Source organism: Denticeps clupeoides, chromosome 3, assembly GCF_900700375.1.
Source record: "Denticeps clupeoides chromosome 3, fDenClu1.1, whole genome shotgun sequence".
Classification (NCBI taxonomy): domain Eukaryota; kingdom Metazoa; phylum Chordata; class Actinopteri; order Clupeiformes; family Denticipitidae; genus Denticeps; species Denticeps clupeoides.
The window spans coordinates 836,748-973,544 of record NC_041709.1 but is presented as its reverse complement, the minus strand read 5'-3'; the positions used below and the strand labels follow the sequence as shown (position 1 = coordinate 973,544).

The following is a 136,797-nucleotide window of genomic DNA, read 5'->3' as shown; positions in this document are numbered from 1 at the left end:
GGCCTTCCCAGTCTTGGTCTGACAGGATGAGACATCTTGGCTCACTATGAAGAAAAACAGGACATTAACGTCGAAGTAGACAAAAAGCAGAAAGAGAGGTATGGTTTGAGAATCTACATTTTTTCATGTATTAAACAATACACTACCAGTCAACACACCTACTCTGTGGTGGTTATGGAGATGGAGCCAATGCTAGAAACATCGTACATCCATAAAACTGTACTATGTTTATCCGACCTGCATTGCAGATGTGTTCTTGTGGATTTATTAAAAGATGCGCATGTCCGCCTGCCTTCCACACCCATTTTTCTGACCGATTTTTTCCCATTGACTTAAAATGGGACCACTTCTCAACAAGCTCTCATGATTTTCTATCGTAGACACCTATAACTCAACACACTGGGTGTCCATGACCCCCTCTTAATGTCCATTTTTTCATCCCTCCATCCTCCATTTGAAGTCCATTAATTTTAACCAGCAACAGCGGACTTACCTTCCAACAAAGACAAATGCTTGTCACATGATGTCTAATCACATTAAGGTCATGCTATTAGCATTCTAACAGTACCATGGCGGTATTAAAATGCCAAACTAAAATCACCAAATTTGACATGACTCAATGAGGACACGCCCAGTTAGCATTGTTGACTGACATGCTAACATAAACACACTAATTATTCAATATGTTCCAAATGTCACCAAATTTTACATGACGCATTAGGGACACGCCTTCTTAGCATTGTTGACATTAACATTAGTCCCAAATGTTACCAAATTTGAAATGATTTATTGGGGCCCAGCCTGTTAGCATTGTTGGTGATAACGTTAACATGCTAACATGCAAATTTTTTCACAATTTTTTCACAACACCAAATCGGACGTGACTCATTGGAGCCCCGCTCTGTTAGCATTAAAATGCTAACATGCAAATGTCCCAAGGGTCATCAAATTTGACCTGAAGCATTTGGTACCCCACCCCATTAGCATTGTTGACGTTAAGTGTTCGTGTGCTAACATGCTACTTTTTTCCCATATGTCCCAAATGTCACCAAATTTCCTGAGACACATTGTGCCCTTGTCCTGTTAGCATGATTGAAGTTAGCATTTGCATTTAACTTTTCTCTGCTTTTCAAGTCAAATGTAGTTTGTTCACAAACTACCCTTTCTGGTTCTTATTTATTGTAGCAAGAGAAAGTAAAGTGGTTGGCAAGTGGAAAGGGCAGCGGTTGGCCAAGTGATTAGGGAAACAGACCCCTAATCGGAAGGTTGTCGGTTCGAATTCCGAACCGGCAAGGTAACAATGAGCAAGGCACTGTCCCCACACAATACGCTCCCCGGGCACCTGTCATGGCTGCCCCCTGGCTCCATCAGGGTGATGGGTTAAATGCAGAGACCACATTTCATGTGTGCACTGGGTGCTGTGCTGTGGTGTCACATGTGAATCTCATGGGTAAATCAGCTCTCTGTTATGGAGAGACTCAAATGTTCAACTTTTTGCCTTCTTTAGTATTTGTTTTTGTTCATTCCAAACCTCACATGTCATTTCATAGTTCTGTGTCTTCTGTTTTGTTCTATTATGTAAAGAAAAATCAAGACCCATGAATAGTAGGTGTGTCCAAACTGGTAATGTATGTCTGCATTAACCTTGGATATTTAAGAAATATTATTTAAATTCAATTAATTACATTCATTTCAACTTCAGTTCTCGACAATGCTCTAAAAGCAATGTTCAAACATTCCATATCTGAGGACAGAAATAGGTATCTGATACAGAATTAATAATTTGTTAGTTTACTGTGTGTAGATGTGCAGAGCTGAATACCAGATATGAACTTGGTTTATCCCGTACTCACATTCACTGCCAGAGCTGCAGCAGCTGCCCTCCTGTGCATGGCTCCAGCTCCTACAGAGATCAACACGTTAACATCATGCATCAGGCTAAACAAGCAGTTCTCAGCTCAAGGCATGAAGATGCACAACATCTTCAGGTTTTCACTGCTCCAAAACACCTAAAACTGTGCAGGTAGGGCGGCACGATAAGTCTAATAGCAATTGTGAGGGAATTGCTATTAGACTTAAATGCAGAGGACAAATTTCACTGTGTGCACCGTGTGCTGTGCTGCTGTGTATCACATGTGACAGTCACTTCACTTTTTTACTTTATTATGAGTACATGGACCGTAGTAACAATATATTATTGGTCATTCTCTCAAAGTTTACAGCTGCTCAGTCTCATTTCAATCTGTTAAGCGTTCTGGACGGGGAACGCAGGGGAGACTTGCCACCCTGTAGTAGAGTGTGGTGATCTTTGCAGCCGCTTTCTGTGTTTAAATGTCTAATTTCACTGCAGTGACCGAAGGTAAAGAACTGAACTGACATTAATGTTCTACTGTAATACAAATCAGCAGTGGACTGAACACAGCGTTTTTTTTTGCTCGTTGGAGAAAATCTAAATCGGTTTTCAGACCGAACGTCCTGCGCTCGCTGCGGGACTCAGCACAAAAGAAGTACACATGTTTTTCTTAACTCCCAGTAAGATGATAATGTCGCATTGTAGATCTCTGGACAATCAGATAAAGATCAGGCTGCCGGAGGTCGCGCCGCACAAAACTCTGTAGATCAGGCAGCCACATTCACTACCGGTACAACACTGTCAATGTTTCAAATAACCTGATCTATATTCACTTTACTATACTAGTCATAGCAATTTATTATTTATTACATTGAGATTAAATTTTTTTGCACAATTACTACTGTTCTGTTGTTATTTTCTCTTGTTGCTTTAAGCATGCTTTTAGAAGAAAGAAGAACTTCCCTCAGGATAAATAAAGTTCTTTCTTATCTTATTTTAAAAGCACTGGGAATTTCAAGTTGTTATAAGAAGTTAGTAGGTTTCACTTTGAAATTAAAGATTTTGTTATTTGTAATTTTATGTGAGTTTTTATTGATATGCAAGCCAGTGCCATCTATCACATTGCAATCGCTTATCCGTGTAGCCCTTGTACAACCCCAAAGAAAGACAAAAGCCTTGTTGTACCCATATCTGGTGCATTTGTTGCCTATACATTTTCTAGTCTATAGTGAGCGTCGCACCCACCTGTCCATCTCTGCTAATCTGCACCTTTTTGTTGTCGTTCCAGGCGTTGCACAGCTGGTGAGTGCACTGGAAGGGCAGGCTCTCCTTATGCATCCACTCCACAGTGAAAACACCCCCAAGCCCAGCAGAGCCCCACTCCTGGCACCTCTCTGGACCAATTTCAGATGTCATTCTAGCATAGCCCTGTAGTGAGAGAATAAAAATATATAAAATAACATATATGTTACAGAGCTCCCATGCTTTGGAACAGCCTTCCTAAAACCTACTCTGCTCTGTCCAGTGCCTTCAAATGTGGACAGATCCTTTTTACTGCACAGCGTTTTTCCCTTTAGCAATCCAACAATTCTTGGACAAATCATTACCAACCCTGCTCCAATTAGTTTCTTGTGTGCAGAAAGGGTCAAAGTGTCAGGGGTGTCAACTTTAGAGCCTGTCAAAGCACATTGAGACATTCTGGTATTGTAGTAAAGACCCCCTAAACCGAAACAAAACATTGCAGAGACCAGAGGGTATCAAGATATTGCTGAGACTTGAGGGTACCAAGACAGAGACCGAGACCCATTAAGGAGAGACCAACACCAAGACTAAGAGTAAAAACAGACTAGGGCTAGAGTCAACATCACATTACTCAGATGGATCAACTGTAAAAGTGCTGTAATGAGTAAAGTAAAGTTACAAGGCCTGACAGAAAATAATATTCTCAGCACTCCTGGGATGTAGAGGTGGGATGTACCAGAAACATGTTCATATTATACCAGGGGCAGAGGGTAAGCTATGAATATGGCTATGTAATGATCCCTTGCTTTGAATTGAAGACAATGGCCGTTTGGCTCTCTTCTAGCGTTATAGCATTGTTAAGACAGTGATGTGGGACATACGGCGTCTTATGAATAATAATTTGTCTGAATTCCTACAAAACAAGCAGTGACCCGAGAGTTATTGGGGGTTATTTTACAGAAGCTTTAGAAATACTAAAATAACTGTCCTAGACTTGTGTGCACAGGATTTTTCTCCATTTCATTGTCCTTTAGGGGCTCCGTAGTAGCGAGCCAGTAGCTGCTTGGAAAAAACACAAATATCTCTACCTGAAAAAACGACTGGACTATGCGTGCATAAACAACATTCTTTGTCAGATTGAGGAGTTTTTCCTCATTGTTTGACGAAGAAACACAGAGCAGGATCACGCCAGATGCCTGGTGAATGCAGACGTTGCTTTTGTCATATATTTCGCTGACAAAAACAATGCCAGCAGTATGTACAATGACAAAGTTAATGACAACATAGTCTCCAATATTAGTACTAATATTAAAAGTTCTCCACAGGGATTAGACAATGTCATGTTATTACATTTCTATGGTAATATTAAAGATATATTACAGGAATATTACAAGAATGGGTGTTCCACCATCTAGTGGTGCCACGATGTGTATGTTTTTTTCAAATGAGACCCTGCAAATTTCCAACCACGACTTCATTTGTTCTCACCTGGAAGTGCCCTGAGCCCTTTACAGAGAAGATGAGGAAGACTAGGCTGCCGTCCAGGAAGGCGCGGTTGAGCTTCAGCTCGTTGATGGGCGTGGTGGACCAGATGCCCATCTGCTGGGAGAGCTCGATGTTACGCAAGTTGCTGCTCTTCATGATGAAGTAACGTACAGGGGCTTTGGACCTGAGAAAGGAGGTTTTGGAGCCCTGCAACAAAAGTGAACGGTCAGTGTACACCTCACACATGGTTAAATCAGCCGTGCCGCCCCATCACACCCACTCTAAACGTAGTGAGCTGGGAACGGAAGCTTCCATTCTGTCTGAAGAGAACAGGACTCACCATCCCGGAGGATGCAGAAGAGGGGCTGGGAGAGGACCTGTTTAAAGTGTTGCTCTCTGCTGACTTGGCTGTGTGCTTATCTGGCTGTCTGTAGTGGGTCATCCCTTTCTCCCTGTGACCTTTGGGCTGCAGGCATTCCTGCTTTGAGGCAGGGGATAACTTGGGGGGTCTTCAGATAACAAGGGGGAAAAAAAAGTTTGAGATGTTTCCATATTCAATAGCATAGAGAGCAAATGAAACAAAAAAATATTATTTAAAAAAAAAAAAAGAGGGCCCTCGATTTCACTACACAGCCCTCACAATGAGTGCATAATGGCCAACCTTTGAGTCATGTGAGGGTCATGCTCAGACTGCACTGAGTCAGTCTTATGTCCATGACTGTTCCTCCAGGAGCATGATGCTTGGGGTTCATCTGATGCCATTGGTCTGGGTCTCTGGCCGATGCCAGAAGGCTGCTGCAGGTTGACTGCCTGCTCCTCAGCTGTCAGAATGGAGACCAAGGCCTGTATAGTGGATTCATCCGCATGGGACATTGGTTTGGAGGGAGCACGTATCCTGTGCAGAAACAGGCTGTGCCACTTCTGCCTCAGCTGGAACACTAGCCTGGACATCTGAGACAAAGAAGGAGAGAAAAAAAGTCAAAAATAAAGAGGCAAGTTCACACAAGACGTTTTAAAATCATGTCGGGATAATTCCTACGCTTGTGTACCTCTTGGTCGAGCCCGAAATGCACCCAGTCATCAATCTTCATCTGGAAGAGGTGAGCTGTGGAGCGGTCCTCCTCCCCACTGTCACTGCCCCCATTCTCATCATCTGTCACAGAGGGTAGTTTAGGTTTAGCCGTTTGTACTCGAACACATGAACATGGCAGTCTCCAAACAAATCTGCTCATCTTCACAACTTCAAAAGGGTGCATGTAAATAAAAATGTATTTAGGACAATTTAACAAACAAGTAGTTATGTAAATGATGTAAATTAAGAAAGAGGACTTGCTGATACCTTTCTGAACTACAGGTTCCTGAACGGCACTGACTGGGAGTCTGGCACAGCCTCCAAAAACCCCCACAGTCAGTGGGGTGACCACAGAGCAGCAGCGAATGCTGGCGATCCTGTGAGCGCGAGTCATTTCATCATAAATCAGCCAATCAGTGGGCAAGGACTGGACAGCGGACACCTGCCCATCGGCAGGGGGAATCTGAGAATGGAGGGAAAAGAACCACATGAATCCTGTATGATAAGGCCTACTGAGCACTGAACCCCAAAATCAAAAATGCGTATTTTCACTCAGGCTTGTAGTGCTATTTGTTAATCTAGAACAGCTATAAATCAACCTCCTCATAATATATTTGGCTCACCTAGTCTACAGTAAAATATACTGTATTCAATTTATTAATATAAATAACACACAGTAGCTGAAACTAGCAGTACTACTTCTAGGATATTAAGAACAATACATACATATAATTTCAGAGAATTTTAAATTGTTTTTATAATGCATGGCTAGACTAACCTTCTTTAACTGCATCTGGCTGATGACAGAGGTGGGGTGCAAACGGACCCTCTTCTCTTTGGCACCCATGAGAGCACAGTTCTCTCGGTCAACATGGATGATGTTGGGGTACATCCCAGCCATCAGTGCAGCCTTCACCACGGCCCAGTTTTCAGAGTTCAGGTTCACATCCCTGATGTCACCACCACCACGTGCTCGGACAAAACCTTGGGGCGGGGCAGGGCAGCTTGTTTTTATTTGATAAAAAGTTCATTTGTTTAGATGTTTTCATGAGCGTGCTGGTCCTTGTACCGTCTAGAATAACGGCAATGCAGATGCTACAGTGACAAGAGTGGTGAAAAGAAGACTACCTATGGCCCTTAGCTGGCCCAGCAGCTGAGTTCTCATCCCAAGAATAATTTCCATGTTTGCTTGGGACAGGAAATTCTTCTCACAGAACGTTCGCTCCCAACCATCACTGCGAGCTTTTTGCCATGCCTAAGAAGTCACATAAAAAACCAAAACAAAAAAAATATGAGGACATGAAATGGCTGAGGGAAAAAGAATCCTGCGTTATACGAGTTCTTATACAGTTTCAAACCTCAGTTATGCTTCCCTTAATATACATGGTTTGGGTGAACCAATTTTAACCTTGAAGATTTATTCATGAGGATACAGTTGGCATCAGAATGTATGTCAGAACGATTACCAGATGCATCAAAACCACTGCATTTTGTAAATGTAAGAGCTGTAAACAACCAGACCTGGAAGGCTCGTAGGAGGGCCATGTGGTCACTGAAGGTGCCCGCAGAGAAGCGCTTCCGGCAGATCATTGCTGCTCTCTTCTGTGAAGCCTGAGCGGGCAGAACAAATGGGTCCCTTTGTGCCAGAGCACATGCAATGGTCAGGACTGGGTCCAGACACTTAAGCACCACAGCACATAGCACCATTTTGCCCAGGTGTGGCTCCACTGGCAAGTCAGTGAGGTGGTAGCCCAGTTCAGTCAGGTTTTCCCAGGGGTCCATAGCATCAATAGTCTAGGAAAGAGATAGGGAAGTGCGCACTGACAACAGTTCATTGACATTAACACAAAAGAATAAACGCCACATTCAGCCAAAAGGCAATCAATAAAATTCAATACATAATTTTTATTTCCTCACTTCCAAACACTGTTCATATTGAATGCAGTATCTTCAGTACATTTTGGAGGACATACACTCAGATATCTACACTGATGCCTTAGAACCATTCTACTGGATGAAAAATGTTGAGCCTACCTTCAGCATCTGCACTGCATTTTTGATTGAGAGCATGTGAGGAGGCTCAGGTGCTTTGGACAGGAACTCAGCAACGGTACAGGAGATGGGGGCCAGCAGCTTGGTGTGAAGACAGAGTTCCTGAAAAGAATGAGTATATGCAATGATATATATAAAATTTGCGCATGCATATGTATTTACTCCCTTTGGTTCCAGCAGGACAATGACCTGAAGCATTTGGCTAAAGAAACACTCAAGAGGTTTAAGGGGGATGTTGGAACTTTTTTTGTTGCAAAAAGTGACTGTACAAAGTGCTGACTTCAATGGGCACTTCTGTAATTTTGTCCTATCTTCTGTTGGTTCACAAAAAAAAAAAAAACATCTTCAAAGTTGTGGGCATGTTCGTGAATGTAATGGTGCAAACCTTATTTTTCGTTCCAGATTGTGGGGAAACAAAAAAATAAAGGGGGGGGGGTGAATACTTTTGCAAGGCACTGTACATGATCTATGCTTTGGACCAGGTGTGTATTGGTGAGACAGAGGTCACATATACCTGCAGAGCCATGCGCAGCAGCTGGGGCACTTGGTGCTCCAGCATGTTGTTGTATCTCAGTCGGCTGAAGAGGTGAAAGCATATCCCTGGCCTGCAGCGGCCAGCTCTATCAAAAGTTTAAAAGAAAACTGTACATTTAACTGCCAGTATCACGCAGAATTTTATATAGTCTTAACCATTACTAGCTACCTGTAATAAACAATGTCACTGCATTTACGACCCAAAAACTATTCTAATTTAGAGGCTCTTGATCTCTTGACATGCAGTGCTAACTGAAGTCTAAACTCTACTTTATGCTAAATAAAAACAGCTGTGGAATGAAAAGAGCATACCTCCCCTTCCTCTGAAGTGCACTTGCTTTTGAAATCCATACCATTTTCAGCATGGTCACATTACTCAACGAATCAAACGATTTCTGTGAATAAGAAAACATAAATGTTATATCTAGATTAAACTCAGGATGGTATGACTTTACATCCCTGTGTAGTTGTATTCAATTAGTTCTTCCATTAACTCATCAACAGCTAACACCAGCACATTGTGCTGATTCTAACTGTAAGATTTGCTGGTTGAAGTTTGTTGACGTTACATAAAATTAGAACATAAATCCTATTAAGGAATTGCCTCGTACCTCTTTCACCTTGCCAGAGTCAATGACAAACACCACATCATTCACAGTGATGCTTGTCTCAGCAATATTAGTTGAGAGAATCTGCAAAACACATTTCACAAACATAAACCAATTTTCCCTCCTGTACTCTGCATTATGACATTATTTACAATGGGGACTCACAATTTTCCGGACACCAACAGGAGGCTTTTTCAACACTTCCTTCTGGTCTGATGTCTGTATGTTGGAATGTAGTGTAAATACCAAGTACCTGAGCAGAGAAGGTTATATCTGTAAACACATCAAGATTTTCTAAATTTATTTTATTACCTTATCAAGCCAAACTGTACCTTTGAGGGTGGTCAGTAAATCTTTTATCATCATAGAGAATACGGTCCCGCAATGACACAATCTCATCATATCCGGGTAGGAATATCAAAACAGCACCTAGAATTGTGCATATTAAAGCAGGAACTTAAATATGAGTATAGGATCAGTTGAATGAGCTAAAGATTTCACTGCAGAACATAATAAATACATGATGTGGGCTATCACATGCTTAACTGTTTGACATTCTTCTACAAAAGATATTTGGTTGCATGCTTTACAAAATTTGCTCTCAGGGTAAACCAGTGGTTCTCAAACTCTTTCTATTATTCCTGTAGATGTTCCAACATCAAGATCTTCAAACTCAAGCTAAAAATCTTCCTTTTATAATTTAAGTTTAATTTATAGTTTAAAAATGGCTCTTACGTATATTTAAAAAAAAACAACTAACTGTTAGGTACTAAGTATTTAAGCTAGTGGTATTTACACATGAGGTCCCAGTGAACCGAATGAAGGATTTCAAGAATGGACATATTAAAGTAAGTCACTCTGGATAAGAGAATCTGCCAAATCTAAATTCCCTCCTCGTCAAGAAGAATATTTTCATGCCCCATTTACCATGGGTGACATCACTTTGATTTTATTTGTAGCAGTTTTTAAATATTAAACTTCTCTAGTATGAAAGTGAAGTGATTGTCACATACACAGCAGCACAGCACACAGTGAAATTTGTCCTATGCATTTAACCCATCACCCTGAGTGAGCAGTGGGCAGCCATGACAGGCGCCCGGGGAGCAGTGTGTGGGGACGGTGCTTTGCTCAGTGGCACCTCAGTGGGTCAGGATTCGAACCAGCAACCTTCTGATTACGGGGTCGCTTCCTTAACCGCTAGGCCACCACTGCCCCACAGGGTGCAATCACCATCTGCAATGTTACAAGTTGAACCAACACTTTGAGAAATCACTCAGGTAAACAGAGGACAGGGTGGTAATCCACTTACCTTCATCTGAGCTCTGGCAGATATTGAAAAGCAGGTGCATGATGAGGTCCAGGTCCACCTTCTCATCATCAAAACAGTTGTGGTATGCTTTGAGGAGCTCTTGGTCTTCAGCGCTCAGCTCTGAGCTGCCTGACTGCACCAGTGGGGACTCGTTTAGCTTCCCCATCTCCTGTGAAGAGCTTCAGGACAGAACAAAGGAATGTTAAACTCAACAACAATTTCTAATTTGCACAATCTGTCATGTTTTCCAGGAAATAAGTCCAGAGTGTCACTATCACTAGATACAGTTGTTACACTCAGATTTGATGCTTTATTTACATGAAAGCCTCCAGAAGGTCCACCATGTCAGTTTGTTTGAAGTGCTCAGCCCAGTCAAAAGCGGTCCTAAAACAAAGCAGCAAAATCTTAACATACAAATACAGCACTCACATAATACATACTGTAGACATTCGGTAATTCAAATAATGGAGGTAAAAACAAAGACAAGTTCTGACTCTGAAATGTACTCTTTTATTTTGTACAGATATGTGAAAAAGATATGCATGTTCAGATATCCTCACCAGCCATTGGAAGCCTTCAGGGTCACACTGGCACCCATGCTGAGCAGCTGCTCCACCTGACTCAGGAAGCCCCTCGCCGCGGCCACCATCAGAGGTGTGACGCTTGTCTCACTGTGCCTGTAATCCACTGCGCTCATGGTTTGGGTGGATTTCAAATCAGGAAGTAAAAGATTAAAACCATACAAAAGTGTTGTATGCGTAAGTATAACAAGGTATATTAAGTATGGTATAATAACCAAGTAATTAATTAGATTATACGCTGAAGACAAAGATGGCAAGATTTGAAATTAGTGAAGCAATGTAAAACTAGTCTTACCGCTGACATTCTCAGTCAAGATGAGGTTGAATAGCTGGACAAACGCATCTGGATCTTCATTCAGAAAAATGCCCGAAATGCAGGAGTCCATTTCCTGCACTAACCTGGGGTCCAAAGATGCCATATCTTTTTCAATCTGTTCAGCATAAAAAGGATCAATGTCAAATGTATTCAAAGTCAAAACTAAAATAATACACTAAATAATTAATACATGATCAAATCTTTAATTGCAGATCTTCAATTGCAGACACATTGCTAAAAGTACATGACATTTTAATTTAGCCTTACTTTAGTGCTATTAATACAACAACAGCAAAAAGAAAGAATATGATGCCCTACTAGTTGGTTGAACACACTGTCGCCCCAATCGTCCAGTAGATCACTCTCTTGAAGTATGCATGAAGCCATCTTGTACTTGTTGCGCTCCATCCTGGCGGCTCCCTCGCGTGCGTTGCACCATTCAGCCAAAGAGCTCTGCTGTTTCTCCACTGCCAGCGAGCACAAAATTAAAACGATGTAAATGGAAAAAAATTATTTATTATATAGTTTTGTAAGTGAATATAAGCAAACCATAAAAAGTTAGTTGCAGCTTCATTTTGTGCTTTATTCACTAATAAAAACATATTTTCCGAAAACCAGAGCAGGATGAAACGTTTAATTCCAATATCTTCATCATAGGACATCATATAAATTTTTTTTTACTCTCCTCCTCTCTCCCCATGTGATTCTTCCTGACCGGTCTACCCCTAAATGTCATGTTTGTGTATATGTAGATTTTTTCGCTGGTACTTGTGACTAGACACATTGCAACCGCAATAAACCGTTAAAGTCCAACATAATTGATTATATCATAATGATTTTGCTTGTTGACTGAGGCCTTAACTCTCATCTCACTGACGTGTTTGATAGTTTAATGTGAGTTAATGTAGAAAAATTGATGGGATGCATTGGTAATTGAGGCATTGATAATCGTAATCAAATTGAATCAGGGGCACAGTGAAGGTTTACACCTTTAGTTATGAGTAATTAGCTTACTCCAAATGCCAAAATTCGATTACTCCAAAATTCTGAGTAATGAATACATGGGACTCACCCTTTTGCATTTCCTTCGTGTACTTCAGCATGTCTTTGTTTGCATAGCCAGTAGTCCGAAGGATGTCCTCCAGAAACAGATGTTTAACTTCAAATGGCCTTCCTTTAACTTGAAAAGATTATATTTGTATATTTTAAATGTGGGATTATTAGAATTGACACAAGAGACATAAAGTGGTGTTCAAAGCAGAGCACTCACTGTGAATAACGGGACAGGATCCAAAGTATCGAACAAAAAGGTCAGTGTCCAAAGCAGCACTGGAGAGGACGAGTCTCAGAGTTGGCATCTTCTGGAGCAGATCCCTCATTTTGGTCAGTAGGAAGTCACTCAGTCCATCTCTCTCATGCACTTCATCCTGCAAGATGATTTTGCAACAAATCACAAAGGTATTGTCCTTTATAAGGGCACGTTCACACCTTCATTTAAACTCAACTTCGTTTTCCCCCTTTGGTGCGGTTCGTTTTGTCCGGTGTAAACACAGTAAATGCACTAGGGCACGCCCCAAAACAACTACACCGAGAACCATGAAAAGAGGTGGTCTCGATTCGAATCAAATCGCGAAATCTGCTGCGTTCCACCAGGTGAGAATGTGTACCGAACCAAAACAGGACCAAATGCGATCACATTATCTGAGAACTGTGAATTATGGGTAAATTTTCCACAGTTCCGTATGATTAATGCACGCCACCTCCTGTGCTGTCTTAGCGCCTCCGGTGCATCAGCATGTTGTTGTCAAGACGTAACCCAGCTACATTTTAAAAATGTACGCTTTACCTAAAACAGTAAATGCATGTAATAAAATATAAAATCAACAGCCAACCTGCATAAATTTACTTCAATTATGTCCCTCCAATTTCACGCAAATACAGTCCACATGAGCAGATCTACTTCCTGTATTGACCTGTTGTGGCGATAAATCTGACCAATCAGCAGAGAGAAAGTTCTTGCGATATATGGAGCAATGCATTTAGCACCAAAAGGGGAAATTATAGTTTTAGAGACTCGCAGACCGATATGGACCAAAGCAAACAAGAGGTGTGAATGCCCCCTAAATTAAAGGACTTTCAGTAATTTGTATCATAATTAATACTATCTGTTACCCCTGTTCACTGACTGTTACCCACATCTCCGACAAATATAGGATCAAACTAACCATAATGACATGAGTGACCGTTGATAAGGCACAATCTCCCGCCATTAGGGTGCGCAGCAGAACCCCACAAGTGCAAAAGGTAAGGAGGGTCTTGGGAGAAACTCTGAAAAGGTAGCGTGGTAAATGTTTAAATCCAACTTTAAAAGGGATTCCAGAGACCAAGGCCACTAAGGAAGTAAAAGGTCTAAATTCAGGCTGTATCACAAATTGAACAATAATACATGACTGATTTTTAAATCAGTTCTATTACAGCAGTGTAATTGTTTTCCCCCCATTTCATACCTGCTTTCCAGGCGGATCTGGTAGCCGACAGTTTGCCCGATGCTTTCCCCTCGCTCTGCTGCCACTCGTTCTGCCACTGTGATGGAAGCCAGCCGCCGGGGTTGTGTGCAAAAGATTCTACATGGGATCCCATTTCGGCTGCAGTCGTCCAGAAGGAACTGTGGAAGCTGCGGAAAAATATCATAGTCTCGAAATCAGATAAAATACCTTCAGTTAAAGTAGAAAGTTGAAAGCCAATTCTGAAGCATCGCATATCTGACCTGGGTAGTTTTGCCAGACCCCGTCTCCCCCACCAGCAAGACCACCTGATTCGCCTTAATGGTCCTGACAAGCTCCTCCTGACGCTCATAAACAGGCAGGGTACGGCGAAAGCATTCCAATTCAGATGACCTCCTCATTGGAGGTACCTGAGGAGTGCCAGTGTTTAGAAACCTACTGGTTCTGTTCTTGTCCAGGATGTTATCTGCAAAAAACATAAGAAGCTCAGTCATGATTTTTAGCGCAAAACGCTTGATCCCCAGTGTGGTGTTCATATTTCTGCAGGTCAAACGCAGAGGGAGGGTGTGTACTGTGTGAAGACAATGAAAAAATTATATCATAAGAGAAGAGAGAGAAAATAAGATAAGATGATCCTTTATTAGTCCCACAAGTGGGAAATTTATATTGTCACGGCAGAAAGTGGACAATGCAAGATAAGAGCAGCAAAAAAACAAATAGCATAAAGACTATGCCAGTATAATACAAAGTGATCTTCTGAATCTCTCCGTGCCACTGAAGGAGCTGCTCAGTGCTGTCTGGGTCTCCTGCATGGGGTGGGAGATGTTGTCCACCATTCTCCTCTCACTCACCACCTCCACTGGGTCCAGAGGGCATCCTAGAACAGAGCTGGCACCTCTGTCCCCAGCAGAGGTGCTACCACCCCAGCAGTCCACACCATAAAAAAAATATCTGAGGCCGCCAGTCATAAAAGGTATTCAAGAATGGGCCCTTCACTCCAAAAGACCAGCCGCTCCAGGGTCTTCCTCAAGTGGGATGTCAGAGTCACCAGCATGTAGCTGTTGACGTCCTTGGGTTGTGAAGTCTTTGGCACTGGTACCACACAAGATATTTTCCAGAGCTTTCCAACTCTACCTAGCTTCAGGTTCAGGTTGAAAAAGCGCTCCATCACCCCACACAGTTAATGAGTCAAGGAATATAAGGTTTAATAATTTGCATACTTTTGCTATTGGTAAATAATGAACTCAGAACCAAACCCCCCTCAAGAGTTAAGCATTTTAAATGAAGTTGTACTTTAAATTGCAAAAACCCTTGTTACAGGAGTGACACTGACTGTATCCGTGACAGACAGGGCAGTCTCTCACCGGTCTCCATGGCTACAAATACTCCTCGCTCAGAAGGTGGCAAAAGTTCTGCGACCTCTTTGCTGGTCACTGGGAATCTTTGGAGCAGGATACGCAGCACCTGCCTGGAGCTTTGGGACAGGTTTAAGATCATGGTGGACTGGGGTTTCTCAGACCCATCTTTCTTCCTTATAGTCAGGATTCGGTCAAAGCGTTTTCTGTAATGACACCACGGTTAGGGCAAATCATCCATAGCAATCCCAAAGACACATATAACGTGCAGTTATTTGGACAGCAACACTTACCCACGACTTTTAGAAATGTACCCCAGTGACTGGGCTAATCGGTGTACGAATGCCCTGTCAGTGCAAGTAAAGCAGGGCGGGAACTTCATCTCTGTATTCAACGACAACAATTTCCATAAGACGTTCTACTGGCTCTTCTCATATTCCAAAGGCTAACTTTTATTGCTACTTATAACGCTACTGTAGTATTACTGACCAGGTGGCTGCAATAAAGATTCCATGATGTGAATTATGGGAGGAGGAAATCAACAGGACGTACCTTTCTGATCGCTTAAACGAAACCTCTCCAGAGCGATGTTCACAGCAATTTTCACCTCTTCGTCGACGTGAATGTCTTGGAGTCCCCTGGCCCTGGGACCACCCTTCTGCTTATTTTTAACCGCAGCATGTTTAGAGAATGAAGCGGTCGGTTGTGACATGATCGCGCTGTCAAACACAGTAATAGGTCAACAGTCAGCGTTATGGTTTTATTTTCGTGCTCCAACAAATGTTAAAGTGGGAAAAAAAACATATTTAGGTTCATAATCATAATGCCACAAACTCACTGACTATTCAATGTTAAGAGTGAACACAAACGTTCAGGGGAAAACTACCTAGTAAATCAGCATCATAAAGCTGTGTGAGTAAAGTCAAACCTTTTCAGGACAGCGTATTTAGCTAGCAAGACACCTGGAAATTATTAAATGCCGATATTTTTTTTTACCTCAGTCACTGCTGAGATGTAAAATAAAATCTTCGTATCTTTAATGCACGCGGGTGATGCAAGGTGTTAGCCTGCTAATTTAACGTTAGCGTAGCTGCTAAGTTACTTGCCGCTAGTTTCCTTCAACATTCGACAAAATTTCCCCAGACTTTACGCCCTTCGCCCTCACCGGCAGCACTGTATTATAATTCACTCACTTGTTCACGTTCCCAAGCTGGCAGAAAGGTGCCTGGTCCGTGTACCGACCGGTGTAATCCCTACGGGCGTCACGGTGTCATTACGGTAACTCCATTCGTACAATCGAGTGGAGCGTTTACATGTAACACTACGGTAAAGAACCAGCGTATGCGACATTTTACGTCATTTTACGTCAGGTGGCTCTCATTTTACGTCAGGTGGCTATCAATAACAACCGTTTTTCTGTAGGAGAAGTCTGCGTTTCTGGAAAGGAAGGCAGAAGGCACCATTACACAACTCGAAATCAAGAAATAAAAGTACATTTTACAGCATTTCACTGTATTATCCATAACTCACCTTTTAAAGAAACGGGATGGTATTCATGTTGCACAATATTAATGCATTTTCGTTTTATGCTTAATGCCTCATTATATATGCAACATGTTTATATTAGTACACTTCAAAGCTGTCTACGAACACTTCATTTTAGACTTTAATAGTGACAAGAAACATATACCAAACAATTAAACAGCAGAACATAACAGAAAATGTATTCACATAAAGAAATAAGCTTTCAGTTTCTGAAAAAAAGAGCATCCACATATCCTGTTCAAATTCTCCATGTCCAGATACTTTATTCACTTTGGTGAACAGATTTCCAGTGTTTGGGATCTTGAAGACCAAATGTAATCCTCCTTTGCCGTCTCCATTTTGCTCTTCGGTTCTTAAACCATACCTGAATAAAGAGAAAGACAAAGCAGTTTTGTCGTATTAAGGAAAAATTATATTTTTGTGACTGTAAAAAAGGCCCATGTAAGATATATCCAGCATATTGTATAATTCAATATTTTCTTTAACATTTTCTATACTATTTCTATTTCAACTTTGTATTATAATAATAAAACCGTATTTGTGGTATAGTTTGTCATGTGAAGAATGACACGGGCAATCTGTCATTTTCTACAAAGCAAAAAAGTATCACCTCTACCCTCTCCTCTCGCAGGTGTGTACGCTGTGCCAGCTGTTCGCGTGTGTTGATGTCTGGATACTGGTTCTGCAGAAACAGCTCCTCAAGGGCATCAAGCTGCTCCTCTGTGAAAATGGTGCGGTGGCGCCGGACGCGCCTCTGAATCTGGCCGAGCTGCTCCTGCCCTGGACCTGGACCGTCACCCGTCGACTGTGCACCAGCATACAGCTGCTTGGCCCACGAAAACTGGCATGCTGCAATGGAGGCTACATAAGGTCATGCGCCATGTGATTCTATATTGCACACATTCCTTCGCATGACCATACTTTTTCAGTTACAGTGCAGGCCCAACTAAATAGAAGCTAATATAGATAAGACATTGATGAAAAAACGTAAAAAGGCTGTAAAGGAGGTTAAGGTGGTATTTGAGATATAAGTCTGTTGCTTACGTGCGGCTGGGATGTAGTCCGTGTGCAGCATCTCTCCACACTGAGAGCAGTAGCAGTAGCAGGCGCAGGTGGGCTGCAGAGACTCGGTTTTGCCGCTTGCATGGTTCGCTCCGTCTGCTTTGGATTCCTCCAGCCGTGGAGCGCTGGAGGCCCCGGTCTTGTCGCCGCTCTCAGGGCCTCGGCTCAAAATGCTCTCAATGGTAAATGTCAGCTTCCTCCTGTCTGTGTGCACAGCCTCATCCATGTTTGGTCCCGGTGTCATACAGATTTTTATGGTCCTGGTGGCTGTCAAGCTTTTAGGTTCCTTCCTTCTCCGCTTCCTGCCCGTTCTGTGTTAAACCCACTGCTTTTTCTCACTCCATTTTAAAAAGGACAAATCGTAATCCCCGTATACTTTACAACAGAGAAATATAAAGTGGTGGAAGCTAAAATCCGGGCTAATCTGGCCAGTTTGTGAAGGTGTTAGTGTGAATGAGCGATTCGACTAATCTTACCTTTCCCAAAAAAGAAATCAGATTTCACTGTATTAAATTAGGGGAATAGAGCCGCTGAAATCCTTATTGTTGTGGTTTTAGAAAAAGGGATAGATTGCCTGGTATTAGATTAGGCCTGGATTTGGAGATGGTTTTGAGGTACAGGTCCTTAGGGTTAGGATAAGGCTTTTGTATGTCTATTCGCCAGCTGTGGTATGATCATAGACTGGAACCCCCCACTCACACACACACACACACACACACACACACACACTCATACTAAACATCACAGCTGCACAGCATTGGTTTCTAGATGTGCATGTCTATATAACTCAATTTTCTCTTATTTTCTGTATTATAATACTGGGGAAATGCTTTATATATTCTAGGGCATTTCAGATCATTTTAAATATGTTTATTTGTTCTGTTACATTTTTGTTTTGTCCATACATTTATTCCATATTTATTCATCAAAGCAAATGTGTTCATGCTATATATATGACATATATTATTCATTATCCTCCAACAGTGAATTAAGAGACAGAATATCCCATTAGGCTGGGACGACCACTAAAATGCTGCGATAATGAAAACCTATAATCTGTTATTATCATAAGTTATTAAGGTATACATCACTGTGGTATAGCTGCTGTGACACAACCCTCCTGCGCAAACCATGAGCACGCCTTATCTCCAGAATGCAGTCACTCAGTGCCAGTCCTCAGACCCCTGCACACCACCCAGGCAAAGCTATTAGGTCTACGTGTTGTATATTTCCTGACAAATCCCCTGATTTCATATGAGGGATTGTGCTCGCTTCCGTCCAGGAATTAATGGATTTTCAAAATCTGTCTTAATCCTCACAGATAAGGAGTCTAAAAACAGATAACAATAAACACCACCTCATCCTTTTCACCCAGTTTAATGGCCGAAAGATTGCTGAAGCATAGTTTTAGGGCAGGTGAGATAGCTATCGCAGTTCTTTGTGATTTTTCAATGGGAATCCTTATCATGTTCACAAGGCTAGAGTGGCATTAAATTCATTACAGGGACTTAGTATTATCATCTTAGTGTATGCCTGGGTAAAGCAGGGCCATTTGAGACATAGAGTTATGTTTTTTTTCTCTCAATGCATTAATGTTCACTCAAAACTGTTAGAAAAGGTATTAACACATAATGAATATTCATTAACTGGTTCATGAATTCATGATTAAACATAAATGCTTATTAAAGAAAAGACAGCGTAAGACATAAATTAAACACTACTGTGACAGGGAAGCAATTAAGGTTAAAATGCATTATGTTTGTAGTGTCATGTCATTCTGGTTAAGAATGCTGTGAAATAGAAAAGAAATATAAAAAATAAATAAATAAGCCAACAAAAATATATAAATAAATAGGACCTTGAGCCCATGCGGGACAATATTCTCCAGTTACTGCTTACCACAGGCACTGCAGACTGAGCACAGAGGAGCGCTCTCACCATGTTACATTTCCTTTTTATAAGCGACTCATTACTGTCATGATCTTCCATGAACCCTTTTTCCTGCTTATCACATTCTTGGTCAGCTTCTGGTCTTTCTCCGGTAAGACATTTCTCACTGTAATACTTTGCTGAAGAAACATGGTATTGTCATTTATTTATTGGTAAGTTGTGATCACTTCATCTGCATGGTCTCTGGTTGATCTGCATTTACTTATTTTCATAAGAAGTCAGCCTACTTGCATGTATTTAAAAATGAAGAGCAATTTAATTAAATGCCAGAAGCAACATCACTAAAATAAATTCTTTTGGACTGGATCGGTATTTGTTTCATCTGATATCAGAATAATTTTGTTGACTTTTTTTTCCCTCACATTTTTTAAGTTGGGGAGAAATGGCAAAATTCAACCATAGCCTACAATGTGTCAGAATACCATAAAGACCCTTTGGGTACGTATGATGCATTTAGTGATTTTAGTGTTTTTTTTCTTCACTGTCTTTGCCACATCTAAGAGTGCAATTTAATGGACTCATAAATAAACATTAATTCAGCTGCTTGTCCAGGCAATGGATAATATTCATAGAATCAATACAGTAAACATTGCAGATCTGAAATTTTTTATTATTATATTTCCTCATCTTTCTGCTCCATAGTTACATAGAAACTGTCACTGAGCGTCAGGTGCACATTCTTCCCCAGTGGCAGGGACGGAGCTCTTCCCATCACTTTCTTCTGGTGATGGCCGAACAGAGCAGATGGACGCCCCTCCTGCGCAGAAAGAGAGCACTGCAGTGAAACCCGAACTAGACATCAGATGGGGAGGCGGCACAGGGCCTCGAGGGGAAAGAAACCTTGGCCTTCTGGGTAAATTTGAGAACTGGGCTGATTTTATTTTTGTTGTTTTATACTGTTTGATCCTTATTTCAATGTACATTATATTTTAGAAATATCTCATGCAACTCATATTTACTTGAAAAATAAATATTTCATGTCCAGGACATGTTCTTGGGCTTGTCTTGATGATCACCATCATTCTGCTTGGATCAGGAATATCTCTGGGCTACCTATATCACAAGTAAGTAGAATTGAAGGAAAGACTTGAGATAACACAGCCATTGTTCAGTATAATGGTTGAGTCTACATACTGCTTTTATTTCTGGTAAAAAAAGATTTTTATTCGGATGGAATGATGGTTTATTTATAGAACAACACACTGCTTTTTCTGAAATGTATTTCAAGAAACATACCTCAAACAAATGTAACTATGGTTTTCAGCATCTTATTGTCTGTAGATGCACATTATTTAGCCTTAAGAAAGATCAGGTGTGTGTTTAGCGCACTGACATATATTACCTGTTCTCACTACAAAATGGCCCTACTGGGGACAATAATGTTGAAGAAACCAGCACATTGCTTGTTTCTCTAAAAATCAGAGGGTGTGCCAAAAATGCAGCCAGTAGTTTGTTATATTTACCATTAATTTGCTGAACTCTTTCAGTTACTCAGCTACTTCACTGTTTTCCTGCAGGGGCTGCAAACTGAAGCTGCAGCGAGAACGAAGGGCATACGAGCAAGAGATGCACATCATCAACCTCCCACTCTCTGCATTCTCCAATCCGGTTTATGAGGCAGAAGACGAAAGCTGTACTGCAATCAGCATTGAGGAGACTCTCTTGGACATGAACAGAACAGACAGCGGCATGGGAGACGATGAAGAGACAATGGATAAGTAGTATTAATGCTTCTTCCCTGGGACTGGACATGGCGGCCACTTCCTCCTGGATATAAAGTGGGTTGGAGTTGACAATGGCTTTGTGAAATATGGAGTCACTGAAGCATTTCTATGTCTGTCTTCTCTTCCATAGAGGCACCAAAATGGGTGGATGACACATGAGCTGTGGAATAACAATGAATGAACAATGTTGCAAACATGTACAATTCAAAGTACAATACATGCAGGATCAGGGATGAAATGTATGTCACCATAGGTGATACATTCATTAAAAAAAATCACAAAATATATTGAAATGCTCTGGTGTTTGCTTTGTAAAACTGTATTTCAGTGGTTTGGTCTTATGTACATGTTACTTAAATATTGCACAGTAATGGTGGTCATATGTAGTGAATAGCAGATATTGGACAACGAGAATAATAATATTGCACAGTATACAGCGAATGTGCAGTGTTTTTAGAATGGAAGGAATTCATAGTGTGTTAGTCTATGAAGTCAGTTTATATGAGCGTTCAGAATGGCTTTTGGAGAACTAAAACTATACTTGATTCTGTTTGTCTTGCCCCTCATCTTACACGTTATCATGCACCTGTAGCCCAATCCTGAGGGCAACACGTCAAACAAATGGCACAGGCGAGAGCAGTTTTAGACAGATTTTACACAGAAGTGTCTAGGTTGAGGCCCAGAAGAATCTACAGCATAGTAACCCATAACCACAGAGGGAGGAACTGCCCTACCTGCCAGTGATGTAGCCGGTCAGAATGCTTTTCTGCTTTTGTAGCGGTCTGTGAGGATTTTGAGGGAAGACTGACGTTCAGTGTGAATACATATAGCAATACAAGAGAATACCAGAAAATATTATTTGGATTTAATATTGTATTTTAATACTCTAACATTCTAAATATCATTCTAAATATATTTCTACTGTAAAACTGTCGGATGAAATAAGACTGTAAACCTAACTTCGCAGCCGATGTTGTTTGTTGTTGCGTTTGCAGGACACGCAGATGACGTCGTGCGTAAAACACGTCCAGACTCGCGTCCATGTGTCGAGTTCCGCGCACTGCGCATGCGTGCACAAAGCGCCTCGTTTCTTTTAAACGCTTCCGCGACGACCACTTCAAACTGTGCGGCTGATCCAGTTCACTCCGACGTCGACGCTGCGCAACGCTGCGCCAATAAAAGTCCTCAAGAAGCGTGTTTTGGGGCGGAGTGCGGCATGTCGCGCGTCCCCGCGTCGCGTTTGGCGCTAAAACGTATCTGACGCGGCAGCACCGCAGCCGGTCGGCCGACCCGGGGCTCCCTGGAGGATGTTTAAGGCGCTGCTGGAAGGCTTGATCGGCACCGTACGCAACTACCCGGAGCTGTACGACGTGACGCTGCCGGTGTACCGCGACCGCGACAAGAGAGCGGACGCCTGGGAACGGGTCGGCGCGGAGATCGGACGCTCGGGTCAGTTTCCTGACGAGTTTTGCTGTGAACTGTCGCGTTCACTGAAACGTTGCACGAAAAACAGACAGAAGCTTATTCATTATTATAACAGATTAGACAAGAAGTCCCGGCTTGTGTAAGTAGTAAATATCATTTTAAAAAGTGGTAGATTGGGCTACTAGACCTAAGGAAAAGTATGCTCATCATGCCACCCGTTCAGGTTTAACCACACCTATGAATTTTTCATGTAGCAGATGAATGTAAAACCAAATGGAAGAGCATCAGGGACCGGTATGCACGGGACAGACGCCTGGAGAGGACTAAAAAGAAGAAGGCGGGTTTCTGGGACCTGCGGGACTCCCTGTCGTTCCTGGACCCGTACATCAAAGAAAGGCAGGGCTCGCAACTGGACGAATGGGAGACCGCAGAAGACCTGTCTAATCGGGACGACTGCGGGTCTGATGAGGGGATCAAGGAGCCCATCAACACGAACGTCAAGGCCTCTCCGTCCTCGACGGGTGCAGGCCCGCTGCTCAGCTCAGCACCTCCGCTGGCCCCAGTGCAGCAGGTGCCCCCAATGCCCCAGTTTGCCACAGAGAGAAAGATGCCCTTGGGCTTAAAGGTCATCCAGGTGTCTCCTGCACCCTCCCTGGTACAAATCCACGCAGAGCAGAGCCGCATTCCTTGCGCCACCTGTCCAGATGTCCCGCGAAAGCTGAAGCGGGAGGCCAGGGAAATGGAGCAGACAGTGGAGCAACAGGACGTCCGTGACAGGCCTCAGGATGAGGACGAGCTGTTTCTCCTCAGCTTTGTCCCCGCCCTGAAAAGACTGCCGCCTCAAAAAAGGGGCGCCACCAAAATCAAAATCCAGCAGATCCTTTATGACGCAGAATTTAGTGACTAAAAAATAAGTTCGCCTTTGTGAACGTTTTCGTTTTTGCCTTAAGCTGGCCAGGATTCATTTTTGATTTGGTCCCCTTTTCTTCTTTCTTATAACAGGAAATAAATATTTTACAGAATACATGGCTCCTTTGTAAGGGTTTTATGTTTCAGCCGGGCACTGAGAAAGTAGAAATTTATATACTTTTAAGTAATTTCTTTAAATGTTTGGACAGTTCTTGCAAGCCATGTCACATTGTGAGGCGATGTTGTCTGAGAAATGAATGTTAATGTCTTCTCGCAAACATTCTAATATACATTACCCATAATCCTTTTAAGTACAATAGAACTTACTTCTCAATAGTAACACTGTATGAAAATGTTATAGGCCAATCAGGTTCAAAACAAGAAAAAGAATCACTTCTTAACACTAAACATGAACATTGGGATTGTGATTTTAGTAATGTTTTAATGTTGCACAAGGATGAGTCAACATTACAACTCAAAGTACAGACAAAAAGAAAATCCCCCATTCGCATTTAATAACCAAATGCAAAATCAGGCAGTAAAAGGGTTGAACGAAGCAATTTAAAAACAAAGTCGCTCTCGATGTGACCATAGCTACATCACAGATAAAATTAAAATAATTACAACTGAACACAGCATCGGTACATACAATAATTACAGGCTCGTCAAACCATGGTTAATCATGGAATATATCCTGCGATAGAGAAATCAGACAAGCCAGGAAAGGTGGAAAAGTTGCCAATAAAGTGACCGGCGTTCAATAACAGGAAAGGAACGTCCACGGTGGAACTTTATCCTGACACCATGGTGCCCAGACAAGGCGGCGGCTCTGAACGCAGGGATGCGACGGTGCAGCATCTAAGCGATAAGCAGCCAAAACATGATGACCAGCGCTGCGAACAGGAAGAGGCGAGACAGGAACTGTTCATCCATGTGCTGGGGTGTTCCTGGTGGAGCTGAAAATAATTGGGAATAAAATAAAAATCTATTAATAGATTCATGTTACCTGCAGTGATAAATCTAATTTGAATTTGGAATAGTCACATACACAGTCATACACGGTATGATATGCAGTGAAATGCTTTAGCGACTGTACAGACCACACTATTGCAAATATACAATGAACCAATATGCAAATATTGCAAACATAAAGACAAAAAAAAAAAAAAAAAAAAAAAAGTGTAATATTTGGCTAACATAAAACATAAAATATGTGTAACCGGTAGGGTGAAGGTGTGCAAATCAAATAAATTTGAAAAAGTGTGCGAGGATTCTGTGATTCTATTCCACATACATTTAAATAATATATCTTAACTTTCAAAAAAATTGTACTTAAATGACCCTCAACACCGCATCCTCTAGCTCCTTACAAACATCTAAACTCCAGTAGAATTTAAATACGAAAAAGTGAAGTGATTGAATCCATGACAGGCGCCCGGGGAGCAGTGTGTCGGGACGGTGCTCAGTGGCACCTTGGCGAGATGGGATTTGAACCCGCAACTTTCTGATTATGAGTCTGTTTCCCCAATACAACGGGCTTCAGAATGAAGATGCAGCTAAATGTGCAAAATAATACCTGGAGGAGGCCGCCCATCATTTATGTTAAATGCTGTGGCAAATATTCCAAAAGGAAAGGCTCCTATTCCAAAGGACATTTGGAAGCCTCCATCACCAAACCCAAAGCCTTGAAAGCCCTGAAAAAACAAGACAACAGATCATGAAACTTGTTAAAGGTCAATGACTGCCTCATCTTAAAACAAGAAAAACTGGTTAAAGAAAAAAAAAAAAAAAAAAAACACATTTGAAATTAAATACACTTCCATATTAACATTTGAGAGTTTTAGTTGGAAACTACAGATAAAAAAATTACTTAAAAAAAGTTAAATTCAATATATTTAAGATCTAAAAAGATAACATGATGCAATTGCTAAAGCAAAGTGTAGTTATTCCCTTTGGGCCATACAGAGCCTGTTCCTGTTTGCCCTTCAGAGGGCACTTAATAAGTCTCAATGGGAGAAGTACTTTGGTTAATGGATTACGAGGTCGGTTTGCACTACAGCAACGGCGTCGAGCGGTGTAATAGTTTCATCACATAATGTAAAATTGCATGTGCCTCATGCAATATGACCGCCAGCGTTGCGCTGTCATTCGCCATTGATTGCGTGCAATTACTCCAAATTAACGGCCCTACTTACCCCCCGGTTTTCAGGTTCAGGCCGCTGTCCTTGTGGTCGGGGAGGAGTTCTTTCTCTTAATTAAATAATGGAATGACTTAATATTAGGAATGCAATGCACCAGTATAACAATGACATTTTATTGTGACACTCGAATGCTCAGGGGCATTTGATAAAAATAAAATTTATGAAATCACTGTGAGATATAGAACATATAGCAAACCTTGGGTCCTGCTGGCCTGTGCTGCCTCTTCCATATAAAGGGATGACTTTGTCTCGGCTAATTCCCGCCTTGCACACTGGACACACCTGTCTGTTTGGCCTGGTTTCCAGCCACTACAAATGCAAAACAAAAAAGATGGGTAAAGAACACAGCATAAACATAATCTGAATAAATAGCAGTAAAAAGCGGTTTTACCTGATGCAAGCACGGCCAGCTGGACCATCGAAAGTAGTCGTATTTGGTCACATAAACAGAATATAAGAATATAATAAAATCAGTAAACTTGAGGTATGCCACTAACCAAAAAGGAGAGATCTGGTGATCTTCCTACCAAAAGAGGTGGCCGCAGAGGCTGATCACGGCATCTTTTGACGTGTCCAGGCAAATGTTGCACTCGAAAGTGCTGTCTTGGCTGCTGCTTTCACCAGCTGTCTGGCTGCTGGAGGCCGAGCTGGAGTCTGAGGGAGAGGAGCCGGATGCTTGAGGAGCAGCACTGGCCATCCTTACAGGTGCGGGGCTTCGGCTTCAAGAATTGCCACAGAAAACCTAATGGGTGGAGTAAATCAAACTTTTTATCATATTTCAAACTAGCGGCCCAGCTCGTTTACACAGCACTACTCGCGGTTGAATCCGGATTAGCACGGTCCAGCACACTTTCAATACCCACAAAAAATAAAGAGCTTTTAGGTAGCAGCTGAGACTTACAACATCGCATTATATAACGACGACCAAGCTGCTGGTTTATAAGATAACATACTTGGGCCCGAAAGTAGCCTCATGTTTCAGCCGTTAACCAGTGGTCGGAGGTAGCTGCTTTTCCGAGGCTCTCGACTAGTTTGCGAGCTAGTTAGCAGACAGGCTAACTTCAGATCATGTTACAGGGGCGTGCGCTAAAATTCCGGCTGCCCGATCGATTATTAACAATTGGCCTTCGTCCAAAACCCCGGAACCGAATTGTTGACGCCAGCTGGCGCCGGGAGAAGCTCACCGTTGTCGTTTCATGGAGAAGTCGCCGTCCCCGGGACTCCAGCTCGAGTTCACGGCAGCGCGTCGTCCTTCTCCATTTCCAGCTGATGCGACAACGCGTCACAGATGACCCGGATGGCGGCGCGGTGCGGGCAGCGCTCTGATTGGCTGGTGGTGCGGGCAGCGCTCTGATTGGCTGGCCGCGCCGCCGCCCGTTCGAGACCGCTGCGCGTCCTCGGATCGAGATGACAACATGAACAAAAAGATGCAAACGCACTCGGCAAGCGAAGTCACAGGTTCGAAGCCCACTTTACCATTGTGTCCCTGAGCAAGACACCCTGAGTGTCTCCAGGGGGACTGTCCCTGTCCCTACTGATTGGATAAGGGCGTCTGAAAAAAAATGCTGTAAATGTAAATCGTGCAGAATACGATGCAGTCCAGATTCATACCGGAATTTCATTACATGGAGTCTGTAGTCTAGGCAGTGGCTTTACCGAATCCTAACTTCACGATAATATAAAGACAGCCATACTTTACTTTACTTTATTTTACTTTATTTTGCAGACGCCTTTATCCAAAGCGACTTACGAGAGGAAGACACCAGCAATGGTTTGATTTCTATAGAATTTTGAGTTTACAAAACTAAGAGCCCTGATAAGGCCTAACTTGTCAGAAAAAAGCATGCTCGGAGATTGTTAAGTGCTAGATGAAGAAAATGTTTTTATATATATATATTTTTTGTATTGTTTTGTGCAGTGTGTGTGCATGTGCGTGTGTAAGTGTTAGATTTGTCTGTAATATTTTTTGAATAAGAGGGTTTTCACCTGCTTCTTAATAGTGGTGATAGTCTCGGCTATTCGAATGGAGGAGGGCAGGTTGTTCCACCAGCCAGGGACAACAGCGGAGAACAAAGTTGATTGGAATCGGGGACCCTGTGAAGAAGGATTTTTCAGTCTCATTTCATTTGCCGATCTGAGAGAGCGTGCAGGAGTGTAGCTAGGTAGTATTGTATTGATATAGGAGGGTGCAGTTCCATTTACAGCCCTGTAAAACTGAGGAGAATGGTAATAAACTCTCTCTCTACACACAAAAGCACTGTAATCAAACCATTTCAACCTGATGTTACCTGGCAGAAAGAGGCGTGGCACAATAGAGGTTAAAAGGATGAACAGTTTCTAATTTATTAACACCAGTAGATTACTATTGCATTTACATGTAAATATTGTATGTAAGAAAGGTACCAATGTTACAGAGAAGACCAAAATGAAAGACAGGAGGAAAAGATAGAAAAAGACAGAACAGCCTGAACCAAGCTTCAGAGACATCACCTGATCCAGGAGAAAAATGGGTAGAGAGAAAAGACTTGAGAACTGGAAGGACCAGTTCCGATGGAAGAGAAGCTGAGAAAAAAGCCCCCCGCTACCACACGTGAACATCCATTATACATTTGACCCACAGGAAGTTGTCACAGACCAATCAGAATTTGTTGTTTCTGTCGTCACAGCCTCAGAGTCTCCCGTCTGGGGCAGACAAAGAGAGCAGGCGATCTAAAAAAACATGGCTGGCACTTCACACCTATTATTTACCAAATGGTCACAAGTACAAACAACAGGAGACCGACCCCCACGGACCATCACCCTCAACTTGGCCCATCTTACAAGCTCACAATTAAAAGCAGTCCTGTTCTATCCTGTTTCACTCCTATGAACAGCAGTCTTGGGCATATAGTTATAGTTTATAGTAATAGTTTAGTTATAGTCAGTAGATATTTCTTTCAAAAAGAAGACAAGTCAAGGTAGCCATCTACAGGGTACGGATTTTTCCAGGAGCAGTGGTGGCCTAGCGGTTAAGGAAGAGGCCCCACTGAGCAAAGCACCGTCCCCCCACACCGCTCCCCGGGCGCCTGTCATGGCTGCCCACTGCTCACCGAGGGTGATGGTTAAAAGCAGAGGACACGTCTCATGCTGCAGTGTGTCACAATGACAATCACTTCACTTTCACATGCCATGGAGAACACTGACCTCAAAAGGCGGTGCCATGTGGGACGAATTTGCAAATTCAACGAACCTTAAAAGACACCAGAGGACACATACTGGACAGAAACCTTACTGAACAGTGTTGGCGCAGCTTTTCTTTAAAGGTCCTCTAATATCAAAATTTTACTTTGTGAGATTATTTAACATTATTACTAGTTCCCCCAGCCTGTCTATGGTCCTGCAGTGGCTAGAAAGGCCGATTGGTCATTCTGCTTTGCCGTTCAGAGAGCAGCAGCTCAGTTGGTCGGATCTGTAATGTCTCCCCTTATGTCATCATAAGGGGAAAGTTTACCTTCCCTTTCTGATGCTTTGCTCGTCCAGACAACTTCCCACCCCTCCACTTAAAAAGGAACTCTACTGACCGTCATGGTGCTCAGTGTGGCATGAGTTTTTTCATGTGCATCATAATAAATATTAAAGAACCAAATTAGAATTTGGGACAAAAAAATCAGAATTCTTCAAAATGAAATATAGTTCTTTAGTTTAGTTTCCAAGACCTCTGCAATTGGCCCTGAAATGCTGTCAATCAACGTTTGAGCCAAATCCTGACTGATAATCACTTCATAATCAGTGCTCGGAGTTGTCAGAATTTGTGGGTCTATGTTTGTCGACCCACCTCTTGAGGCCTGCTGGACTCTCTTGGGCACCCTGAAGCATTCTTCATAACGCTTGAACATCTCTCCTTGAAGTTTTTGATGATCTGATAAATGGTTGATTTTGCAATCTTAGTAGCAGAATATAAGGCTACACTCTCACCTGTGTTAACAAAGAGGATCCCTGAAATTATATCATCAGCCGTAATAAAAAAGCAGGCAGCAAACTTTTAGAACGCCAGTATTTGCGTCATGACCATGACTTTTACTAACTATTTGTTTGAAAAAGGATCTTTCAAGAATCTAGAAGATTGTCGAAAACGTTTACCTGAAACACCCTCGAAGGCCATGCTAGGGGCATGGTTCTTCAGGCACTTTGACTATTGCCTGTATTTGCTGGACAAGTATCCTCTCGAGGCTCTGAGCATGAGGCTGGTCTCCTTAGTTCATGAGAGAGCACGATATTTACCTATGACAGATGATAAGGACATGCTGCAAGTTATGGAGAAGATATCAGAGTTGGTCGACCGAAATGATTTTCTAATGCACTGTATCACTATGAATATATCACAGCAAATTCCCTCACTGTACATGGCGGTGGAGATGATGAACGTGAATGCCATGGTTCAGCTGCTGGGTAGACATCATGCTGACTTGTGGGACAGTGAGGTCTATAGTAAAAGGTATTCTATTCTATTTTTTTTTTAACTACAGGTCTCTGAGTTGCTTCAACGTGATTGACTGGCAGACAAGTCTTTTCTTCTAATCACATTGTTTCTAAGCTCTTGTTCTTTGGAGTGTGAATGAAACCAGCCAATCACATTACATTTACTGACTTCAATCAGTAGTGACAGGGACAGTCCCCTTGTGATTAATTTGCTCCAGGTTAAGTGTCTTGCTCAGGGACACAATGGTAGTAAGTGGGATTTAAACCACCCATTGTTTCTGAGCTCTTTTTCTTCAGCGTGATCAGCTAAATGAAATCAGCCAAATCACTATGCGCTTTTGTGACAACAGAATCTACTTAAGAGTAAACCTTCAAGAAATTACTTATTTAAGAATTATGATTCGCTTTATTAAAAAAATGGCAGTGAAAGCGCTGAAGAAGTTTGTTCAGTGGATCAAGCTACTCCACAACAGAAAATAAGGTGCTGCGAAGGTGTAGAAGATACTTGTTCAATAGATCAAGCTACTCATTAATGAAGCTAAAATGAAGATGTAGAAGAAGATTGTTTAATTGATCCAGCTAGTCTGCCACAGGAATAAAGCTCCTCCTGAGCCCAACATGAATCAGATTAAGGAATTATGCGAAACGATTCACAGACTCGAGTGGTATGTAGAAAATGTAGAAAAAAGCCTTTATAACGAAACGGAGGAGAAGCTGAGGGCAACTACAGATCATCTAAAGATGGCTCTTAATGATGAACAATAGAACAATTTGGCTTTGCGTGAAGACCTGAAGCAACAGAGAGATAGAAAAATTGCCATGCCAGTCATTGAGAGTGAAGTAAGAGAAAAAGAAAAGCTGCGATGTGAGGAGCTCAAAAGACAGCTTGAAGCAGAAAGAGAAAGCAGGAAAGAGGCAGAGAAACGTCTCTTGGAGATAAAGACAAAGTTCCATGATAAGGAGAGCAAAGAGAGTCTCTACAAAGAGACAATCCAGAAAATTACAGCGGAACTTGAAACGATCAGAGCCCAAAGAGACCATGAGTGCCGGAATCGAGAAGAACTTCAAATACAACTTCTCAAAGAAACAGCTACCAGGAACAAACCGGAGAAGACAGCAGAAAGGAGTTTTCTAGCAGCTTCACAGAGGGACATGGGTGAATAGACAAAAACTCCAGAGAAAGCAGGAAATAGAAGGCGATTCCAGAGGAGACCCAGACGGGATTATCCAGGAGTTTGGAAAAGAGAGGGAGCAGTGGGTACATCACAAGGGAGAGGAGAGGGTGTGTGAAGGGCTGATTAAATAATACTGTCTGTAGTATTAGTGTCTGCCTTTGCTTGCGTTTGAAATAGTTGCAATATATCTCTACCTCATGTTCTTATCAAACATGCACTTAGAATCATGAGGAGGGATGTTGCTTGGCGTTTGTCTGAATGCAATAAATACATTTAAGCAACAGAAAAACAGCCAGCCAGGTGACGGAACTGAGCCGCAGCACATCGGGGCTTTCATTCTTATACATTTTCCCTATCTCTGACCACCCGTCATCAAAACACCAAGAAAAGCCAAGAGACTGTGGTTATGGTGTGTGCTATCTCAATAGTTTGTGTGACTGTTTGTTATCTATGTTTATTTGCATGTATAGTCAATTCAAATGCGTTAGATGCTTGCTTTAAGATTTATGTTCACTCCCAGGATCCATGTGAGGGCAGCTCAGGGAAGTACCATCCTGGGGGCCTCAAGGACAGGCCTTGTGTTGTGTAGACGGGTCACACTGCTGAAGTGACAATAGGGTTCAGAGAATCAAGAGCCTGGGGGCCAGCGTATCCGTTATGATATTTATGAACTAATTTGTGTGGAAGAGTGAATGTGTGTGTGTGTGTGTGTGTGTGTGTGTGCAGGAAACAGAGAAAAATATACATAAGCAAACACGAAACTGACCCGATACACAACAGTGATTAATAACACTACTTACAGTAACCAAACATCAGTGTTGGAAAGATTACTTTTAAAATGTATTCCACTACAGATTAAATAATACATGCCCCAAAATGTAGTTTGTAACGTTTTTCAGTTTAGTTACTCAATGTGAGTAACGTATTCTGAATACTTGGGATTACTTAATATATTGTCATGCTTTTTACAACTACATTTACATTTACGGCATTTGGCAGACGCCCTTATCCACAGCGACTTACAACGTGCTTTCAAGTTACCATCGATGAAGAGATCAATTCCGGTTCACTAGGACCCCAACTATGAATACAATCTTTTTATTCACTCTGTTGTAGATACTGTACACAAAGTTTGACAAGAAAATTACAATTTAATCTAAATCTTCTCTAAAGAGGAAGGTGTTGAGCTGCCGTGTGAAGGTGCTCAGTGACTGAGCTGGAAGTTCATTCCACCACCGAGGGTCCAAGACGGAGAAGAGTCTAGATGAGCGTCTTCCTTTTACCTTCAGAGATGGAGGGACCAGGCGAGCAGTACTGGAAATGTAATATTTCAGACCACACACACATCAGTGTTAATGCCTTTACAAGTTGACGTGGGATTTGAGAAACAATAAACTACGGAACTTTGAATCCTGGCCTGAGTGGTGTTGTGGCTCCAGCGAGTGAGAGAAGTAACATCGCTACCAGTGACATATTCCCAGTGATCCTTCACTACAATAGCGATGGCTACTTGCTGCTGTAAATAAAATCTGGTGATTACAGCGCCACCAACCGGCAACTTCTACAACTGAGTTTGAGGTATTTTCCACATTTTTTAGGATCTGAGTGCAATTTGTTGTACTGAAGAGGAAAAAAAAACAGAATACAAAAGGTTATGAATGTGTAAATTTGCCATTTGTAAGACTGATAAAGGATATTCCTATCTTATCTTAGAACTAGCCTAGTTAGAGGCAAATTTTAGTAAACTCTGCAAATGAAATATTCATCTGCACTGGCAAGTGTGACACGAGGAATTCAGACTAATTGCTTCTCCAAACTATTCAATCCACCACTTATACAAATCAATAATTGTAAATATGCGAGTTAAACGTCCGAGGACTTACTCGTGACGTCAGCAACAACAAGCGCTGTAGCCCCGCCTCCTCCGGCAGGCTCAGCTGGGCTGATCGCCGCTCGCTTTTCCACTGCGTCACTGTCCGGGCATCAACATGGCGGCGCTGTCGCTCCGGAGGTCTGTTTCTCCTCTCATTCTGCTCCACAGGCGGCTTTCAGCCCCCGATTTGAAAGTCGTGTCTGGTTACCACAAGAAGGTAAAACCAGTCTTCTTGTTTTGGCAGCAGCGATGGTTTTTTTCCCCCACTTGTTATGAGACGCAGCTAGCAGTTAGCAGTTAGCATGCTCGCCAGAGCGGCGCAGGTCTCCCCGCCGGCGGCCTGACACGCGATAAGGTCGCAGGTAATTGTGGCACCCGGACCGCTGAAATGAATTCGCTGAAGGTCATAGCGCGGCTGGTGACCTTTTGCCTCCGTGACCGTTTGTTTGGCCGTTTTTGCGGTTAAACCGCTGAAAGACGGTTGACTAGCTGGTTGAATAATGCATTTTCATGCCTCGGCGTTTTGAAGCGACCCGACCTTCTTTAGACCCGCGAAGTAGGGGACAGTGTGCAGATTCATGTGCACTCGGATGGTCACGCAAAATAACTGCGGCTGCAAAGCATCAATTTACAGCCAAGTGATGGCGTGATAATTCAGGTGTTTTGGAAGGTAAGCTCGATTTATTTGATACGGAAAGCGTATCGGTGTTCACATGTAGAGTAGAAAATTGGTTTTAAAACGTCCTTTAAAAGACACAATACTGCAGTATTTAACCTGTAATAGTCGCGCCATGTAAATACCTGTTAAGTGATTGTTTTGGATTGGCAACAATTTCATAATTGTCCATCTGGAACAATTAACATTGAACAGGTTCATAGTTTCCACTTAAAACCGGAATGACTCAGCATAAGGATGCCCCCTAAGTCTAGTTTGGACGGGAAGAAGGGGGTTTACTTTCATAATCGCTTGTGAGCGACCATTGTTGTTGTATAACACCATGACCTCATAACTTTGCGATCAACGCACACTTTTTTTTGTACTGTTTATGTAACGTAATACTTTGCTTTGCTGTATTTTGAAGGTAGTGGATCACTATGAAAACCCAAGGAACGTTGGTTCACTGGACAAGAATGCCAAAAATGTGGGTACAGGTTTAGTGGGTGCTCCGGCATGTGGAGATGTCATGAAACTTCAGGTAAGTTCTTACAAAAAACGCATTCGCGGTTCTGTCTAAAAATGTGTGCCGTGCTTGTATCGATCATGTTCTTGCCTCACGGTGTAGATTGAAGTTGATGAGCATGGGAAGATTGTGGATGCCCGCTTCAAAACCTTTGGCTGTGGATCAGCCATCGCCTCCAGCTCCCTGGCGACTGAGTGGGTGAAGGGCAAATCTGTAAGCACCAAATCCTGCGCCGCGCCGTCGCTTCCTCCGCTGGATTTCTTTACAATTGTTTCAGTTGACATTTTGCCATCTGTGTGGTTTCCTGTTTCTTGTGTGGTCAAATGAATGTTGCTTTCTGGTCACTGTTTATCCTGAATATGCCCTTTTTTGGTGTATTCTTATTTTAGATTGATGAGGCGCTGAAGATCAAGAACACCGAAATCGCCAAAGAGCTCAGCCTTCCTCCCGTAAAGTTGCACTGCTCAAGTATGTACATCAATTTTAAAAGCAGGGGAGTGCTCCCCTCCCAGTTAGCTGTTAAAAGTTTGAAGTCATGATTAACCAATAGGAAAGCTCCTTAGCTAAATCCCTTTTGGACAGTCATGACTTCTGGAAATTTCACTAAATCTGAAAGAAAAACTGGTCTCCCATTTGCCGTAAGATAAGAGGTCGAGACTGTGAGAAGAACCCAAAACACTAATAATGCAAATGAAAATATCAGTATTGTAGTTTTATTCACACGTCTACAATCCCTCCCCCCAGTGTTGGCAGAGGACGCCATTAAGGCAGCGTTGGCCGACTACCGCCTGAAGCAGCAGGATGGACCGAAGGAGGCTGCGACAGTGAGGAATTAAGATGGAGAGAGACACCACAGGGGTTCAAGACGAACCCCCTTTTCTGCACCACCACGCCACCTGTGCAGTGCAGCAAGACTCATGCTTTCCAACCCTATCCACTGTAGCCTGTCTTTTAAACGCACAACAAGAAAGCACTGTTGGGGCTTTGGGTATAAAACAAGGAGTGTGTGGAAGTGTCATTATGTACTGTAGGTTGCTCTCCGTTTTCTGACTGGCTGTGGATTGGGATCAACCAGTGTGTGCGTGATTGTCATTAGCGTCCTACTGATGCCAGAAAAGGTCGTGCAGGTAGGAGAGATTGATAAGAGCAGAAGCAACCTGTCAGGAAATATCTCTTTGCAGTGGCTTTGCGTTTGTTCGTTTTCTAAGCCTTCCAGACAGTTCCCTGGCTGCAACACACATATTGTAATAATAAAGTCCGTGTGTATAACACAGAAGCATCATGCAGCGTACTGTGTTCAATTTCTTTATTTCAGTACAGTACATATACAAGCTCATAGAAAAGGTCACATAAAAAAACTTCGCAGAGTATGTACCTGCAGCACAGCTCATGTCCGATAGGGGGGCAGGAATGTTTCCACAATCTGCTATTGCTGGTATTTATGTGACTAATCATTGTGCATCCGTGACCTAAATGTCATCTTTTTATTGGGACACTGTAGTTACTGCCCTGCTAAATACAAAATACGACACTGGCTGCCTTTTAAAAGCAAACACCGTGAAGAAAGCGTTTAAACTCCACAAAGTATTCTATTACTTTGTTCTGCGATAGAGGAAATATTCAAATGAACATCAAAGGTGCACAGAACTCATCTCTTATGTATATAAATGCAGTAGTTTAGTAGGAAATTCTTAATCCTAAATTAAGTACTTCCTGTCCTTTTGGAGTGTAGTGGTGTGCTTCCTTTCACCTTTAAAGCCTTTTTCACCTCTTTCGATGCTGGAGAGCTGTACTTATTAAAAAATAAAAAAGAATGTCTATTACAGTATTGCATTTTCAAGTTCTTTGTCATTCAGGCCATGCTTCATACTGATCACATTCTCAATGTCATTAATTAAATGCCTTATGCTGAAATGTAATCATTATGCTTTTTAGCGTCTTCTAAAATGCTGTCACGTGAGGAAAAATTTAAATAAGGTAACTACTACACAGTCCACTTAAACCCAGCAGAGTACTGGAACCCATTTACAGTCCAGTTGCAGCTGGATGGAGGGTTGCTGTGGCCTACAGGGGGTGCTCACCCATGGTCTGCGTGGACCCCAGTGCCACTTTGTGGAGAAGGGGACACCAAAGTCTCCGCTGTCTTGCCCTGAAAAAAAGGACCCCCCCCCCCCCATCTTCTAAACAGAATAAATATCTTGCTGGTAAGGTGCCCGTCGTGATATGGATGCCCTGTTACTGTGGTGGACAGCCATTCCCTTATTGTCCTCTAAAGATAAAGCAATACATTATTTAAAGTGATGTGCGGATGAATATTTCCATTAAAAAAGCGTTTCTGTACGCAGTCCCAGCCCGTAGTCTACACGGTCTTACGCTATATATGATTTATGGCATGGCAGAGTGGGGTGTTATTAAAATGGGAGAAACCTCGGATTCATTGCACTGTTTTACAGCTTGTCGAGGGGTCCGCGCCTCCTGGAGAAAACGTTTAGTTCTAAAAGGCCGTTTTCTCGCCGCTAATGAACTGGACAGTCGGACCGGCAGCTTCCTGTGTCTCTGCCGTTTCCTGTGGGACGGGGCCAGATGGAAGTGCGTTCTCCTCCTGGGCTTCTGCTTTTCCAGACACCGGGTCCAGAGGCTGGTCTCTGCAGGTATCTTCTTTGATACTAGGCACCTGGCTGCTGTCCTGCTCTTCTGGTTGGTTAGATGCGTCTGGCTCCTGGTGCAGGCCGCTCTTCTGAACGTCGTTTGGTTCTGGCTCCTCTCTGACGCCCTTGCCAGGGGTCCGCAGGTTCTTGGCTATCATCAGAATATCCGCTTGTAGTCGCTTGGCTGAGTCCACGAGTTCTCCGTCACTGCTGCCAGGTGGCTTTTCTGGAACCTCGTTGAAAACCTTCAGCCCTCCAGATTTATCCCGTTCGTCCACGTACATTTTAGCGGGGAAGGACGACGGGTAGTAGGCACTGATCTTGCGTTTGCGGCTGAGAACGTAGGCAGAGCTGAAGATAAGAATGATTAGAATCAGCAAGGAGGAGATGACCAGGATGGGGAACAGGTTTTCCCTGAAGAAGTTCACGATCTGGCCCACGTGGAAGGGTCTGGTGTGGGTTTTGCCGGAGGTGTCGGCCGTGGACGGTGGAAATGCGGTGTTGTTTGTGCTGCCCGAGGTGGGGATCAGAAAGTCCAGCTCTTCCCCGTCCCCACTGCTTTCTGTGGACAAGTTGAAGGTCAGAGGCGTGGCGTGGCAGCTACTGCTGCACTGTAAAGCAATAGCCAATCCCCCCAAACACAAGACTGTGGGGAACCCCATCGCTCTTGTGGTGACCTGATGGAGAAGGAGACATATTTAGCATGAGCAGTTTGCAGTAGTTTATGCAGTATATGCACTAATCTGCATAACTTAATCAACATTTATTCAACTGCGAGGACATATTACAAACTTTTAGAAGCATTATGATGCAAAAAATGACGCTAATAATAATCAGCGTTTAATGTGTAGCCCAGTGCAAATTCAAGCTGCACACCACTTAATGGACAAACAGCAGAAGACTCGAACTCGTGTCCCTTTTTGCATTTTCAGACCATTTGTGTTCATGCTGGCTACTTTATCTCCACCCCCACTCACACACACACACACACACACACACACACATTCCTTCACTCTATCTACACACTCTATCCATCTCTCAGTTCCCTCTGTGTGACTCTGGTCCAACCATCTGGACAGAAGCTCCGGTGGAGAATGTTCATCGATTCACTGCGTTCAAACCTTGTGGTCATTTCCCAAAGAAGCCCGCAAGTAATGTCTGCTTCACAAAGCGCAATACGAATCCATCTGCTAACGTAAACCAAGTCTCTCTTGATGAAGGAACGCTGCTGGTTTACTCTGGAGGCTGAAACTCGAACCTCGAACGACGTTTGTCCAACTTCAAACATGAGCTTCAGCTAAACAGTTCTTTCCTTTAAAACAGAAGCAGTTTTCCACTCAGCAACCTGGAGCAGTTGGACAAGAACATCAAACTTACACAAAGAAAGTGGTCCTTCGATCCCAGAGCCGAGGTGCAAACTGCTCTCTGCAGCCTGGTTTTGCAGGATGAAAAAGGAGACCGTCGGACTGGCCGGTAAAGGAGAAAGAATGAAGGACGAGCTCTCGGCTAAATCCCTCCTTCCCTCTCCTCCTCCTCCTCCTCTCCTCGCCTTCCACTGAGGGTTAGTGGTGTCTACGCACAGCTTGTTCTTGTTAGGCTTCGGTTTAATGTGCCGTGGGGGCAGGGGGGCAGGAGGCAGCTAAAGGCCCCGAATGAGTCCAAAAATGACCAGTTTTTACGTTTCAACCAGAACCGCTCTGTTAATCAGTGTTGAGTGATGCTGTCCTGGTTATGGAAAAAGTTTTTAAAAATCATTAAAAGAATAAAGGGAACACAAAAGACATCCTGGATCTGAATTAATGAAATATTAAGTTCTTTGTTCTTTACATAGAATGTTCTGACGACCAAAATCCGACAACAATTTGATTTCCCACGATAATGGAGGTCTGGTTTTGGAGTCACACTCAAAATGAAAGTGGATAAACAAGAGTCAAATCGAGGCTCGGTAGTGTGTGGCTTCCATGTGCCTGTCTGACCTCCCTACAACGCCTGGACATGCTCCTGACGAGGTGGCGGATGGTCTCCTGAGGGATCTCCCCACAGACCTGGGCTAAAGCAACTCCTGGACAGTCTGTGGTGCAACGTGGTGTCGATGGATGGTGCGAGACATGTTGTCCCAAATATCCTCAATTGGTCTCGAGAACAGGCAGGCCAGCTCACAGCATCAATGCAATGACACACTCCAGCATTGTCTTGCATTAGGAGGAACCCAGGGCCAACCGCACCAGCATAAGGGCTTACAAGGGGTCTGAGGATCTCATCTCGGTACCTAATGGCAGTCAGGCTACCTACTACCTACTAATGCACATTGTGGCCTGCTGAAGGTCATTTTGCAGGGCGCTGGCAGTGCTCCTCCTGTTCCTCCTTGCTCAAAGGCGGAGGTAGCGGCCCTGCTGCTGGGTTGATGCCCTCCTACGGCCTCCTCCAGGAACTGAGAAGTTCCTGTGGTCACTTTTGCGCAGCAGCGCCGTGTTCAAATCTCGCTTCAGAATTTTTTTTCTCACTTCATTAAGGAAAACATTTGTATGCACATGATGTCTTCAACTCAAACCATGAACGTTCATGAACAAAATCATACATCTGCTATAGTTCATGCATTATCATTACTTATGCCTTGTATTGTCCAATTGATTTTTAAATTCAAGTTCTTCTAATTGCATTAAGTGCTGTTTATAATGTGAGTTTTCACCATTTCGTCTCACTGTATACTTGGATTCATGTATAAAATCTCTGTAAAGATTTTAAATCTCTTTTATTGTGAGTGCAGGAAATATTCTGCCACTTTTTAATATTTCCATAAAAGGTAATTAACTGTTACGTTTGGTACATTTTAACATACAGTGAGGCTGTGCAGTCGGACTGATTGTTCTGTTGTATTGTATATTTGCACGTCAAAATATACAATATTTCACCCAACTTGAATTTCATAATATGAGATTGATTTTTATCTAGTTTTATGTAATACTGTTACTGCTAATAATGATAAAAGTTGAAGCATCAAAGCAATACATGAAAGTATAATATAAAGAGGAACAGTACACAAATGCTGAGAACACAAGTGTCAATAACTTGTTACAATGATTTATTATGGATTTTTCATCAATCTAAAACAATTAATGACAATGTTGTGATAAAGAACGAATTGCTTTTTTCTTTTATACTTCTTATTTTTTGTTCTATTTATTACTGCTGTTATTGTATTTCACAGTTTTCATACCAGGACATACGTTATAGGCCGTGGCGAGACGGGTTCAGGAAAGGGTTAATATTTCCTGTGTGGACATAATACATCCAGGCCAGGGAGGCACGTGTCAAGGGCCCCTGGTGAAACAATGGTGAGGGTGTTCTGCAGAAAGGCAGACGTCCTGCTCAGTTAAACACATGCGTCAGGCCCGGGGAATTAAAACAGCTGCTGACCAGGCATTGTAATGGCTACCTTCTTTGGTCCGGGATTTATTTCATTTATTCAACGGATTCACTCTCGTGTTCACTGGTTTCGCACAGTAAAAGGCGCCGTAGGGCGAACTAGACCAAGATGGTGAGGTTTCAGGTGAAAAACAGAGAAGAGACGGTTATGTTTAAAAGGTCAAAGAGATTCAGGTCCTCTATTTCTCATTTAATCTGTGTGGTCTGAATTATATCGAGTTCTTTTTAGTGAATACGCTTATTCCACGTGACATAATTGCACACATTCTCTATGGTTCTAGGATGTTTAGTATAGGAATTATTTTCTGAACCGTGATGTTTTTTGTAGAAAAGTATGGTAATGATGAGGCTCTGTGTTCAGATAAAATAGCTGGTGAACTGCGGGTGGGTTATTGATGAAAGTACCAGTTGGAACCGACTAATGTGGCGCAGCATTTCTTTGCTTCTAGTCAGCTTTGTAAATCACCCGTGGAACCCAGAACCCCCCAGAGAAGCCCGCATTCGGTGGTAAAAACACCCGCAATGGCTGATTCGAAACACCATCATGGCGTCCTTCAGTATGTTCTCCGTGGGTCCCGCCCTTCTACCTCTAAAAGCACGAGCGACAGCTTCTGCTAAACAAATTATAGTTTGCACTCTGACCCATCGTGTCAAACTCTCAAAAGTTTTATTCTATTCTGAAAAAGAAAGCACTGGAATATTATGCATTATTACACATATGAATCACTGTATGTTATTGAAGTGAAATCCGAGGCAGAAATTGTTGGTGCATAGACATGTGCGCCTAAAGGAAGTCCAAAAGTAGTCTCTCGGCTTTGCTGGGTGGTAGTGGGCGCTTTATCAGAATGTGAGAGGAAGTGACCGTCTATTTTCAACCGACAGTTTCCTATTTCAAAGCACGTTACACGCGGCTCTCCGATCTCCCGCCGAGCGGAGTGGGCTGCCTTACACTGTCCAGTACTCCAGGGGACCGTGTCTTATTATCTCAGATGCAGTTGCTGCTGTCCCACATGCATCAGCGAGACATGCAAAGCTGCTGTGGGACAGTCTCTGCAGGGTGAGCGGGCTTTTCCGTCCTGCCCACTGGGTCCTCACACGCGCTCGTTGTCTGGCAGGAAACTGTTCAGGGTGAGGCTGTCCCCACAGTCACTGTCTCCGTCTAGGATGGGGATTAAGGCACCGTTGCTTTTGGGGATCTTCGGCCGCCCGTGGGGTCCATCGCCGTCTGGCAGCCAGGCGGACATGCGCACCATCTCAGTGCCCTGCTGGTCTGCCATGAGCCTGTATCTATGCCTGAGAGTGGAGATCTTGGTGCACAGCACAATGGAGCAGACCATGAAGACAGTGGCCAGTCCAGCCAGGGATGCGATGGCTATGAGGCACTGGCTCACCAGGCCACTCCTCTGTAGTGGGGTGCATGGGTGGCTGTTCTCCGCTGTTGGTGGGTGCCCGGGATCTTTAGCTTTGGAGGCTGTAGTTGGATTACTAATGACCTTGCCTTTATCGGTACGACCCACAGGCCCAAGAGGTGCGCTGGTGGAGGGGTGCTTGTCTGTGGTGGGAGTTGAGGATCTCTTAAGTTCTGGTGACATCCCAAGTGTTGAATTTGTAGGCGTCTTGCTGGATAACGAGAAGACACTTTTGGGAATAGTTGTGTTGACAGATGAATCAGACCAACTGGTGGAGACTGTAGAATTCGTCTGTGATGGTGGTGCAGTTGATTTCAAAACTGATGGTGATGCTAAAGTAGTTCCAGATGAGTTTTCCAGTGAAGGAGAAACAGAACCTGGATTAGAATTCTGTGTGGTCAACATTTCTTTCCCATTTGTCCCATTAACGTTGGACTGGTCACTACCATTATGCCTTAAGTGACGGAGGTCATCTGGCTTCGCAGTGGTTTGATGCTCAAGGTGTTCACTGGTAGTTGCGTGAACTGTTGAGGAAGCCACCTTAAAGGGCATGACGGGAGTCTGGTTTTTGGCATCTTCATCGTTGGAGTGAGTTAACTGTTCGCTGTCTGGTTTAACATGGACCAGTAAGAACACACTCAACAGCACAGCACAAAACGGCTGACACACACAGGGCCTGGCAGCCATTCTGAAAACACAAACCATGCGTAAGGTGTCAGTAGCTGGACGTTAACAGTATGATGATAAAGGAGCTCGAACCTCCAAATAGAGACTCAAGTTCAGTAAAATTGTGGCTAAACAGATTTTTTAAAAAAGGGCTAAAAAGCTTATACAAGTAATTGATTGTGGTAGAATTTCATTGAAATAATTCATTATTAATTAATCATTTAAATTACAATTACATTAAGAAAAGACAAGCAACACTTAAGTTATCTGAAGCTGGAAGTTAATAGTGTGATGATAAATTAACTTGAACTTCCAAACAGCGTCTCAGTAAAGTTCAGTATAATGACGGCTGATCAGCTGTTTCAGTAAATCATTTTTTATTATACTGGAGCTGTATAATCAAAAAACATATATAAAACCGTATTACACAGTTACATAATCCCCATTTCTAACTTTCCATCATGAACCAACAGATATTCAATTTAAAAAGACGTTTATGCATAAAGCCACTCGCCTGTGGAGTAATGGTGGTAGTTTTCTTGTACACATTATTAAACACATTACTAACTCACTGGCTGAAGAACTGGTCAAACACTGAAGCGCTCTTTTATAGTGTTAGTTACGTCTTACCTTGGCAAAGGAATGAAAGCAGTCGCTTAACAGGAGCAGCTCACACAGACACCATTTCTCCTGACGCACATGGCTGTACCAGCCGAGCACCCTGGCCTTGTAGCGTTGCTCTGTACCTAATATGAAGAAACAGGAAATGGTTTTTGGAAGCCGAACAGAAGTCAAGATGCAACTCATTCTAAACAGTGACGCAAGTGTTGCGCTGTCAGGCAGGCGATGGCTTTATTTCCGCTTTTTAAATCTTGTCAGAAGTCATTGCACTCGTTGACAGTTTGTCTGGGCCCTTCAGTGAGCACATCAAACATTTCTGAATGCAGAGAACAAAATTGCAGATTTCAAAAGAACTTCCCTTGTAAGTTTTTTTCTCTTATGTGCAAACTTCTCTATTACAGGCCCCAAAAAGAACTATTTCCTCATAGGCGTCTGATGTCATCAGTAAAGCACGAAGCCTGAAAAAAACTGTACATTGTGCTGAAATATGTATACATAAGACACCGTGATTAAGATCGATGGTGTTTATTGTGTGTGTGTGTGTGTGTATGAGGGAGAGAGAGAGAGAGAGATGAGCGATGCATTAATATGGACACACATGCCGATCCATGCAAATCGGGGCACTGAAGAGGTCCAGTTTCAGAACGTCTGCTTCCTCTGCTGGGATCATTTTTGAGCAGTGAGCAAATGGAAATATATCACGCTTGCCCTGAAACCTGCCTCCATGGAAACCACCACTTCCTGTCTCAGTGACTCACTACTGAAGAAGCGGCCATCACAGGCCTACACACGCAACGTCTGCTCTGTTCATGTTTATGCATTTATTCTTTCATTTATCTATGTGATTATGTTGACCTGCAGCAGGGATAAAGAAGTCAGATCTCCTCACTGTGAAGGATTATTTCACAACGTCCAGGTTCCCTCGTCCTGGACCGCTAGATCTCACTATAATTCCCAATCAATCAATCAATCTAATCTTAACAAAGAAAACATATTGCTAATATAAATGTTATCCATTAGATGGTACCAAAAGCATCACCCAATTCTCTGGGGTGGTTTCATACCTGCTTTATATTGCCAAAACATCCATTCCAGGGCGCTGGGTCATAATATAAAAGGCGCTGTTCTCAGTATTAGATTTGGTGTCTGAGAGGGCTTTTAAAACGATTACTTCAATCAGCAACATGATTCCTGGGATTTTTTTTGTTTCCTTAATACATGAAACATATTTGCAAAGTTTCTGCTTCACATACAAAAATGCATTATTATTATTAGCACCGTGTAAACTCACTGACTGTCGAGTTGGACGTCTTCTTGGGCTTTTGTCACTTCTTAGTTTCCAACACATTTACATTTACAGCATTTACCAGACGCCCTTAACCAGAGCGACTTACAATCAGTAGTTACAGGGACAGTTCCCCCCTGGAGCAACTTAGGGTTAAGTGTCTTTCTCAGGGACACGATGGTAGCAAGTGGGATTTGAACCCGGGTCTTCTGGTTCACAGGCAAGTGTGTTACCCGCTAGGCTACTACCAGCCGGAATGGAACTACATGTGTCACTCTTGCACATCAAACATCTCAACGAGAACCGCCCCACACCTAGATGATGTCTGACCAGGAGGTGGACATTCGATGAACTATGCGCAGGGCGGCGGTTACAGCCTGTAATTTTACATCCGTGAGGTGGGACGTTTGGCCGTTATTACATTCCGAACACACACAACACAATGAAAATGAAGACAACCAGAGTGGTAAGAATGAAGGGGGTTTATTGTGGACAAGATTTTATTTTTCTTGAAGGACTGATACTGTAGGATACATGCACAGAACGGTTCTTAATGATGGGTAGATCAGTGAAAGGTAAGTGCCTGAAATACGAGGGTGTCCCCTGCCAGGTGCCGAGACACCCCCAGAGAACATTTCCCCAAGTTCAGTCACACACACACACACACACACTTTCTCATTCTCTCACTGATACACACACACACACACACACACACACACACACACACACACACACACACACACACACAAGCGGCACCACTATGTTTAGAGAACATGTACACCAGGAGAGCTCATGGGTGGCCACCACCTTGTAAGACGTCCCACGGTTAAAATCTACATCCAGAAAGCGCAGGAACACCAGAGAAATTTCCTTCACATTCAGGGGTACATTCAAAGAGGGCACATGGAGAGGAACTTGGCCTTTAAACCATACCAAAACACACATGATGGCATCTACTCTAACCCTGCGTGAGGTGGACGCACCACAGCATTTCTGATCAGTACAAATCTGTAAAGAAAAGTAAAAAAAGGTACGTAGCACAACTGAAGCTGGTTTAAAGTCTGGGTGAAGTCAGCCAGAGGGGAAAAATAAAACACCAGTGGCACTGAGCCCCTCCTCTGCTTCACCAATGACCTGAACAAACGCAGATGAAGCAACTACCTGCAGTAAAACCAAGTACCTGTACACCAGTTGGACGCGGTGCCGCCCCATGTTTGTGCTCTTTAAAGCCCACCCCAATGTTTACAGAATGTGAACTGAGATGAAGATTGTTTGTGGTCTTCCTCTGATGCGTATAGAGAGTTTATAGTACAGTCGGGAGAAAATCCATACTATTGCATCACCCCTTGTCATGTCTGGAATACATGAAGGAATAGAATAAACGAGAACGGTAAAAATATATATATATAAAATAAGAAAAAAGGCAAGACAGACCTTCCTAATTTGGCAGCTCCAAAATAAGACAATACTGATGTTTAAAAAAAAAAAAAGAACTGGATACACCCTGTACCTCATCAGGTAATGTCAGAACGGTAATGATCACAAATGAACAAAATAAAGAAAATAAAATGTCCTTCACCCCCCCCGTACTAGAATATATGCTCCACCCCTGTTTCGCAATAAAAGGTGAACATAATAGCAAGACTTGATCTCGCATAATCAAATAAAACATGTCAAGGGTTGGCATACAACATAAATGTCCATCTTGGAATGTGGTTTGGGACTCTAGAGGGACACCGAGGGGCAATGGAGGGAGAACAATGTGTGAGTTTTGGCAGTGACTGGCCCCGCCCAACTGGAAACTCTCTCCAAAAACAAAACGGATGCATGGTTTTGGCCAATGGCAGTCTCTTAGATCGCAACCTTGGCAACCTGCTCCTCTAGTTTGGCAATTCTCCGTTCCTGAAGGGTGACCAGGTCCCTGAGTGACTTCACCTCTCTGAGCAGCTCCTCCATCTTTGCTTCATTTTTCTGGAACACAGAAGGAACTGTTTAAAAAAAAAAAAAAAAAAAAAAAAGAATCCCCGCACCATTCCAACCACGGCTATTCGTAATGGCTTTTACTTAGAATGGCATCTGAAGTCCAACATTGTGTCTGGTTCCTTTTAATTTTTATACACACACAGACATACACACACGCTAAAAACGAGCAAAAATTTCTTTGAAATAATGGATAACTCACTTATCCTCCTGTCCCGAAGTCAGGCCACATTTTTTACTAAATGAATCTCTTCTTTCTCCATATCAATTGTATATATAACAAAACTTGAAATTTCAGAAATGAAGTAATATTTCATTGTATTCTGCCAGATTCACCACACGACGTGGAGATCAAGATTGTTTTTATATGAAAAGGGCCGAGTGAGAGTTCACTAGGTCACTCCATCTGTGAGCTTGAATTAGATCGCTGGTGACATGCTTGTTTGGGTTGGTAGATGGCCACGGTCCTGGGAAGCTTGCGATGTAAAATGAGCGGAGCGCTGACAGGAAGAGAACCAGGACTATAGGTTGACGCAGTGTGACTGTCACTGGGCATGTGACATTTTGGACAGGAAAATGGAATAAGAGATGGGTTGGTGTAAAGCTATTGTTTATACACAGCCGTGACCTATACGACCCATTTAACTGTTGCACAGGGAACGTACCATGTTGGAGGACGCATTGGACCTTCAGTCAATAGAGGGAAAGATTCTGGGATTTTAATATCCTACACCAAGCTTGCGCAAAACTACATACTGCACATGCACTCAATAAATGGGTTAAAAATATTGCAGCACCCTCACATTCTATCTGTGCTGCAGTTGCTTAGCGACATAACGATCCTGTGGTCCCAAAAACAGGCATGGAAATTTTATTTATATTAAAATAAAATCCACCAACTTTCAAAGTGTATGATTATGACACAGCATCATAAAAACCATGCAGGGTTCCTGCAGAACCACTATGAATATCAGCAATATGCTGATCTCCCTTCCCAGCCCCAGTATTTTTCTATGCTGCCACAAGAAAACATGCAGGATATTTGTAGGTCTCTTGCATACGGGCTGGAATGAAAAGCTCACAGGATGTAACTGGCTGGAAAACACAGAAAAGAGGAACAGCTAAATCCCCCCTGACACATGATGATGTTGCTGTCTAGTGTTATTGTCACATGCTCATGTGACATGGCCAAAGACTGAGCCTCTAGTACCACACTAACACGAGACTAGGCCTTATCGAAATTCCATTCTATACCAAGCAGACATTTTAAGTATATATATATAATATATAATCAAGCGAAGAAAAACTCACTACAGTTGGTTGGGGAGACCCTGGTTTCGGAGCAGGAGCTGTGGGCTCCACTTTCTTAGCTGGTTTGCCCTCCAAGACGTTTTTCTTGATGACCTTCAGGTCGCGGTTCTTGCCGGGGATATAGCCATGCTTGAGGGAGATGAGGATGGGGTCGCCATTCTTCCCCTCAAACCACTCCTCGGCCTCCAGCGCACAGTCGGGCCCTGCTGTGTCTGGGTACAGATCGTCCTGGAACAGGTCCGACTGGCAGAGTAATGAGAGGAGAAGGAACAGAGAAGAAAAATTTAACTGCTTGCAATGCTGAATTTTACACAGATGTGCAAATATATGACCAATCCAGAGGTCTATGTGAGGACATACATACACAAACTGCTACTTTACATTTTTCTCCGCTCCAGGAGACTTATTGCAAATTGATGTAAATGTCAGAAACACGCATCATATTTAATTTTTTTTTTATGTTGCATATTTAATTCTGAATCAGTTCCAATTACAAAGCAAACAGGCAATTGACAGTTACATGGTTCTAAAATAAAAAAAAATTCCTTTCATCTATTTGTCAAAAATAACAGGCTTCATAAAGAGAGCATACTAATTTAAGTATGAACCCTAGGTTCCCCATGGAACCGAATCCCAGGCGTGAATGGGTTCTAATCACCCCCATCTGCCGATTAGAACCCTTCGTAAGTCAGACTGTGTGCAGCATTCGGTGTCGTGCATTGCTGGTGTGTAAACGTTCTGTTCACACTCTGTATGCTGCGGTGGTAGTGGCCTAATGGGTAACACACTCGCCTATTAACCAGAAGACCCAGGTTCAAATCCCACTTACTACCATCGTGTCCCTGAGCAGGACACTTAACCCTGAGTGTCTCCCGGGGGGGGGACTGTCCCTGTAACTACTGATTGTAAGTGGCTCTGGATAAGGACGTCTGGTAAATGCTGTTTTTTATATTCTGTTTGCAGGCCACCGTGCCGTTGTTTCTTTCTTTTGTTTATTAAAACCACTTTTTTCTTTTCAATGTCGAGCTTTTGCGCCTATTCACTTTTCCACTTTCCATGTGACATTACATCAAAACCTCCCGAGACTAAACCAGCCCACTTTTAGTAAAGGTATAATTAAGCACATTTTAAGCTTACGTCTAAATAAACAATCCAAAAGTAATTAAACTTTATGCATAAAAGTGTATCTTAAAATGAACTCTGTCAAAATGAAGACATTAATCCCAGCTGCGTTCTGTTTATTGTAAACTCACAGGTGGGCGTGGTTCCATGCTTGAGAATCCATGTGTCTGCTATGCAACGATGGCAACCAAGCATCGTTTCTCACTCGCAACAATACAGCCAGAGGAATTTATAAAGTTACCTACCTTAACCCACAGTAAAACCATAAAGTGGCCTAGTGGGTCAGACACTTGCCTATGAAACAGACAACAACAAAGTCCCAGGCTGAAAGCGCACATACTACTATTGCGTCCCAGGAGGGCTAAATTGCTCTGAAAAGGGGCGTCTGATAAATAGCACAAATGCAAACATACTTGAGTATAATTTGGTTTAGTATATCCCATTGACTAAAAGGCAGTGCCAATGAATAAAGCCCCGTCCCACCCCCCATGTACTTGCTTGCAATCCTTAGAAAGCCTTCAACTGACCAGATGACTTGACTCATTTTATCTGACTTAGGAAGGGAGGAAGGAAGGTGCAGATTAAATAACATATCGGGCCCTATATCTCTCAACAGAAGCTTTCATCTGTGTTGTAATATTTCACTATGGACAGTCTTCAGAAGGATGGTTTATATGGTCCAGCTATTTCCCTGAACAAACATGAGCCTTCTGTTTGTACTGGCATTTGGACAGATGTTTAACACATCTAGGAGAGAGAGAACATCGAAGTACCTTTCTTGGGACTGTCATGATGATCGGCTCACATTTTCTTTCGTGCAGCTTGTAAAACCTGTAAAAGCAGGAAGTTCACTTGTCAATTCCTCGTTTCATTCCAGTATATGCTTTGAGCCATGTTCAGTTAACACACAGGCTGCTGCATATGCACAAATCTAATCGTCTTTCTCTGTCAAATAGCTTGATTTGATTGGCAGATTTACCCTGCATTTTAAAAAGAGAGAACCAGATGGGTGTATGTGATATTTCCCTGTGTTGTTCCAGCCCAGGATAATAGTTCCAAGTGAGAGATCCCATTTACAAATGATTTCTTCCTAAAATGGTGGATAAAGTAGAGCAAGGCTGCAGCGGTTCCCTGCAACATTAAATGCATGTTGTAATGTCAGGGACGCACCGGGCGATCTCGCATTTGTTGACGTCCAGGCCGCGCTTGGGCATGTAGCCCATTCCTCTCTGGGGCTCTTTGCTGGAGAAGGTGTTGAGGTAGTGCACATAGGGCGCTTCATCTGTGATCTCAAAGTACCGGATGCTGCTGTCGCCCTGGTGCACACACAGATGATCAGATCAGGCTGAAACTTGAAGCGTGCGTTTAAAGACATGGAAACAAAGAACCATCACCTGACTGACATCACAGGCTCAAACAGTGGGCGTGGATAACCCGCTTTGAACTTTGCCATTGTGACACAAACTACACAAAGCATAATAAAGCATATTGAACATATTGACTCGTGGAGCACTAGCCGCTCCGCTGGGTGCAGAGAAAGAAGCTCCTCAGATTGAAAACAATGGGATTCAGAGCGCAGTGCTGGACGCTTTCAGTCTGTGGCGGCCTTTAGTGTGCTCAGTTGATGGAAATCAGTCATGGTGATGGCCACAAACCCGGCATAGAGAAGAAACACACCTTTCCACAGAGGTAAACCACATTAGTGTCTGGGTCGTAGAAGGGCAGCAGGACTCCGTTGCTGGTGTCCATCTCATGCACTGTTATAGGCTCGTCCATGTTTTTCTGTGGACAAAGCGGAGAGCTTTAAATGTTTGTACATGCTATGGCTATAAACAGCCCGTCTTTTTTTCCACATTCAAACAAACAGCAACCAAACGACATGGAAACATGGAAGTAGCATTGAAGGTAAGCAGCGTGCTTCTTACCGGATTCCACAGAGCCAGCTGCCTCTCGCTCATACGACTGAAGCCTGTAGTGAAGACGTTGCCATCAGCCAAGAAGATGGCCCTCATGGGCCTCGCTCCCTCGTGAGCCTTGTCCTTCTCCTACCAGCACCAGAGTCATGTGGAGAGAGTTTTAAACCAACTCAAAACTGTATCTGTCACACATAACATGCGATTCAGTGCATCTGCAGAAGTGCATGGATTATCTCTGCATTTGCTAAATGGTTAAGCAATATGAATAAGTCCTGCTGCTCAGGGGGTGTAAGTAGAAATAATAAGATCATGTTTGGCAGCGTGGCGAAAGGTCAACGTCAATTGCATGATCACATATTGTTTTATGACAAATCATTAGTAGCATTTTGATGCGGTGCGTTTCAGATAGTGCACGCACTACTGAATGCACTGAAGTCCTAGTTCAGTCTTAAGGGGAATGTCCACCATACTTCATCATTTTGCAGAGGGAATCTTAATGAACCAGTAATATCACGTGACTTGCACTCTATTTTCAGAGGAATTGAAACACGTCCTCACCGCGGTAATCTGCTGGTTGCGCGGATCGATGACGCGGACTTTCTTGTCCTTGCAGGCGGTGCAGATGAGGCTGCCGTTGCGGCTCCAGCTGACGCTGAAGATGACGTCGGGGTGCATGTCATCCAGGCTGATCATGGCCTCGCCAGTGCCCACGTTCCAGATAATGATCAGGTTGTCGCAGCCTGAGGATCACGTACATGATCCATATACGTTCAAGCATTATGTGTGCATTAAAACTGTGATTTAAGAGCTGCTACACACCTGCACTCAGAAGGACGTTGCGGGCAGTGGGGTGCCATGTCACGATGCCCACTCTCTTGGAGTGCCCCTCTAACACCACTACAGGCTCAGACATGGAAGAAGTCAACCCATTTTCTGGGACCTGCCACACCTAAGAATCAATATTTTGTGTTTGTTTAGTCAGTGGCAGGATAGCAAAATAGAATGCGCAGTGATATTAAGCTCTTGGGGTTCATGAAAATATGAAAAGCACATATGACTTGAGTAGCAGACGGCACACGCTGTCATGGCTGCTTACTGCTCACTAAGGGTGATGGTTAAAAGCAGACGACACATTTCGTTGTCTGACCGTGCGCTGTGCTGCAGTGTTTCACAATTCACTACACTTTTACTTTCTATGGAATTCAACTGGTGCCTCTAGACGAGTGAGCAGTTGCATCATCCCGCCTGAAGATGGCAGCAAAGTCTAAGAAAAGGAAAATCTACCATGCCGTTTAACGTGTGCACTTGTAAATAAACTAATCATTTAAACCTGAAAAAAAGCCATGTAAATTGATTAATTCCATTTTTTTTGTCACATAAGTGTGACTGCAGCAATGAAATAAATGCATAATTTTTATTTCATTATTATTCATCAAATTCCCAAATAAGGGAAAACACCAGTGTTCCTAATCTATGTGTGACGGTATAAATCAGTCTCCCTGGGCCTGTTCCGCCCTATCTGCTAAAGCAATAAGGCTCTGTGCACTGTCTAAGTGACAACATTACAGACCTGGAGAATGAGGCAATTGCACAGAATTATCCCAGACGTCTGCCACGTTCTGGCCACTTGAAACGTATTCAAATAAGCAGAGCAGCATTTTTGAAGCAAGCGTAATCACTGTGTATGGAACTCGGTCACACTCGATTCTCCTCTTTAAGCCGTTCGCTGCAGCCAGACGGTATAGGCCTTACCATGACAGTGCAGTCCTCCGAGCCACTGGCGATGACGTGGTCGTTGTGGGGGCACCAGTCTATGTCCAGCACAGGGCCGGTGTGGCCACAGACGGTGGGGTAGGCCTTGTCGATCCTGCCAGTCTGCACAGACAAAGCAGGTTAGCACGTACCCTACATTCACAGAAATTATGATATTAGTTCATAAATGACATCTCTCATCTCATTTCTCTCACAAATCCATATAAAATTAAACATATCTGTATAGGGTGGTAGTAGCCTAGCGGGTAACACACTCGCCTATGAACCAGAAGACCCAGGTTCAAACCCCACTTACTACCATCGTGTCCCTGAGCAAGACACTTAACCCTGAGTGTCTCCAGGGGGGGACTGTCCCTGTCACTACTGGATAAGGGCGTCTGGTAAATACTGTAAATGTAAAACCCAGTACACATTCCGAACTGGCAAAATGCAACATGAATTATGTGTTCTAATTAACGATCTGATGCTAAAGTTCAAAATGTCCGAAAGAACATTTTAATCAGTTGTGGTGTTAGAAAAGATATTTAAATCGATCACAGGGCTTCTTCATGACAGGAGAGCATTTTCAGACAAGCCACTGCAGGAGGAAGGAGGTACACCTCACACCTACGCCATCCACCCGTGACAATCCGGTACGGGGCCGCGGCTGTGGGACGCAGACACAGTTCCAGCCGATCAAGTATTCAGGGGATGGCCAATCACGCGCCGCGCGTAAAAGCCCCTGACCTCATGGGAGCACGCAAGGCCTAAAAGCCATCGCTGTTGTCAGGGTAACATGTCAAAAGGGGGGAAAGAAACGAGCTGCAGTGAGACCTCATCCACACGGCTGAAGAAAAAGCCCTTTATCGGTCGGGCTGATATAGAAGCAGGATCCTTGAGGCCCAAAGGACCGATCCCAATACACGCTACAGCTCTCAAACGCTCCGTGGCGGAGCATTCGGCTCTTCACAAAGAAAATATGAGTAATTGTTTTCAACAAATCAGGATCCCTAAGGCCACATGAAATGAATAAGAAGGGATGTGGGCGAGAGGAAGCGGCGGCTGGGACAGGACACGCAATGGAGCAGAGGGTCGCACTTCCCCTTCACGGTCGAGCCAGCGAGGGGACAGGAATTTGGCCAGGGGAAGCAGGATGGGTCCCCACGAGCGGCACGAGAAGAGAAAAGGGAAAAAGGCGATACTTCGAGAGAAACGGGCCCGGATCCCAGCCTGTGTCCCCTTTACGTTGCACCGCGCCACGCCCCAAACACAGACGTGCAGAAACCTGCTCTCCCACCATCCACTGACGTCCCCGGCGCGGGCTGAGCAGCGACTGGAATGAAGAGCCTGATGAGGAATTTCACGCCTGATCTGAGATCTGGACACTCGTAACCACAAGATCTAAACGACGCGGGTAGAAAAGAGCCTGTGGACATTCCGACTGAGCGGTCCAAACAGCGGTCCGATAGAACCTTTGAACATTACAACCGTCGTATAATCAGACCATGGCGCAACCTGTCAGAAGCTAGGAATGAGACGCCCCTGCTCCGTTCAGGATGTCCCAGCAGAGGGTGTTTCTCACTGAAAGGATAATGAGACAAGAGGAAGGGTCATTATTACACGCGTCCCTCACCTAGTCTAGTAGGAAGGACCTGCTCCTAAACCAACATTTTAAATGCCACTGCCATAGAGAAGGTGGTAAACACATTAAAATATTTAAACTTTAAATATTAAGTTTAACACCACTGCCCTTCTCTTCTTCAGTTCCTTCCTTTGTTTTTCTGCTGTAAAACCCGTTTCTTACACGTGTGTCGACCTTTTTACGAGACCGGCTGCATTATAATGACCGTTTAACCGAAATCTGGCTGGCTGAGCTTTTTCCAGGGCGCCGCCTTCACCTTGACGAAAGCCACGGGTACTCACGGGCCTTCGTTCAAATATTGATTTATTGTCTTAGCACCAGACTGACATGAACTGAGGTTACGTTTTTTTCACAACAACTGCGGAGAAGCTTTATTTTTCACTAGTTTGCTGGCGACGCCCCAGTCTCTGTTTGCTTTGAGCCCAAGAGCCTATAGACCAAACAGCAGCAGGTAGCATGAAAAATGCCGGGGATATTGGCCGTGACCTCGGCAACTCCAGGGTGGCTTGCCACGTTGTCCGGAGAGATCAGTCGAGGTCAGAGCGTTGGCAAATCCAGAGCACTTCTGAACACAGGTCACATCCTGCTATTAGTGGGGCTGGGAGACCTGAGCCGCCTAAATAAACCACCGACTTGCATGCAAAGAACCCCAACCAGCTTTTATATGTAACGTGTTCATGAGTAAAGACAGAAACCCGCAACATGAGACATGCATCGTGATAAACTGATGAACCAATTTTGTACGTTTTCCTGAAAAGCCGAGTTCTGTTGAGGGGGGTGGGACCAGTGTTCCCACTGAACGGGGATGTTAAAAGGGTCCTGGTAGTAGCCTAGTGGGGTGAACCAGAAGACCCAGGTTCAAACCCCACTTACTACCATTGTGTCCCTGAGCAAGACACTTAACCCTGAGTGTCTCCAGGGGGGGCTGTCCCTGTAACTACTGACTGTAAGTCGCTCTGGATAAGGACGTCTGGTAAATGCCGTAAATGTAAAACCTCCAGCACAGACACGATGACTGGTTTCCTCTGCAGAATTTCAGGCAGGAGTAGTGCAGGCCCAGCCTTTTCCTGGTTCTGAAGAAAACACTTATCTTCCTAGAAGGGTCTACACCAGGAAACCCAGCAGGAAGTGTGTCAGCGGCAGCTTTAAATGATTAAAAAAAAGAAAGCACAAGGCCCACACTCACACTCCAGTCTGGAATACCGCTCAGCATTTTCAAACCCTTCCCCCTTGTAGGCCAACCTCTCTCACCAGGCAGCAGACATGCTCCCGGCCAATCGCAGGACGGCAGGGGGGTGGAGCTCCGTGGTGGATATGCAAAAGGCTCTGCGGCCAAATATGGTAAAAATCTGCTGGCGGCGGTGGCGGGAGCATGCCGAAAGAGAGCTGAATGCACAGGGATCTAGACTCACAGCGACCCGCCCACCGGGGCAGGAGGCCCAGTGGCCTTTCCCCCACTGGATCATGGGTGGAAACTGGATGTGGGCAACTTACCTGTCACAGCTTGTAGGATGCGTAAGCGCGCCAGTTTCAGTTTCAAGTTAGCCAAACAGAAGGAAGCATCTGGCTTCTGGACGAGGGAATTCTGCCGCGGGTGATTTTAATGTGGGGGGAAAAACTGAGCAGAATTCCCTGCACGTGAGCAGGGATCAAGAAAAAGCTGCGCGTGGGAATCATCGAGAGAGTCGTTTATTTTCCCGGGGTCTGATGCGGCGCAAGGAAGACCCACCTTGTGCAGAGGGAGCACGAGGAAGGCTCCACCGCCGCTGGCCTCCACGATGATGGCGACAAACTTGGGGTTGACGGCGCAGAAGGAGCTGTCCCAGGTGACGCGCGAAACCCTGATGTCATCGTAGCACTGGTCGTTCTTCACCGCCTGGCCGAAGACGTGACGGAACTTGCTCTGTCGCACCACTCGCCTGAACATTTCTGAGTTGAGAGGGAGAAAACGAAGAGATTAGACGTGCGAGATCCAGGGAACAAAAAGCGTGAATCGCGACGAGCACGACAAAAAAAAAAAAAAAAAAAAACGCATTTAACCACAAAAACCTTACGTAGCCTGATCCTGATCCTAGGGCGGGGCAATATGGCACACGCGTTGCCCAAATGACATCGTTTCTTGCAGTCTCTTGTTCTGCGTTATCTCCGTGGGGGTTTTTCTCTTAATAAATGCCACCGCACATGTGACCACGTACCATCAGCTGACTCTGGTGACTGGGGGCCTATTTTTTTTTTTTTTTTTGTACCGCTGTACGGGGATTAGAACTCTGGCAAAGCTCCTCCAGCAGGCTGACTGACTGGGTGGGAAGAGGCGCGCTGTGGATAAACTCCCCGCTGTTGGTACAGTGACCCCAGCTATCGGCGGCGTGTTTACTCAAACATTCCGTGTCCGCTGCAGGTGGACGGTGCTGGGTGCTGGGACTGGGCGGTGGCAGCACCTTCACAATACTGCGCTTACATCATGCCATGAACCGAGGCAGCGCCCATACAATCAGACTCCATGGCAACTGGTAATGGCTGAGGTTGCGATACACATACGAGAATCCAGCCATATTAGCGCATGATAAAAAAGGTCGTTAATGTATCTCTAGAAAATTCCTAAAAGCACAATAACAATGGAACTGCATTTTGAGACTTCACATTGTTACTCTTAATATTCATCAGTAATATATTGTATTTATATACAGTCGTACTGGTATAGCTATGCGTGTGATGATTAAAAAGCTTCAATCTTGACGTATTTTTATTTCGTGTGAAAGCCTGCGAACCCCAAGGCTCTCCCTCCCATCGGGCTCCGTTTTCCAGTTTCCATAACAACTGCTCATCTCGGTGGTAAAACCGGGTTTAAGCGAGCTCCACAGATAAAGAGTTTCCGAAAACAAAACAATATAAAAAAAAAAAAGAGAGCTGAGACCAGGACACGCTGACGGTGCCAAAACAAGGAAAAGGCTGATGTTGGGAAACGTCCACACACTCCTGCACATCTTCATGCCAGCTTATAAACCTGCCGCATTTATAACATTTATAGAAACTTTTCGGCCACAGTTCAACATGACAAATATGTCAATTTCCAAACAATCCAACATGCCCGTGTCCTTTCATAATTTAAGCCCCAAAAGGCAGGTGGATTTGTACTTTTTTTCCTTCTCCTTATCCACTTTTCACACGAGTCCCGTGAGACGCTGCACCACCGTTTAGCTCCAGCTCTTGGGTTGGCGCAGGAGCGGCCAAATGAATGGAGATGAGTCTTCTCACCTGGGCTTTGCACACAGCCCACACCAGCAAAACCCCGGGTTTAGTGTGAGGCAGTTTGAGGTCGTGTTAAAAGACACTTTGCCTGAAACTACAACCACATTTATTTCACATTCATTCTATTTTTTCCCAAAGGTGGGACTGTTTAAGCATGGCGTCATGCTCTTTCACCACAAAACGTTAACCCGTTTAAGACACAGCAAGAGCGTAAATGTTGTTAACGAAGCACATTTCTCAATCCCTGTGCAACACACGTCCATAATCACAGAGCAGAGTGGCCATTCGGGCCCGGCTGCTGAGGGATCGTGCTGATCAAAGATGAAATTCATCATGACGCTGCCATCTCTGCATCCGTCAGAAGTGTGAAATCTTGTGTGTGAGTGTGGGAGGAGAAGGAAGCGAGTACAACGCAGCTGCAGGGACAGTCTTTTACATAATGTCCACCTAGTCTAGCCCATCGTAGGCCATATAAAATGCCACCGCACCGAATTCTTTAATTCATTACATATTTATAAAGGCCACCAGTCATGTGATAGCATTAGAATTGTGAAACAACCTCGACATTGTTAGAACCTCTTTCATATTCAATATGGTCAGTCCATTGGTGTTCCTCATTATTGAATGGTTTGTACTATAATATACATATGATATCTATATAATATAATATTATATCCAATTGAGCCAAATCTACCAAAGACAACCATGTGATAAAAGTTTTAATAAGGCACGTTTTAACAAGTTTTAACAAGTTTCTCGTATGTGAATCCCACTCTCGCAGCCAACAGTCAGATAGATCCAATGAAATCTGAGTTTCTCTACTGAAAAAATCTCAACATTTAACTACAAATACCTTGTATGCTCATTATCATTACCACAAACAAACAAAAAAAAAAAGACAATATTTCTATTTGCTAAAATGCAGTCAGTCGGCACATCAAACAAGGAGCTTTGGTGTGGCTCCCCAGTACCACCAACACGCGAGTACAGAGGCTGAATTATCCGCCCTGGCTTCACACACTAATGCACTATCTGCATTCCAGTGGCACTTTTGGTTCCCTCTTCTCCCGGCCTGGCGGCATGCTAAGACTGGCCCGATGCTCCGGTGTGCCACAGCTGAGGCGTCTTCACCGGGGTTAAATTCAGGCAGCATCCTCCTGACCTCGGGGCCTCAGGACACAAGACAGCAGCTCTCTGGGAGTTCTTCATTCATATTCTTGGGTGGCGGTTCATTAATACTAGACAGAAGCATCTTCGTCATTTGTTCCGCATTGTAAATGGAGTGCAGTATATTTACAGTATTTTTTTAAGGTACGCCTGACCTAATAAGCCCCCTTTCTAATGTAATAAACACGTAACTAAGAGATGAACACTAAAAGGACCACAACATTGCATAACACGTGGCTACCAGGCATCAGACAGGTTGTAGCTGGTAAGCGGGCATCTGGATGCTCCAGACAGGCGCGGACTGTAGCAGAGTTCACAGCGTAAGTGACGTAAGAGGCTAGAAAAAAAAACCTCATCGAAACTAGATGACGTCATGGCGGTCTGCTTTACGCTAAATAGCCCTGCGTTGAAGTATAACCGGTCCGTCGTCATGTAGATTATCTGCAGGAAAATCGATTGTTGTGAATAATACGCTGCGCACAATCGATAAACGCTGTGTTGTTGTATTTATTTTGATCATTAATTACAAAAATGAGTTGCAGGTTTCATCGCGATGCGGTGCTATAGCAGTTGTGCTGAAACTGGCCGAGTGGGAAAATGCGCACGTATGTAATTAGTTTTTGTGTTGCACACCATCTTCGAGCCCAAGTGGAGTCTTCACAGCCCCCCGAATCATTCATGGTAACGTTATCCACGCCAAACCTCCACACATCAGGTCGATATTGGTTTGGGGCGAAATGGCCATATGGTCCGCGCCGCTGCATTTATCAATAGCCGGATGTGCATTCAACACCAATCCTGCAGTCTCGTTCGTGGTAATTCGATCAGTAGCCGGACCGTTTTTTTTCTTTCTTGAATATAATAAAAAAAACTGGATTACAGAGACCACGAAACCCAGACAACACGCAAACAAATTATTCTGAATACCGGTTCATTGTGCTCAAGACTCAATTTGCATTAGCCTCGCTAGCCCGCTAACCAGCGACACAAGCACAATTTTATGAAGAAAAATATATTTAAAAAAAAAAAGAAGAAATACAATATACGTCGGACAGAAAGGGCCTCCAAGAGAGGAATCTCGCTGCATGTGAACGCGGCCCGAAACTATTCATTCAAAACCCGCCCGACGGCAGAGAAGAAAGCAGGTAGTCGGGAGGGCGACGCTAGCTGCTGGCCGGATGATAATAGTCGTGGCCATCTGACAAACGGCGGCAACCGAGATGTTCCTCCACGACCACGAAAGGCTTCGAAAGTGACCGCCAGGCCAGCGGGGACGTGCCCATTTGAGCCCGCATTCCGTCAAACTGGCGCCGTAAAAAGGGGATGCTAGCTAGCCACGGTAGCCCAGCCGCTTCGGGAGCTTCTCCCAGCCGGAAAAAAAGGAACAAATACTTTAAGAGGCAAAGCGAGGAACGCAGCGCCCCGAGTTTGTCCTTTTCTATATCACTGAAGACAGGATTCTGTTGAAAGGGGGAAATAGACGTCTTCGGCGCGGTAAATAATGTGCATTTCCTGCTGAGGAGCAGCAGCCGTAGCGCCTGTCGATTGTGTGGCTCCGGATCCATCCGCGATGCGCGCCGAGCAGTAAATACAGATTCCAATAAATTCCAGGGTTCGAATGCGCGCTGGCTTACCTTCTTCTACAGTACAGAACGTTCCGCGTCAGCTAAAACGAACAGTCGGGAACCATGAAAATGTCGTGCGCAGGGGTGCGAATGGCGCTGTCGGTAGCCGCCCAGGCTGCTGCTGCTGCTGCTGCTCCTTCCTTTCTTCAGCTCAATGGACAGACAGGGAGAGGGAGAAGCGCCCTTCCTCCTCCTCCTCCTCCTCCTCCTCCTCCCCGCCCGGCTGCTGTTGGGGATGCAGCTCTGTAGTGACCGGGCATCTTTCAATGAATACCGGCCGTCTGTAGTATACGGTAAACCACGCACACCATGGTGGCACTTTTAGCACCCAGCCACAGCAACGTCTAATGGAATTTGACAAGTTTTGGAACTACATGTCACTCCAAGACGTCATTCAGCCCCAGAGAGCGAATGCAACATTCATAGCAGGCTAAACTATACGCCCTATACGATCCAGACGTATTAAAACAGGCCGACGTCACACCGTAATTCACTGCGAATCACTCGTGGACGATCGTGGGACCACAGGCCTGCACGCTTTGAAACAGGGTGTGTGGTTGTCCCAGATTGGACAACCTCCTCCTAATGACACCATCTTTTTACTGCGCAGTGCAGTCATTTTAGCAGGTGGAAGACTGCCCCCTAGTGTTAGATCATGACCTGTTCGAGGGGCCCAACACCAAGCCGCTTCTCCAACCGATCACCAAAGCAACTGGAGCTTGTTTGCTTTTGGCGTGTCATATTCACGAGATAGGAATTCAGAGACATATACAGTCTTCTGGCATTTGTTTGACTGGGCCACATATTTGGTAGGGCACTGTGGAGCTGGTTGCCAGGGAGACGATTGTTACATAGAGGTGACTGAGACTCCACTTGGGCAACGAAATATTCAGGATGTGAAAGTGAAAGTGAAGTGATTGTCACACGTGATACACAGCAGCACAGCACACAGTGCACACAGTGAAATTGGTCCTCTGTATTTAACCATCACCCTGAGTGAGCAGTGGGCACCATGACAGGCGCCCGGGGAGCAGTGTGTGGGGACGGTGCTTTGCTCAGTGGCACCTCAGTGGTACCTTGGCAGATCGGGATTCGAACCGGCAACCTTCTGATTACGGGGCCGCTTCCTTAACCGCTAGGCCTCCACTGCACCACTGTGGGGCCACATGCTGAAAAAGACAGATTTCAAAATCTACTCAGAAACTGCGTTTCTGCCGTTTTAATACCTTATTCACTTTATAATGAAAGTGAAGTGATATGCAGCACATGGTGCACACAAGGAAATGGGTCCTCTGCATTTAACCCATCACCCTTAGTAAGCTGTGGGCGGCCATGAAAGGCGCCCGGGGAGCAGTGTGTGGGGACGGTACTTTGCTCAGTGGCACCTTGCCGGATCGGGATTCGAACCCAGCAACCTTCTGAATTACGGGGCCACTTCCTTCCTTAACCTAGTGGGCTAGGCACACTGCCCCTACACTGGCAATTACAAACACAAATCGGCAGATTATTTGCTTGGTGACCTTGGGTGAATTAAGACCATTTTTTAAAAATTAACCTTAGATTTATCTTTCACAATGATATAGTTCCAACCATGATCCAGCTGTTGCTAAGTAACGTCATGCAAGCAGCAATTCATGTGACTTTCCATCCATAAACCCAGCCAGCTGCAGGTCGCAAACTCACACCTATGAACAATTTAGATTTGCCAGCTCACCTAGTGCTTAATGCTGAGAACCCTGAGGATATCCGCACCAACACAGGAAAGAGCATGCAAACTAAAGCCAGAGCCCAGATTTCAATGCACAAACACTAACTGCTGCACCACCAATGAGGGAGAATCATTGTGAGATATTGTCACAGGATTTATTTCAGCCGAATGACCAAGCAGGTCTAATAATGTATTTCCACTCAGTAAACATGTAAGCATGACAAAGCAAGCATTGTCTTACCTTTCTTGGGTGAGGGGTTCCTTTCTACATTGGGCTCTGCAGGCTTCTTTGTGACGTCAAATGCTCTTTTCATCTGTGATATCTTCAGACTTTGACTCCTCTGCAGACCACCAGACTTGCATTCTGTAGGCTTGATATGACCTTGGTGCCTAATTTTCTCATGCATCAAATTTGTTTCCTTTATGAGCTCGAGAACGGGCTTGAATCTAGATACCTCATTATTGTCTTCATCTTTCAGGTCGTGGCAACGTGTCTGAGTGAAGTTCTTGTCTACTAGGTGAGGTCTGGTTTTAGATTCCACCTCTAACCCGTCACCCTGCCGGAGAAAGTCAGGCCAGTCGTTTTCGTCCCATGCTGAATGATAAGTGATCTCTGAGATTGATGCTCTTTTCGACTTCCTGTCTATATGAGCAAATGGATTCTTTGGCTTCTTTGGGACTGGTGGTGGCGTTTTTTTAATCTTTACATGTTCAATGGCAAGATCAGAGCTCAACACGTCTAGTTGTCTGCGTTCCACTCTCCATGGGACATCAGACATTTTTACTCTGTAATCACAGCTTGTTCTCATGTCATTGTCACTGTTTGACGATGCTAGTAATCCAGAATCATCATCTATGATATCAAACTTTCCTGAGGATGGTGCAAAGTCTGTGGCTGTGTCATCCATCGACATTCCAGTATCTTCCAGACTAGACAGGCCTGTGCAATCATCCTCAGGATAAAATGAATCTCTCCTTGTTTGTTTGATGTCTTGGAGGAGACGTTGAACATATCTACTCTGCTCGCCCGTGTTGTGGCCACTTGCCTGGCTGAAGGGATTTCTTGGCTTCTTTGGAACAGGTGGTGGTGGCCCTTTCGTTTTAGCCTTCATTTCGAGTGTAATGTCCTCAGTCAAGAGGTCTGAGGTTGTGTCCTGGAACTTCGCTTCTGGTGAACTTGCGATGTCCCTGTGGGTCCTAGAGGGTGTTTGTGGTGGAGAAGTGAAATAATTATATTCTCGCTGTCCCTGCAGGTCCCCTGTAAATTGCTGTCTCTCTTCCTCCCTAAAGGACAGGGGCACACAATGCGGAATGATTACGCCCCGACCATTGTCACTTGGATTCACTGGGGGATGCGTTGTTGCTTCCATGGCGCTGGCCCCAGTTTCAAGACGCATGGTGTCAACTGATCTGTAACCATCCAGTGGATTAGCGGTGGCTTCGCTGCGGCCAGGGTCGGTGACATCACCGCGGCGTATTTTCACACCGAAGTCTGCTCTATTTGCAGCTTGCTCCCTGTCTTTGATGCTTCTTGGAGTGCCGTCAGCTGCCTGCTTCTGAGTGGGCTTGTTTCCAAAAGATGAACCTTGGCCAGTGGCAGCAGAGACGTCAAGGCTCTCAGTCTGCAGTTTATTACGTTTATTTACAGATATTAGCAGATCAGAGTTTACTGCTTCTAGGTCAGAATCGGCAGTGGTTCTCTGCTTTTCCAGCCCAAACTGTGGTCTCGCAATGACAGCAGCCACTCCATATTTGGCCCCATTATCCCTCTTTACAGACAAAGACAAAGGACTGGAGACCCCACATTTCTCCCTGTGGGAGTCAGAAATCATGTCTGCTACACATTTTTGCATTGAGTTCTCCCCAAACATTGATGCTGCTTTGTTCATACCTTCCTCTGTTGCTGTGCTTCTTGTCAGATATACATCTGACTGGAATGTTCTTGACATTTCTGGTGCCGAGTCCTCTTCAGTCTTCAGATGAGCCAAATTGACAGCTTCGTGATCATCGTTTGCATCAGGACAGGTTGAAAATGAATCAATGGATGAAGATGTGTGTTGTATATCACTGTAATTGTCATTCCTGAAGGAGCCTTGAAGAGTTTGTTCAGCCTTGTTTTCATTTTGCAGTGTTGTTTCATCGCCTTTGTCCTGCTTGTTCTTCAAGTATATGGCCATGTCTAATGTTCCTGGCAGAGTTCTGACTGTCCCATCCCTCTCATCTGCCCTTAAGCAACAACGGATGCCTGTTGCTTCAGCCAAACATGCCTCTGTCATTCCAATGTCCAGTCCTAAATCCCTCCCTGGATCCAGTGCGGTGGAAACGGCAGTGAAATTTTGGGATGTGATACCCTTGTGAGCCCTCATTGGATAACCAGTCCCTTTACGCTCTTTAGAACCAGAAGAATCCTCAAAACAGTCTGTCGCCAAGCATGAACAGGGTAAGTTATGATCTTGAGCAGACTGACGGGTGGTATTTACGTCCTGTGATGGAGACAGACCCCATGGATCTGTTATATTTACCCTGTCCACACAAGGTAAGGCTGGTGGGGATCTATTGTCAGATCTTACCCTGTGACTCACACCTGTAGAGGGGCCTGGCGCTCCATCATTTCTGCTGTGCCCATCAACACCAGAAGCCTTCTCATCTTCTCCTTGATGTTGCATTGCAATTTCTTTGGTATAGGAGCCATGAAATGAAGTTTTGAGCAATTTTGACTGACTCTGATCCATTCTGTTGTCATCGTCTGACTCTCTGGGTTGTTCCAGAGTTGACATTTCTGTTTCTTTAGGTGTCCTATTCTGGCGGTTCTCACTTGCAAAAGGTAAATGCTCCTTGGTGGAAGCTGTCAACTTTGGCAAATCCTTAGGATCCTCATTCTGAATCCTGTTGGTCATACAAAGAACACTTGAAGGCCAGTCCAGAGCATCTGATCGCAGTGAAACAGGAATTGTTGTCTTTGCTTGATGATGTCTTGTGCCAGTAGAGTCTGGGTTGTCTCTTGCAATCTGTGTCCTCAAACTCTCTTCCGTCCCACTGTGGCTCAAATAAGTGTCTGGCCTCTGGGCTTCCCGTGAAATGCTCTCATCCTTCCTGTCCCCTACCCCTCCTCTATGGGTGAAAGGAAAGCCAGGTCTCAGCAGCTCCCCAATTGGTTCCACGATTGGCTTGTCCTCCCTTTTGTTCTTCAGGGCTTTAGAGTTTGATCCGTTGCCACTATTGCTGTCCAAGTCGCTCTCATCTGAATGGGTGCCTAGTTCATTCTCTTGACCACCTAGCACCAAAGTTGAGAAATGGTCCTTTCCTGGCACCTTGTCCTGACCCTGTCCCATATCTGCTATGGAAAATAGAGATTGCTTTGTGTTAGTGCTGGACTCATGGTGATTACTGTAGCCTACCCGGCCGTGCCATCAATGTTTATCTGTAACCCCGCCCCTCACCCCACCCACTCTCTTTGGCCTCCTACTCATAGTTATGTCTGTCAGGAATGCAGTGGTACCTATAATTAAAAAAGGCTGTCACTGCCACTGAGTCATAGGGCCAAAATGGAACAAGTGGACAACTGGAAGAGCAGATCAGTCAACTACAAGGTCTGAAGGTCAAATCTGACAAGAGGGGAGAGAGGGAGAAAGGAGAACAGGCCACCAAACTCTGTGACCCTAGAACAGGTCTTTGAATCTCCATTACTTCTAGGTTGAGTTGAATCAGGAGTGGTGGGTCAACGAAAGAACTAATCTGTGCTGGGCCGGTATCATCCAGGGCAAGGCTTGGAGAGCCTGCCCTAGAACCTGAAAAGTACGACCTTCCCTTAAAAAAAAATAGCCACCCATGTTCAGGTCCCTGGAAACGCTTGACCTTAACTGTCAAATAATAGATAGTAAGTAGAAAAATATTATTTTGCAATTAACTCTACAGAGCTCTTTTGTGCTTCAGCTCCATGAATCTCCTAAATTCTCCTATCTATCTTTGTTACTTCAGCCATGCCTGTCATTGAGAGTTCATGACTTGTGCATTGCCTAAGCGCATATTTTCTGCCAAGATATACACACTGGCATTTGATACGTTCATTTCCATGCGGTGACAAGTGACTGAAGACAGGCGGAGAGCTTCGGGTCCTTGACCCTGTTGCTCTGATCTCACTCTTGGACTCTTGTGCTATTCCAGACCTAAGTGGTGCTGAAAGCAGATATGCACTGATTCGGTGTTAGATGTGAAGTTTTGAAAGCAAACATCAATGAAAGTATAATCAGGTTCTTGGCAAGTTGAATACGGAATTATCTTTTGTGTGATTTTTTGCTTAGGCCGGGTGCAGTGACATAACTGCACATAATAGATAGTATTTGGTATATACATGCACTAATTCAAAAGTTATAATCAGCTATGTTATAATTTCTACATTGTCTTATTTTCCCATCTGATTAACATCGCTTCTGTAGTTTCTCTTCTTGTCTGGGCCGTTTTTTTATGCTTTTTAGAAATTATGTCTAAGGTTGGAATTCCATTAGCTGCCCTTGCCCTTCTTCAGGTGCTCAACTTTATTAAGGATTCTCGTGGTTTTCCAAGCAGTTCACATTGGTCTGTACTACACCATAATCACTTTAGTGAAGTGTGTTCCACTATAGATGAACTGGTTTGCAGTAAGCATTCATGGAAATACTTCCAGAACACAAAAACACATATATTCCACCCCTTCAGCCCAAACATTTATGTTCCGGGAACATATTGCACATTCACATTTGTGCATGCACCCAAGCCTTCAAACCACATTTTGGTTAGGGCCTTAAGTCTTTGATTACCAATTTTAATTTAATTTATTTCAGTTGCAAGTGCAGTGAAAATTATCCTTAAACAAATTACGGATCTGTAAGCAAAGTACACACACACACACTTAAAAAAAACTGCTAGAAATTCCTTTTCACCTACCCCAGCCTCATGACAACTACAAAATCCAACTATATTTATTATGAGATACTCATCATTACCATTCACATAAATTGGAATATTTATATTGTTTCCCTGTGTGTTCAGCTGAATACAAGACGTTTGTTTAAATGAATGCAAACGTGGAGCCCGTTCACTAACAGTTTAGACGGCCTTATGCAGGCAATGGACTTACAATTAAAATAAACTGAATCATCAAATGAGTGTAGTCAGTTTGTTCGGATGAACATTTTTTTCAGTTTCCTGTACAGAATGCTGCTTGTTGCTTCTTAAACTTCCTTTCTGCACTATTTATGTCCACATCATGATCATGACGTTCTTAGCAACAGAACGACGTCCTCACGGCAAAAGCCCCTTCACAGTAAGACCAGTGGGTTATTTTGGGATGGGTGTCTGCAGTTTCCAATAATGGCAGCCGCCCAGAGATGAGCCCATAACAACAACCTCTCTCTCTCTTTCTGCCTGTGCCTCGAGAGGTCATCTTTTATCAGAGGGGAGTGACTGGAAATTAACAAATAAAAGAAGCCTAATTTCCTGAATCGAAGACAATGAGATAGGACATGGCAGGATGTGGCCGGATTCTCATGAAAACGATTGTGCCACGTTTTCATGGCCTGCTCAAAAATAGCCTGGGGCCATATGAAACGGGGTTTAATATAGCACTGAATCACCAGTTAAATGGACAGATGGAATGGCACGTAGAAAACGAGGGTCCGGCCGGCTGGGCGACAATGTTGGCACCCGCAACACCCATGTCCTTTCAGACACTCGATGAATCCATTAAACGTCTGACACACTTCACGTCGGCACAGCTGTTAAAGTTTGTCAGCTTTACAAAAAAAGATTTGGTACCTTATTTGAGAGGTGTTCATTTTTCTTTTAAAACAGTAAAGATCAGCTGAGGACAAATATGTGGACGAAGCCTATGTCAATAAAATGCATGCTGGAATATATTTACCACATAAAAAGAAGCACATGAATGAGAAATATGCTCACCCAGGCCTAATGGGGATCGCTTCCGATGTGTGCACAGGTCCACTAAAGCTTCAGTGAAGTTCGCCCTTCAAATTTTCTGAGGCTGATGTTTTCTCGGGCTTCATTCTCTCAGCCCCGTGATGTCAATGAGCATATTTGCCTAACGCAATAAAGAGCTGGTCCTGTACGTTCATCTAGTTAGCTGAAAGAAAGGCAATTGGTGGAAATTTAAATTTGTTTGCATGCTTTGGCCTTGCAGGAAAAGTTACTATACATGAACTTAACATGTACATAAAGTCGAGCCCAAAAAAGGCTAACTAAATAAATAAAAACCACTGGTGCATAAATTATACTGTTTATTTCTATCACACAGTACAGTACATAATGTCAACAAAATGTAGAAAAAGTGCAATAACATGAACATCAATGTATGGTATGATTAAAAAATGCAATTTTATAAATAAAAATGATGATACAAAAAAAAAAAAAAGTCACTTTAAGTGAAAGTTTTGCTTTTCACTCCTCACATCTGCAATCAGTCACAGATCAAACTACCTTTCCACACCAAGGGTCACAAACCTACGCTTTTATCTACCTCTACCTAAGGTGCAACGACCGGCCACTAGATTGTCAGACAAGGGGCCTGGAGAGCCCCACTGCCTGGGATTTAAAATCCGGAACAATGAAATTCTTGTTTTCTTCACAAAAAAAAAAAAAAAAAAAAACTTAATGCAAGAGGACTTTGGTCTCAACAACAGCAAAAAAAACCCTAAACTGAGCAAAATCAAAGAGCGAAGACAAAAACGATGTCATGTGGTGGTGATCATGCACGGGTATGTTCTGTTGTTCGGCCAGAGAGGCTAGAAAACAGCAAGTCATTTTTTTTTTTTTTTTTAAAGAAGACTGCATCAGACTGCACAAAGCTACCAAGACAATATGATAGCACGTTGGCCAGACTTAAGGCACTTAATGTATAAATGCAACACAGGTCATAAGGAAGATACAGACCACCCTTAAAGCGCAGCTTCGGCGATAATGGAGCAGGATAGACAGGCTGTAAATGTATAACAGGACGACATCTTCACAGTCTACATGCATGGCACAGTTTCCAGGATGTTCAGAGAAGCTGGGATGGCATTAGCTTTGTATCTACATCATTACTTGATCACCTTCCTGCACAACCATGTTAATGTTTCAGCAAAGGAACCAAAACCCAGAGACACAAAGCCATTTACAGGAGTAAAAGGAAAAGCAAGAACGAAAAGTCCTGACCAAGTGGACAAAACTGACCACCAGAAAAATCTGGAACATTGGGAACATCATGTTCTTCTGTTGTTGTGGTAAATGTAAAACCAGGTACCATATTAAAACTAAAAAAGTAAATAAAAGCAAATTAAGGTAAAATTGTTTTCAAGACATTCAAGATTTTTTTTTTTAATTCACAGGTATAAGCAAGGTGCATTCTGGGAGTCTCTCATGCATTGCACTGCATCATTGTTCAGTCAGTCAGTCAGTCCCATGGCTTACTCATAATTCTGCATTCATAGTACACTCATACTCCTTACATTATTAAAAAAAAAAAAATCAAACAAAAACATACTAATGAGAACCATATGTAAACAGTTTTACTGCACATTGCATACTTTTAATTTAACATAATGCATTTTGAAAAAATAATAATAAAGACAATAGCACATTAATTTGGAAAGAAAAAAAGCATAAAAAAAAAAAATCATTGTGCTTTGACAAACAAAACTTGGAACAGCTCACTTCTTCAGTCAGTCAGATCCAGCAGAATCTACAGCTCTTTTGCTATGCTGATACAGTACACATAGAAACATAGAAATCCTATTTTGACCAGAAATGGAAGCAAAGATCAGCTTGTTATTTTGCTCAAGCTTTGAGTCACAGGTTCGCCTTGCCCGGTAAGCCCCCGCCCCACGTTCCCGTTGGTTAATGAATATGCAACAACAAAAGGCTGTGTTTTGTGCTGTGGACAGCCTGAGCTAAATCACATTAAGGGCTCACAGGCTGCAGAGATACAGGCTTGTAGTGTGGTGCACCAAAACACTTGTTTGGTGCAAAAACTGCGATGCAAAGCACCACAGCGATGCTGCTTGCAGGTGAAGAAAAATTATATATATTTTTAAAAGTGCATCGTTGGCATCGTAAAATAAATGGGACATGAGGGCGAGTACGAATCGAACAAACTTGACTTGGGTCACACTAGTTTGAATGGTAAAGCCTATTAAGGGTCAACAGCTTCGATTGTCTTTCTTGTGAAGTGTAGTGAAAGCAATTGTCCCCATTTTGCCACTTTCAAATGGCAAAGTACTCAATTTGTCAGTCGGTCCCTGCCATGGGGTACTTCTGAGTGAATAGAGCACAAAAAAAAAATTAAAAATAAGATGCAGGGAACCAACGACTGCAGTGATAATGAGCAGCTCACATCTCCTCACTGACAAGGATGCGGCTGGTCACCTTTATAAAGAAGGTAAACATGATGTGCCGGACAGACAGGGAGGCACAAGTGGGATTCGAACCTGCGATCCCAGATGTACAACTCTGTTTAAAAGGTACCGTTTGGTCGGATTAAAATACGCTATTTTCAATCAGCTGCAATACAAGAATGGCAACAGCTACGTCACCCTCCAGACTAAGAGGAGGACCGCAGATGTCCTTTTGGGTCCTCTGTTGGAGTTAGTGGAGTTCATGGAAACGCCAGCATGTCAAAGGAGTCCAAAATCGATTTTTGGAAAGATAATGGTTTGATTACAGTATATTTAAGCAAAACAGTGCCAATTGTAAGAAACAGCAAAACCGGGACGCTCGATGCTAAAATGATTCGACCCACTGCGCCTCGTTCAGAATGCAACTCAGAGCACAAAGAAGAGCACTGGAGACAACTGAATTTTTGCATAAAAATGCACACAACAACACTAGTTCAGAGCTGGGCAATATAGCTTAAAATAATAATCGCGATGTATTGCAAGGTTTGTGTAAATGGTGTGACACAGAGATTGGGAAATGCAACTGCTGGTGTATGATGTCTGAGCGGTGAATAAAGACAAAACAATATGCTGGATCACAGTATTCACAGTATCGACGCAGCTGATGAATGGTGCATTTTTATGGTATATTGCCCAGCCCTATTTCAGTCCTCATAATTCCACACTGGAAGCTGGGGTGTCAAACTCCATTCCTTCTGGGGGCGGGGTTAATATCAGTTGTCAAGGTAACCTTTTTAGTCATCTTATTAGGATCAGGAAGGGCGACTCTATGCGCCTCTCAAGTTCCAAAGTCTGCTGACTAAGTGCTTAGCTGCGACAAATTTCAGGTTGTAGAAATACGCTTCTGGGAATGGAGCATGACCACCCTTCTCACACAGTTCCATCACGCTTGAAACGTCCCACCAAATTTAATCACCCATGCTGTTTCAGACAACGCAGCCAGCATACGCGTATGTAACTGAGCCAGGTTGTGTTGATCCGGGTCCAAGACATTAGAAACGGAGAAAGGCAGAGGTGTAAAGTTGTTAAAGAGACACGGCGACAGAGCGGTCTTTGACGGAGGAGAAGAAGAAAGAAAGCAACACTTGTCCTTGCCAGAAAGAAAGAGCCGTTCCATTAAAGTTGCTAATTTGGCGTGTGGACGTTATGTCACGGACCGCTCGACCACCGAATGGGAGGAGGGAGGAAGTGAGAAGGAGGCCCCAGAATCTGCCACACTTGTCCCAGCGGAGACACTTCTGTCAGCTCTTAGGCGCACCAGAGAGAGACTCCACCAGCATGGAGACGCGGGACCGGGGGGTTCCGTCTGAAGAACAGGTGTTGGAGAGGGACAGGTCCTCGGTGGACAGGGTGAGGCCGGCCAGCTTGGCCAGGGAGCTGGAGCGTTTCAGACGAGAGGGCATGGTGAGGCCCGCCAGCCGCACCCGGGCCTCGATCTCCTGCGCCCGCTGCCGCACCAGGCCTGGCTGTCCCCCGTGGACGCTGTGCAGGCTGTCGCTGCTGGAGCTGCGCGTCAGGGACTGGGCCGGCGTCGGGGTCGACTGAGAAGCCCCGCCGGGCACCTGGATGGGACTCCGTGCCGGAAGACTGCCGTCCACCTCCATGTCCTCCCCTGACTGGGCTGGCGCCGTCCCCTCGCCGAGGTCCATGACCTCGGACATGACCCCGGCAGAAGGTGGCACCGCGAGGGAGAGGCTGGAGAGCTGCTCCAGGCGCTCGGTCCGCTGCCGGACCAAACCGGTAACCAGGGGTTGGGAACGGGCCTCCTGGTGCAGCTCCGCGACGGGCCTCTCGCTGCCGTCCAGGCTGAGTTTCAGCAGGGTGAGCTCGGTGACGGGGCCGCCGCCGCCGCTGTCCCTCTGCCCGATGTCCTTTTCCTCCTCCTCCTCCTGAAGCTCGTCCAGATCCTCGGTCTCCAGGGCGCATGACATGGTCTTCGGGAGCTCCTCGCAACTCATGGGTGAGAGCAACCGCTGTCGGTAGGTCTCCAGGCTGGTCATAGGGGCACAGCGGGTACAGCGGCAGAGGTGGTCGCACGGCTGCGGTGCAGCTTCGGAAGAGCTGCGCCGGAGGAAGAAAGGGTTCCCCCTCGGCGGCGTGCTGGCGGAGAGGGCGGGCGTGGCAGCGTGGCGCAGGGTGCTAAGACGATGAGTGCGGCCGGAGGCGGTGCGGTCGCAGCGCCGGACCGCGGGGAGACGCAGGCAGTTTCGGCAGGACTGGTATGAGGGCTTAACTTTGTACGGGTTTCTGATGCTAGCACTGTCCTAAACAGAGGAAATGGAGAAAGACAAGAATATATGGTCAGGGTTCAGCTTGTCCTTGTGCAGAAAAATCTTGTGGTGAAAAAATGTCCAGTAGCGGTTTTTATTATTATTGCACTCGGGGGGGGAAAAAAAATAAAAAATTTGTTCCACAATCTGGTAAGACTAGACATATTATCATCATCAGGGGGGCCTGACATATCTGTGGTGCGAGTTCCTACTTTTAAGCATTGCCGCACCGTGCCAGTCCAGGGGGCATTTGGTCAGGCGCTTGTGTGGTTTTGTCAGGTGCCGTGAGGTGGGGTCACACTCACGTCAAAGGCGGGCGGACAGCTGCGCTTGGCGGCAAGGCGGTTGCTGTTGTTGGCGTTCTCGTTGTTGAAGCGGTTCATGTTGGTGAGCGAGGACGAGGAGGAGGACCTGGGAACGTCCACCGTCAGTCCCGCCCCACTGGCCAGTGCTGCCATCTCCGCCTCCTCCTTCTGGGCCTCCTCCTCGTCCTCCTCTTCCACGGTGCTGAACTCCAGACGGAGCCTCATGTCCTCCAAGGGCTCCAGTCGGCCCCCGCAGGTCTGGGCCGCGGTGCCCTCGCCGGGTAGGCCCAGGTGGGCGGTGGGGAAGCCCTCGTCGTCCAGCAGCGCGTCGCGCTCCACGTCTTCGATCTCGATGAAAACGCGCTCCATGCCCAGCAGCGGCGGGCCGCGCACCGGCGTCGACGGCTCGCTGTCCAGCGCCGTGTCCGACAGGCGCCGGAAGTAGTAGTTGTAGTTCAGCTGATCCGGCGGCTCCGCCTCCAGACCCGCTAAGCCGCAGCAGTGAGGTGGGGCCCTGGCCCCCTCAGGACCCCAGGCCCCTTCCCTTTCCTCTGCATGGTGCCCTGATGCACTGTCCACCCCCTCCAGACCGCAGCATGGGGCCGAGGCCTGGAGCTCCTCGTCGTTGTCGGCCTCAGGACGCCACAGTTTATTGTGCCGTTGTTTGCTGTGGGGAGGAAGAGAGGCCAGTGATGATGATGATGATGATGCAGAAATTGGTGCATTAAGATGAATGCATCATTGGAGCCACTCTGAGCAATATAGAGGTAAAAATGAAAAAATGAAATCCAATAATCCAACATTACAGACGCTCCTTAGTAACGGGGTTCATGGTGAAGTCGAACAGGACATTCATTCAAGATCTTTCTATGTAGGGCGGAGTCCAAACGTAAGCGAAGCGTAGCTGGAAATGGGACTATTAGACGCCCACCTGGCATCCAGAATGCCTTCGTACTCGGCCAGCTGCCTCATGAAGCTGGCGTTGGGGCAGGCGATGCTCCTCTTCTGCTTGACGAAGTTGTACGCCTTCTCCAGGGACCAGCCGTGTTCCTTCATGGCGTACGCTATGACCGTGGAAGCAGACCGACTCACGCCCATCTTGCAGTGCACCAGACACCTTGAATTGTTTTTCCTAAATGCACAAATGAATGAAAGAAGGCCAAACTATTAACTAAGCACACAAAGGGGTTTCAGACATTTTGGGGTAACAATATAACTACAATGTTTATGGCTGGTGTGTGTGTGTGTGTGTGTGTGTGTGTACTCACTTGGCTCTCACAATGAAGTTGTATGTGTCGTTCCAGTGAGCCAGCAAGTCGGTGGCCTCGTCATCATAAACGCGTACATTATGATATGCAAACGTGCCTGGGAAGAAGTTATCAATCTCCCTGGTAACGTTTAGTATATATCCCACCCTAAACAATTTACAAAGAACATTTTTTAGCATTTTTGGTATTTATCTTGCTGCTAAATGCTCACAGTTGAAGCAGAGAGACAAAAAAACTTAATAGTTTTATTGAGTCAAACACACTTAAATTAATAATCCACATTAATAGACGTGTTGCTATGAGTTGCATATTCAAACCAATCTTATCACCACTGTGTCCCTGTGCAACACAGTAAGTAATTGTGGATTAGAGGATCAGCTAATTGTAATGTAATATGTACAATACAGAGCAAAATGAACAAAGTTATGCTGCCTACCCTGATTCCTGAAGCTCTTCCAGATTGGAGGCATTCCACTCAGACCCCTGGAAACAAAGCCAAACGCCCCGGTCACCACACACACATCTACACTCTGCTCCACAGTGAATAAGCATCTGCACGCCAGAAACAAGCTGTAAAAATAAATGTGAAATGTGTGCATGCTACAGAAAAGAAAAGAAAAGTCCGTGTAAACCAGAGTCAGCGCCAAAGCCGAGTGCCATCACTGAGTGCACCAGTGTCAAAAGGCCATAAACGGTAAATAACAAGCAGGGGCCCTCACCAGGTAAAGGTGGTCGAAGATCAGAGTGGCTTTGTCCATCTGACCCAGGATCAACAGCATCTCATTGTCTATGAATTCCTTGAACTCTTTCAGGTTGCAACTCATATGCTGCTCAAGCTCGTTACGGATCTAAAGGGGAACGATGAAGGCATGGGACAAGTTTAATTCGATTCCAATCTAATAACTGCAAATTAGAAATAGATGCTGGAAACCACTCACCTCCTTTGAAGTCACGTTCTCCAGATCCTGGAACACCATGACGCTACGGAGCTTGGCTTTGATAAGACACTCGGTTCTCTCCCGTTCTGTGGGCCTGGAACATGCAAACCAGCATGGCTTACAGGATCTTTTTCCCACCCCAAACATGCCCTTATGAATTAACCAGCTTTTTTCCTGTACTGCTTCTTGTTGCTCGAGGACTCATCACTGGCCCTTACCTGTCAACAAACATGGCGGGGGAGTCAGGCCTCGTGGTCTCCAGGTCAGTCATGGCATTCCACTCGTTGATGCAGCTCTGCTCAGAGGAGATGCAGCTCTCGTAGTATCCCGTCCAGGTGAGGGCCATGCCCCCGGGGAAGTAGTTGTACCTCCGCGAAACCTCGCATGCTTTGTGGAGAACCTGTAAGGCAGACCTGGAAGTGCGGAAGAGAAATCATCTGTGAATTGTGGTATGTATGAAGCTACTCTAGACAGACGCATCTATTGTGTATTAGTGCTGAATTAACACCCAGGTCAAAGATGAAATGCAACAAAACCACCAGCAGAGGGCATAAGACGATCACGCCACCGTCCAGGAAATCTCAGCGCTGTACTTTCTTCTATGTACTGTTAACAAGGGTTAAAACAAGGGAAGGAAACATACCACATGGCTTGCACGGATACAGGTTTGAAGACATGCGACCGTCCAGCTGTGCTCACGCTGAAACCTCTAGAGTTCAAAAACCAGAAAAAGGCATCGATTAGTGTCACACATCTATAGCAGAGATAATAGAACCTTTCAGAAGGTGATTGGTCAGGCACTATAAGTCCAGGAATAATACTTGTGGTTATATGAGCAAAATGGCAAGTTAAGCTTACTAGAACGAACCAGAAATGAACGCATTAGCCTTATTTTGCCCTGGATCGGTAATAATAATAATGTGACTTACATTTACATTTTCAGCATTTATCAGACGCCCTTATCCAGAGCCACTTACAATCAGTAGTTACAGGGACAGTCCCCCCCTGGAGACACTCAGGGTTAAGTGTCTTGCTCAGGGACACGATGGTAGTAAGTGGGATTTGAACCTGGTTCATAGGCGAGTGTGTTAACCACTCGGCTACTACCACCCTACAGACTTGTACATACATTTCAACCAAGAAATTAATTATGCCGGTCAGACAGAATTAACCGTTTTTCGTCTTCGTAATGCAAAAAAGTTGAACTCACCCATCTCCGTCCAAATGGATTTTGGTATCACTCCACAACGGCAGAACCATCCCAATGGAGCAGCTTTTACTACAAGCGACCAATAGAGTGACGAATCACTGAGGGAGTCACTGGCATTTTACTGCACCCCACATTTCATCCTGGGGTCTCTCATGCACAGATATGCATACAACGACACCAGGGGAGCGGAAAGAGAACCTCTCTTTACCTGTCTTTGTTGGTGAAGTCCATGCCCAACAGGATATTTTCTTCCGTGTCTTGTCGCCCATTGGTATAAACCACAACCATGTACCGCACACGATCAGTCCAGGCACTCTCCAACCTCACTGCCTGTCAGAAAAAACGATCAAAAAACAAATCAAATATTAAAATGTATTTCGTGTATAATCTTTTACACTGCAGTCCAATATTTAGACTTCCAATGGGAGGACATGGACTTCAAAAGTGAACTGCAGACGTCATGGACTTTCGTTCTGACGGTGCGTTTACACCTACAGCACCTTGGTGTGCGACTAACATCCAGCACAGGGAAGTGAGCAGATTCACAGCAGCTACAGGCGTGTTCAACCCACGCCGTTCTCTCCACGTTTGGGCAGGTGGGGCTCTACAACACTGAGTGGCAACAGCCATTAGGAGGACGCGCCTAGAGCCTTTTATTACAGATACGACACACACACAACCTAGAACAACTCCCAATATCAGTAAAGGCTATACACATTGTAAAAAACTTACCGAGAGTAATGGTTCTAAATAGTTTTTATTATAGAATAGGGCCTTTATTTTTGATAAATTGACTTATTAACCTTTGGTTAATATTAATAAATATTGGAGACGTCCGACTGCAAATGTGATTTGTCCCTTTTGCTGCAATATAATTCATACTGACCGTTACAACAAATTCAGCAATTTTTGCCTGTGAAAATGCAATTCACCACCACAAACCTGACTGCACGATTTCAACATTAAATAAAGAAAGGAACGTGGAAAAAGAAAAGGAGGGCATTGTACGATTTAACTATGGCTTCCATAGCTCATCCCAGTGTTCAAACCCACACCCATCATTAAAAGTGAGCGAACGAAGATAACGTACCAGCTTAATCCGGTCCTCTGAGCGAAGGGTGTTGATCATGATCTGTAGGTGCTGGGGCAAGTCACCTGCAAAGCCACAAATAGTCATGTTGACGGTCACCCTGTCTACTGTCCTGCTGGACAAGTTCCTCCTCAGCCTCCGGCAGCCATTCCCGGCGGCCTGACCTGCCCGGCAGGGTCAGATAAGAACGCGGCCGCGCTCCTGCCACCCAACAGGGACGTACCGGCATGTTTATGGTGGGTGGGGGTCCTCTGGCCCTGCGCGCTGCTCCCCTGCTGCAGGAACAAGGCTGCGCCCTTCACCATGAAGAAGCTCTCGCTCAGGCTGGACACGGGACACGGAGAGAAAGAGAGGCGTTTCAGGGACGGAGGAGAGGACAAGAAAGTCTGCAGTGACAAATAGTGGCATCATGGGTGACTTCTCTGAAAGTGCAGGTTGAATAGAGATCGTGACTTGATTTCTATCTGCCACCCTGTTTGATGGCATTGTCTGGCTTTTTGAAAGGAAGTCAGTTTGAATATGATGATAATAAGAGCTTAAACATTGGTTTGCTTGTATAATTAACATTTAGACGGTCACATGATTCCTAACTTTTTCCAAAAGAAGATCACAATTCTGCCAAATGAAGACGCAATTTGAAGGCACTGCAAATGGGTGTTTAACGTCAGACCTGGAAGTGGCAATGGGCGGCATTCCTCGTCTTTATTCTCAGGACTACCTCACCATACAGAAGCCCGAAGCCCAGCGGACCAAGCACAGACTAAATACGTGCATGCAAAATCCTATTCAAAGAAGGCCGAAGCCACGGCGATTTCTGTCCCACTTCAAGCGAGCACCGCGCAGACTTGTGTCCTGCAGACGTCCCCCCGAGGCCTTCCCGCAGCACGGCTGGACACGCCCGCTCCTGCTGTCTGGTCAGCGCGTTAACTCGCCGGGTAGCTGCGAGTCTGTTCCGGTGACCCCGCGATTTAATGAGCCGCCACCGTTTCAGCTGCGGGGTGACCTTACTGCATTCACCAGCGTCTTCCACGCTTACAGATTTCATCTTCTCCTGGCGACTCGTCTTTATGGCCGCAAACGTACAAGTTAGGGCCTGGGATGGGTGTGGTGGGCCAGGAAGAGGCGCTATGAAAGCTTTACGCCGAACCTCGGCAAGGATCCTTACATCCATCACCACCTACCAAAAAGCGGGAGACGAGACCTCAAAAGACTCACAAAAAGATGGCGCTGCACCTTACCTTTGGTTGGCCTTTCGTTCTTCATCGCTGCCCAAATCCTGCAAGATAAGCAAGAACAAGATTGTCACCCGGGGGGGGCAACATTTAGACCTGTAGGTGCAATCGGTTGCATTACACACGTCTTCCTCAAAGGGTACGCTGCGGTGCAGGAGAAGCCGGTACCAAGTACGAAAACCGCACCGACGGGACAGACGGGCCCAAAAGTGTTCAAAACTGCCTTTGGGGTCGAAACTTTTTGTCATTGTTGACGAGGAAACCCGAGAACATGCGAGGGACGAAGTGGCCCCGTGTGCATGACATCATGCTGCAGCATTGTCCCCTGGGCCTGATAAAGGCGGCAGACTTGGCCGTGGGCAGCGACTTCACCACGCCACGTCTAAATCTGTAGGCCGGGGGCATTAGAAAAGGGCCCCTGCTGTGCTCCCACCTGCACGTCGCCGGTCACGTCACCAACCAAAGCGGAGCGCCACACTACTAGTGAACTACGCTGATTTAATAAAAAATAAAGTCACTTAATAAAAAAAATGTATATATAAAAAAAAATAAATAAAAATCACACCCACAAATGTCGAACCGATTTGCTCGGCTCCGACACAGAAAGATTGTTTAGTAAAACGTGGTAAATAACGGGGTCCGGCCGGATCTGGACCGGCGCCCCCTGCTGGCCGCTCCGCGCAGCTGCGGAGGTTCAGCCCATCGCCGACAGCCGCGCATCCGCGACAAAATGCACGAAGTCCGGCGAACTTAGCGCGCTTATTCCCGTTTAATTCTGGCGAGACGACGTTTAAAAAAAAAATAAAAAATTAAGAAAAAGAAAGAAAAAAAAAAAAAAGAACCAACAACAAGATAATAAGCGCAGTCAGAAACGGCGGGCTGCTTTCTTCCCGACGGCGCTGACAACGTTTCGGGGGGAAAAAGCGACACATTTACATTTATATAAAGCCGCTTGGCGCTGTTTAACCGCCGGCCCAAACCGAGCGCTTTAACGCGTGTTCGAGGCTAACAGCTAACGCGAACGGGCGGTTTAATCCCCGAAAGCGGGCTTGCATGGCCGCTGACTGACAGGCTCCGAGAACGGAGAAAAAAAGGCGTCTTTAGCTTCGTCTCCTTTATCGAGGCGGGCGGGGTCTTCTTCTTCTTCTTATTATTATTATGATCTGAAAATGATTATTATCGATAAGGCCTCCGGCCGGCATCCCGGGCATTTTCCTCCGCGCCGCTGCCCACACGGCCGAGTCGCCGGGCGGCGGCGGCGGCTCCGCTTACCTCCCCCGCGGTGGTGGTGGCGGTGCTGGCCGAGGATGCGGCGCTCGGGGTGGGCGACCGCTGCAGCGTGACCAGGGCCATGGCCGGAGCGCTCTGGGGACGCCGAGAGGGGACGTGGGTGACCGGGGCTGAGTCACTGTGCCGCCGACGTCGAGGAAACGAGTCTCCCGCCGCCCGGTTTCACCGTTCCCCGGTAAAGCCATCATCGGCTTTGGCAGCCCGCCTCGCCATTGTTGTCGCGCTGAATCCCCGCGGGGGCTGTGGCAGGCGACGCCGGCGCCCCGTGTCCATCGTGCGCGAGATTGGCCCCGCGGTGGCCCCGGCGCGCTCGCGGCTGCGGCGTCGGGATGCTGGGGTGCTGCCACGGCAGATGACGTCAGCCCGTTCGCGTCGCGATCCGAGGCCACTGGGCCACCGCGCGCTGAAGGTGACTTTGCCCGTCGCCCACCGATCGATACGTTACCGACGTCGACTTTAATCAGTCGTGTAACGACGGCGTTATTTGAAAACACTGTTAAAAAAATATATGTAAATTAAAAAAAAAAAAAAAGATTTATTTGATGTACCGGAACTTTACACAAGGTCTGTGATCATGTTCCAACCCAATTTTACTACCAAATTTATGCGTTACACCCTGGAACAAATAGTAGGAGTCAGCATTCATCATAAAGACAAATCTCACTACATCTCATGTTTCACATAGTAATATAATATAATATAATATATACTGACTTTTTTCAACTCACATTCACGCTTTTATTTTGCTGTTCTAAGACTATTTATTTGCTTATTTGTACAGTGAACCTTTATATTATACAGTCGACATGTTGTACTGTCCACTTCCTGTTGGGACAATGTAAATTTACCACTTGTGAGACTAATAAAGGATCATCTAATCTTATCTTGTCTTGTCTTATCTTAGGATAATGCTTGTGATGAACGTATTTAGACAACTCTTGAGCAGGAGATATAATAAGAAAACGGAGAGTTATAGCATACTGCTCACTGTCCTCATGCTGTTTGGCATCCAATTGGTAAATTCTGTCATCGTCACCCCTCACCTGTCGATTTGGATGCATCATCCAGCACATGAAGTAAAATGTACTGTTAAATAACAAACGGCACGTTGGTGTGTTACAGTAATATACTTTATTTGATGGGGAATGACTTGGAGACAGGACCTGCACAGTCGTCCCCGTCCCCTGCAGGTTCTTGTGAAATTTCTGGTATTGTACATATTTCTATATATCCAGTTTCGGAAATGAGAAAATGCGAGCTGAGAAATGGTCCGCTATCCCCCTCCTAATCTGAAACGTTTGACCTTCATTTCAGTGACTTGCGTTTTCACCCGCCACTCCTTCACCTGTTCTCTTATGAGACGGCCCCCTCCTGGGAAGCGGCAGGTTCAGGGCTGGAAGAATTTGGTTCTTGGCCTGTGGTGGCATGGCTGGACTCTTGCAGCGCTCGCCCTGCAGTCTCAATGGGTAAAGCCATGGATGCCACTGCACCCAGCAGACTGCAAGCACAGTACACTGACAGTGTGAGGTACACAGATGACCTCAAAAGCACCTAAGAAGAACAGCAACAAAAAAGTGAAAATCCGTTTATCTGCAGAGTGGAACACAGGGGTCCATAAATCACATGAAAAATCTAGAAATCAATGTTTTTGTTATATCATATCACATTTTCATGGATCCAATATGGGTGTCGATTGAATGTTAATTGTACCTGGGCAACAAATGGTGTTAAGAGAGCTCCAATCCGAGCCACACCACTGCTGGTTCCAATACCGATAGCTCTTGTTGCAGTTGGGTAGACCTGCAGACCCACCAGAAATTCCCACAACAGCATAACTGAATTTGGCTATTCGGTCTGCAAAATGACTTAACATGCGGTGAGATTTCATGGCAAAACACATCAACCGGACGTTACCTCAGGTGTGTACACAATAGTAGCCTGAAACCCCCCTGTGATGAAGGCCCTTGCAGTAAAGATGATGACTGTGAGTGCTGTCCTAAATAAAATGGAAAAGAACAGGGACACGATGGTAGTAAGTGGGAGATGGGTATTCTGACTGCATTTTATACCAAGAAACACACTATATATTCATGATACAATAAACAAGCATACAAAATGTCTTCTCACCTGCCAATACACGCATAAATAGGCAGGATGCTGAAGGAGAACATGCAGAAACACAGTGCCATACTTTTCCTTCGGCCGATTCGATCAACCACCCACAGGGCAAAAAACAGACCTGCAGAATCACATTTGAAATCATTTTAAGTCTTATTCCCCAATAACTCCTTTTTCGTTCAACACATATTCTTTTGATTGTCTGCAGCAAACCTGGAAATTCAGCCAAGGTGGTCCACAGCAGGTCCTTGTAGTTGTCTAATGTCAGATAGGAGCATTCTAAACTACAGCTGGGCTCTATTTTAGCTTTTGAATTTGTGACTGGAAGAAAAATAAAAATCACAAAATGACTAATCTTGCCTTAAAATGTACATTAGAAAAAGCAAATGTATTTAGAAACAATCAAAGCAGAGAGAGGATCACTTACCACTGCAGACATCTCCTGCCTGGAAGAGCTCTGTGGTCAGCAGGACCAGGCCGTAATAGGAGAAGGTATTGGCAAACCTGCAGATACGCCGTACATTAGCAGGGGTCAAGTACTGAGGGACGGCTAACAGGACGATAGAAACAGAAATGACATTCGGGACACAAAGATTATTGCTGGTTGTGTGAAATGAAATAATCGAAGACAAACGTACCATATTACCCAAAGCAAAAGCGTTGTTTTCCGAAATTCTGGTGCTAGGAGATCTGTGATCTTACCACGATCGTCCTGATGCACAACATATCACAATAATAAGTATGTGAAGTGGGGCTTAAAGTGGAGCTGTGTTATTTACTTTCTCAACCCATACCTGTCTGTGCATGACGATTTTGCCTTTGGGCAGCTTGGCTCCGTTGTCAGATGCAATTCTTTTTAGAGTGGCCAGCGCCTTTTCACTGTTTCCAGTCAGGACATCAAAACGAGCACTTTCCGGCAGCCACTGTGTAAAACAGGGATTAAATGGCATACGTGTGGCACCTGACATGTATTACACAGTGTGGGGCACTAGTCCAGGGTGATTGTGCATGCATGCACAGACACACACACAGGCTGAGCATTGCCAATACACCCAACTTTAATGTCCTCAAGAGGTACTGAAAGATTGTCGTTCCTGACACATAAGCCTACAAACACATTTTAAGTGTCCAACCGTATGCAAGACCTATCAATATCATAGTATGTCTTCCCACTTTCATAATATGTTTTCCGTTTTGGGCCACTCTGGGACATAAGTAGCAGAGAGAATCAGACTACCTCCTGGTTGTGATGGCAGCAGTCTATTGCTTTTGGGTACTCAGACACGCTGTTTTGCATCAGGCAAAGTAATCTGGGACTTTCCCCATTGCCCTGCATAGGTTTTTAATACTTCCTATAACCCAATCAGCAGCAGGGACAACCATAGGCGTGTTTCTGTGGGCCTTCTCATACTCATTTACAACTCCTGGGCTTGCCATGCAAAACACCACGTCCTGTGCTTGCTTCCTTGTCGAAGACAATATGTTGTACAGAACAGCAAGTCATGTGAAATATTGATGCTTATGAATACGTACAAAGCTGGAGGCTAAAAAAATCCATAGGGGTATGGTAGATAGGGCCAGCAGCCAGCGCCAGCCCAGACTGGGCATAACCAGTATGGCCAACAGCACCTCAAATACTGCACCAATGGCCCAGAACACCTACAAGACAGGAGAACAGTATTTGCATTTACAGAGAAAGACAAGTTTCATCGGAGGCATTGTTACATACACTGGGTGCAAACATACCAGATAACTAAGTGTTATAACATTGGGTCAGTTTCCCGTACATGCATTAGGACCAGTCCTAGACTAAAAGTGTTTCTCTGAATCCAATACACAAATCACATTAATATGAAGGAAAAATTGATAAGAGTTTATAGAAAAGACAACATATTATTACAGATTGTGCAGCGGCCATTCGGTGACCATTTTGTCTGTGACATTTCCCTACAGGCTTCCAAATGCGCTTATTAAAAGCAAGTATCAAGCCACGACTATGAATGTGAAAGTCTCCCACAGCACTTTGGCAGCCACTGGTGGGCAAAATGGGAATGACAATCATAACTATTAGCCTTACATTTCAAATATTTATTTTATATTAAATTGTGCCAAATATAACATAAAAAAATAATATTATAATCATTATAATATCTTTACAGTGTATGACAATGTAAAACATGAAAGAGGAACTGAAAAATGCAGAACTGTCCCACTTTACCAGTCTTAACTCTATATACAACCAAGCACACCCCTGATCAAAATCTTAAAATAAAAATGAAGAAATAATTACCGCTGTTGCTATTATACAAGTTGCCCGGGACTTGACGGGAAGAAATTCTGAGTACAATGTTACCCTAAAAGGGGATAAATGTGTATTTAAATATAGGACAACAGGGATTGGTTTTCAATCAGTCCTGAAAGTTTATGCTGAACACTTGTCACTGATGTTAATGAAAAGCTCATGAAGTGGCCTTTCATTATGACAATAATGAACAAAGCAACCATTAAGGTAATAACAGGTGACTCTGACAAAACGGATTCATCAAACTTTCTCCTGCTACAAAAATATTAAATATGAAAAGTACACTTACGACTGTGGGGCTCCACCAATTCCAAAGCCCATCAAGCCTCTTAGGACAATGATCCAGCTGTACACTGGAGAGAAGGAACTCAGAAAACCATAGTACAGGGTCCACACCATGCAAAGCCTCAGACCCTGGTAACAGACACATAATGAGCAGAAGTAGTGTGTTAGCAGCCGTGGTAGAGAAAAGGCAATGACCTATTTCTGTATTAAATTACAGCGTTATGCATGAACAGACGTGGTATAATTCACTTCTGTCTCATAAACAGATGTTTTGTATTACGGCGTCAGCCACTAACACTCATTGCAGAAGTTGCATGGCGAGAGAAATGTCACACCAGCCAGATTCAAAGGAGTCACACAGGCAGATCAGGAGTATAACTCCTTCTTTCACTGTGTCCTGAGGCCTGAATAGCCCAGTGATCAGTTCAATCGGTGAATGGCCTCATTGTAAGGGTGCACATTCTGTGCTAGGTGAGTTGCAAGCCAATGAAACCCAGTTGCTAGGTAGAAGGGAGGATGTCATGAAGAGAAGCCCCCACCCTTGCAGCTACGCTACTTGCTGTTTGGAGCCTGGCATACATGGGCTCTCTGTTGCTTGTCTTGGTTATTTACTAAATCATATTGAGGTTGAATTGATCACAATTTGCACAACATAGTCCTCATTTTTTAAGTGAAGTGATTGTCACTTGTGATACACAGCAGCACAGCACACGGTGCACACAGTGAAATTTGTCCGTTGCATTTAACCCATCACCCTGAGTGAACAGTGGGCAGCCATGACAGGCGCCCGGGGAGCAGTGTGTGGGGACGGTGCTTTACTCAGTGGCACCTCAGGTGGCACCTTGGCGGATCGGGATTCGAACCGGCAACCTTCTGATTACGGGGCCGCCTCCTTAACCGCTAGGCCACCACTCATGTGGGCCCACTAGATGTTTGGGACAGAATATGATTTAATCATGAAATTACATTGTCTAGCTCAGCAGTTATTTACTGCACAAAACAAATGGAATGAACTACATGAAATTACTATTTTGTGGCACAATGACCATCCTTACCGTTTTTCGTCCATACCGGTCACAGACTTTCCCCCAGAGGGAAGAGCTAAGCATCATTCCTATAAACACCACCTAAAAAGTACAATAAATAGAATGCTGAGTGTCATGATATAGTCCAAATGTCCCACACTTGTCCTTTCCCATCAAAGACACATTTTTAAAGGTGTTACACCCAGTGTGAACCTAAAATATAATATCCAGAGATCACCTTTCCCTCACAATATTTAAACAATGTGAACATGTTTTTTCTTTCTGCTATTCGACAGGGAAGAAAAAATATTCATCCTAAAGTGTGAGATTCACAGATCCCTTGGGTCAGGATGTGGGCATGAAAGGGTTGCAGCAGCAATGCATTCTGGGTAAAACCTTTCCCTTATTGCTGGTCACAGACCATCACAGCCACAGCAGAGCTGTGAAGTTATAGCTGTGAAGTCACAGAAGGGTGTCAGAAAATGAATGTTGTCACTGTTTGGAAATGTGTTGAGATTTCCTGCATGGAACTGGTCACACTTGCTTAGAAAAAAATGGTGTTGGGGGGGTGTGCCGTCCATATTTCCAACGGCTTGATCTTTGAAAGAAAGTGGCTGCATGCTGAATTCTCATAATTTCAAGACATGGCGCTATGCTCCAACCAGTCACTCAGAAAATGTGACTAGCCCAGCTCAGCCCAACGTACCGATGTGATGAGAGCTACCTGCCAGCTGGGCAGCCTCCATTCACAGTGCAGCTGAGGAGCCAGAATGCTGAGGATCATCATCTCCATGGAATCGGCTATCTAACAGTGGCAGGAAAAAGCCAGCAAGGAACATAAATGTTCTGCAGGTGGGTTGTTACATGGCTGAAATTCCATTGCTATGTAAAAAAAAGGCTCCTTCTATATACTTATATACCATCTAAATTCTTAAAAATGGTTTACTATTTTTAAATAGTACTGTATACAAAATCTTACCCATGACATCCCAGTGACCATAGACAGCTTCCATTGGAACTTCCCGAAGCCGATGACCTCCACTGCATCCTCTACTGTGAATGTGTCTGTAAGAGTAAAAACCTGTTAAAATGATGAATAAGCACATCCTCGCCTGTTTAATACATTGAATGAAAATAATATCTGATACTGATATAACACAGTTTTTGTGTTCATCTGTATGTACAAGAACCTCACAATACAGGGTTTCTTTTTATTTAGTGGACTTATTGAGTTAAGCCTGTATACCAACAGAAGGACGGCCACACCCCGGTGTCACAGCCTGGCAACCATCTTCCACTTCCACCTGGGCCAGGACCGTCGGTACGCTGTGGACGTAGATCTCATCGTCCTCACACCGTCCTTCAGACACCGAGGACAACCTGTCTCTTCCTGTCCGGTGTGTCACTGCACTGCAGCCACAGCACAGGCCCAGAACAGACTCTGGTTAGGCAAACTGTTCCTCTTAGAACAACCAGCGTCACGCGCTGTATGTGTAACTCTGCACAGTCGCGCATCGAACAGCAATAAATAAACGCTTTAACAGTCCGACTCATCAAGAAATTCATCATACCTCACTGGTGTGTCCTTCCATTTCTTGTAGCCTACATTCGTGTGTCTTCCCCAGTCACTCATTTCCGAACAGCCCTGAACGTCAGCGGAGAGCTCCGAGGCGACCGCGAGGGCAGGTTAGACCTGCTAAGTAGGAGGTCTTACATTTCAGCAAAACAAAAGTCGTTTCCATTGTCTACCGGGGACAGAGAGTGGGGAGAAGGCGGAGCCAAGTGTTCTGCACACACACACACCTACCTGTAACCTGATGAGGGTTGGAGTCAGGAAGCGCTCACAATAGTAGAAGTGAACGTACCGGAGCTCAAACCCCGCCACAATGACAAAACAGCTGATTGTCAGACATGCAGAGGTCTCAGCAAGCAAATCAAAAAATCTACAGTCTATTAAAGATCAATTCAGAAGTAAAGAGATTTATATTTGCACCTGAGAGGTGATGTTAACTTTGCAGGCCTTGTTACAAAATGTCCTTGGTTTCCCTTTCATGGATTAAACCTAGTCCTAGACTAGTTGTGCTTCTGAATGGAGAACTTTATTGAAGTTCTCTTTTAGTCTGTATTACCAGGCTTAATGCATGAACAGGAAACTGACAAGTTTTAGAAACAGGTCAATGTTCCATATGCAAATGCTTTTAAAAATGCTTTCTCCTGAATTTCCATTAGAAAGAAAAGCAGCTTTTGCTGTTTGGGTAAGAGTAGTTTCTGTTTCTTGGGCAATGGCTGACTGCTGTCTTCTTGCTCTGCTAACTCGCTCTTTTCCCTGTTACCTTGTTCAGCGTCCCCACCCCCTCACCTGCAGCTCACCAACCCTGTCCTCCATCAGTTCATAAAACAGTTCATAAAACCACATATAGAGTGGCTTATAAACTCAACCTACAGCGTTTGGGAAGCTCATTCGTCAGTCAACCTATCCTCCAGTCCCATTGGTTGAGATTAGACCACACCCCTCCTGGTCTCTTCCTGTCTGTCATTCCTTCGCAGAGGAAGTTCAGCCCAAGTGTTGCTAAGAGAATTTGTCATGTGATTGTTGCAGTTCTGACTTGGGTTGGCCAGTCATGTTCACTCACAAGATGGTGGATGTTTGTTCTAATCGAAATGAAATGTGAAAAGTACAGTTGGTAAAAAAAATCCATGAATACCAAATGGAAAAGTTCACCTCATACCCCGACACAAAGAACTGTCAATAATGTGCACTAACGTACCCACTAACAGTTTCATTTCTACTTTTGAATCTCATTTTCCGACACGCCCCCATCACAGATGCACAAGTGCCGTATGTATTTGCATAAAACCATCAGCGTGTGAAATGACACAACAGTCTACAGGTTTTTTGTGTTCTGACTAAACACATTCAGGAAGAACAGAAGAAGAAACCGAGAAATCTGAGAACTTTAGCCATCCCCGGCACCCATGGTAAGTCGTTTAAATACATACTGAGCAGCTTTATTTGGTTGCTCTTCATGTCCTGTAGTTGCTTAAAAGTACCTCGCACAGTTTGTTGTTGGGTGTGTCCATTTTTGTGCCTTCATCACAGTTAAGCCCGGCTCAGCTCGCCCGTATCGAGGAGAACCGGCGAGCAGCTCTCCAGCGACTAGCTGCTCGAAATGTGGAAGTGCCCATCGGGGAGAGCTGGAGGGAAAAAATTGGGGCAGAGTTCACAAAAGGCTATTTTACCGAGGTATTATAAAAAGGACTAAATCCCCCAAATTTCCTGCATATACAGGTAGTGAAACATAAACACACACACACATATATATTTTTTTATTTGCCTTTAGCTGGCCGCTTTCATTGCTGATGAGAGAAAGCATTTCACAGTCTACCCGAGCCCTGAACACGTCTTCTCATGGACTCACATGTGTGCCATTGAGGATGTGAGTAACCCGTACCACAGTAATCTTTAGAACGGTAGCAGTACGACAGTAACCATGCCAAAATATTTCTCAATGGTATAGCATGAGTGATGCAGACAATCATGCATCGTAGTGCATTTCCATATCATAATAAGAGAAATGGGTGTGTCCCAGCAGTGGTTGGCCTAGCGGGTAAGGAAGCGGAACCGTAATTGGAAGGTTGCCGGTTCCATTCCTGAATAGCCATGGTGCCACTCAGCTGCCACTGAGCAAAGCACCGTCCCACACACTGCTCCCTGGGCACCTTTCATGGCTCCCTCAGGGGACAGGTTAAATGCAGAGGACACATTTCACTGTGTGCACTGGGTGCTGTGCTGTGTCACATATGACAACTAATCACTTTCACTTAAAAAAAAAAAAAAAACAACAAAGGCAACTTTGCTCTTAATAATTATTGGCATGTTTGCTGTTTTATCTTAAGGTGAAGGTTGTTGTGCTTGGCCAAGACCCCTATCATGGCCCAGGTCAGGCCCATGGGTTGTGCTTCAGTGTTCCAAAGCCTACAGCCCCGCCTCCCAGGTATGACCAGATCTTATAGGGTTGTCTTAAAACCTGTAAATAAGACCATCATAGTTTGTAGGATATAGAGCAGAAACACTCCAAGAACCAAGTAAAGACAATTTACCACAAAACCTTTGAGCCAGTATGAAAAAATAAATGATATTTGTGGATGATTTTTTTTCAGCCTAGAGAATATATATGCCGAACTGTCCACAGACATGAAAGGCTTCCAGCACCCAGGCCACGGGGATCTTTCGGGATGGGCGAAGCAGGGTACCGTATGATGCGTTTGAATGAATGCCGATTGACTGCAACTGCAAAGAAATTGTTGCTGTTGTCACTGGTGATGTTTCAGGTGTCCTGCTCCTCAACGCTGTGCTGACCGTTCGAGCGCACAAGCCCATGTCCCACACCGAGCGTGGCTGGGAGACCTTCACTGATGCTGTGGTCTGGTGGCTCAGCCGGAACCTGAGGGGTCTGGTCTTCCTGCTGTGGGGTTCCTACGCTCAGAAGAAAGGCTCCATCATAGACAGGGTTGGTCTGTGGAGTCACAAGTTACTGTTAATGTTAAAACTGTGAAATATCTCTTCCATATGGGGGATAGTGGTGGCCTAGAGGTTAAGGAAGCGGCCCCGTAATCAGAATACATTATAATTTTTCTTAGTCTAGCACCTAACAATCTCTGAGCATGCTCTTCACTGACAAGTCTAAGCCTTATCAGGGCTCTTAGTTTGTAAACTCAATATTCTATAGAGATCGAACGAGAATTGCTGGTGTCTTCCTCTTGTAAGTCGCTTTGGATAAAAGCGTCTGCTAAATAAAGTAAAGTAAAGTAAAGTAAAGTAATCCCGAGCCGCCAAGGTGCCACTGAGCAACGTACCGTCCCCACACGCTGCTCCCCGGGGTGCCTGTCATGGTGCCCACTGCTCACCAAGGGTGATGCTTAAAAGCAGAGGACACATTTCGTTGTATCTCCGTGTGCTGTGCTGCAGTGTGTCACGATGACAATCACTTCACTTTCACTTCAATTAGGGGATGTAATTGCTGAATTTTCTTCCAGATGCGTCATCATATCCTCCAGACCTCACACCCATCTCCATACTCGGCTGATCGCGGCTTCTTTGGATGCCACCACTTTTCCAAGACCAACGAGCTGCTTAGGAAGTCGGGGAGGAAACCCATCGACTGGAATGCTCTCTGAAAAACCTCCATGTTCCAAAATTCCCTGCATTTCCTGTACATTAACTCATCTGACTGGAGATCTACTTTCCTCCCTAGTTCAGCTCGAGCTCTAATCCGACTCGCCTGATCCAGCTAATAAATGTATTCAAAAGAGCCTGGCAGGAGAGCAGGGTTTTTCTGCAACTTATTTCACCAGTAGGTGGCGCTACTGTACTGCCTGACTACAGCCCAGGCTTATGCTTACATTTAGAGCATTTACCAGACGTCCTTATCCAGAGCGACTTACAATCAGTAGTTACAGGGACAGTCCCCCCCCGGAGCAACTTAGGGTTAAGTGTCTTGCTCAGGGACACAATGGTAGTAAGTGGGATTTGAACCTGGGTCTTCTGGTTCATAGGCGAGTGGCAGACATGGTCCGGGTGAGGAATGTCTTACTAGAGGCCATGTGTTCAATCAAGAGGTGACAATCTATCAGGTCACCAGAGATGAATTAATTTCAGTCATACTAGTACAAAACAGCAATTACTTCATATAATTCTGGACAGCCTATATATGGCTTGAAGTAAAGGAACAAGTAACGCTTATTCCTTGCCAGAGTGAAAAGTGAATAAGACAGAATGGGTATTAGTCGTGGTCTTGGTATTAATGTCAGTTTCAAATAAGACATTGACTTTACATTTCTGGCATTTACCAGACTTACAATCAGTAGTTACAGGGACAGTCCCCCTGGAGCAATTTAGGGTTAAGTGTCTTGCTCAGAGACACAATGGTAGTAAGTGTGATTTGAACCTGGGTCTTCTGGTTCATAGGCGAGTGTGTTACCCACTAGGCTCCTAACACCCTGTACACTTTGCTGTAACTTTTGTAATTCAGGTCAAATAAATCGTTTGCACCCGTTGCAGAGCCCTTTATAATTATCGGTGCACGTTTTGAGAAGAAAAAAATCCAATCTTTTATTCAAATGAACTGTTTCTGAGGAAAACACATTCACCCTCAAGAAATAATGATTTTGAACAGCAAAAAAACCCCAAAACTATTGGCACCCCATGCATTTAATACTTTGCACAAAATTAAAATAGAAAATGGTCATAATTAAGCCTATGATTTTGAAAACCCGTCTACTGTATTATCCTGCCTGAAGCACAACATAATGAGGCCAGAGAGGGAGAGAGAGTGAGAGAGAGCGAAGAAAACGAGGACACTATGACACCAACACAACTATGGCCAGTGCATTGTGGGATAGCCATAAATCCAGGTGATATGGGTGTAATGAGGACAGTCCCAGTTCAGCGTTCGTTTTACACTGATTTCCACTGGGCAGCAGTCCACTCCGCTACGAGACGTGAGGCGGGAGCAGTCAGACTGGACTGTGTGTCTCGAGCTGGATTTAACAGAGTTTCCTCTTCAGTGCAATTAAGAAGATGAATTCTAAGGTACATATCTTTCTTTTTTTATTTCTTGAAATCATTCTTTTTGTAGTTTAATTGCATCCTGCATTTATAGTTTTATTGCAGTTTCATTTGTTATATTCATCCATCTTCACACAGTGGTTCATCAGTTGGCACCGTCTCGCTGAACAGCCACTATCTCAACCTGCTTCTTTAAAGGGCAGACTGCATGTTGGGAGGTGTGTAGGGTTACTAGTGGCAAGTAAATATTTAAATAGCCACCAATTTGCCCTTTAAGTATGTGGCCTTGCAATTGGTCAGGTCACTTAACCACTGAGGTCCACAAAGACTTTGGAATCATAGCACCACACACCAAGCAGTCTGAGTTGTCCCCGTGACCTTAATATAATCAAAATATATGTATGACCTTGAATTTAGTAATTCTTTGTTTTCCAAACTGTACATGTATATAATGTATATTATATTTCTATTTTAATTATGGGACAGCCAGTGTCCTGACATGATGCCTGCCTTTGTACGCTGTATGGCATTTTAATAGAGAAGCAACCTCTCTGACACCAGGGTAATTGGAGGCGCGGAGCCTTTGTGTTAAATCAAACAGCGTTGTCAAGCACGGGCCTTGTTGAGACCGGAACTGGACAAGCATCAGAGAGCACAGAGGTGGAGGAATAAAGGACAGGCTGTCTCTGGCTACTAATCAAAGCTCACATTAAAGCACATCGACGGGATAGTAGTAGTAGTAGTAGCCTAGTAGTAGTAGACTAGTGGGGTAACACACTCGCTTATGAACCAGAAGACCCGGGTTCAAATCTCACTACCTTCAAATCTTACTACCTTACCACCATTGTGTCCCTAAGCAAGACAGTTAACCCTGAGTGTCCCTAGGGGGACTGTCCCTGTAACTACTGATTGTAAGTGACTCTGGATAAGAGCGTCTGATGAATGCTGTAAATGTTTAAAAGCCATGCAAATGTTACGCTGTAAATCTACTTATGAAGTATTTTGGTCACTGACCTTGCAATTTCAAGGTATGGCCATTAAACATATCTACCATGTCCACCACACACTCTTTTAAGATTTTCATTTGATCGACCAAGCAACAGGAATTGAAAAAAATGATAGAAATATTAAACGGGAAATCTTTGATAGCATTTACAGAGTGCTCCCGTTTAACATTGAAATAGTCTGAATGGGAAGGATGCGTTACTGCAACCTGCTCCTACTGATCCCTCATCATTCTGGTCACTGGTATCTGCTGGGGTTACCCATGTTTTAAGAAAACCTTTTCACACTTCCCAGATAGCATTTGCGATTTAGTTTACTGAAATGCTTCATTTGTCATCTTCATTATTCTCTCTGTGGCCACCAAAATGGGTTGGATGCTTGGTGTGAACAGACACTGGGACCCATCAAATGGCATTGATGAGTGGTTTGTAATTAGTTGGAAATGAATCTGCCTAATCAAAGATCAGTAACTGGATTCCAGCCCTGTAATTCTGTGCATACAGGGAGGAGGGGGGCTCGCCAGCGATAAGGTTTCGCCAGCCTTGTGTTACACGCAGTGGGGTGATGCTAGTTTAAGACGAACGTCTTTCCTGCCATCCTTTCAATGAATGATTCAGCAGCCATGTGCTCAGAGCCACCTTCATTACGCTGAACGGCCCAGGAATGGCCAGGTGCTCCAGACACCACCCACTTAGACCCACTTAGTTTGCGTTGCACCAGGAAAGGATGTGAGAAGGAGGAGTACCACCCAGCCGGACAGGTAGAGACAAGCAAGTCCTGAACATCTCTTTAACGCTTTTATATCTGTAAACATGTGAATTTGGGACTGCTGAAACTACGGTATTTTGAAGAAAGTTTTCACCTATTCGGATTATTTAAATTACAGCAGAGTGTTGGACAAGTCAATGGATCTTGAGGTATGAATAAGTGCGTTCTAGGATATTCTAGGATACTCAAGAGTACTGACAACTTATACTCAACTAAATACATTAATGTGATAACATGCAAGCATGCGTATTTGACCAGAAATAGCACGCTCTTAGTCTAACTCTAAATTCAGTCAACCCTGTATAACCATTACTTCTATTAATGTTTAACAGTTTTACATTTAATGCCAACGTCTCACCAAACTGCTATACTACATCTGTCATTATTGCTAATTTGTCTACAAATTATTTTATTAAGTTCAAGAGATATTGAGCACCAGTTGTGCTACTTTTATCCTGTAAAATATTCCTGCCTCTTATACTAACCAAACTCTTATCCCATTCTAAACTTAACTACAACCGTAACCCCAAAATTCTCACCCATTCATGGAAGGCTAAGGTATGTTAACAGAAAGATGAACTGGGGAACAAAGGAATTACACAGGTTGTGGTACTTTGTAAGGCACTGCCCTAATTTTATCCATTTAAAACACCGTGAAACATTTACCTGGGCAATTTTGATTCATTACCTCACCACAGACCTCTGGTAAACTGGACTCTAGAGTTTCTCTGGACACCTGATGTCAGTCAGTGGCTCAGTATATGAACCATCCCATTGAGAAGCTGCCGGCCACAGGAGTAACAGGATCCTGCCACATGGCGATTTGACTGGGAACAATGGGGTGGCCTCTCAGATGATGTGGAGTTGGTCAGACAGGCTCTCTTGTTGCCTCATGGCTGGCCATCAAATTTAGGTGTCTTGTTGCTCACTCTCTCTCTATCGCTTTATCTCGCCTGGCTTCCTACCAACTGCATTTGCTTAGACTTATGCGCCACTTGCAGGAAACTCACACATTTTATTTCAGTTTTTGTCAGTATTTATTCTTAAAATAGTTTGTTCAACATTGACTGAGCCTGGCTGCTGCCAGCCTGGACACGGATTAAGCAAATCTGCATATATATTTGCGCAATCCACATACAGGCTTGCTTCCAAAAGAAATACACATTCACAGAAATGTGCACAACTATATTTTAATGACCACTAAAAACTCCTTTCAGTAGATGGCAGGAAGTCATTTTTATACACAGGTGTCCATGAGTCCAAGTTCACTTGCTGCTCTCGACACCACAGTGACATATTTGGGCCAATTGCCAGCAGTCTCTCCATCTCTGATTGTCACACTCTCATCCCAGCTCGGTGTCAGTTTCGCATTACATTTACATTTATAGCATTTAGGAGACGCTCTTATCCAGTAGTTACAGCGACAGTCCCCCTGGAGACACTCAAGGTTGAGTGTCTTGCTCAGGGACCCAATGCTGGTTCATTCTGGTTCGTGTGTAACCTACTGGGCTACTACCACTCTATGTTTTCCACTTCTTCAGTGGACTTCCGTAATCTTGGTTGTACACCAGGATTTGTGCCATTGCAGCATAACCAACAGAATGCTCCCACCAACACAGGCTCAGTGGCACAAGTCCCTGACATCTATTTTCCTGGTTGCGATACAGAACACTGTTTGCCTGTGGAATTAGTTTCTCAAAGGGACTGTAGTCAGTATGCCTTTTCATGATAAATTCATGTTTGTGAGAATATTAAGTTTAAAGGTCCCCTATTATGATTTTTTATGAATTGCTTCCCTTATACTGTATCACTTTCAAAAATTCAGCCGTGATGCAAAATAGCAGTGACTGAATGAGGTTTGGAGGACGTGCCATTTCAGTGTCTGTAGCTTTAAATGCAAATGAGGAGAGAGGCCTATAGAAGTGAACAGGCATTTGCAGAAAGGATGTCATTAACAACCACAATGTTCAAAATTTCATTAACCCAGTGGTTCTTCAGAGTCTCGCATGACGAAACTAAAAAAATACATATGTGCTTATTTTTACATCCAATCACTGAGCAACTGCAATGCTTCACATATTTTCAAGCCATGATGGTTGGTGGAGTTCCTTTTTTTAGGGGACGGGTGGGAAATTCTCTGACCGGACAAAGCGTGAGAAAGGGAAGGTAACCATTCCCCTTATGACGACATAAGGGGACAAATTGTCCACTCTCTGAACGGTAAAGCAAAATGGCCAAAGCACTCTTTACACCTATCGCCATTTCTAAATTATGAAATATTTTAACACGATTTAATGTTAAATAATCTCACAAAGTGAAATTTTAATAGACCCTTCCTGGGATGAACGCAAGTCCCACTATAATTTGCAATGATAAGAGGTTTAACCACCAAGATTTCTTATGTTTGATGGAGGCCTGATTCAGATTTATTAGTGTAATCAGACAGGAATGTTTATTGGTCTTTAAGTCCCCTGTTTTTTAAGCTCATAGATGCAAATTCTGAGAAGCTGTAGCTTAAGCTGTGGTGTTTGCAAGAGAAATATTGGTATCATCTGTGTTATTGTGGAAATTAAGTCCACAATGTCAAGAAAAGGGGTCTGAAAATTACACCTTGTCTTCACTTCAAACCACTCATCTGCACTGAAAGACCAATATCTCAATCACAGAAATTCAACTGAACAATTTCAATGTTGTTTAACCTTTCTTTGTGTTAGAAAGATACAACCCTCTGCCTCATTGCATATACAGAATGTCGCACAATATACAGGGCATATACACGTCATGCTAAATAGGACAGACATGGTCAGCTTCATTAAGATGTTTCAATGCTATGTATTTTATTTAAATTACTTTATTGCCATATATAGACATAGATTATCACAAGGCACTTTATTTCATTTCAGCCTCAGAGCATTCAGTTGTGTGCGGTCATAAATGTTTAAGGAGGAACATCACGATAATTGGGTTTCTCAGACTGGGTTTCATTTGGTGTGCTGCATGCGTGTCCTTCATCCCTCTTTGAGGGAAACAGAACACGGAAAGCCAGAAGAGAACAATAAAAAAAAAAAAAATGATGAATTGCTTGGTGCGCTTGTGCCCTTGACCCATATATTCCAGCCCATGACTGGAACTGGTGGCAGTTTCCTGTGGTTTGGGATGAAAATAACTTTTTTCTTCTCCAAGAATATATACCAGAACTTGCATCCTGAAGTATATTCACAAAAACTCACAGGGGAAAAAATATAATTGTTACATATATAATATATATATACACACACACACACACACACACACACACACATAATATATACATAACGACCACTGTACATTTTGTACAGAATAACACATCTGACAGCATGCACCAGTCAACCTGTTGCTATCAGGGCTTCTTCCTTTTCTGTTGAGTTTTATATTATTCGTGGCTTCCTATTGGAGACTGGTGGTGGCAAAGGGATGGGGGTGTGGTTTTTGGGTCTGTTTATCAATTCCTGTCTGGATTTTTGGGTTTATATAATATCTGCTGAGCATTCAGAGAACATTTTTGATTTCTCTTGAGGTAGGTGTGTGAATTTTTATATTTTATATTATCGTCACATCAGTTTCTGCTCTTCAGCTGATTGGGCACATTTAACCCACATGCATTCTACAGTTATTTCAAGCATTTTTTATTAATGTTGATACAATGCTTTATACTAACAGTCAATTATTCTTTTTATATATATCACAATATTTAAGAAGCAGTTGAAAGCCCACTTGTTCAAAAAGTATTTCAGATTAATCTAACACTTACACACGCACATGCACACACACTGCACACAAAAAAACAAACCAAAAAAAAATTCTTCGTCTAGCATTTAACAATTTCCGAGCATGTGCTTTTTCTGACAAGTTAGGCCTAATTTTGTAAACTTTTGTAAACTATAGAAATCAAACGAGAATTGCTGGTGTCTTCCTCTTGTAAGTCGCTTTGGATAAAAGAGTCTGCCAAGTAAAGTAAAGTAAAGTAAAGTAAAGAAAAGAAAAGTAAATGTTTGGTTCAAAAATGGCTTTGTGAAATTTTGCTAAAACTTTGCTAAAAGTGACAGTTTAACCTCAGAAAATGTTCAGTCAATGTAATAAGCTCCAAAATGCTTTAAATATTTCAATGTGTGAAACGTGAGGTACGGTCATGAGTTCATAATACATGAGAATTTATTTCAAATGTCAATTAAATGAATATGCAAATGCTATTATAATGTCTAACAATGGCTAATAATAACTTGCATGTCTGAAATCAATTGAAATATGCCTATTTCCTCCTTGTGCTCCATTGGAAAGGCACATGCATCCTAGAGGACAAGTGATGATTTTTTTGCCGGAATACAAGGAAGCAGATTAGATTAAAAGCTTCCAGACACAAATCTCTCAGTGCTGAAGGAATTCTCACTCAAGGCCACTTCCTATTCTGAACAGAACCGGACAGAAAGCAGGATCTACAATATTAACCTGACATGTCAGGAGTAGCCCTAATCTTTGAGAGCACAGATGTTCTAAAAATGCATGAAATAGCTGCAGTGATGGCAGTGGATATTATAAATCGCACTAGATAATGGTGGCAGAGTCGGAAAACAGTAGAGACGTCCTTTGAGTAGAGACGTTGTGGTAGATGAAGAGACGTCAGAGCGTCATTATTACTACAACTGGTTTAAGATGTTCATGTTCTTCTTGAGAAGGTAAGAAGGTTTTGTTTGGTGAACATTAACTACATCATCTTACACAGAGTTTGGAGGAGCGTTGCAGTCGGATCCTGCGGGAAATGGAGTGCTCCTTGACAGCCCGTGACCGTGTGGGCCTTCAGGACTTTGTGCTCCTGGATGCTTACACCAGCGAGACGGCCTTTCTGGACAACCTGAGGAAACGCTTTCATGAGAACCTTATTTATGTGAGTCTGCATAGCAACTGTATTAAATTAGGACAAAATGTGACACTGTCCAGCTTTTCATCTAAAACATTTTCCTTTCCAATGCTTGTGCATGTAACATGATAAAATGTAATTTTCTTGTTGTCAAACTTGTGTACAGAATCTACAACAAGAGTGAATAAAAAGATTGTATTCATAGTTGGGGTCCTAGTGAACTGGAATTGATCTCTTCATTGATGGTAACTTAAGCACGTTGTAAGTCGCTCTGGATAAGGGCGTCTGCCAAATGCCGTAAATGTAAATGTAAATGTAAAATGAAGTCTACAGCCAATGACAACACCAGGGCTCATTTACCAGTAGCATTTAATGTCAATGATCTCGCCATCAAACTATCAAAATCACACTAGAGTCATGAAAAAGATGGAGAAAAAAACGCATGACAGCGATATTTACACACACAAAAAGTGAGTTTTTCTTGTACAGGATTTTCAGCATTGCACTGCAAATTTAATTAACATATATTTACATATATTCTTATCTGATACACTTACATTTACGTCTAGGGCATTCATCAGACGCCCTTATCCAGTGCGGTAGTTATGGGGACAGTCCCCCTGGAGCAACATGCTCAGGGATGTTATTAAGTGAGATTTGATCCTGAGTCTTCTGGTTCGTAGGCGATTGTGTCACCCACTAGGCTACTAGCACCCTGCTCTACTACTCTTCCTAAAGCAACTTATTGCAAGTTTTGACCATGGAAGAAATTGCTTTGCGCTGGGACACAGCGCAGCACTGCAAAAATGGAAGCCAGTTTGCCTGTGTGACATCTCCACTAACTGACTTTTTATTTTACTCGGGCTGTTCTCTCAGGGTCATTTAAACACAGATACATCTTCTCCCGAGTACCGCTGAGGCCAGCAGACTGACCACACGAACATTTCCTCTCATTGTATCTCACTGAGCCCAAATTTATCCCGTGGCTTTTTAAAAATAGCTCCCCATCACACACTGTTGAATTACTCAGCATTCCCATATGACTCAGATTTATGCAAATAAATATGGATTAAGCATTTACACAGAGGTCAAATGAAGTAAACCTAAGATACTGACGTGGAGAGGAGAATATTGAGCAAGCTGGCATGTCTGATATTATCCGCAGACCTACATTGGGACCCTCCTGGTGTCGGTGAACCCGTATAAAGAACTGGGGATCTACACTAAGAAGCAGATGGATGTTTACATGGGAGTCAACTTTTTTGAACTGCCGCCACACATGTGTGTATGCATTAAACCCATATTTTATTCGTGATTCATTTCAACAGATTTAGATGTCTAGAGTAGAGGGTAAAGCATGTAAACACCATATAAAGAAAATGTTTCGCAATCAGTGGTCTTTAAAAACCATGAATTATATCAAGCATTTGATTCATTTATGGTGCCAGTTGTGCATGTACTGTTCATGATAATTTAGCGGCAAATTCACTTCTTTTGTAGCTTTGCATTAGCAGACAATGTTTACCGGACCATGATCTCTGAGACCAACAACCACTTCATTCTGATCTCGGGGGAGAGCGGTGCAGGCAAAACCGAAGCCTCCAAAAAGATCTTGCAGTTCTACGCTGTCAGCTGTCCCAGCACTCGGCTCCTGGACAATGTTCGAGATCGGCTGCTGCTGTCCAACCCTGTTCTGGAGGTTTGAACTCAGCTGCATCACACTGATGAGAAGGAAGAGTATGAATGCACCTTTGACTGATACGACAAAACATAATCTCTTTTGTAGGCTTTTGGCAATGCAAAAACATTGAAGAATGACAACTCAAGCCGATTTGGAAAATATATGGACATCCAGTTTGATCATCGGGTAAGTGTGCTGAAAAGCAAAGAGTCTGAAATAATGCACAACACCACAAATATACAATCATGCTGTAAATGTGAGACAAAAGGCTTTATTTTCAAATGTATTTTGTAAGGGGGCAGCAGTCGGCGGCCATATTCTCAGCTATTTGCTGGAAAAGTCCAGGGTGGTGCACCAAAACCACGGGGAGAGAAACTTTCACGTCTTTTACCAGCTGGTGGAAGGTGGGGAGGACGACCTGCTTCGCTGGCTGGGGTTGCAACGGAGCTGTCAGAATTACAGATGCCTTGTGAAGGTGAGGACAACTGTTAACATGGGAAAGAGCAATTGTGGAACAGTAATGAAGAGATCCAGACATTACTGCAACCTCGTGTGTATAATCTGGTAGTGAAAACTCAGTTGTGTGCTTTGGTGTACCAGGGTGATTGTGCCAAGGTGACCTCCATCAATGACAAGAATGACTGGAAGACGGTGAGAAAAGCCCTATCCATCATTGAATTCAGTGAGAGCGACATAGAGGTGAGAAGTTAGGATGCAGCATATATAATTTACAAAAACCAGTTGCATTGTTATACAAGCATTATTCATAATCTGACTCTGATCATACAGCATCTGTTTGCAATCATCGCCAGCGTCCTCCACCTTGGAAACGTCCAGTTTGACGCCAACATCCGAGGATACGCCAGCCTATCCAACAGCAATGAGCTGCACTGGCTGTCAAAAGTAACTATCAGTGTTTTCCTGTGTGAGGCAACGTGCATCATGGGAGACACTTACTATTGTTTTCTTTTGCATAAAATATGGTTATTTAAAATAACTATAAATTACAAACATTCTTTGTTCAGCTTCTGGGGATCCAAACACATGTTCTTCAGGAGGGTTTGACCCATCGTAAAATTGAAGCCAAAGCTGAGGAGGTGAGCAGTTGTTGATTTTCTATATTAAAGATATGGGTCTCCTGATTTAAGTGCTTTGAAATTAGGATGCTGTGATTTATTGCTCTACTGCCCTACCCCTCAGGTTCTCAGCCCTTTCACCACAGAACATGCTATATATGCCAGAGACGCTTTAGCCAAAGCCATCTATGGCCGCACATTCAACTGGCTCGTCAACAAGATCAACGAGTCTTTGGCAAACAAGGTGAATTCCATTGGGAAAACATCTCCACTGTTCTTCAGACCTCAGGTAGTTCAGGAAAGAGCATATCATCCAGCCGCACTAAACAAAGTCCCCTTCCTGTGTCCGCAGGACTCAAGTAGGAAGACTGTGATTGGCTTGCTGGACATTTATGGGTTTGAGGTTTTCCATGTGAACAGGTTAAATGTTGAATCCATTTTAGTCCCCAGATCTTGACTCTTGACATTTGTTATCGAGTGCAATGTGGCAGAGCAAAATTGATTTTATATCTGCTTGTAGTTTTGAGCAGTTCTGCATAAACTACTGCAACGAGAAGCTGCAGCAGCTCTTCATCCAACTCACGCTGAAGTCAGAGCAGGAGGAGTACGAGATGGAGGGGATTGAAGTGAGGACCTTCAAATGCACTCAAACTCAGATGTGTTTGTGCAGACATGTGAGCTTGACATGTGTGTTTCAGTGGGAACCAGTGCCATACTTCAACAACAAGATCATCTGTGACTTGGTGGAGGAGAAACACAGGGGCATCATTTCTGTTCTGGTAACAGCCTGCTTTAGTGTGTGCTCATTGTGATTTGCATTTGTTTAAGTGAAAGTGAAGTGATTGTCTTTGCGAGACACTACAGCACAGCAAACGGTGCACACAACGAAACGTGTCCTCTGTATTTAACCATCACCCTTGGTGAGCAGTGGGCAGCCATGACAGGCGCCCGGGGAGAAGTGTGTGGGGACGGTGCTTTGCTCAGTGGCACCTCAGTGGCACCTTGGCGGACCAGAATTCTGTAAAAACTGAGGAGAATGGAGTAATAAACTCTCTCTCTACACACAAAAGCACTGTATTAAAACCACTCCAACTTGATGTTACCTGGCAGAAAGAGGCGTGGCACAATAGAGGTTAAAAGGATGATCAGTTTCTAATTTATAATCCCCAGTACATTATTATTGCAGTTACATGTTAATATTGTATGTAAACACCTGGCCTACATGAAGCTGTCACAGACCAATCAGAACCTGTTGTTTCTGACGTCACGCCCCCGGTGCCTCCTGTCTGGGGAAGACAAAGAGAGCAGGCAGTCCTGACGGCCGGCACCTCACACCTTTGGCTCTGGGGAGGGCCGCCAAATGTTGCGATGCCTTTCGACAAAGACGTGTAAAAACGGAGGTGTTGAATCTCCATGCACAACAAAAGCACAGAAATGTCATGGCTCCGCGACATCCCATCTTACAGTGGTTGCCTAGCAGTTAAGGAGGCGGCCCCGTAATCAGAAGGTTGCCGGTTCGAATCCCGTTCCGCCAAGGTGCCACTGAGGTGCCACTGAGCAAAGCACCGTCCCCACACACTGCTCCCCGGGCGCCGGTCATGGCTGCCCGGGGAGCAGTGTGTGTGCACCGTGTGCTGTGCTGCTGTGTATCACATGTGACAATCACTTCACTTTACAATTCGAATCGGCAACCTTCTGATTATGGGACGGCTTCCTTAACTGCTAGCCCATCACTGCTTCTGAAAAATAGTAGTGTTTGCTACTATGAAAGTTAAGGGAGATGTTAGAAGATGATGGCGAATTAAAGTTGCAACTGTAAACCGTAATACTGACATGGTTCTGACATGACGAAAGTAGTGTTAAGTAAGAAATGAATAGCTATAAGTGCATCAACTGAAGGTTTAGGGCTCTTACATCTGACCCAGGATGAGGAATGTCTGCGCCCAGGAGAAGCCACCGACCTGACATTTCTGGAAAAGCTGGAGGAGACTCTGAATGGCCACCCGCACTTTGTTACGTGAGTCTGTTGAACACCCCAGTCTGTTTCTGAAGTGCCAACAGGTGAATGCCGGGCCGGTATTTGGTTCTTGTCTCTTAATTCACTGACACACTGACATCTTGAGTTGTGTCAGCTAAACCAAGAGTCACGTTGCCTCGCCCTGTGAAAGCCTACACTGTGCCGCGGTGTCTTGTTTAGTTCAACAATGATGCTTTGAATATGTTTCAAGACGCCGCCCAGATGGAAGTGGCTTTTTTAATTGAAATATTTATGTGTCAAACGTCATTCTTTTCCCCCTCTGACTGTGTCTTTCCACCCTGAAGACACAAGCTGGCTGACCAAAAAACTAGGAAGACTCTTGAGCGAGGAGACTTCCGACTGCTCCACTATGCCGGCGAGGTCACTTACAGTGTTAAAGGTGGGAATCCAGCGCTGCTGATGAAACGGGTTGCTTATATTACAAACTTTTTGGGGACCTTATAAATAAAGGGATTTACGTCTGTAGGGTTTCTGGATAAAAATAACGATCTGCTCTACAGGAACATTAAAGACGTAAGCACCGGACCTCATGTCTATTTAGCATTCGTACCCAGTTTGCATGAGTGACAAGGAGTGGACTGAACTGCTGCTTACATTTCAGGTGATGCGCCAGTCCCAGAACAACATAATCAAGCTCTGCTTCCCTAAAACGGAGCCAGACACCAAACGGAGACCTGAGACGGTAAAGGACTCTTGTTAATGGGTAAGCGCATCTGTTTGGGGGGTCACACATTATGATTGTGTGTTTTATGATTGTGCAGGTAGCCACCCAATTTAAAAGTAGCCTGGCAGGCCTGACGGACATCCTGATGTCAAAGGAGCCATGGTATGTCCGGTGCGTGAAACCTAATAGCGGCAAGCAGCCAGGTGAGTGAGGAAGCTCCACCATCAGGCTCAGGTCTCTAACGGTTCTCACCTCGGTTATCCCCTGTAACTGGTGCGGAGTGTGGCACGTTGCTACTGAATGTTTAACAAATTTGTGGTAGTGGTGACCTCTCTCTTGCGACAGGGCGCTTCGACGATGTAATGGTGAGACACCAGGTGAAGTACCTGGGCCTGATGGAACATCTTAGGGTCAGAAGGGCAGGGTTTGCTTACAGGAGGAGATACGAGGTTTTTCTCCAAAGGTACTTGAGCTGCACAGGAGTTTACATGGGCAGTTCCGGGCATGCTGAAGGGCCACTCCTGGGCATTTATATTATATTGTTCCCTGCAAAGGTACAAGCCTCTTTGCCCAGACACGTGGCCCAACTGGAAGGGAACAGCTGCAGAAGGAGTCCAGAGGCTCGTGAAACACCTTGGCTACAAACCTGATGAGTACAAGATGGGCAGGTAACATCATCTGCACCACGGGCTTATCTTCAGAGAGACAGGAATCTGAAATAGAGCAGGCAATAGTCATCTTCTGTTTTGATTTCATGCCAAGGACCAAGATCTTCATACGCCATCCGAGAACCTTGTTTGCCACAGAGGACGCCTTCGATGTCTGCAAGCATCAACTGGGTACGGCCAATAAAACGCCAGCACGTCTACTGACGTTCTTCCTGATTCTGGAGATCAAGCTGTCATTTTGCAGTTTAAAGTGATTAAAGATGTTTGCAATTCAGACACATTGAAATTTCCCATTTTGCGGGACTAATAAAAGATCATCTTATAAGTGGATTTAGTCATTGTTTCGTTGGAGGGGTTTATCTCCTCCTGAAGCATTCCTACAGAAAACTGGTTTTCAAACGTGACAGCTGTATCCATTTCAAGTCTCTTGATATTACAGCAACAAGGATCCAGGCAAAATATAAAGGATACAGGGTGAAAGGGGACTTTCTCAAGCAAAAAGAAGCCGGTGAGTCCTAACCCAGATACAAATGGGCTCATTTGCCCCAGAATTCTAAAAGATGCGCGAATTGCTGTTGTATTTTTAGCTCGTCGTCAGTACAGTTTCCTTTGTTTCCACTCCTTTACTATCAGCTACAAGAATTGAAACCTGCTGGCGAGGTCTGATGGCTCGAAAGGAAAAGGAGAAGCGAGCCTGGGCTGTAAAAGTCATCAAGAAGTAAGCCACTGCAAACTGGAATCTGGTCATATTAATCAAGCCATCCAAGAGCTTCTATTAAATATGAATCTCAAGTCTGATCAATTCTGTGGCCTCCTAAATCAATTTCCACAACTCACCAACCCATTATTAAGTTTCTGAAAAAATCAGTGTCATATTCTTAGTATTATTTGATTGGGTACATTTGGAATTTTTTATTTTTTTTTTTTTTTGGCAGGTTCATCAAAGGCTTCATGACCAGAAATCAGCCAGCTTGCATGGATAACTCTGAATATCTGGCCTTTGTGCGGCAAAACTACCTCACGCGGCTCAAAGACAACCTGCCCAAAAGCATTTTGCAGAGGAATGCCTGGCTCACTGCACCACCCATTATGCAAGAGGTACAGAGAAGCGTAACGAAACATCTGGGAACTTCACAGATGCCACTTTCTTCATGGTTTATAGTTCTAACAAGGAATCTGTGTTCTGTGACAATGTGAGGTGACATTAACAAGCAGCCACGTTTATTAAGTGAGCTGTGTTGCAGGACTTTCAAAACTCCTTTCTTCTCAGGCCTCTCGGCTCCTGCAGAAAATGTACATCCGTCTAATGGTGCGACAGTACATAAGAGGCATCTCGGCACAGAGAAAGGCACAGGTACTGTCACATATGGAGGCCAATAGCTGCCAGTGAAGCATTCTCAACTTAAAATACTGATTCAAGTAAAAATAATTCCGACCTCAGAATCGTGATCTCTAATTAATGACATGATAAATGATCATGTCCCTTTATCCTCCGTATTCTGTACTATGGATTTGCATTTTGAAATGTCAGTTCCTCACATACTCAGCGTACATGTTGTCTGTCCAGCTTCAGCTGAAGGCAACGGCCAGCAGCCTATTCAGGGGGCGGAAGGAGAACTACCCCTTCAGTGTGGCTCGACCATTTGCTGATACCAGGATAAGTAAGAAAGATCATCCTTTAAGTGCATGAGCATGATATATGCAATGGGTGTGAAATATATAGAACATACAGCTACCAGATATGATATATAAGAATGGAGTTGTCGTAATTATTTGACCGTGAGACAATCACACTTTTCATTTGTGTACAGGCGAGCAAGACATCAACATCAAAGTGCTGCAGACAATATGCCAGGAGGGTGTGAAGGTAAACATGGGGCAGTGGTGGCCTAGCGGCCCTGTAATCAGAAGGTTGCTGGTTCGAATCCCGAGCCGGCAAGGTGCCACTGAGGTGCCACTGAGCAAAAGCACCGTCCCCACACACTGCTCCCCGGGCGCTTGTCATGGCTGCCCACTGCTCACTCAGGGTGATGGGTTAAATGCAGAGGACAAATTTCACTGTGTGCACTGTGTGCTGTGCATCACATGTGACAATCACTTCACTTTAAGGTAGTCTTTAACTTTAACATATGCCAAGGCAGATGTACATTTATGGAATTTATCAGACGCCCCTATCCAGAGTAACTGTCTTGCTCAGGGTAACAACGGTAGTAACTAAGGACTGAATCTGTGACTTTGTGGTCTTCTGGTTTATTGTGAGTGTGTTACCCACCAGGCTGCTACCATGTTTATGATGAAATCTGGAACAAGATTTATAGACTTGAATACTGTACATCTTTTCCTTCTCCTCACAGTACAGTGTCCCTGTCATCAAGTACGACAGGAACGGCTTCAGACCCCGCTTCAGGCAGCTGATCTTCACCCAGGTTGCTGCTTACCTGGTGGAGGAGGGCAAAGTCAAGCAGCGCATGGAATTCAGCTCCCTGAGAGGTGGCCACGGCGTACATGTGTGTGTGTGTGTGTGTGTGTGTGTGTGTGTGTGTGTGTATGCGTGCAGTACTGTCGCTAAACTGCTTTCGTCTGGTTTTATTCAGGTGTGTCTGTGAGCAACCTAAGCGACAACTTCCTGATACTTCACATCGCGTGTGATGATGTAAAGCAGAAGGTGAGGAAAATATCAATAATTTCAAATATCAATTTAGAAAATATTTATTTAACGTCAATTTTTGTTCTTGAGTTAGCTTCAAATAATTTGATATGGCGAGTATCATTACATCATTGCTTTCAGGGTGACCTGGTTCTGCAATGTGATTACTTGTTTGAGGCGCTGACCAGACTGTCTGTGGTCACGAACAATAAAAACCTGGTGAAGATTGTACAGGGAAGGTGAGATTAGAGGTTTAAAGTGAATTAACCCTTTAATGCCGTGTGGATCATATTTATAATGCAAGACATGCATTTCTGAGACCCATTGCATCACCATGAGATACAAAATTTGCATTTTTGCACTTTTGTATACTATCTGATGCTTGTCTTCAGATAGCTGATGCTTGTCTGATAGTATTTGTCGACAACAAAAAATTAGACACATAAATATCTATGAAATGGCAAATTTAAGATGGCTGAAAGGAAGTTCACTTGCTAATGCCAATTTGAGTGACAGAGGGCCTTGAAGTGACAGATGACAAATTGGAAGATAGGAATTGGACTCCCAATGCAGAGTATGATGATGTTTGTTATTGTTATTCTCAAGTATGACAGGAAAAAAACTTGTGTAATGCCCAAAGTATCAAATACTATACAAACAAAAAGACTTAATATTTATATATTTTATTAAAGCGCCTAATAAAGACTAAACATAAAAAAATGTAATTTGTCGATTATTTCTTGGTTCAGGCATTAAAGGGTTAAAGTGTTTCATGAAACTACTGTACTGCATACAGTATATTCACATTAATTTATTATTTATTCTGTTTCCATGATGTACGTTATAATAAAAATAATAATTGCTTTCACACTTGTTTCAAATGGTTCTTTCACATTCAAGCGTACGATTTGATATCCAGCCTGGACGAGAGGGGTTTGTCGACTTCAAAAGCGGATCTGAATCAATGGTTTACAGGGCCAAGAATGGACATCTGATGGTGGTGAGTAGAGAAATGCGGGAAATTAATTAATTAATTCAATATTAATATTTATTTGTGCTCATAACCCATTCCCTAAATATTTCAAGTAATAGATTCAGCTAATTGGCATACATTTGTAAAAATCACGAGCTGACTACAGAAACAAAAATATGAAACCTTTTTTATTAATCCTAGGAATCGACCCGGACAAAGACTCGGTGACACTGGGAGGTTTGGCCTAAAGACTTCATTCTTCTTGCTTTCATTTGTCTGCTCGGTCTTTCTATAAACCTGGCTTGGCATGGTGGCTTCTACTATAACCTTGTTTATGTCTTTTTAGCTGAACAACAGTATGGTCCAAATGGTACTGTAGTAAAAATGAATGTTAAAACACATGCCATAGCAGTGTACTCATAACTATGTATATGTGCATAAGGGAACTGATATTTCACTGCCTAGCAAGATAGATGTGCAAATATTGAAATATGATTAAGCCACATTATTTGCTCATTCCATACAAACTTTTGTACAAATGTACACCATTCTAAAGCTCTTGATAACTACTCTCATCCTAGACAATTACTGTCAAATACTGTACAGGTTCTAAGACCTGTTCCAATAGCCATATGTATCATACTTTTATATGTCATTGATAAAACAGCTTTACAATAAAGACCAGAAATATGCAAATGCGCAGATCAATGTCTTCATTAAAATATAAAATACTTTTATTCATACAGGAAATGATTGTTTACATTGATGGTTCTGCACCATTTCCACTCAAACATTCAGCATTTTAAAAATCCTTCTGCATTTTACGTATCTAACGCGTACAGAATAGTTTTAAATAACAAATATAACCGCTGTAGCCAACAACCTAAGCAATGGTGTGAATGTTAAAGTGGCAGTGAAGGGAGAACGGGCCAAACTCCCATTTGCTATGTGACTGCAACCAAAACGAATGTTGTGCATGGCGCAGGCTACACAGCGCACTCTAGTGGGGTTTAGGAAAGGCCACACTGTAGTAAGGCACCAGGTTACAGAAAAAAGCACGGTCCACAGAACATGACTTCATCCGTTAATGAGAACAAACACTTGACCCTTATTGCCGTCTACACAGTCTTAAATACCGGATATAGAAATTACAATAGGAAAACAAAAGGGGGAGGCTACAGTTTGTTGACCATTTGACATACAGTGGAGTATCAGTTCATATCAGCATAATATCTTAAGTGACATAATAAGTGGCAGGGAGGTAATAACAGTGCATTGAAATAAGAGAACAACAATCTAGTGCATTTATACTCAAACACATGGCCAGTGAGAAATTGAGGTGTGGTAAAGCAGTTTCAATAACAGCAGTGGTTCCAGAAGATAACGGGTCAAGATCAACAATGTGACTGCTTTGTGTAAATCTGGGTGAATTCCATGCTATCAAGGAATTTTGTTCAAGAGCAGTGCACTGATTGAAGCCTGGATATTTTAACACTCTGGGTTGGCCTATGAACAAGGTTTGGATACTTGGAAAGTCATTGGCAATGTGTTCATTGGTGGTGGTGGGTTCGGTCATCTGGGCGCTTGATGTGGATCCGCCTAACCCTCTCAATGCGCTCCCGCTCCTCCTCCTCGTCCAGGTGATGTGAACGGCCCGCTGCTCCCCCCGTGGCCTCCAGCAGCGCGTTATCTGGACCTCGGCCATCTTGAGACTCATACAGGAGAATGTTCAAGGTCTCCTCATAGATTCGAGCTTCCGGAAACTCAACCTAAAAGGCAATGTGTATTTCACACATTCACAACTTTACTGCAGAAGTGCTTGGACATATCAGTAGTCTTAACTGTATATATAGTCAATATGGAATAATAGATAAAGATGATCTGAACAAGGCACGTCAAGAGGTTATCCGAATATAAATATGCATTTAAAAATATATATACTTCAGCATTCCATGATACTGGTTACATTAATGATTAATGACAGGACAGTGGTAGCTGGACAATGCCATACCTTGGTCTGCTTCTTTTCAGTGGCGTAAACAATGGACGTACAGCACACCTCCGCAATTTTGCGGCCCTGCCCGTAGAAGGACCAGCAGCAAATTTCGTCCCCGATCACATCCTTGATGAAGAGCACGCGGCCATTGAACCGCAGTGAGAGCTTATCAAACAGCTCTATGTTCTTCAGCATGTTGTCGTCTGAATTGCTGAGGAGGAGATTCGGGTATGAAAGTGTCTGCAGTTTCTTCAAATGAAGTTCCACAGGTCAATAAAATGGTCTTTACCTGGTGTAGGAGTATTTATTGTTGCTTCTGTTGTACAACAATTTGATGGTCGGCTGTGTGGAAAAACAGGCTCAGCACACATTCAGAACCTTTTTACTGTGAAGCACTGGCCTATTCTAAACGTTTTACAGTAAATACAAGCACCCAAGAACTCAACTCAATTTTCTATGTCAGGAAGCCAGCTGCCGGAAAAGGCAGGGCGGAGTTCCTCACGTTCTTCTTGACTGAACTCCAGGGGTTCACTTTGTGAACACACCCGGTTTTCAGCAGTTTTTTCCTCTAATTGCAGCACCTCTAACATGCGGTTTGGGAGAAATCTACCTGCTGCCACACATGAGATGATCTGATGCTAAATTACAGGCACCAAACGGATGTATTCAAATAACACTCATAATGTTTTACCTTATTTGAGGTGGAAATAAGTCTCTGTTCCTCCTTGGATGATTTTACTAAAGGTACTTTGCAGAAAGGTTCATACGTGTCTTTATTCTATAAAACAGACAATGTCACACTGTCACAAATCTAGTTCATACTGTTAAAGTGCCTAATCCTCGTAACTTGCTCGATGCGAGCATGAACTTACATGTAAAGCAGCGTGACATTCATCTGCCAGCCCCTGGACCAGGTAATACTTGGCCTCAGCCAGGAGCTCCTCCGTTTCACGACAGCTGTCTGGGAGCGGCACTGCTCCATCTCGAAGGTAGTTCAGAACGGTGCCAAAGTGCTTTCCACAGCGGTCAATCAAGATCCAGCCTGATGACGGGCGGTAGAACCAGTTAGGCGTCGGAATGCCACATGGCCGGTAATGGCATTCAGAACATTGCTGTGCCCAAAGGCATGTTACTTCATATCATGAATCATGTTTCTGCGTTTGAGTAAAATTTGTATGACATGAAACATTCGCATTTCAATTTGATTCTGCACACAATTGGAGCTTGAGTGGTAGGGTGGTAGTAGTCTAGCGGGTAACAGACTCACCTGTGAACCAGAAGACCCAGGTTCAAATCCCACTTACTACCATCGTGTCCCTGAGCAGGACACTTTAACCCTGAGTGTCTCCAGGGGGGGGGACTGTCCCTGTAACTACTGATTGTAAGTCGCTCTATATAAGTAAATGTAAATGAGTGGGCCTGACATCTGGTACCTTCACTGTCCGTGAGGACCTCCATCCTGCCGCTGAACATGGCTTTCAGCATAGTGTCCTGCTTGGTGAGGGTCTGCATGGTGGTGTAGTAAAGCGCCCCACCCACGTTCAGCTTCACGTATTTGGACCCGGGACAGGAGCCTTTGAAGGAGGTGGTACGCGTGGTGGCCGCCGGCACAGCGGCGCAAACTGCACTGACTCCGGACATGATTTCCTTTATTAAATAACGAGTAAACAATACAGCTCATAGTAAAATACTGTTTTCTCATTTGATTTAGTTCATGATGACACAACATTAAAGACAATTAGCATCGGCTCGGTCGGAGTACTAGTTCGCGTTAGCTAGCACGCTATAAAACGGCATAAAACAAAATGCACTACTGGCGTCGTCAAACTAGATAAACATTGACATCGACAGTAACTTTCGTTTTCTACGCCATCCACCCGCTTGACGGCTGCCGTAAGTGTTAGAAGTTAAAGCGACAAATAACAACAACCCGAGCAACAAGTTAGCATAGCCGCTAACTTTCAGCTGACTTACTTATCCGGCTGGTTAACCGAATTAACGCAACCAAAAACAAATGGCCGAGACGCAAGAGGTTTCTGGCGGTTTCTGTTAGTCATAAAAGCATCTTTATAAAGCATAAACTGTATTCAAAGTCATAATAAGTACCATAGAAAGCGTGCACCGCCCGTCCGATGGAACAGGAAACGCCAGAGCAGAATGGGCAGGGCCACGATGACGTCACAGACGGAGACAGTGAGCCGGTATTGTGTGGCTGGATTTCTTTCTGTCATCTGAATAAAACGTATTAATATGCTCGTAGGAGAAATATGCGTCTGATAAAATAACTAGGGAGCTCTCAAATTTCGTGGTATATATTTATATGTAATTGTTATTTACATGAAAGTGAAAGTGAAGTGATATTCATTGTGAAACACTGCAAAACAGCACACGGTCCACACAACAAAATGTGTCCTCTGCTTTTAACCATCACCCTTGGTGAGCAGTGGGCAGCCATGACAGGTACAAACATTTATTTTTTACATTATGTATACTGCTGTATAAAATATAACAGCAGGATATATATACACACACATTTAAAAGATATTGATTTTTTTCAGTTCACAGTGTGCCAACAAGAAGTCAGGGAAACATTTCATAATGTCTCAGGTTAAAGCACTATGGCAAGTTCAGATGATTGACATTTCGAGGAGGGACAACGCAGAGGGCTGAGGTGGTCTGTGCTGAGTGATGCTCCTTCTCATTCTTTATGTATCTCTATGTATATTCTGGTTTCTCACTCATGCACAGAGTGTCAGTGACTCACAGTGAGCAGATGTTGTTAAAATGACTGGCCAGGGGACTGGACATTACTGTACCACACAGCGCCTTTCGTGCTTTTCACTGTACATTACTCTGTCAATGTACTGTGCTCTTAAGACTTCAAGGGCTTCAGCTTGAAGTTTTAAGTTGCTCTCATGCTGCTTTATTAATTCCTGCATCTTTTGTCTGTTGTTCTCCACTGAGTTCAGAAGGCAATTTACTGGATCATCTTCTTCTCCAGATGCCTTCTGACTTGCACTTCCTGAGTCAGAAAGGGCTACTTTTTCAGGAAGCTCCCCTGCATCTTTATTTTCACTTACGGGACTCTCCGTACCCTCCACCTTCTGGCCCTCCGCCGTCTGGCCCTCCGCCGTCTGGCCCTCCGCCTTCTGGCCCTCTTTCTTCTCTTCACTTCCATCTGGATGATCTCTCTTCTTGCTGCTGTGCCTCTTTTTAGATAAGGAAAATTTCATTTTGAATGTCCTCCTCTTCCTTTGTTTGCGCTCTGCAGTTTGTTGGTCGGTGCACGTTCCAGTGTTCTTTTCTTTATCGAAGGACCTCGCATCTTTTGTCGTCCCTGTGTCAGGACCACATGCAGCCGCCTCTTTCAGTGAAAACTGTTTTAATTCCAGAAAGATTCTCTCTCTTTCCTTTAGCAAGACTTCTCCATCCTTTCTCCTTGTCTTCTCCTCTTCTACTTTCTTTTCCAGGTCTTTGATGCTGGCTTCGTATTTGGCTTTTATTTGGTCTAACTCTTGTTCTCTCTGTTTGAAGAATCTGACTTGGAAAATCATTTTCTCTACTTCCTGGAACATCTTGGTGTTGTAGTAGCCCTCTTTGTTCTCCCATACCATCCTGTCAATTTTCTTTAACAGAGTGGTGACCTGTTGCGTTTTGTTCCTTGCTCTATTGTTGAAAACATGATATCTACCTCCACAGTCATGGATTAGTTTTTGGATTTCTGGATTCCCCTCCTTGATGTATTCTTCAATATGCTCATTGTCCTCAACGTTATCTCCTCGTGTGAATACCACCATGGTGTAGGCATTGGCTTGGTCACCAAATGTCACCTTAATCATCTGGAGCGCGTCTTTCTCCTCTTGGGTGAAAGGTCCCAATGCAATCACCAGGAGAAAGACATGAGGGCCTGGCGATGTCAGCTCAATGCACTTCATGATCTCTTCCTGTACCTCCTCATTGGAGAGTGTGGTGTCAAACAGACCTGGCGTGTCCACCACCGATATTTGTCTGCCACAAACTAGACCTGTTTCTTTTTGGCATTTTTTTGTTACAGATGTCATTCTGGCTGAAGACTTGAATGCAGTTCTGCCCAGAATTGTGTTTCCGGTGGCACTCTTGCCCAGCCCAGTCTTTCCGATCAATACGATTCGGAGACATGTCCCCCTGTGCTCTGACCCTGCAGTGGCTGCAAAATAAAGAAAGTGTCAAGATGTCTTTACAAAACGTCTTTCTCAAAATATGTAATATATTCCATACTTGCATAAAATGAAGAGGGCAGAGAACCAGAGATGTGTAAATGTAGAATGAAACTGAGATATAGAGACATGTTTATCAAATCAATAGACATCAAAAAGCAATGTTTTTTTCTCAGCTGTTGGTTTAGTAGCCAGTGTGGTATGTTTACTGTTCCTGTAGAATATCACTCAGTCAATAGCTCAAAATGTACATCTTGTCAAAGAACCAAGAATTAAAGTGATCATATTTTTGCAAACCTTTGGGATTTAAGGATGACCAGTGAGGAAATTCATTAACCCCGAGTGTACAGTTCTTTATAGATTAAATACAATACCAAGTGCTCTTGGAGGCTATGGAGTAATGAATACATGTATAAGATGGGAAATCACAAGTCCATGACGTTCTACAGCTTTGTTTTGCGTAGAGGTTCATCACCTCCATTCTCCATGTCTGTGTCAGGTGGCCTTCCCCCGAGCAAGAGGTGTGAAATGGCAGACATTAGTTTTGGGATCCCCTGCTCTCTCTTTGTCGGCCCCAGACAGGAGACACCAAGGGCGTGACAGGGCAGAAACAACAAATTCTGATTGGTCTGTGACAACTTCTTGGGAGTCAAATGTATAAAAGAATTTTCTCACTGGGACCTGGGGGCTTCTACTTCCTTTTCCTCTCCATCGGGAGCTGGGGGGGGGCCCTTTGGGGATTGTCCCCCCAGTTTCTATGCCTTTGCCTCCATTTATCTCCTGGACCAGGAGACCAGGCGACCTCTCTGTTGCTTGGTTCAGGCTTTTTCTCTCTGCTTTTCTCCTGTCTTTTATTTTGGGTTTTTCTGTAACATTGGTTTCTAGCAAGGAATAGAATCTCCATGCTTTAATTTGAATAAAAAGGATCAACATATCCTAAAAGACCCGGGGCCATAGAAACCGAGACATTTCCAAATCCAGATCCACTCCGACAAGGTATAAAATGAACATGGACTAAAGACTGTATCCCTTACAATGTGGAATTTAGATGTGGCTGACGACTAATAACTAATAATAACCAGGATTTGGGACATTTTAGATTACCAGTATTACGTTGCACATAATAAACCATGTCCCACGGTAAACAATTTGATAATAACTGATCAGGAATTGGAATCCTTTCATTTCATGTTCAGTATGATCAACATGTTTAGGATCAGAATTGTTGTTTTCTCTCTGAACACCTCAACAATGCTATAATCTCAAATAGTAACTTTAATGATTAAAGGGTGTAATTTTCTAATCATATGGCAACAAGCGGGACTTTTTATTTGTATTTATTTTTCCGGCCACTGTTGTTGATTAGACTCATTAAGTTGATGCAAATTCGTAGAGTTATGAATTCCCTGATATCTCTTTAAGCTCCTCTCACTATATTTACATGTCTTTGCGTTAAAATATCTGATTATTGTTGTAATTTGTTGTTCTGATTTGGTTTTAATTTACAACGGACACTGTTTTTTTCCTACATGTTCAATCTGTATGCAAAACTACAACCTTTTGACTTCATCAGACTCCAGAAAAAGTACAAAGAATCTTTTTGATGTACATTTGAATGAGTTCAAATGCTGCACAGATTTGTTTTATGACGTCTAGTGTAACACTTACACTTTGCCCGTCGGATGTGTCTGTTGCTTCTGACAGACGAGTCAATAAGTTGTGAACCTTCAATGACAGACAAAAATCACAGCAAGATTACCATCAGTTTTATGAAACAGAATGAGATTTGAAGAAAGGGAATGTTGCTTTTTCAGCTCACATGGATTTGACTAACTGTTTTAACAAAATGCATCACAGAGTCGAACCAACTTAAAAAACGCAAAACAATTAGGACAGCCTAAATCAAACGAATCCTGTGTAATGGACCAATGTCCATTATTTAATGAAGAAAATCCAATGAATTTTCTTTTTTAGTGTACTTTAAAAAATGACTTACATGGCTGTATTGTAATACTCTTTCCCCGCTTTAGGGCACCTGCATTCATGTATTGGAGAAGAAAAAACAATATTACATACAGTGCAGCTGAGGTACATATGAATTTGTGCTTGCATTCACGTTTCAATGGTCTTGTGTCATTGAAATGTGTCTTAAAATGCTCTTTTACACAGACCTTTTCATGAAATACCCTTACCTGATGAAGCATCCATCTGAAAGTTGTGTTGTTTTTCAGTTGTCATGGTGAGAGACTTGGTATCCTTCACTGAACAAATCAAATGAACTCCCCTATTTGCTTCAGTCATCTCCTCAATGCGTTTGAATAGTGCAATGACTTGAGAATGGTCACCCTTCAACTTGAGCTCATGATAACGACCCTCACAGTCTTGAAGAAGATGCTGCAAACTAGAATCCACAGCTGGTGCTGGGTTCATCTCCTGTTGCTCTCCATGCATGAAGAGTATCATCATGTACTTAGCTGCTTCAGGTCCAAACAAAGACAAGGTCTCTTTTGAGATACTGCGCTCTTCTTCAGTAATCCTTCCAGGCTGCAGAACTAGCAGCAGGCAGTGAGGTCCAGGGCAAACTAAAGAAACAAATCTCTCTACTTCTTGCTCTTTTTGCTCTTTGTGAGACATGTTAACAGTGTTGATCACAGCCAGACGCCTTCCTGACACGAGTCCATCATGCCTTTCACATGTTGCTGGTGATTCTTTAAAAACCTCTCTCCCAAGAATTGTATTCCCACAGAAGAGTTTTGCTTTACTGTTTGAGCCCAGTAGCACAATTCTTTTTTCTGGCCGAATTTGTGACACTGTCAAACAAAAGAGGCATTTATTATTCCTGACGTAGAGAGCATTCACTACAGAATACATCAGAGAACACTCCTCTACTGAAGGCTGTGCCAGAACATAGCAATGACAGGAGGTATTTCACTGGTTATATCCTGAACCTTGCACACATGGAAACGTAGGTGTGCCACACCCTATACCCATACTTTATATAGGAACAGGTCTTAAACTGTACATCATCTGTATATAAAATTCAATATATATATTGCCAATAGACCTTCCCTTTCAGAATTTAACCAGACACATGGGAACGCATTCATAAGAAGGATTAGAAAACCAATCATTGATCCGAGCTATGTTAAAAAAAAAATAAAAGTACTACATGATCATAAATCGACAAATATCAAAACCAAAAACGGAAAGTGTACTTACTGTTAGGTGGGCTGTCAATACTGCTACGTCTGATGGTTTGCGGCTCAGACATATTAAAAGGTAAAAAAAAAAATCTGTTTTCTTCTTGGCCAAATTGTACTCTTTATTTTCAGGCCATTTTCAGAACACAGTGACCAGAATTGCTCCGTCTTCCTCTAATGAATTTACTATTTGACTTTTTTTTACTTTTATGGCCATGAAGAAAATGAAACGAACAGAGCCGGTTTGGTTAGATGACTGGAATATTTTAACGCCCACAGTGCAAGTGCAGGAAACATTTAAGAATGTGTGGCTCAGTTTTATTATAAGGTTTTTATGTACATAGCACAAACAGAGAACATTTCTAAACATTAAACACGTCTAAGTGTTTCTTTAAAAGCTGTGAACAGATTCCTTTATGATTTTTATGTTTTTCAGAACATAGTCTTAACATGCCTTTTAATGCATTATGACCTGTTGAACTGATTAAGCAAAATTAATAGTTTGTGCATCTGACCTCTACATTAATTTTATACACATTTTTAATAGAATGGATACTGGTCTATCATATTTCTCTTGCGGTGAGATCACACTTTTATACCTGCTGTTATGTCATGTCCCTGGATGTATGATTGCACGTGTTCTGTGCGTCTGGCTGTGTTTTTGTGTCCTGTCCCTTTTAGGTGGACTTCATGGGAGGAGTTGAAGCCTACCAGCTCCACCTACCATCTGCCATTGGTCACCTCCACCTATATAAAGTGACTTCAGATGGAGTTTGGGAGGTCACCAGGGTCTGCTAGGCCCTTACTATTTTGGGAGGTCCCCATGGTCCACAGAGATCTGCAAGGAGCTCTGTTGGGGAGCTCATTTGTGTGTGTTGTTGCTTTGTGTGATAGATCCCTTTGTTGTTAGCTTTGTGTGTGTTTCTGTGGCCTTTTTTGCTAACGTTTGGACCTCCTTTAGGCTGTTCTGGTGTTGGTTAGCTGAGCTGAGTCCACTGTGCTCGTCTGAAGCACATAAAAGTATGCTTGTTTGGTTGTGTGTAACAGTTGACATTCTCCTCTCCACACCCATGTCATACCATGACTGTCAGGATTGACTGCAGCTGGGCTCATCACCTGTGGCCAATCCTGAAGGCCCATAAAAGCCGGAGATTTCCGCCCCTTCAGGAGTGGACTTTAGTGCACGTTTGTGAATGGCTGTATTTTGAGTTCTGGCAATCGCCACACGCCTGCGAGTTAGTTTGAGTTCTCCCCTTTGTTTCCCGTTCTTGGCCACCGCACCATCGTTTATTTGTATTTATTTATTGTTTATTTATAATAAAAACTCCCTTCCCAGCATGTCCTGATTCTGTGCTTCCCTCCCCCGTCAGAACGCAGTAGTGACAGATTGTAGGCACTCCCCCCAAAAGCACAGAGGAAGAAGGCAGAGAAGGAGCGGGTTTTAGGGCCAGCCGCAGTAAAAGCGGACGCCAGCGGAGAGACGCACAACTCGTTCTGGTTGAGCGGTTTCTTCCCAGCGAGCCATGTCACGCGGCGCTGCGTGATGACGACACCCCCAGGAGAATCCGCGAAACCTGGAAGCGGCAACGTCAGCGGGTGAGTGGGTGGAGCGAAGAAGATGCCGTCGGCAGCAGCGAGGAAGTGACGTGGCCAGCGAGCGCAGAGGATGCGACCCCCACGATCTTCGCCATGTCGAGCCAGGAACTCTGCGCTCTGCTGGCCAGGCTCCCCGTGGACTGGGACAACACGGACGACGACAAGAGCACGGGAGACACGAGTTGGGCTCCACCCATCGCGCCCGTCCACGATCGTTGCTAGGTTCGTGGGGACCTACGTCACTTCCAGGGGTGTGAGAGACGACCATGGCAGCGTTCCTCCAGCGAGGAGGTGGGCAGGCTCCAGCCCGAATGGCCAGATTACTGCAAATGGGAGCTGATCGTGCCATGGGTCCAGGACGTCCGCAGGGTGGACGACCCTCGGAGTCACCGGTGGGAGGACACGGATGACGAAAGCGGTGTTGACGTGGATTTTCTTTGGCCGTTCGGTGCCGGGATGGCTCCACCCATCGCGTGCGTCCAAGATTATCATGACATCTGTGATGACCCACGTGACTTCCGGGGGTATGAGGAAGACAAGGGAGACACGGACACCGACCAGGATGACGCCGGTTGGGCGGTCGGTGCCAGGATGTCTCCGCCAATCACACCCGTCCAGGAGCGTCACAAGGTCAGTGGAGACCCACGAAGAGGGCCAGGGATCGAACTCTGCCCCTCCACCACATCCAGCGGCAGTCAGGATCTGGGTCAAGAAGACCCAGCACTGGCGGGCGACAAGGCAGCCGCACCTCCCGAAATCCTGGCGGGAGGGTAGGTGGGGAAGCAACAGAGCTGGATCCTCCGGTAGCCGGTACGGAGAGCGGGCCAGGCATGGGCCTGTGTCCGCCTCCAGAGGGGTGGAGCACCATAGAGCACCCTGGTAGGCATGAGGACCCAGCTGGGACAGGCAGGAAGAGGGCCTGCTTGTCCCAATGGGGCAGTGGTGGCCTAGCGGTTAAGGAAGTGGCCCTGTAATCAGAAGGTTGCTGGTTCGAATCCCGATCCGCCAAGGTGCCACTGAGCAAAGCACACACTGCTCCCCGGGCGCCTGTCATGGCTGCCCACTGCTCACTCAGGGTGATGGGTTAAATGCAGAGGACAAATTTCACTGTGTGCACTGTGTGCTGTGCTGCTGTGTATCACGTGTGACAATCACTTCACTTTACTTTACTTTACTGCAGAAGGGACTAGCTGGATATTCTGGCAATGTCCCCACCTTGCCAGCAGGGACGTGCAGCGAGAGGGGCTGCATGGTCCCAGAAGGCACCAGCCTGAAATGGTAGCCGGAGGCTCGGGAACCACCTCCCTGCACGGTGCAGGGAAACACGCAAGATGCGTCAGAGGGGACGTGTGGAGACAGAGCCTGCACGTACCCGGATAGATCGGCCCTGATTTTTGTGTGCAGGTCCGAGAGTCTGGAGCCGCCATGCGGGACGTAGCCCTTGGAGGGGGGGGGCTCTGTCAGGATTGACTGAGCTGGGCTCATCACCTGTGGCCAATCCTGACGAGGATACTGACAATAGTGAACAAAGCCGTCATGAAGATGAAAAGAGGCAACTCTGAATAAACTGATTCATCAAGCAAACTTCAGTTTATCCTGCAACAAAAATATCATTTCTTGCATTGGATTCTTCAAAATGGCCCAAACATTTGGTACAAACATTTCATGGGTTTTTGTCACAGACATTAATACCAAACTAGGCCACCGGGGGCTTCGCGGCCCTGTCACGAGACTGGAATAAAATAGTGACGTAAACAACACTGCGAACTCATTTGTTGATTAATCTTGCGTCTGTGTTAGCTTTCTTTTGGATTGACCTTGTTACATATCAACCACAGATTACCCTTGCCTGCTTTTCATTTTGGACCCCAATGTTGCCAAAACCTTCTTCTGTCTCTGACCAAGTTTTCCAAAATTCTTCTGACATTGGTGTGTTCTGACACATTTTTTTATCTGTACAGCCGATACAAAGAGAGCCACAAACCCCCGAACTGATTCTTCTTAAGTTTTACCTGCTTGCCCCAGTGAGGTGGTCCAGACCGCACCTATGTCCCGCCAGCTTGCCGGCCAAACGCCCTCCAATGGGGCCACCAGGACGTACTACCTGACCTCTCTGGATGTCAGATAACCCAGCCCTATCTGTACAGCCCACAAGACCAACACACACCATCCATGTTCTCACCATCCCTCGTCCTGCGTCTCCCTCGATTTTGTCATGGGGTTGCCCTGATCCAATTCGCTAGACTACCATCCTTGTACTTGTGGACCATTTCTCCAAGGCAGCCCAGTTGGACACCCCACGGCCCCTCAAACAGCCACCATCATAATCCAGGAGGTGGTACACCAGTATGGGCCCTTGTGGACCTTCTGTCTGACAGACGGCGCGCCTCAAACATGAGATGTAGAAATACATTTGTTGGTACTGCTCTGCCCTCCCCACCACCTGGTCCAAACTCCTAGCCAAACTCCAACACTTCTCTAGAGTCACTGGCTCTCCCCATTTGAGGCCTCCCACCTGGTCCCCCGCAGACACCGCTGAGGGTCTCTTCCCAGCAGTCAACGAACGACCTGGGCCCTGGTCCATCATGTGCTGGACCACACTGCGGATTGCATGCACAGACATTCTCTACTTTTAATCGCCTCCTGTATCCTCCACCACCTCCCCCCTCTACTTCTCTCTCATCTGAAGACTTTGCTACCTTCTTCACAGAGAAGGTGACTGACATTAGCAAACAATTCTCACCCCCTAACCCCAGACCCCATCCTGCTGTTACCTCTGAAACCAGGACACTGTCTTCCATTACTCCCCTCTCGGAATCGGACGTGTCTAAACTTCTCCAGTCTAGTCACCCCACCATTTGCTCCCTGGATCCAATCCCCTCACACCTCCTTCAGTCCATACAGCCCACCATAGTATCTGCTCTGACACATATCTTAAATTCCTCACTCACAACAGGAACATTTCCCACTGCTTTCAAACAGGCTGTCATTGCTCCCCTGCTCAAAAAACCCACATTAAACCCATCTCTATTAGATAGATACTGCCCAGTCTCCAACCTTCCTTTTCTTTCAAAAATTCTTGAAAGAGCAGTCCTGGCTCAACTTTCTTCATTTCTCCACGAGAATGATCTTCTCGACCCTTTTCAGTCTGGTTTCAGGAAAGGGCATTCAACTAAAACCTCCCTCCTGGCAATGATGGATGACCAGATCATCTGTCCTTATCCTACTTGATCTATCTGCTGCCTTCGACATGAAATTCTTCTCACCACACTCTCAGATTTAGGAGTTACAGGAACCGTACTAAATTGGTTCACCTCTTATCTTCACAACAGGTCTTTCAAGGTATCACGGGGAGGTGAGACATCTGTCCTCTCTATGGTAACCACAGGGGTTCCACAAGGCTCTGTTCTTGGCCCCCTTCTATTCTCAATATACACCCGCTCACTTGGTCACATCATCCAATCACATGGCTTCTCCTATCACTCTTACGCTGAATACACCCAGCTCTATTTGTCATTCCCACCAGAAGATGCTACTATAGCAACAAAAATTTCGGCCTGTCTCTCAGACATATCAGCATGGATGTCTGAGCGACACCTCCAACTCAACCAATCCAAAACAGAGATTCTGATCTTTCCGGGCAACAACTCCCCTCAGCAAAACCTTTCAAATTGGCTCGCTACTGTTAATACCCACGGCATCTGCAAAAAGCCTTGGAGTTTGGATCGATGACAAACTGAGTTTGAACCATCACGTTGCTATGATCTCCAGATCCTGCAGGTTCACTCTCTACAACATTCGCAAGATTAGGCCTTTTCTCTCGCAACAGGCTACGCAGCTCCTCGTCCAGGCAATGGTCATCTCCAAACTCGACTATTGTAACTCTCTCCTGGCTGGAGCCTCTGCAGTCACCATAAAACCACTCCAGATGATCCAAAATACGGCAGCCTGTCTCATCTTCAATCAGCCGAAATACACCCATTTTAAATCTCTTCTCACCTCTCTCCACTGGCTCCCGGTAGCTGCTCGCATTGAGTTCAAATCCTTGATGCTGCCTACAGGGCTGTAAATAAAACTGCACCCTCCTACATCAATACACTACTACCTAGCTACACTCCTGCACGCTCTCTCAGATCGGCAAATGAAATGACACTGAAAATTCCTTCTTCACTGGGTCTCAGATTCCAATCAACTCTGTTCTCCGCTGTTGTCCCTGGCTGGTGGAACAACCTGCCCTCCTCCACACGACTAGCCGAGACTACCACCACTTTTAAGAAGCAGGTGAAAACCCTCTTATTCCAAAAATATTACAGACAAATCTAACACTTCCAAACGCACATGCATACACATTGCACAAAATAATACAAAAATTGTAAGTCGCTTTAGATAAAAGCGTCTGCTAAATAAAGTAAAGTAAAGTAAAGATGGGTTCTTCAATCTTAAATTCTATTGTCACGAGGGCTGGACATGGCGAGGAAGGAGGACGCATTCGCACGACATCAAAGGACAGGGGTTTAATACATAATACACACAACAAGGGAACATCACCAAACAATGTCCTGACAGCAAACAGACACGAACAGGATAGTTTTATGCAATCAGGGAACATTACACAGGATGAACATGAAACTCCGGTACGAACTCTGGACTAGGAGTAGCCCCTCCCGGACCAGATCATGACATTACCCCCCCTCAAATGCATGACCTCTGGGTGTGCCAAAAAATGGTCCATGAAAGGGGGGAAGAAACAGGACGAGTGGTGGCTGTCCTGCACCGGCGGCTTCAGGCCCGGGCCAAAGCACGGCTTGTCCGTGGGGGACCGGCATGTCACTCCGTCAGTCTCCGGCTCGCCCCGCTGGGAAGTCCGCCGCTCTCCTCATCTTGGTTAACAACGGGAGTGCCTGAACCCATGGTAGCTTTCGTAGGCCATCGAGGTCCGGTCGCATGAATATGTCGGTACTCTCCGCCTTCAGAAACGCCAAGGGGAACATGGACAGTGTGACAGATCATCTCGACCCCACGGTAGCTTTCGTAGGCCGCCGAGTGTCTGTCATGCTTAGGGAACTGATAAAAACATGACATGGATCTTGTTCTTGGTAATAATTAAGAGTTGGGTTAATGATCAGTTATGGCAATGAAGATCTAATGCAGCAACTGAACAGGTTTCAATGTGGACAGATCAAAACTCTTTAGTAATGTACAGTTATTATAATAGGACATCCTGAGAATTGGCTGCCCTGGTATGTACCCTTTATCAATACGCATATTTGTGATAACAAATAGTTGCCTTGTGAGTCTCAGTTCAACCCACAGCTGGGGACACAGTCCCCATCTGAGGAATGAGTGTTATCAGACAGACCTTTGCTGTGACCGTGCATGCTGTAAATTTATGAAACATCTCATATCTCTTGGCCTCTAGGTAAACATTAGATATTTCACCTATACCTGTCCCGAATGTTGGCAGCTCACACCGTGAAATTAGACTTTGAACTGAAGACAGCACTTTTGTAGTAAGACTGGAGGAGGTGGTGGACATTGCTGCCTGACTGCAGTTAAATACTTTTAACCAGGAGCTAATGGCAAAGCCACTGCATTATAGTTTTGCTGCTATCCTGCTGGTTTTATATATTTCCTTGACATCAGGTAAGAAAATCGATTTTTGAATGCGTATTTTCACTGCTGGTTAAACTGTGAAAACCAGCTAGCAGGTTTACACATCTTATTATATTTACAGTGTAAATGTACGGTAACTGCTGGTGTGAAAGTGACATGTATTTCGTTAATGATCACTAGTTCATCATATTCAAAAATAGAGTTAGCCTGGTTATTCAGGTAGAGTTAATAAGACTACTAAATATTTTTTTAATTTTACATTTTTCTTTATTTTAACTTTCAGGTCAAATGTGTGAAGGGCAGTGTGGCCAGAAATTGCTCACGTGTTCCTGTCATGCTACGTGTGTTTCATTAGAAAACTGCTGTGAGGATTTTAAGGATTTTTGCGTTGATATTTCTCCATACTCTGGATCAATGTTTGGAGGGACTGACTTTGTTGTCCTAGGTGTCAGTTTTAACAATATTTCCAATATATTTTGTCGGTAGGAATGTTAAAAATGTATTTAACACCACATTAAGTATTTCACATGGGAGTCTCTGAACATTTTTCAATTAAAGCAACTTGCTAACAGGTTTAAGAAAGAAATTGTGACTGAAGGCTATGTGGACGATGAGAAAAGAGGCCACTGCACATCTCCACTTTTATATGAAACTGGTTGGATTCCATTTGAAATATTCACAAACAAGGGACTGAATAATAGCAGACAAGGGGCGTGGCTATCAGGTGAGTAAATAACAGGAGTTTGGGTCACTCTTGAGGCCATGGCTTTGTAGACATATATTATTTAAAAAAATTCTTGCTGTTCTTTATCCGGGGCTGATTTAAACATTAGTTTTCCTGTCTTCTTCAGTTCATACAGGAAAGCTGGATTCAAAGTTAAAAGTGCAACTGGAGAATGCCACAAAGTGGCAATACTATGGCACCCCCAACACTGGGGGCTCTCTGAAGATGACATGGAATGTGTCATTAGTCAGAGCAGAGGCTGTCAACTTGGAACTATGGGGCTACAGAGAGCAAGGTGTAATTTTTATATCATATATACCAATTTGCATGCAGAATATGTAATAATTTCATAAGCAACAATCCCCTTTGTTGCTTAGGACCATAATAAAAAAGCATCCAGTCTGACCTTTAAAATTTTAATCACTTATAACTGAGCAAAAAAGCATATATATGTAAATTATTTTTAGGAGTGCCTTATTCAGATTCATGGAAGGCAGAATGGACGTATCTGTACTCTCTGGAAAGAGGCCACCCCAACAACGGTACCTTCACCTTCATTCCCAAAGTTGCAGAGAAGCCATACTCGGACTGGGAACTGGGTGCTATCCGTGTCAGCTCGAGCACATATCCTGATGGTGCAAGGTTTGGTCAACTGCGGTTTCTTTTCTTGCTAAAATCATCTGGGTGATTTGGGTGGTAGTAGCCTAGTGGGTAAGACACTTGCCTGTGAACCAGGAAACCCGGGTTCAAATCCTACTTACTACCATTGTGTCCCTGAGCAAGACACTTAACCCTAAGTTGCTCCAGGGGGGGACTGTCCCTGTAATACTGATTGTAAGTCGCTCTGGATAAGGTCGTCTGATAAATGCTGTAAATGTAAATGTAAATCTGCAAACGTTACAAAAATATATATATACTATACTTGTACTATGTACTGTCTGGTTAATTGCCTCCTTTTTCATCTACACTCAGTGCTAAAATGTGACTCTTACATTGTGCAGCAATGTGAATGCCGCATGGAGTGAAGACCATGCCCTGGCTTGGCATCTTGAGGAGAGCTATCGAGAGGACTCTGCTGCATGGGCCTTGAAGAAATGCGTGACATGGGACCAACTGGAGAAAACTTTGCCGAACTTCCTCAGCGAGACAATTGACTGTCCGTGCACATTGGCCCAAGCCAGAGCCGACACAGGCAGATTTCATGTGAGTATGGATTGTTGCTCATTATGCGCAATATCTAATCATTTGTGCAAATGTAGCGTTTGTCAAAAATGAACTCAGTCAAGTAGTCAGTAACTTTATTTAAATTACACATTAATAATAATAATCTCTCTAAAATAGTGGCACATCATCAGTTATGAAAATCCACACACAGCCACAGTACATCAGAGTTTGAAAATTATATGAAGTGTTACTAAAAGCATTAATTTCTACAGTGAGAAAAGGTCTCCAGCATAAAAAGGTTCTCCAGAGCTTATGAAGAACCGATCTAGAGCGCATTGTTCCTCTCCATAGAACTCTACTCTCCTTAGAACTGGCTTTTGTGTTGTGTTTTTTTGCGTTCTAAGTCCAACATATTTCCTTTACTTGTAATGTGATATCACACACAAAGTTTGGTCAGCATGAACTGCGCTGAAATATAATCCTTCCTTCTCAGCCTAAACCAACTCTGTTATCTGTCATTCCAGTCTTTGTAAATTGTGCAAATGTCTGATCTTGCTCTGCCTTTGTCAAATGCAGTTTCCCCTAAAAACACATATGCTTCAGTAGTTTAAATTTCCCTTGTTGTTACCTTTGTCTACCTCAGACCGACTATGGTTGTGATCTGGAGAAGGGAAGCGTGTGCACATACCACCCTGGAAGTGTACACTGTGTAAGAGCTATACAAGCCAGGTGAGCGTATTCCACATAACCAGAATACCATGTAGTGAGGACTGGAAACTGGCCAAATTCTTCATGTCTTGCATCAACGGAGGTGTGGTGGCTTCTGAATTATACCTTCTATCCAATCTTCTGTTTTCACGCGTGTTGCTAGAGGATAAAATTGGTCAGCTGAGGAAAAAAGCACACAGGATTTAACCAGCGGATGCCTATGTGGGCAGGAAAATGTGTTGCTTAACCTGAGCTGTTTTTACTGATACGTTTCATTAGTAAAATCTGCATCATTTCTGTCATCAGGTCGTATTAAATGTGCTTCATCGGCCTTGTGAGTAGCATCCCACTAACATATTGTCATGTGCGTCTCATCCCTGCTGTCTTTTTTTGGCCTGGTAGCTCCGAGTACGCCGCTGGGCAACAGTGCTGCTATGACAGCACAGGAGCCCAGGTCCTGACGTTCGACTCCATTGGCGGAAGCACCCCAGATCGTGGACATGATTGGGGCTCACCCCCTTACAAGAAGCCTCCAAGGGTGCCAGGCTCATCACACTGGGTCTATGATGTTCTCAGCTTCTACTACTGCTGCCTGTGGTCTGAGAACTGCCACTACTATTTTACCCACAGACCATCCAGTGACTGCAGGACCTACAAACCCCCAAAAGCAGGTCAGAAATGTTCCCATGTTATATGTTATATATATTTTTTACAGGTATGAAATGTATTCCTTTTGTATTGGTCCACAGGTTTTGTGTTTGGAGATCCACACTTTATTACTTTTGACAATGTGAGTTACACGTTTAATGGTAAAGGGGAATATTCATTAGTCGTTGCTGCTGAAAAAGGACTGCTGGTGCAGGGCAGAACAGAGCAGCTGACTGAGCCACTAGGTAAGAAAGCAACTTCCGAAAATCATCTAGACAATTGGCTGCATTGCCACGTGGAATGCCAGGGGCCTTGTGGATTTAGGGCTTCTCCTGTATGTGTACATTGAGCAGTGAATGCCACCAAGCTGTCAGCAGTGGCTATGAAGGAGGGAAACTCCGATGTGATTGAGGTACGTCTCAGCAGGCTCTTCAGCAGCCTTGAGGTTCTGCGGAACCAGGCACCTCTCTCCTTCTCCGAGCAAACCTGGATGGATTTAGACGGTAAGGCTGTTTTCAGTTATTTGTGCGTTTTCTTACTTTTGAAATGTGAGTTTATTGTAATTATTAAATGTACAAGTTTTTACATTTCTACGTTTTAACTTAAAGGATCTGAATGCGTATTGGACAAATACTACTAGAAAAAGTGTTTAAGCTATTATGATTACTATATTATTAAAGATGACCATAAATCTAACACTGTTAGAGATAACAGTTTAAAAATGTCCCACTCTGCAGGTGTTTTCGTGTTCTCCCCCACACCACAGAATGTGACGGTCATGTTTCCCTCCGGCGCGGGAGTGGAAGTGAGACTAAGGGAGAGGACCATTGTTGTCACCGTGCTCCTGCCAGAGGACTTCCGGAATTCAGTAGAAGGCCTGCTGGGAAACATGAATGATGACCCTACGGATGACCTCATCTCCAGAGATAAGGAGATTTTCTTAGCCAACAGCAACGCCGAGGAACTGTTCTCATTTGGGGCCAGCTGTGAGTAAGAATAATTCTTTGATATACTGATTATCGTGTATTAATGAGATACTTCCATCATAAAAACATTTATTAAATGTTCTCCAGGGGCAATCCTGAATGAGTCCTCCCTCTTCACCTATGATTCTGCTTTTTTACTGGACACTTACTTCTATGCACCAAAGCACAACCCATATTTCCGACCCGTCTTTGAGCTTCCCAGCAACACAGATGATCCTCTTTTAATGTAACATCAGTAATGTGCTCTGGCAAAGGATCTCAGTTTTGCAAATATGATACTCTTGTCAGCCGTAGTGCGGATTTGGGAAATGCCACTCGTCACTCCTTCAATAGCCATATGTCAGTGGTGGTGGCCCTAGAACCAGGTATTGCCTCTCCCTTTAATTTTCAAATGAAAAGACATTTAAATCTGTCAAGTTGGCTTATTTGCGCTGCTTCCCCTCTAGTGGTGTCCTGTGGATGGATTCCCCCACCGAAGAACGGCAAGAAGGAGGGCACAACATATCTGCAGGGATCAACACTAACGTTTTCCTGCGATGCAGGTTACACCCTGCAGGGGGCAGCAGAGCGCAAGTGCCAGAGTGACGGCCGATGGTCTGGTGATTCTTTAGAGTGTGTTGCTGGTAAGAAAGAACTAACAACTGCCAAGAACACATTCTCAGTTCTCTTGTAACTAAAAGTGATGAAATGGCCATGCGTGTGAGTTTCCAAGGTGCCACTGAGCAAAGCACCGTCCCCACACACTGCTCCCCGGGCGCCTGTCATGGTGCCCACTGCTCACTCAGGGTGATGGGTTAAATGCAGAGGACAAATTTCACTGTGTGCACTGTGTGCTGTGCTGCTGTGTATGACATGTGACAATCACTTCACTTTTCCTTTTTTTGTGCTGTAATTGGTTCTGCAACAATTTGCTATTTGCTCAAAAGTGTCTGTTTTGTATACATGGTAAATTAAGAAAAATCATTTCTAATGTGCACAAGGTCTGAAGAAATGTGCTGTCTTTGTCTACATTTCAGATACTGAAATGAATGTTGTTGGCATTGCGGTGGGCACTGTGGTTGGTGCACTGGTGTTAATTACAGTAATTACGGCAATAGTTCTCCAGACCAGGAAACCTAACAGGTACAGACCATGGATTTGGACAAGATCTTGCATGAACACAGAACTCCTGTACAGTAGCTAGTGTGTTAAATGGAAGCAGGCATGCATGTACCCTGTCTAGGTGGGTCACGTTCTCACTTGCTTATGTTTTGTCAGGATATCAAGCCAGGCTGATGGATTGGAGGAGAAGTTGTGAAGATATCAATGAAGGACAGACTGAACCAAATTCTAACTGACATCTGTGTCACTTTGCTTTTTTCATTACACAGGACACTGTCCAAATCTGCAAACAATTAATATCAGGAAAAATCTTACCTTTCCAAGGGTGGATTACATGAAAAAAGTTTCTTGTCGTAATGGAATCCAGTAATAATGTTACTGTTAGCAGGATGACATTTCTGTGGATGCAGTAGAGCTCCATCTGCGTGAGCAAAGATGGCGTCACTCAAAATGATGAGACGCCAGGGTGTTTTTGTGGAATGCATGGTGCTTGGTGTCATGGTATCAGAAAGGACTGAAAATTCCCCATATGTACAATCTATAATATTTCATTTTTAGGAGTAAAACCTGTTAATGCACATAATCTGTAATATACGATTGTATTCGCAATGTGTGTGTGAGGTCTGAAAGCACACATTGCTGTAAAGTCTTAGTTTTATGAGAAATGTAATAAAAGCAGATGAACAAAGTTTTTCTGTTATTGCTACAGAATTAATGTTTAACTTTTAACAAAGAAGAACATGCAAATAAAAAAAAGACAAGACAGCATTAGTTTTAAGAGCTATATGCTTTTTTACGTTTAAAGCAGCAACGCGTGAGTGGTGTTTACATGAAGAACAACGCTTCGGGACTTTAAGTAGCACGTAAACATTCTTTTCTGTCCTGAAGGATTGGGCTGCGGTTGCCACGGTAAGACAAAGAGCCCTGGGATGTGACAGGACTGCAGAGTTCATCAGCAGGCAACACCGTCTCCACTGGCCAGTAGTTGTCCACCAACTATTTGCCATTTTCCTGTAAGGGCCGTTAATGTAGCTGATTTGCATCATCCCTTCTGAAAGCAGAAAAGGAGTGAAACGCTGGCCTTGCTAAAGCCTGACGAGTCCAAGCTAATAATTCTTTCTGCTTGGTTGCGCCTGTAATGAATAGTTCTGTATATAAAGAGTGTGGGTGTTGTCTGGACGGCTGTTTGAAGCTCTGCCTCAGGGTAATCTCTTCCGTTATGAATCTTAGAACTTTCCAGTAAACCTGAGCTACCCTTGTCTTCTAATTTGGTGGGGGATTTTCAACCATTCACCCTTTGGCTTCTTGGGTCTAAGTGATGGCTGACCACAACAAAACAGCACCCCGGCCACTCTTCCAGCGAGGCTGTGACTGGGACTCATTGCGTCACTCATCGCCACCCAAGCGACCAATTGATCAAGATATCGGCCTGCCTTCTTTTGTTGAGCCCACCGATGTGACCTGGATTGACTGGGCCCGGAGGAGGCTGTCTGCATACTCCTTGCCGGGGTACGTGCTCGCACCGCTCTGTTCTCCCTCCACCACGCAGACCGCCGGTGCACCCAGTCCCAGAAGTCACGTCTCGGAAGGGCTGAGAGAAATAAGGACTGGACAGGGCAGCTGGAGGATTTCTCTGGACGTCAGTCAGTTCTCACCTGAGGATATTGCAATTAAGACTAAGGAAGGTTACCTGGAAATAGCAGGTAAACTTTCTTTTGTCAAAAGAATCTTGCATTGTGGTTAAGTAGCTCAAATGTTATCATGTGGCATTGTTCAAATCAGTTCTAAAATGGACTAGAATTAGGATTTGGCTCTATAGCTTTAAATGACAGGCTCCCTTGGGGACTGTACATTTTTATAGTATCCTGCTGGCATGATGACAGAGTGCTTTGAATGGTGCTAAGTTTTCAATTAACTGAAAAACAGTGCAGAATCAAAAATGTATTATAATTTATTTGTATAAAATGTAAACTGTTTTGTCAAATTTTAAGGTAAACATGAGGAACGGCAAGATGAAAATGGAAAAGTCTCAAGGAGGTTTTCAAGGAAATACAAGTAAGTATGCAAGTGAAAGTGAAGTGATACACTGCAGCACAGCACACGGTGCACAACAAAATGTGTCCTCTGCTTTTAACCATCACCCTTGGTGAGCAGTGGGCACCCATGACAGGTGCCCAGGGAGCAGTGTGTGGGGATCAAGTCTGGTTCACTAGCAGTACTGGAGGCTCGGAGTATACCAGGTGCAGTGCGAGGTGTAATAAGGGCTGTGAGGTAGGATGGTGCTACTCCATGTTTGGCTTTGTAGGCCAGCATCAGTATTTAGAACCTGATGCGTGCAGCTACTGGGAGCCGGTGGAGGGAACGTAGCAGAGGGGCGGTGTGGGAGAACTTGGCATTTTGTATGAGTTGTAGAGGTCGGATGGAACATAGAGGTAGACCAGCTAGAAGGTAGTTGTAGTAGTCCAGTCTTGAGATTACTAAGGACTGGACCAGTAGTTGGGTGGCCTGGGTTGACAGATAAGGGCGGATTTGTCTGCTATTGTAGAGAAGGAATCTACATGAGCGGGAAAGAGTGATGATGTGAGTAGAGAAGGAGAGTTGGTTGTCTGTTGTTGCTCCAAGGTTGCGGGCTGTTGTAGAAGGAGAGATCTGTGAGTTGTCCAGGCAAGATCGTGATGTAGTGAATAATCGGCTGGAATGAATATTAGTTCAGTTTTAGTGGGATTGAGTTGGAGGTGATGGGCTGTTAGACATGCCGAGATTTTGGAAGCAGCATGTAGATTTGAGGAAGGAAAAGAGAAGATGAGTTGTGTGTCGTCGGCATAGCAGTGGTAGGATAATCCATGTGAGGAAATGACCTCACTATGTGTTATCATGCAGAAGGAGAAAAGGAGAGTACTTACCCTTGAGGCGGGTCCTTTCCAAGTCACATGGTAATATCGCTCATCAAGGTAGAAAGCAAACCACTGAGCGTCATTTTGACTCGTTTTAAGGACATTACATAAACGTTAGTGTGACTTCAAATCCAGACCTCCATGGTTGATAAATATGCTCAATGCTATAATGCATTGTGCATTATAGCATTGAGCCTTGTCGCTCTGGATAAGAGCATCTGATAAATGCCTTAAATGTAAAATGTAAAGAACAAAGTATTTAATAAGAATATATCATTCATTCAGATCAATGATGTTATATTTTTCTGTTCCCTTGGATCCCAGTGTTCCCAGTGGATTTAATGAAGCATTGACCTAGGTTCACCCCCACCCCAGGGATCGAGAGGGCTGGCAGGGAAAGGACATGTCAGAGGCATCAGTAATAGTAGAATGCTCGGTTCTATGGCTCACCAAATGATTATTTGTTGTTGTTAGACTCCCGCCAGCGGTGGACCGGCAGCATATCAGAACCTCCATGTCTCCAGATGGCATCCTCTCTGTGGAAACTCTGCTTCCAGCTTCAGCCTCCACCCTTCCAGCAGAAGTGGCCATTCCTGTCCAGATGCAGACAGAGCAATGAGACATGCTGGGGCCATTCACTGCTCATAGAATCAGGTCAATAACAAACACAGACAGACAGATAGATGATAGTTTAAAGATTTAAAACTTAGCTAATAATAAGTAACATTCATTCAATAATATGCTTTTTGAATATATCGTATTAAGATGCCAATATAAAGTTGGCTTCAAACACTGACCACTTCCAGGCTTCAGCTATGGAATCTTTTTTTAAACTGGTTGACGTAGTCTTTGCTTGATACTGCTTACTAGTGTAACACTCACAATGCAAACAAATATTATTTTTTATTGTAAAATATTATTTAGGTGTCATTGTAAATGTATAGACAAAATACATTAATTTTATAACTGTATGAATGGAAGAATGTCACATATGATTTTTAATGGTCCTGAAGGACCTCATGAACCTCAAGTGAATGTAAATTTAGATCACAAAAGAAACAGAATTAAAGTGAAGTGAAGTTTGTTTTGTGTAAATACATGGACAGATGGGGTACTTGAATGTCTGTTAGCAAATTAGTAAACAAATGTTGGTATGGGCTGTATATGATGTTGAGCATGTCTTCAACCTAATGGAGCAAGAAAATGTCTAAAGGAAGAAAGAACACTTGATTGTGAAATATTTCATTTTGCTAAGCACTCTTTAGGTGATGTGTTGTATCTTGTTCTATTTATAAGAATATTTACTCGTAGATGTACATAAAATGTGTGGTGTTTGCTCATTTTTCTTGTGTGTTTGTATTATATAATGTATTTCAGTTCCAATGCTCTCCTCCTGGTGGCACTCTCACTCTACTTATTTGCTTATTATTGTCAGCTTGCTGAACAGCACACAGCGTGGTGTCAAGTAATTCTGAAAACTGTTTAGGACATTGACAAGGCTTCTGCACAAATATTTGATCAGTGCCTCTCATTTTCTGTGGTCCTAACTGACCCACTCAGCTTGGGCAGTGGTGACCTAGTGTTTATGGAAGCGGCCCCACAATCAGAAGGTTGCTGGATCAAATCCCCGAACTGCCAAGGAGCCACTGAGGTGCCACTGAGTAAAGCCCCATCCCCACACACTGCTCCCCGGGCGCCTGTCATATCTGCCCACTGCTCACTCAGGGTGATGGGTTAAATGCAGAGGACACATTTTGTTGTGTGCACCGTGTGCTGTGCTGCAGTGTTCCACAATTACAATCACTTTACTTTTTTCCACTTCAACTTTCTTCACATTTACAGTGGATATCAAAAGTCAGGTTTTAATGCTATAAAAAATAGATGATTTCCACACCTTAAATGTGACCTATAATTCAATGGAAAAACAAAGACATTTATTAGGGGAAAATGTACAAAAAGCTGCTTGTAGAAATGTGCACACCCTTTTTGATTTAGTTACAGCATTCAGTCTTCATTCCTACCATCAATTAAAGAGACTCTGATTAACCCCAAACTAATATTTTAGCTCCAAAAATACATCAAATATGTGGGAAATGTGTTATGGTTTTATATGATCATGGTTTACGTGGGAAATGTGTTATGGTTTTATATGACCCTGGTTTACGTGGGAAATGTGTTATGGTTTTATATGACCACGGTTTACGTGGGAAATGTGTTATGGTTTTATATGACCATGGTTTACGTGGGAAATGTGTTATGGTTTTATATGACCATGGTTTACGTGGGAAATGTGTTATGGTTTGATATGACCCTGGTTTACGTGGGAAATGTGATATGGTTTTATATGACCATGGTTTACGTGGGAAATGTGTTATGGTTTGATATGACCCTGGTTTACGTGGGAAATGTGTTATGGTTTTATATGATCATGGTTTACGTGGGAAATGTGTTATGGTTTTATATGACCACGGTTTACGTGGGAAATGTGTTATGGTTTTATATGACCATGGTTTACGTGGGAAATGTGTTATGGTTTGATATGACCATGGTTTACGTGGGAAATGTGTTATGGTTTTATATGATCATGGTTTACGTGGGAAATGTGTTATGGTTTTATATGACCACGGTTTACGTGGGAAATGTGTTATGGTTTTATATGACCATGGTTTACGTGGGAAATGTGTTATGGTTTGATATGACCATGGTTTACGTGGGAAATGTGTTATGGTTTGATATGACCCTGGTTTACGTGGGAAATGTGTTATGGTTTTATATGACCACGGTTTACGTGGGAAATGTGTTATGGTTTTATATGATCATGGTTTACGTGGGAAATGTGTTATGGTTTTATATGACCACGGTTTACGTGGGAAATGTGTTATGGTTTTATATGACCACGGTTTACGTGGGAAATGTGTTATGGTTTGATATGACCCTGGTTTACGTGGGAAATGTGTTATGGTTTTATATGACCACGGTTTACGTGGGAAATGTGTTATGGTTTGATATGACCCTGGTTTACGTGGGAAATGTGTTATGGTTTTATATGACCACGGTTTACGTGGGAAATGTGTTATGGTTTGATATGACCCTGGTTTACGTGGGAAATGTGTTATGGTTTTATATGACCCTGGTTTACGTGGGAAATGTGTTATGGTTTTATATGACCCTGGTTTACATGGGAAATGTGTTATGGTTTTATATGACCATGGATTAACTCTTTGGCCAACACTTTGTTTTTGTGCCTGCCTGTACCAAATATTTGATCATAATGCAACATTACGGCCATG

The 136,797-nt window shown here is 44.1% G+C and overlaps 15 protein-coding genes and 1 long non-coding RNA gene across 32 annotated transcripts in view; 6 read left to right on the top strand and 10 right to left on the bottom strand.

The window, feature by feature from the left end:
* ythdc2 (YTH domain containing 2) overlaps positions 1-16,212 on the bottom strand; it is a 17,085-nt gene extending 873 nt beyond the window's left edge. Inside the window, exons 1-31 of one of the 2 annotated variants that reach the window (XM_028972725.1) lie at positions 16,104-16,212; positions 15,463-15,629; positions 15,204-15,294; positions 14,920-15,116; positions 13,819-14,021; positions 13,559-13,725; positions 13,277-13,379; positions 12,322-12,478; positions 12,124-12,231; positions 11,370-11,518; positions 11,031-11,166; positions 10,715-10,841; positions 10,473-10,538; positions 10,155-10,333; positions 9,178-9,274; positions 9,011-9,098; positions 8,849-8,929; positions 8,550-8,632; positions 8,218-8,323; positions 7,686-7,805; positions 7,173-7,445; positions 6,780-6,906; positions 6,430-6,635; positions 5,919-6,114; positions 5,629-5,732; positions 5,241-5,530; positions 4,920-5,088; positions 4,583-4,786; positions 3,098-3,280; positions 1,854-1,903; positions 1-44 (exon numbers count right to left, since the gene is read on the bottom strand). The exon at positions 1-44 is cut by the window's left edge and continues 873 nt beyond it. In XM_028972725.1, coding sequence (XP_028828558.1) covers positions 1,856-1,903; positions 3,098-3,280; positions 4,583-4,786; positions 4,920-5,088; positions 5,241-5,530; positions 5,629-5,732; positions 5,919-6,114; positions 6,430-6,635; positions 6,780-6,906; positions 7,173-7,445; positions 7,686-7,805; positions 8,218-8,323; positions 8,550-8,632; positions 8,849-8,929; positions 9,011-9,098; positions 9,178-9,274; positions 10,155-10,333; positions 10,473-10,538; positions 10,715-10,841; positions 11,031-11,166; positions 11,370-11,518; positions 12,124-12,231; positions 12,322-12,478; positions 13,277-13,379; positions 13,559-13,725; positions 13,819-14,021; positions 14,920-15,116; positions 15,204-15,294; positions 15,463-15,622 — 4,218 coding nt within the window. In that variant the 5' untranslated portion in view covers positions 15,623-15,629; positions 16,104-16,212 and the 3' untranslated portion in view covers positions 1-44; positions 1,854-1,855. Of the gene's footprint in view, positions 45-1,853; positions 1,904-3,097; positions 3,281-4,582; positions 4,787-4,919; positions 5,089-5,240; positions 5,531-5,628; positions 5,733-5,918; positions 6,115-6,429; positions 6,636-6,779; positions 6,907-7,172; positions 7,446-7,685; positions 7,806-8,217; positions 8,324-8,549; positions 8,633-8,848; positions 8,930-9,010; positions 9,099-9,177; positions 9,275-10,154; positions 10,334-10,472; positions 10,539-10,714; positions 10,842-11,030; positions 11,167-11,369; positions 11,519-12,123; positions 12,232-12,321; positions 12,479-13,276; positions 13,380-13,558; positions 13,726-13,818; positions 14,022-14,689; positions 14,733-14,919; positions 15,117-15,203; positions 15,295-15,462; positions 15,630-16,103 lie in introns of those variants that run through there. The other variant, XM_028972726.1, reaches the window with a different exon arrangement.
* A 92-nt stretch (positions 16,213-16,304) lies between these two features.
* On the top strand, positions 16,305-21,476 carry LOC114787123 (phosphoinositide-3-kinase-interacting protein 1-like). 2 transcript variants are annotated; one of them, XM_028974910.1, is made up of 6 exons: positions 16,305-16,400; positions 17,087-19,558; positions 19,840-19,905; positions 20,156-20,320; positions 20,453-20,531; positions 20,985-21,476. In XM_028974910.1, exons 2-6 carry the CDS (start codon positions 19,495-19,497, stop codon positions 21,187-21,189), a joined length of 579 nt encoding a protein of 192 aa, XP_028830743.1. In that variant the 5' UTR covers positions 16,305-16,400; positions 17,087-19,494; the 3' UTR covers positions 21,190-21,476. The 2 variants fall into 2 exon arrangements, 1 of the variants encoding a protein (XP_028830743.1); XR_003749302.1 differs by having other exon boundaries at positions 17,087-19,905; positions 20,110-20,320.
* On the bottom strand, positions 20,060-22,631 carry LOC114787124 (uncharacterized). Of its 3 annotated transcripts, XR_003749305.1 has the most exons (4): positions 21,926-22,631; positions 20,931-21,351; positions 20,427-20,520; positions 20,060-20,224 (listed from the first exon to the last, which is right to left on the bottom strand). It is a non-coding gene; the product is annotated as an uncharacterized LOC114787124 (long non-coding RNA). The 3 variants fall into 3 exon arrangements; XR_003749303.1 differs by having other exon boundaries at positions 20,060-20,520; XR_003749304.1 differs by lacking the exon at positions 20,427-20,520.
* Positions 22,266-23,640, top strand: LOC114787122 (uncharacterized). The gene is made up of 2 exons (XM_028974909.1): positions 22,266-22,640; positions 22,871-23,640. The coding sequence occupies exons 1-2, from the start codon at positions 22,499-22,501 to the stop codon at positions 23,521-23,523; spliced, it is 795 nt and encodes a 264-aa protein (XP_028830742.1). The 5' UTR covers positions 22,266-22,498; the 3' UTR covers positions 23,524-23,640.
* Positions 23,641-23,947: 307 nt separating this feature from the next.
* rnf185 (ring finger protein 185) lies at positions 23,948-27,043 on the bottom strand. Its single transcript, XM_028973892.1, has 7 exons — positions 26,911-27,043; positions 26,254-26,468; positions 26,118-26,136; positions 25,923-26,035; positions 25,721-25,775; positions 25,102-25,219; positions 23,948-24,481 (listed from the first exon to the last, which is right to left on the bottom strand). Exons 2-7 carry the CDS (start codon positions 26,421-26,423, stop codon positions 24,384-24,386), a joined length of 573 nt encoding a protein of 190 aa, XP_028829725.1. The 5' UTR covers positions 26,424-26,468; positions 26,911-27,043; the 3' UTR covers positions 23,948-24,383.
* Positions 27,044-35,705: 8,662 nt separating this feature from the next.
* Positions 35,706-38,571, bottom strand: tmem119b (transmembrane protein 119b). Its single transcript, XM_028973010.1, has 2 exons — positions 38,439-38,571; positions 35,706-37,738 (listed from the first exon to the last, which is right to left on the bottom strand). Exon 2 carries the CDS (start codon positions 37,721-37,723, stop codon positions 36,908-36,910), a length of 816 nt encoding a protein of 271 aa, XP_028828843.1. The 5' UTR covers positions 37,724-37,738; positions 38,439-38,571; the 3' UTR covers positions 35,706-36,907.
* A 1,555-nt stretch (positions 38,572-40,126) lies between these two features.
* selplg (selectin P ligand) lies at positions 40,127-44,803 on the bottom strand. The gene is made up of 2 exons (XM_028971484.1): positions 43,193-44,803; positions 40,127-42,584 (listed from the first exon to the last, which is right to left on the bottom strand). Exon 2 carries the CDS (start codon positions 42,581-42,583, stop codon positions 41,579-41,581), a length of 1,005 nt encoding a protein of 334 aa, XP_028827317.1. The 5' UTR covers position 42,584; positions 43,193-44,803; the 3' UTR covers positions 40,127-41,578.
* Positions 44,804-44,935: 132 nt separating this feature from the next.
* Positions 44,936-67,895, bottom strand: coro1cb (coronin, actin binding protein, 1Cb). Of its 3 annotated transcripts, XM_028971481.1 has the most exons (12): positions 67,878-67,895; positions 62,182-65,274; positions 55,921-56,120; positions 52,550-52,672; positions 51,617-51,746; positions 51,356-51,537; positions 50,807-50,926; positions 50,559-50,663; positions 50,052-50,197; positions 49,655-49,712; positions 47,760-48,002; positions 44,936-46,439 (listed from the first exon to the last, which is right to left on the bottom strand). In XM_028971481.1, the coding sequence occupies exons 2-12, from the start codon at positions 65,270-65,272 to the stop codon at positions 46,320-46,322; spliced, it is 4,518 nt and encodes a 1,505-aa protein (XP_028827314.1). In that variant the 5' UTR covers positions 65,273-65,274; positions 67,878-67,895; the 3' UTR covers positions 44,936-46,319. The 3 variants fall into 3 exon arrangements, with proteins under 3 accessions (XP_028827314.1, XP_028827315.1, XP_028827316.1); XM_028971482.1 differs by lacking the exons at positions 62,182-65,274; positions 67,878-67,895 and adding an exon at positions 60,242-60,552; XM_028971483.1 differs by lacking the exons at positions 62,182-65,274; positions 67,878-67,895 and adding an exon at positions 56,246-56,502.
* A 304-nt stretch (positions 67,896-68,199) lies between these two features.
* On the bottom strand, positions 68,200-80,378 carry ssh1b (slingshot protein phosphatase 1b). Its single transcript, XM_028974242.1, has 15 exons — positions 79,952-80,378; positions 78,686-78,723; positions 77,671-77,771; positions 77,448-77,512; positions 76,566-76,687; positions 76,358-76,426; positions 75,791-75,856; positions 75,366-75,560; positions 75,148-75,241; positions 74,929-75,057; positions 74,646-74,692; positions 74,210-74,356; positions 73,873-74,073; positions 72,942-73,608; positions 68,200-72,630 (listed from the first exon to the last, which is right to left on the bottom strand). Exons 1-15 carry the CDS (start codon positions 80,030-80,032, stop codon positions 71,608-71,610), a joined length of 3,045 nt encoding a protein of 1,014 aa, XP_028830075.1. The 5' UTR covers positions 80,033-80,378; the 3' UTR covers positions 68,200-71,607.
* Positions 80,379-81,081: 703 nt separating this feature from the next.
* On the bottom strand, positions 81,082-88,872 carry LOC114787029 (synaptic vesicle 2-related protein-like). 6 transcript variants are annotated; one of them, XM_028974738.1, is made up of 17 exons: positions 88,700-88,872; positions 87,271-87,395; positions 86,946-87,109; positions 86,679-86,764; positions 86,406-86,504; positions 85,730-85,801; positions 84,679-84,803; positions 84,378-84,441; positions 83,621-83,746; positions 82,882-83,010; positions 82,726-82,799; positions 82,515-82,591; positions 82,301-82,408; positions 82,097-82,208; positions 81,884-81,965; positions 81,680-81,769; positions 81,082-81,520 (listed from the first exon to the last, which is right to left on the bottom strand). In XM_028974738.1, exons 2-17 carry the CDS (start codon positions 87,330-87,332, stop codon positions 81,323-81,325), a joined length of 1,668 nt encoding a protein of 555 aa, XP_028830571.1. In that variant the 5' UTR covers positions 87,333-87,395; positions 88,700-88,872; the 3' UTR covers positions 81,082-81,322. The 6 variants fall into 6 exon arrangements, 4 of the variants coding, with proteins under 4 accessions (XP_028830571.1, XP_028830572.1, XP_028830573.1 ...); XM_028974739.1 differs by having other exon boundaries at positions 87,271-87,392; positions 88,751-88,850; XM_028974740.1 differs by having other exon boundaries at positions 81,082-81,467; positions 87,271-88,872.
* ungb (uracil DNA glycosylase b) lies at positions 88,526-90,907 on the top strand. Its single transcript, XM_028974743.1, has 7 exons — positions 88,526-88,678; positions 88,800-88,943; positions 89,041-89,136; positions 89,597-89,694; positions 89,861-89,949; positions 90,032-90,210; positions 90,737-90,907. Exons 1-7 carry the CDS (start codon positions 88,676-88,678, stop codon positions 90,875-90,877), a joined length of 750 nt encoding a protein of 249 aa, XP_028830576.1. The 5' UTR covers positions 88,526-88,675; the 3' UTR covers positions 90,878-90,907.
* Positions 90,908-90,925: 18 nt separating this feature from the next.
* Positions 90,926-109,305, top strand: myo1hb (myosin IHb). Of its 6 annotated transcripts, none has more exons than XM_028974734.1 (32): positions 90,926-91,053; positions 98,800-98,961; positions 100,100-100,215; positions 100,435-100,633; positions 100,721-100,801; positions 100,911-101,090; positions 101,216-101,314; positions 101,405-101,518; positions 101,641-101,712; positions 101,816-101,935; positions 102,044-102,111; positions 102,212-102,317; positions 102,390-102,470; positions 103,617-103,708; positions 104,014-104,108; positions 104,196-104,242; positions 104,331-104,411; positions 104,491-104,596; positions 104,739-104,856; positions 104,948-105,061; positions 105,156-105,232; positions 105,501-105,569; positions 105,695-105,779; positions 105,997-106,159; positions 106,332-106,415; positions 106,629-106,722; positions 106,873-106,928; positions 107,416-107,551; positions 107,656-107,726; positions 107,850-107,947; positions 108,609-108,708; positions 108,883-109,305. In XM_028974734.1, exons 2-32 carry the CDS (start codon positions 98,836-98,838, stop codon positions 108,907-108,909), a joined length of 3,075 nt encoding a protein of 1,024 aa, XP_028830567.1. In that variant the 5' UTR covers positions 90,926-91,053; positions 98,800-98,835; the 3' UTR covers positions 108,910-109,305. The 6 variants fall into 6 exon arrangements, with proteins under 6 accessions (XP_028830567.1, XP_028830565.1, XP_028830570.1 ...); XM_028974732.1 differs by lacking the exon at positions 90,926-91,053 and adding an exon at positions 91,621-92,291; XM_028974735.1 differs by lacking the exon at positions 90,926-91,053 and adding an exon at positions 93,667-94,032.
* Positions 109,306-109,393: 88 nt separating this feature from the next.
* On the bottom strand, positions 109,394-112,848 carry LOC114787032 (BTB/POZ domain-containing adapter for CUL3-mediated RhoA degradation protein 3-like). Its single transcript, XM_028974742.1, has 7 exons — positions 112,784-112,848; positions 112,111-112,324; positions 111,550-111,719; positions 111,369-111,455; positions 110,967-111,019; positions 110,693-110,888; positions 109,394-110,450 (listed from the first exon to the last, which is right to left on the bottom strand). Exons 1-7 carry the CDS (start codon positions 112,784-112,786, stop codon positions 110,232-110,234), a joined length of 942 nt encoding a protein of 313 aa, XP_028830575.1. The 5' UTR covers positions 112,787-112,848; the 3' UTR covers positions 109,394-110,231.
* Positions 112,849-113,128: 280 nt separating this feature from the next.
* On the bottom strand, positions 113,129-118,262 carry LOC114785996 (GTPase IMAP family member 8-like). Its single transcript, XM_028972692.1, has 5 exons — positions 118,093-118,262; positions 117,066-117,683; positions 116,870-116,908; positions 116,542-116,598; positions 113,129-114,863 (listed from the first exon to the last, which is right to left on the bottom strand). Exons 1-5 carry the CDS (start codon positions 118,142-118,144, stop codon positions 113,485-113,487), a joined length of 2,145 nt encoding a protein of 714 aa, XP_028828525.1. The 5' UTR covers positions 118,145-118,262; the 3' UTR covers positions 113,129-113,484.
* Positions 118,263-125,179: 6,917 nt separating this feature from the next.
* On the top strand, positions 125,180-131,179 carry LOC114786664 (sushi domain-containing protein 2-like). Its single transcript, XM_028973952.1, is given in 16 exon segments — positions 125,180-125,312; positions 125,566-125,764; positions 125,855-126,006; positions 126,134-126,301; positions 126,474-126,648; positions 127,008-127,209; positions 127,814-127,899; positions 128,281-128,549; positions 128,628-128,771; positions 128,880-129,029; positions 129,264-129,512; positions 129,600-129,731; positions 129,734-129,877; positions 129,959-130,135; positions 130,529-130,634; positions 130,770-131,179. Coding segments are annotated over 16 exon segments (2,460 nt in total). The 5' UTR covers positions 125,180-125,245; the 3' UTR covers positions 130,810-131,179.
* Positions 131,180-131,800: 621 nt separating this feature from the next.
* LOC114786873 (heat shock protein beta-1-like) lies at positions 131,801-134,450 on the top strand. Its single transcript, XM_028974432.1, has 3 exons — positions 131,801-132,316; positions 132,605-132,668; positions 133,982-134,450. Exons 1-3 carry the CDS (start codon positions 131,932-131,934, stop codon positions 134,124-134,126), a joined length of 594 nt encoding a protein of 197 aa, XP_028830265.1. The 5' UTR covers positions 131,801-131,931; the 3' UTR covers positions 134,127-134,450.
* The last annotated feature ends 2,347 nt before the right edge of the window (positions 134,451-136,797 follow it).

Excerpts from the sequence above, each read along its gene's own strand:
- coro1cb (XM_028971481.1), bottom strand. The coding sequence starts at position 65,272 with ATGGGACAGGGTCAGGACAAGGTGCCAGGAAAGGACCATTTCTCAACT. Across the intron at positions 56,121-62,181 it reads GAACCCCTCACCCAAGAAAG|AAATGTTCAGGCGAGTGGTG; the intron begins GTAAGACAATGC and ends CTCTCAACTCAG. Across the intron at positions 52,673-55,920 it reads TCGTGCTCCCTCTGCACAAG|ACTGGCAGGATCGACAAGGC; the intron begins GTGGGTCTTCCT and ends TTGTCTGTGCAG.
- myo1hb (XM_028974732.1), top strand. Across the intron at positions 100,634-100,720 it reads TGTCCAACCCTGTTCTGGAG|GCTTTTGGCAATGCAAAAAC; the intron begins GTTTGAACTCAG and ends TCTCTTTTGTAG. Across the intron at positions 106,160-106,331 it reads CACCACCCATTATGCAAGAG|GCCTCTCGGCTCCTGCAGAA; the intron begins GTACAGAGAAGC and ends CTTTCTTCTCAG.
- LOC114786873 (XM_028974432.1), top strand. The coding sequence starts at position 131,932 with ATGGCTGACCACAACAAAACAGCACCCCGGCCACTCTTCCAGCGAGGC. Across the intron at positions 132,317-132,604 it reads AGGTTACCTGGAAATAGCAG|GTAAACATGAGGAACGGCAA; the intron begins GTAAACTTTCTT and ends TCAAATTTTAAG. Across the intron at positions 132,669-133,981 it reads AGGTTTTCAAGGAAATACAA|ACTCCCGCCAGCGGTGGACC; the intron begins GTAAGTATGCAA and ends TGTTGTTGTTAG.
- LOC114787123 (XM_028974910.1), top strand. The coding sequence starts at position 19,495 with ATGATCTTCCATGAACCCTTTTTCCTGCTTATCACATTCTTGGTCAGC. Across the intron at positions 20,321-20,452 it reads AAGAAACCTTGGCCTTCTGG|GACATGTTCTTGGGCTTGTC; the intron begins GTAAATTTGAGA and ends TTTCATGTCCAG. Across the intron at positions 20,532-20,984 it reads CTGGGCTACCTATATCACAA|GGGCTGCAAACTGAAGCTGC; the intron begins GTAAGTAGAATT and ends GTTTTCCTGCAG.
- LOC114787029 (XM_028974738.1), bottom strand. The coding sequence starts at position 87,332 with ATGAGTGACTGGGGAAGACACACGAATGTAGGCTACAAGAAATGGAAG. Across the intron at positions 85,802-86,405 it reads AGGTAGCTCTCATCACATCG|GTGGTGTTTATAGGAATGAT; the intron begins GTACGTTGGGCT and ends TGTACTTTTTAG. Across the intron at positions 82,800-82,881 it reads AAATCGTCATGCACAGACAG|GACGATCGTGGTAAGATCAC; the intron begins GTATGGGTTGAG and ends GTTGTGCATCAG.
- ssh1b (XM_028974242.1), bottom strand. The coding sequence starts at position 80,032 with ATGGCCCTGGTCACGCTGCAGCGGTCGCCCACCCCGAGCGCCGCATCC. Across the intron at positions 76,427-76,565 it reads GACTTCACCAACAAAGACAG|TAAAAGCTGCTCCATTGGGA; the intron begins GTAAAGAGAGGT and ends GGTCGCTTGTAG. Across the intron at positions 74,693-74,928 it reads TCTTCGACCACCTTTACCTG|GGGTCTGAGTGGAATGCCTC; the intron begins GTGAGGGCCCCT and ends CTTTGTTTCCAG.
- LOC114787122 (XM_028974909.1), top strand. The coding sequence starts at position 22,499 with ATGTTTAAGGCGCTGCTGGAAGGCTTGATCGGCACCGTACGCAACTAC. Across the intron at positions 22,641-22,870 it reads CGCGGAGATCGGACGCTCGG|CAGATGAATGTAAAACCAAA; the intron begins GTCAGTTTCCTG and ends TTTTTCATGTAG.
- selplg (XM_028971484.1), bottom strand. The coding sequence starts at position 42,583 with ATGGCTGCCAGGCCCTGTGTGTGTCAGCCGTTTTGTGCTGTGCTGTTG.
- tmem119b (XM_028973010.1), bottom strand. The coding sequence starts at position 37,723 with ATGGGGTTCCCCACAGTCTTGTGTTTGGGGGGATTGGCTATTGCTTTA.
- LOC114787032 (XM_028974742.1), bottom strand. Across the intron at positions 110,889-110,966 it reads AATAAATACTCCTACACCAG|CAATTCAGACGACAACATGC; the intron begins GTAAAGACCATT and ends TCTCCTCCTCAG. Across the intron at positions 110,451-110,692 it reads CTGAAAAGAAGCAGACCAAG|GTTGAGTTTCCGGAAGCTCG; the intron begins GTATGGCATTGT and ends ATTGCCTTTTAG.
- LOC114785996 (XM_028972692.1), bottom strand. The coding sequence starts at position 118,144 with ATGTCTGAGCCGCAAACCATCAGACGTAGCAGTATTGACAGCCCACCT. Across the intron at positions 116,909-117,065 it reads TCAGATGGATGCTTCATCAG|GTGCCCTAAAGCGGGGAAAG; the intron begins GTAAGGGTATTT and ends ACATGAATGCAG. Across the intron at positions 116,599-116,869 it reads GAGTATTACAATACAGCCAT|GTTCACAACTTATTGACTCG; the intron begins GTAAGTCATTTT and ends CTGTCATTGAAG.
- ungb (XM_028974743.1), top strand. Across the intron at positions 88,944-89,040 it reads CAAAAGGCTATTTTACCGAG|CTGGCCGCTTTCATTGCTGA; the intron begins GTATTATAAAAA and ends ATTTGCCTTTAG. Across the intron at positions 90,211-90,736 it reads AAGGCTCCATCATAGACAGG|ATGCGTCATCATATCCTCCA; the intron begins GTTGGTCTGTGG and ends ATTTTCTTCCAG.
- rnf185 (XM_028973892.1), bottom strand. The coding sequence starts at position 26,423 with ATGGCCAGTGCTGCTCCTCAAGCATCCGGCTCCTCTCCCTCAGACTCC. Across the intron at positions 25,776-25,922 it reads ACAGGCCAGCAGGACCCAAG|AGAAAGAACTCCTCCCCGAC; the intron begins GTTTGCTATATG and ends TATTTAATTAAG. Across the intron at positions 24,482-25,101 it reads TGATGGGCGGCCTCCTCCAG|CTCCACCAGGAACACCCCAG; the intron begins GTATTATTTTGC and ends AATTATTTTCAG.